At 41.8% G+C, this 144,179-nt stretch overlaps 1 protein-coding gene across 4 annotated transcripts; it reads right to left on the bottom strand.

Moving 5' to 3' along the window:
• Positions 1 to 30,470: 30,470 nt before the first annotated feature.
• On the bottom strand, positions 30,471 to 102,306 carry pcdh10b (protocadherin 10b). 4 transcript variants are annotated; one of them, XM_037077957.1, is made up of 6 exons: positions 99,216 to 102,306; positions 98,098 to 98,156; positions 97,684 to 97,790; positions 87,753 to 88,115; positions 32,154 to 32,404; positions 30,471 to 31,127 (listed from the first exon to the last, which is right to left on the bottom strand). In XM_037077957.1, exons 1-5 carry the CDS (start codon positions 101,727 to 101,729, stop codon positions 32,304 to 32,306), a joined length of 3,144 nt encoding a protein of 1,047 aa, XP_036933852.1. In that variant the 5' UTR covers positions 101,730 to 102,306; the 3' UTR covers positions 30,471 to 31,127; positions 32,154 to 32,303. The 4 variants fall into 4 exon arrangements, with proteins under 4 accessions (XP_036933852.1, XP_036933854.1, XP_036933855.1 ...); XM_037077959.1 differs by lacking the exons at positions 30,471 to 31,127; positions 32,154 to 32,404 and adding an exon at positions 82,665 to 84,112; XM_037077960.1 differs by lacking the exons at positions 30,471 to 31,127; positions 32,154 to 32,404 and adding an exon at positions 82,665 to 84,112 and having other exon boundaries at positions 87,958 to 88,115.
• Positions 102,307 to 144,179: the final 41,873 nt, after the last annotated feature.

The raw sequence follows: 144,179 nt of genomic DNA, 5'->3' as shown, positions 1-144,179 counted from the left end.
TTAGTGAAATATTTACATTTTCCAAAACCAAAGAAATGTTTCTTACACCTTAAGTGCAAAATAAGTAAATAAATAAATAAACTGTGCAATTGCACCTTTAATGCCACTGTTCTCTCTAGAGACGAACAACATATAGCTGCCATGTATTTGATACATTATATTACAATACCGTTTCTGTTTTTTTGGAAATGAACCACAAATATGCCCATCTAATGGCAAATGTGACCAGTAGATGTCATATTGCGTGCACCGCTGGTGTAAGTGAGTCAGCATACGTACTTGAATCTCTATTAACACAAAAATCTTTCACTAAACATACGTGCCACCTGTCTCATTGCCACCGCCGTAAAAGGGAGGATTTCTTCTTCCTCTGGGTGCTGTGCTTTACTCTTTACCACCCGAGCGAAAACTGCCTCTAGTGGTCTGGATGTGGAATAGCACTCCCCTGCTTTAGGCTGAGTGAAATTATGTGAGCAGATGAGTATAACCCAGACATGCCGTTATCTATATATATTTCATTTATCATTCACGTAACTCAGTACAGTGTGGCTTAGCCGTCCCAGCCATACATAGGCAGGCATACATTCCCCAAGCCGCAACATATGTTACCTTCCACACTTGACGCCCCCGAATCATAGTATGGAGCGTGCTGTCTATTTATACTAATATGTCTTGGCTCGTTATTATACAGTAACAATATTCTAGCAGCCAGGGAAACTGCCGAATTAATAAAGAGTGAAGACAGATGCTGTCCAACTCTGCAGCTCTAATGTGGTCTACAACAGTAACACAAGTCGTTTTGAGACAGAGCACCAAGCCACCAATTTGCCCGTCCTTTTGGCGACTCGGTCCGCGGTTTTAGACAGAGGCCGGCAAATTGGTGGTCTGTTTTGGTCCGCCAATTTTCCGCCTCAGAGGGTACACTTATTTCTGCCTCGCCTGCTATCTAAAAATGATTTGGAAATGTGCCGGCCTCTGCGTGAGGTGGGTGGAGGTGTCGATGACCTGCACTGTTGTGCAAACCAAGAAACAGCTGATCACAGCAGTCAGTCCATCTCTTCATCCGCGGACATTAAGATGAACAACTGGAACAGCTGCAGAGATCCAGGAGATGCAGCGTCTCCTCGGCCTCTGTAGCTGTTTGGTTGTGTTAGCTTGTTGTTGTGTCGGCAAGCAAAGGACGGTCACTACTTTCAAAGTGAAAGCCCCCCGCTCAGAACCCAGATTCCCAATGATTCTGTAACACATATCCATTGGAAAAAATAAATAAATTAATTAATAAATAATCCAAGGTAAAGACATCAATATAGTCAGTCTCATCCTGCTTTCCCCTGAGCTACCGCCAACAGGGAAAATATCACAGCAATTGTCTGCAAATCCACAGATAAACAGAGACTTATCTATCAGACAGTTTCTTGTTGCTCTGGCGTTTACCGGGACATCATCTGCTCCACTTCTCCCCAAAAAAGGCAAGAACTAGATGCCTATTCAGACCCCATCTGCGACCTTAACCTAAAAGACGTTGAACATATTCTACCTGCACGTAAAACATTCTCAAGCAAAGCTGCGCTCCACATTGCTATCATCGTCTGCCTGCCTCACCGATCTGCTGGCTATGACCATTGGAATTTCCTGCAATATCTACGTGAATCAAGTCTATGACTGCACGACTCCTTCCCCAACTGCCCTCAGTCTTCTCTGACAAAAAAGGTGGCAGATGCATCTTTGCATTGATTATATGAAATGATGTTGAAAGAAGTAAACATTTGCTCATACCACTACTGTAATTTCTCCACATCTGCAGCCACTGCAGGATGCCCACCCCCGGTCAGTTCGCCCCCGGGGTACCATTCCACCCTAGATCCTCTGGCAGGTTCAAAAAACATTCTTAACACTCATCCCTCTGTACCGATAACTGTTAACTGCCTTGTAGGAGAAGCATCTTCTCACCTGATTCCATGTTCATCAGGCATCTCCTCATCAGCCTTTCTTACAGATCTCAGGTCGGGGTTCTCCCTTCCCCCACAGCTACATACACATCAGAAAGCCACACTCGCGGTGAAAGCTTCATCACCTCACCAAATATTTCTTCATCACGATGGATTCCAGCCTCCAAATACTATCATTCTCTTTGTGCACATGGTAATAAAGCCTCGTGTTCAAAAATTACGAGTCTCGTAATTGAAAAGAAATTTTGATAAAGAGGAATGATTTTTCCAGAGACCATAGGCATTTTTAAAGAATAGACTTAGAATCTAGATGAATAAAGAATACTTTTGTTCATATTTTTAACATGGCAAAATAGACGCCGGTAAATGGTTATTAAAACTGCATGGGTCACCTTCTTTGAAATCCTCTGTCACAACTCCTGTTGTCAAAGACAAAAAGAAGATATGAGCAAGAGATCGCAATACTGAGTGTATGATCTGTTTGAAAAGGAATGTAGTCATGTTGTTTTGAACTATGATCTACACATATGTTTTGAAGCTCTTTTCCTGTTGTTCAAACAAAGTTCTATGGAAGTGTTTTTGCAGGTCCAACTATTCCAGCACTCAGCGGTGTTGTTCGAAGCTCTGAGTGGAAGGTTTGGTCATCAAGGCAACACTCGGCCCAAAAGCTCAGTAGAGCATGAAACCTCCACAAAACACTATTAATGTCCCTAATTTCACTGAAGAGAGTCAGTTCGACTTTTAGTTCAGTGAAAAGAATAACCAGTAGTACAACCACAAGTGTAGAGCAGCCATTACTATATTAATAAAAAATAACCTAGTAGCTTTGCCACTTCAATACAAAAGCTCTGATCCACATATATTATTGATAGCTTTCCAAACACACTCATACGCACACACACACACCTTCTTGGGGCTTGTCATTCTTTGTGGATGCTTTGTGATATGGCTTGGCTTGGGACATTAATCACTGAAGATTGTATGGCTCCTATTGTATGTGTGTGTGTGTGTGTGTGTGTGTGTGTGTGTGTGTGTGTGTGTGTGTGTGTGTGTGTGTGTGTGTTTTAGGGGCTTCCACATGCCTTAAAGAAAGGTTGTGCTGATATGAACGCTCAGATTTCCCTTGAGACAATACAGGACACAGCCTGTTCTGCTCTGTGAAACACACACACACACACACACACACACACACACACACACACACACACACACAGAGGTTATGTGACAAGGATAGCCATCTGTGCTGTGGATATCAGGTTTATGGGGTAACACTTGTATTTATTATCCTCAACATGCTGTGCTCATAACCAGCTTGTAAAAACACTATTTCAAGTAAAATGTGAGCATTAAAGCAGTTTATATGGAAAAGACCACATTGATCACATCACATCTTCTACTACCTGACCTTTAAAGATATTAATTTCATAACAATCACTTTTTTAATGATTGGGGGCTGCCACAAGGAGACATCCACATGGTTCTCTCCATGTGGCTGTGTTTTACCATCAGCCACATGGTAAAACACAGTGCTGGTTCCTGTCCTGAAGAAGGTATCAAATATCAAGAATCACAAATCACAAGATGCCTCAGGGGGCTCTACAGTTTGTTTGTTTTGGGGTTTTTTTTATTATTACACCCTAGGGTAGCACTTAGTAAATGGTAAATGGACTGTGCTTTTATATACGTTGTGGCGAGCACTCAAAGCTTTATAACACGAGTCAGCATTCACCCATTCACACACCCGCCGTTTATACGGGTGGCACAAGCTGCCATGCGAGGTGCCACCTGCTTATCACGAGTGTTAACCTCTCACATGCACATCCTGTCTCTTGCCCAGTGAGACATGGGCACTGACACTTTGGGATGGCGACCAACCTGACCAACAATCCCAAAGCGTAGACATCTGATGGGCGCTGATGAACAATGAAGATGGAATCATAATTGCAACTGTGTTGTGGAGGAGTAATACATTCTTGATCTGCATCAAATTGTTCACACTCAAAGTGTTACGTTTTGGCAGGACCATGTGTTCATCATTTGGTCTATACAATTCCAGTTACACCAACCCTAGCTAAATGCATGGCACTGGGCACCCACACACTGTTAGCTTGAATATTTACATTAGGGCAGAAAGCAACAACAGTAGCATTAGTTTTAGTTCAGCTCGCATATTTGAAAGCTGAACTCCTGCTGCACTGAGCAGATTCATGTGGAGGCATTGGCTGTGGTAGGATTGATAACAGAGCACCAGCAGACCTGGGAGCAGCTGACCACCTGCATCTCAACAATAAAGTGCATGAATGTATAAGAAAACAACTGCAAGTGTCATTAAGCCATTACCGTCCCATTGTTTCCAAATGTAATTAAAAAGTAGAGATTTTCTGTAAGAATAAGTGACATTAAACTTCTCCAAAAGGTGCAATTTACCCAAGAAGTTACCCAAGTATATGTAATGGCGTATATATAAATCGTTACTACCAACTATTAACCCCAACCCCGAAAATTTGCAAAAAAAAATCAACAGAAATAATGTCAATAAAAAGCACTTTAACATCATGACGTCTATGTATTTTCTTGCAAAGATATCTAATGATGCAGCATGCTAATGAGCTCGACCCATCCTGGTCTAAAGCTCCTGTGCTACAGATGCAAACACTTACACTCCCATGATCCCCAGGCTCCCAGTCCAAACTGCTAGCTGCACTGCTAACTGACAGGGGCAGCTAAAGTAAACAGGAGTTAGCAGAAACTCTGGTGATGCTGCCCTCTAATTGTTTTAAGTACGACGTGTGACCAAACATATTGTACCTTTAATCAGCCCAGTATTTCAAGGAACCTCATCTATATTGAATGACTCCATATGGCATTCATGCAGTGAGGCAGAGTGCGAAGGTGTGGAGGTCAGAATGAATAAGTCAGTGTGGTTCTTAAAAAGATTAGCCCTTTGAATCAGTTCATCCTGTTTTATATCCAGGCGGCAGTGGCCGCTCACAGATCTCTCCGCGGGGGAACGGCACTCTAATAAAGTTGGAAGAATTTTCTCCACTGTAACTTCATTGTTCTTGTGTCGATATTTACAACGGCACATCCAAATTATGATGGCCACCTCGGTGTTTCTGAAAATGTATCAATCATGCCACCAAAAGTAAATGTTATTCCAGAAGTAATACTGCAATGCCTATTCAGTGTGTTCATAAATAACTCCTTTCCTGGTATTCTACCTACCCAGAGCTTGGCATTAGATAGATGAAGGGACACTCTTCATTTATTTTTAGTCTTAATTAAATTTTAATACACATACTGTACATTTACAGTGGTGTACTAAACAGAGTGTAGCTTTGATTTACTGTTTAGTTTTCTCGATTTTTTTAATTCCCTGCCTTTTTGTTAATCACACTTTTGGATTTTGAATTATTGGAGTCTATTTTCATTAAAGCATTTTTGTTGTTCAACCTGTCTGCCTTCGTTTCTGCATTTGGATTTTCATCACTCCATTAATCACAGAGAGTTGAGGGTGAGCAGCCAGAGGACATCACAGGGAAAACCAGAAAACATGTTCCTGAATAAAATGTGATCCAGTTTCACCAAAATCAGTGACAGTTGTATCTGTGTGATTTACTGCTGTTATACAATGTGATGCTACCCTTTTACTAAGGTAACAGTGCAGAACAAGCATTAGATAAGTGGAGTGGCTCTGATAGAGTCACCATTTTCCCCGTTGCAAGTGACTGTAATATCAAAGTGATTTTGAAGTTATTATTCTAAGGAAAAACAGTTACACAGTGTTGCTCAAAGTATGGAGCTGGTGTTGGGACTTGGTCGGCATAGCATAAAGACATAAAGACATAAAGAAAAGCAGGGAGAAACAACTGACCTTTCTCTCTCCAGTCTTTATTCAAATCTATGCTGACCACATCCCGGCTCCAGCTCTGTTCTGATCAACTGATATCAAAGTTCTCATCTCATTCTCAGAAATAAGCAAATTAGTGTCTCTCTCAAAATGCTGAACTTTCCCTTGTAATGCCCAAAGCATTGCACAAACAACGGTGCAAAAAAACTGCCTGCCAAGCTTAACTAAAGTTATGTTGTAATGGATTTCTAGAAGGTGTTTTTCACATCGATTTTACATCTCTGGAGACAGTCAAGTCCCAGAGATCAAGTCAGAGAGATCAAGATCAGTCAAGGGTAATGATGTGTGGAGAATGTGTTTCATGCTTTTGAATGTTACCAAAACAATTGTAGCCGATAATTGAGCTGTAGCACATTTCATATTGTTGCTGTTGCAGCTATATCCCAATCTGTACTGAACTTTCTGAGGTAACCAACTGAAGGAACACTGCACAGTTGTTGCAGCTCTTGCTTTAGCATCAGAGGAGTGCTGGCTGGACTGGATGGTACCGAGGGAGGTCTGTGATGTTGCACAGAGGTGGAAATTCGGAAAGTTTGTGTCCTCCGGGATTTCAATACCTCTGATTTATTCACAATGTACTTCCTGTTTAGTTAATCCAAAAGCCGAGAGTTCTGACATCGGTGTGCGGCTGCCGGAACATAAATAAAGATAATAATGCTGTCTCGTAGTTTCTGTCAGAAGTTACAATATGAACCCCTGACATGAAATTCTGGTAATAATCTTGTATGTGAACATGATATAACGTATTTTGTAGACAAAAAATCTCCTACTACTCTGACTACAGCACATACCTAATTTTGAAGAACCCTTTTAGTCACTGTGGTGCACTGAAGCCAATGCACTGTGCTCCCTCTTTTATTGTCACATTGGTTAACTTTAAAGCTATGCTGAAATGGATACTGCTGTTGCTGGAGCATTTCAAGAGCCCCACCTCCACTCCAGCGTCCACCTGTTGGCTCGGAGTCTTCACTTCCTCGGAGGGAAGCTATCAGCGTCACTTCCTGCTGATCAGACATTGACTGATTGGTCACCTTATAGACTACAAACATTAATGCTGCTCATACTACTCACATCATAATGCATTCCACATGAGTCGGTTGACTGAATCGTCCAATAGCAGTGTTCTGTCTTGTTAAAGCGTTCAATGACACATGCTGCTATAACAATATATACTCTAATTCTTTAGGGTCAATAAATACATTGGCTTTCTGCTGCTATATACCAATATATAATTAATAGTCAAATTATCATTTGTATTTGTGAGGTGCATATCTCTTTTGATAACAATAACTGTGTATTACAATTAGGTTGTTTTCGATGTTATCAATGAGGTGGATATTATGTGTCCCTAAAATGAAGTGGTTAATTTTTCATCACCTGCATGGACTTGCTCATAAGGCCCAGACTCACCAAACCGACATCAGCGACAAAGGCAGACTGTTGCAACATCTCATGGGTCTCAGCCAACAAGTCACACTGGAACGCATGTTAAAGACTAGACAGCAGAATGCTAACTAGCTTGTATGCTCCACGCCTGAGAGAGAGGTAGTACCTCTCCATACCAAGAGGTGGCAGTCGTCTGTATTCATCTTTCCAAAAGGGAAATCAGGAGAACAGCGGATATAGAGTTGTATGCCTTTTCACACCACTTTCACTTATATTGCCACTTCTAATCAAGAATATGTCTGATAGAAAGTTGCAAGTGACCTGTGCATTAGTATGTATGTTGCTTTGCTGAACAGCCAATCACAGTGATTTCTCTGACTGATAGGCTCCACTGCAGATTCAACATGCCCAGTCAACCAAACAGCTGTCACAGCAAAAACCCTCAGAAAAAACAGATGAATAGAAAATCGGTAAATATAATTATTTGGCCTTTAACAATGCAGGACATTATTTGAACACTATTTACCAACCTCTTCTGTAGACTGGCATGTTGACAGAGTGTGGTTTTAGTCCTAAATCACAGCCGTCTAAAGATCCACCGGGGAGCCATTTCGCAGTGGAGATCTCACGGGGTCCATTCTCTGCCTTTTTAAACCAAAGGACTTCATCCAGAGTAATCATTAATTAGGCCTGTGGCATTTTAGAGCACACTCTCACTGCACTCACCTCACCCTCCTGCCAGTACACAGCAACGTTTTAAACAGTATTGATCTATGGCACTACAGGGTGCAGCGGCCTGTGCACATCAACACGCTTAAGTGTGTGCGTGTGTGTGCACCTGCACAGCGCAGACTAAGAAACAATTCAAAAGTGTGCTTACAACCTAGTCAAGCTTGTTAACCCTTCATCTGCACACACAAACATGTCTTGATAAATAGCAGCAAGTACGCTCAGATGAGTGCTTGAAAATGTTTCTTTCTTTTTTCAAATGCACTTATTGTAAGTCGATTTGGACAAAAGCGCCTGCTGAATGCCCTAAATGTAAACATAGAATGTAAATGAGAGGCAGCTCTGAATAATGAGTGCATGAGTAATTTGTGTACTGTGATTGGACGCCGCTGACTGCTAAGCAACAAGCAGCAGCAGAGGGGAAGGTGAGCTGCCACCTCACCCTCAGCCTTTTCGCTAGCAGCACCTTATAGAGATTGGCCATGTTTTATTGGATTGTGTAAGTGTTTTGTATATCTGTCATTTGTACATGTCACTTCAGACGTTCTTACAATACACATGTGATGCACGTCATCACAAACAATCCTTGTTTTTTTTTTTTTTGTGGTCACATTCGATTTGTTTTTCATTAGTGTGCTTGGTGAAGCATAGTTTCCACAGGCAAACCTTCAAATCCCACAAATCCCACCCTGTTTGTATATTGCAAATTCAACGTCTGTAATGATAGAGCAGAGCCAGCAGCCTCACAGTAAGCTACGATGAGTGGGGGAAATCCAAAAGAACATTTGTTTTCTTGCTGTATAATTCTGATGCCTCAGAATACTTGTTCACAGATCATGTCAATAGTTTGGATGGCATTTCTGACATGACTCAGTACAAATGTATACATAAGTTAATAACACTTGATTTTGCTCCCATTTCTCACAAATGAATACAAAGGATTTAACACTTTTTTTATAGATACAAAAAAGGGATTCCTCCCAGATTTTGATCACCATTTTTTTTTTTTTTTTTTTTTTAATTCTTGTTAGTGATCACTTTGGTTTAAACAAAGATAATCCATCAACTCTTTTAGCTTGAATAGTGCACAAGCATGCTTTGGAAAGGTCACAATAAAAGGCCGCTCTCAACACTCTAATATGTATAGTTTTATCCAAAAAAAAAAAAAAATCTGGTTATATTTGGTCACTGACAAGAAAAGGTAGAAGACGATTGCTCAATGCTAACACATGGAGGTGAAACAGAGCTCTGCTTCTTGGTTTACTGAGCATTTTTGTAGGTATTATAGCTTATGATGTTTATGGCATAAGAGCAGCTTCTCACGGTTCTGTCTGTATGAGATGCTAAGAGAACAGTTGGTCCTGAGAATGACTGAATGTAAGTAGGGGTGTAATGATCCACAGACATTACAGTCTGCTTCATAGCCCTAGTTAGGAGTCAAGGGAAGGTTAACACATATGTATAATTGTGGAAAGTCTTGTGACAGGGAAGCCCAGTTGTTCCTAGATGAGTGATGTCAAGGACACAGCTCTGGCATTTCAGCTGTGCTACCATAATGGAACTGAGTCACATTCCAATCAGAATGTTGCGTCAAACTCACCAAAGCGGTGTATGGCTGCACGTTCCCAGACGGCACAATTGTATAGTTGGGTTCTGAATTAAATGCATCTATCTACAGGAATGTCAATTTGCAGGTCAAGAACCAAAATTTTGACTGATTAAAACGTTGACCCTATGACGTTATTGACCTACAACTTGAACATGAATGTCAGGTTCACATTTAATGGCAATCTAGCCAACAGTCAATAAAACATTTCACACAAAACATGTGTTTACTGGTGCCCCTATAGAAAAAAAATCTCAGAAGATCAACCAACATCGTTGGGATTCATCGTCCATACCGTCTAAACTCAGTCAACCACTCAAGATACACAGCAAATGCTTGGATGTTTTGTAGATGTTCCGAGCTGTTAGCAGAATCATGCCAAGCAACTGGTGTCTAATTATCTTCAATATGTAAGCTTAAAAAATGTTTCAAGAAGTCTGAACTTTTAACATCATCTTTTGAAAATTATGCCCTTGGTGTGTTTGATGAACTTGATATCATGGTGATCACAGGCTATGAAATAGTTTAAGAGTGAATACACAAATCCATTTGGACACACACACACACACACACACACACACACACACAACTGCACTAACATCTACACACACACTTATGAATGCCCTAACAGCAGGATGGTCTTATGCTGCTCTAATCCTGTATCCATGGAGACCAATCTGTCCATTGCCCCAGGGACAAGAAAAGATCAGCCAGCATCTGTTTCACATACTTCTGTCTGTCTGTTTCTCCATCTATCCATGAGCCCGTCTGTCTGTCAGTCTGTTTGTGCATGTTGCAGCCTGTCAGGAGTTGTTCTCATCAACTGCCAACTTCATTTCAAAATAACAACCCATGACATTTTTTTTATTAACAACTGTCTGTATTGCTTGTCTTTGGCATTAATTGACACAATACATTCATAGTTCAGTGCTAACCAGACTAACAGCGAGTGATGTGTTGGTCAGCGGTGACTCCCACCAATACTGAAACGGCAAAGATGCCACAGGCTAAAATCATGTGAGCTCTGTTAAATGTAGTGCAAACATATCGCAAGGATGAGCTCTGAATACAGATCATCAGATTCATGGTGAAATTAATAGAGATAATTTTTCAATGGGATCACAGCAGCCGGGGGGCGCCCATCAACATGTTCATGTGTGTCATCTCAGTAATGATAACCACATTACTACGTGAGTAATAATAATAATAATAATAATAATACTAATAACACTAATAATAATAATAATAATAATAATAATAATAATACATTTAATTTACATAGCACCTTTCAGGGTACCCATGGTCATTTAACAAAGAGGAACAAACAATACAAAGAATAAATGGAGTGCCTGTCAGTCAGCACGGAGGGAACAGGGAACAGCATCATCCAAAAAAACAAACTTGCGTCTGGAGGGTCCGTGCACACGGCGGGGGTGATGCAGGAGACTGAAAGATCCATTCCCAGCAATGAAGCCTAGGGCGAAGTGACAGCAGAGGTCCAGAAGCTCCTGCGCTGAACACCTGAAGATGCCACCAACAACAGCAGAGCAGCGACCAGCCTACATTGCCACAAGCTGGGTGAGACCACAGCAGCAGAGGAGAGCATCAAAGGAGCCAGGCGGTGACTAACCCCGAGGCTGTGGTGGAGGGAGGACCAACGGAGCAATAATGGACAGCCCACAGAGCACCGAGCAAATCGCTTTGAAAGTTAGCGTTGCTAGGCTAACAGCTGATCTGCGGGGCTAACAGCTGATCAAAAGAGAAATGTGAGTCCATGGAGCCAATTGTTCAGGTGCGCAGCCTTCAAAGTCAGTAGCACAGCCCTTGGCACAACTTGGCTTTCTTTGTCCAACAAAAAAAAAAAAAAAAGCAGTTTTGCCACGGATTGAAAATCAGCAATATTCACGCCAGCGTGCTCTCGAGTCCGTGTTGCCATCCGAGTAGTCAGCACTCATGGGTGGGACCATACCCTTCTTCAATCTTGTCATTCATTTCGATTGAAGCTACACATAAAGCAAGTTCAATAGCTGCATCTTGCACCGTAGTGGCACCATCACACTGACAAAATCTGTCACACAGACACACAACACATAAACACCTCGCAAAATACTCACAATCCCTGCTGTGGTTGTTCCAGCTACAAAAGTTGTCTCCAGGACAATGTTTTAGACACACACACCAACACTTTACATTTTAATATCATCAGATGAGAGGTTTCTAACAGAAGTGGTAAAAAAAAAAAAACATCATGTGGAACATTGGTATCTTGCGTGATTTCAGACCTAACAGCCTCCACCTCCCAGCAGTCCAAAGCTGCTGTGATAGTGGTGTAAACGCCAACACTGCCTGCTCAGGCGTTGAGCAGAGTCAGCTGGCTGAGCTAACTTGCAGTTAAAGCTAAAGTCTGCAGCAGTTAAAGGTTGCATTCAGGAAACTATAAATCACAGTGAGTAGAGGCAGAGCAGCTGAAGCGGATCAGAGGGAAAACCAGGAAATATTTTTTTTTCCAAAATCAGCAAAAGCCGTCGTATGACACTTTCCAAATTGAGCAGGTCTAAAGCAAACCTCTTGATTGGAGTGACTGGGACAGATGCCATTCACTCAATTGCAAGTTCCTGTCAAAATGATTCTCAAGCTGTTATTTTAAGATTAAACTGTTTCATAATGTGTTTTGTAAATGCATATCAGATACGTTTATTCTAAACAGTAGTAGAAGGTTAACATTCTCTACAGCTTTTTCAGGAAGAGATGATAGGGCCTGTATTTTTCAGATATTAGCTAATTTCATATTTAATGCTGAACATGTTTACTACAAATCTTTTCTTTCCAGTGTTCCAAAAAAAATCACTTGGTTCCTATTTCTCACAGTACAGCACAGTAATCATGTAGCCTCTTGAAACTTCTCTGAGCAGTGAAATCCATCACAGTGAACATGTCTGCATTCATTTTTGTCACACTTACATCAAAGTGTGAAGTGATTCAGTACAGTTTTTAAATTAATCTGCTTTAAGACTGCACCGGACAAACTCAAATTGTATTTTGATTTAACGGTTCAGTGTGATGGACTGCATAAGATAAACAGATTTTTGTATCAAACTTTGATAAATTATGCATGCACCAGCAGTTAAACATATCAAAACAATCTTAAAAGGTCCTTTATCCTAATCCTAATCCAGGCAAAAACTATGCTAGTTTCCTAACATGACACTGTTAATGTTGTCATTCATTTTGTTTGCTAAAAAGGTTCGATATGTTCAGTGTTTCTAAACAAAACACACTTAGAAAGCACATTTCTTTTAACATTTTGAAAGGCTTCAGTGTTTACAAGTGCCTTTTCTTCTGAAATCTTACATGCATACATGTTGAGCTAGTGTGTGTAATAGTCGTCTTTAGGCATATAGGTATATTTCTCAACTTTGCACAGACCCAGGCTAGCTGTTTCCACATACTTACAGTCTGCATACTGAGCTTGGCTGGCCACAACCTGCTCTGTACTCAACCAACAGACATGCAGCTGGTGCCCATCTAACCACCGCAATCTCAGATACAGCAGATATATGCAAAATCCTCTATTATATTAATTAAAGTAATGCATTCAATAAACCCCAACAATCAAACAATTTCTCTGAGCGCATGCCGACATTATGTTAGTATTTAACTTAAGTTTAATATGAAAGTCAGCCAAAGCTGCAAACTTTTGGTGGAAAAACAGCACATCACAGTAACACAGTTACTCCTGACTGCTTGCCCAGCCCATTCTCCTCCTGTCCGGCTGAAAGTCTTGCCAGACATTGTACATTATGTATTCTGGTTAACTTCGACTAATTACCAGGGTCAGGTAGGGCGTCATAATTTAAAGTTAAGGCCACTCTCCTAAACAAGTAGAAAAATGCAAAGCCCTGATTTAATTGTTTCCTACTGGAATTTCCTGACTGGCCATGAGCGATGTTGCATGCCATTTTGACCGCGACACCCTGGTCCTATTTTCATTCCCGTGCTTTGTGTTGAGAGCATCTATATCTATACGTCTACATGTCACTATATAAAACATTTGTTTTCTATTCATAAAGTACAGACATAATAAGAATGGCCATCTTGACAAGCTCACCAATCTTTTGAGTAAGTGGTTAATAGGTAACTCTACACATTAAAGTGTGTCTTCCATGTCTTGGGGAGCACTGCGTAAAGAAGGTGATATCTCTGGTTCTTCTGTATCCATTCAGATCACTTGTTATTACACTTTCCATGAGTCCAGCAGTGTTTTAGTGAGCAGTGTTACACCAATAGACTGCTTTTCAAAACTTGCCACCTGCATTAACCGCAATGCAACATAGCCTCTGTGACGCCACTGGAGGCAAATTATAAGTTCAAAGTACAGCTTCCTCTGGAGCCTTAAAAGGATTGATACTACTTTTTTCACATATGCAGTAGTACCCCCAAAGACCCATTAAAAAAATAAATAATACATTAATGTGTATAATTGGTCACCCTTTAAATCTCTAGTCTGATCTCCAGCACGTAGATGACAGGCACCAGTTTGTTTACTTGAAGTAACAGAATGCATTTGTAATGGATTCAGTGTGGGCAGCAGGCGTCTGATGCAGTCAGGATACAGTGTTATTAAGTTGTTTTCAGCGTTACTTAAATTGTTTTCATCAAGCGTGTTGTTTTAATCTAATGCATTGTCTTTTTTCTTCATCATTTTAATGTAACCAAGATACATCCTTCCCTCTCCTCCCTCACAGGTTGTTTCCCAAAAAATCGGAGGAGGAATGAAGGAAATGACAAATAAAGGGAAGAGTGCTTGAGGCCACTGCAGTCGTTAATGAATGTGTTTGGGCTGTATAAGGGGGGCTTGTGCTCCACACTGGGACCATTTGATGCTCAATTATGTCTGAGTGAGGAAGTAGAGGGAAAAATATGCAGAGGCAACCAGAGGTGGGCCGAAAGAGGGACAAATGACAGAATCTCCCTCTGTCTGTCTCTGTCTTTATCAATCTCTATCTCTCCATCTGTCCTTCTATTTATATCACATCCTTTAGTGAAACTCCATCACACACTCAAACAGTAACACATGCACAGACACACAAACATATAGAAAGTGTGCGCACAACTGCTAATGACAGTGAAAGCAGAAGAAACATCTGCGATGACTTCATCACACTGGGTTCAGGTTTGATACAGGTGCAAAAGTAATGAAAGACCTGATGAAACCAGGTTAAAGGATAATTCCAGTTTGCTAAAATTGTATTTTATCAAACCTACATAAATAATGAATACATGATTTATTCTGACACATTCTGATACTTAATGCAAAATATCTTGTGTGGTGTTACAGCCCCCTACAGGAGGTACTCCAAATGAGGTCTAACATAAGACAATAAAGCAAGTTACAGTTTGGTGAAAGATAAGTTCATTAACTGAACAACAACCAAACAAAAGGGGAAAAACCCATAAACAAACAAACAAACAAACTGATGGGTCAGCCAAAATATACAAAAGCAGGGCAGCCTCCCAGACCAGCCCACCAGGGCTGTCAGAGCTGGGGGCTAACCATCTACGCCAACAGAAAACAAACAAAACCCAACTGAAACAAAGCCATGAAAACTAGACTACCGCACCCCTCAGATAAATATAGGACAAAACATCATACCACAGCCAGCCTCCAGGCTGACTGACTGCATCTCTGGTCAGTTGGAATGGAGAGAGAGAGAGAGAGAGAGAGAGAGAGAGAGAGAGAGAGAGAGAGAGAGCCCAGTGCCCTACCTCCGGAGGCCAAGCGTCAGCCACAGTGGGACGTCCTGGCCAGCAGAGGGGGAGCATATAGCAATGGTCTGTCCTCTTCCAGGTCACCACGGTGGAGAGGAGGTCATGTGGCTCAGGCACTGCTTGCCTTGGCCTGCTGACAGCTGCTTTCAACCAAAGTGGTCCCAGTGCTAGTTCTCTGCTGGTGCTAGTGCTAGTTCAGAGTTGGTGCTACCTGTGAACATTAAACAAACTGCTTTTCCACGGGTATTGGAGCCATCGAAGACTGACGTCACTACATCACGGAACAGTTTAATCAACTACAACTCAACTACATTGAGGCTATGCTGAAGTGCTGCTTCTGGCTTTACATGCCTTCCTTGGCATCAGAAAACCACAGGTTCAATCATCACATATTGATTTAAAATGTTTTCATTCTTGTGAACACTGAACATAAACTGCTCATGTTAGAGAGTTTTTGTTGGCCCTAGCCTGTAACTAGCTATCTAACCTTGGCTTTGACTACGCTGGTATCGACTGACCACACGATTCTGAGCATTATTTGTGGCTTTTTGATGGCGGTTTCTTGTTGGAGATGTATACTGCAATGTATTGTTACCATGTGATTATTTCTAAGGTTGCTAAAACTACATAAACTAGCGGTCCGCATACTTGATCTCTCGGGGGGGTCTTACTTGGTATCACGGTGGGTTAGACCAAGGATTAAATTTACACCGGAATATCTCTTTAAAGAAATCTCATATGCCGAAGTCTCGTAAGGCGACTTATTAATCTTGCACAAGCCCGGTACAAGTTATCCTCTTGTAGGAAATGTTATCATGTGTGCACTCATTGAAATGTGTTTAAAACACACATGGAAAAAAGGTAGAATTGGACTGGCGTTCTCCCACCACATCAGCAAACCAATAAGGTTACATAAATAAGCTAAAGTTAAATGAAGACTGTATTATCACAAAGGATGGCATTCCATTGTCCTACAAGCAGTTGTGGAAAGATTGGGATGTATGTGTTGGCTATCCAGGGAATGGGCACAGTGCAAGAGTTCTGCGACAGCCACATTTGTTGGATGTCCTAAGTGGTCCTAAGCTGATCGGTGACCTGGCGTACCAAATGCTCATGAAGCCCCTTTCAGACACTGGAGGACTGACCCCTGAACTATGCAATTACAGGCTGAGCAGTGCATGTTCTGTGATGGAGATGGCTTCTGGTAGATTAAATAGATGATGGAGGTGCCTCCTAAAATGAATAGATTTGCAAGCTGGAGCTGAGCAAGAAAATTGCACTGACCTGCTGTGTACTACATAACAACTGGTGAATATTTTGCTGAGGAGCATCCGGACGAGCATTTAAACATTCACCCTGCCCATGCACTACCTGAGCATGGTAATCCAGAATAGGCTGACATTAGAACTGCACTGACACAGTACTGTCACAGAATCAGGTTGGCTGCCCGATATGTCTAGCACAAGGATTGGTTTGACTTCCTGTCTGAAAGAATCTGTTGTGATTACAATTTTCACAACAAGTCATTATCCTGACTGTTGGTTGCTTACAGTTGTTGTTTTTGGGGTGCCTGCTTGCTCTTAATGCTTGGATAGGTCTTCCCTCTTACGCTTAACAGATATGAACCTTAGGAGCTCTCTTGCAGGCTAAGATGCTTTGAAAATAAATGTTTATACTCAGCTTTAAGTAGTGTCACTTGCAATTGATGAATCATTCGGTAATGGGACTGCACTTGCACTTGAGTACAGCTTTACAGTACTTTGTCTACCACTGCACTGTTGATTAAGCCATTAGAACCAGACATCTCAAAATAGCTTTTTTAAAAAACAAAGTTGAGGAGTAATAAATGCAATTGTTGCTGCAGGAACCTCTCATCTGCCCTTTCCATGTATTGCAGCAGCTCCAGGTTGTCCTCGTACTTCCTTTTCTCCTATGAACAACAACAATGACGTTAGCAAGTGTATTGTTTACTATAGAGGTATAGGAGTAATTCAGCGCTAATGCAAATGGTCTCTATAAACACCAACAAATGTCCCTAACAAACCCCTGCCTACTGTATATAATGAAGATAAGTAAGAAAACAAACTCAATGGGCACATTCTACTTTATTTGTTTTATTTTACAATATTTTGTCCATGCATGATACTGTACATATATTCACGTTTTCATTTGCTGCAGCTGTGTTGGCAGAGGTTACCATATGCTTCTTCATTCAGCAGTAGTATACCACCAGAGAAAAGAGAAAAAATACATTACAATTTTTACCTTATTTTATCAGCATAACTAAATGCATTATACAAGTAAAGTGAATGTATTTTGTGAGGACTAAATCCTAAAAAAAAATATGACAAAAACTAATGACATGGTCATAATTGCTGCCACATCTCTCTCTGCCTATTAAAACCCCTCTCCTAATGATTCCATACCAAGCCACAGTATGGTGTAATACAAATAGCCCACATTGCAGTTGTCTTAATAATCTGACATGCTCATCAAGCTGATGCAGCTATGTGTTTGGAAATGCAGGTTTATCATGGTTTCTTCATTTTAAAAAGATCGTTTAACTTTTTTTTTAGCTGTTAAGTAAAACTCAAATTTTTAAACAATTGCTGAGACTTCCAGTCAGCAGCCAATAGAATGTGCATTCATGGGCATGCAAATGTCCGGGAGCAGCTCTGGAATAGCTAGGCAAGCTAATTCCACAGGAGAGCCCCTTCAAAGGTTGCCATCCCTTGCAGAGCTGCTCCAAGACCATCAGTTAACTCCACATGTGAGCCGCTGACATGGACAAGAACGATTATTAAAATGTCTTTCTAGGGAACATCTGGAACATCTATAGATGTTCAAAACTAAAAAATTGAATATTTGAATGTTTAACTAGGACTCCTTTTGGGCATCTGTTGATGAATAGTAATGTTAAATACATGTTTAATTCAGATAAATCATTCAATTGTAGGAAATATTACAATTATGAAATAATTGGCTATTTGAGATTATGGTATTTTTTAAATATTAGGCTATTCAGTTATTTACATTTGCATGAGGTTTGCACTGGGGCAATGGCTCACTTGGTAATGCACCTGCCGTGTAAACAACGTCCCTTGCAGCCAGTAGCACAAATCCTGCCTGCAGCACCATATGATCTGACTGACAAAGCACTCCAGCAGTTAAAAAGAAAAAGTTAGAGGGCATGTGAAAGTAAGTAATATAAGAAAAACATTAGTTTTGACACATAAGCAAATTATGGAAATTACTGAAAAGATGTCCTGAAATATGATCATAGAATCTTTTACTTTGAACCCTGTATTGATGTCGCTTGGACGTCAATAGTGAACAGTGCAAAAGACGTCTTATGATGATGTTGTAAAAACTTTCATTTGGAATCCTTTAAGGATGTCGCCAGGGAACATTGGTGACTTATGTTGTGAACTGGGGCTTTACAGATTGATTGATTGATTGATTGATTGATTGATTGATTGATTGATTGATTGATTGATTGATTGATTGATTTGGTGAAAGAAGCCTATGCAATTGATTTTGTTAAAAACCTCCTAAACAATGGACGCTGGCAGAATCCTTACCTAAAAATAAAACTGCAATGTTGGTTCTGAATACTACAATCTGGCACTTCTGCTTGACTTCGGCAAACTCCCTCTTTGCTTATTGTTTTGATTCAGAAATTCTTGTTGTGAAGCAGCAGCAGCAGCAGCAGATTGCTATCAGACCTGGCAATCTTACTGTGAGACAAGACTTCAGGAAGCTCCATACAGTCACTTCACCATACATTTGTTCATCAAGGAAGAGTTGCACATGTTAACTCCCCGTTAATGAACAATCGCCCTCATCGGGTTTCCATTTTTGTGGCCCACAGATCACACAAATTGTAAAAATCATGCTCATCGGTGAGCTGTAGAGGTGTTGTCAGGTGTATTCTCAGAGCCGGTCTGTGTACCCTGCCTCTTGTTTGTGTTTTGAGTCATTTAACTGAAATTATCCCTTCATTAACTGAAACTACCCCTTCAAAAACTTAAAAACAGTGTGCTGGGAAGAAATTCCACCTTAATATATGATGGCTCTGTCGAGCTCTATAATAAAGTCAGGGAGTGTATCTTTAAGCAGTTAAGTCAGTGATCTGTGAAAGACCACATTTATAATCTGCTTTGTAACTCAGCGAGACGCTGCGTGACAATCCGTAGCAGGGCGATAACGGTCGGCGCAGCCCTCCCTCCTCCTTCAGTGTGGGAATATGATTGTATTGTAATGTTCCTGCCGAGTTATCCCCCACACTGCCTCTTTTCATTGCCCCTAAATTATTGTCCTGTGTGTTAAATGCAAGACCCTGATTGTAATGGCTGCCTCCCGCTGTCTGTTGGCGGGCTCCATGGAGGCAGTTCACACACATGCTGCTATCTTTTACACTCATACACAAACACACACAAACAAACTGATAGATTTCTGCAGATGCATACACACACACTGCTGCAGACAGCGGCGGTGATAGTCCATTAGCATACAAATGTGCTCCTGTGTGAGTGTACCGTGTGGTGTATGCGAGTAAACTTGTGCAGAGTTAATATGCAAGTCACTCAGATAAGGAGATGATCGTGTTGTCTGTAAACGCTGTGCCACTTGCAGATCGATCAGACGGCCTCATTGCTTTATCCTCTCGCTCTGTTCTTGACATTAATTAAACGCAAACCACCGGCCATCTGCTGCCACTTAAGGCAACTGACCTCTTGACCTGGGGACTTGTCACACTACTGCAAGCCTGAGATGTCTCGCATTTTGGTGCCTCAGGCAAGATGAGGATTTGGACTTTGACTAACACCTGCATTTAGGTGACAAGGTTTAACTCTTACATTCGGTGAAAATAACACCAAAATTTGAACAAGGACTGCAGTTGTTTCCTTAAACCATTACAGTGAGACGGACTGGAAACATCCGTCCACACACACACAAACACACCCACACAGTTTGATGTAACATGATGGACATCAAGTATGGAGTGCACACAGCAGCTGTCACACACACACACACACACACACACACACACACACACACACACACACACACACACACATATATGCACATGTCACTCTCAGACACAGAAACACACACACACACACACACACACACACACACACACACACACACACACACACACACACACACACACACACACACACACGAATGATCCCTAGCACATGACAGTGGGCTGTGGCAAAAAGATGAAGCAAAGATCGAGTTAGCGAACACACAACAGCCTGCCTGGAGCCCCCGTCTGTCCATCTGGATGTATGTGAGAGTAGACTCTGACATTAATCACAGGAACAGAACTGACCTTATGCAGGGGCCTTTAGCAGGCTGTCATTGTTTTCGAGCGTAATTCTCAATTTTATCATTAGAACGAACAACAAAGACAGAAACATCAAAAGTCTTTGTGATTAAGTGTCCCAATGTAATGAGCGAAATATATCACTATGAAATAAATGTGCGCACTGTTTGTATAATAAAGTGTCTAATTAAAGTAATAATGATGAATAAATAAATAAATAATATTGTCTATTCTGGTAATCAGTGTTTTGTTCAGCAGATCCTGCTCCCCTTCTAAATGTAGAAAACTTTTGGTAAAAGCATCTTGGTCTAATCCCTGTGAATCGATTGGTTGTATCGACCAAAGACACTCACTACCCAAACTGACACCATCCTGCAATATGGTGTACTTGAAAACTTCCATCGTCATCTAATCACTTAATCCTTGTAATCATGCCTGTAAACAAAGGTACAAAAATAGTCCTTTTACCAGATGGTGAAACATGTACAGTACTTCTGTTCTGAGTCTGTTTGTACTGGTCTGGTCTCATTATCCACGTACTGTTGGCCATTCGATATATGTCCATAATAGTCTAGAAGTAGGGTCTGATTGGTGCAACGGGATCAAAGAAAAACTGCGTCAACTCTCATTGAAAGCAAACACATGAAAAAGCATTTGCTGGTTGGTCTCATCAGAGTCAATACAGTTTTAAGCCCTTTAAAATTCTTTGCTAGATCAGAACTATATTTAGACTAGAGATCATCTTGCGTTGGAATCACAACAGCTATGATGCTCATCAACGTGTTCATGTTCAGACCCATCATTACATGAGACTGCACCCATTTTGAACTCTGCCATCATTCTTATCTCAGCTACACACCTGCAAAGTTTCCTGACTGCGTCTTACACTGTTGGGAAGCTATCATGTTAATATAATGGGTCCACAGAGAGAGGCGGACATAAACACCTGGCAAAATATCATTTTCCGGTAGCTCCTGCTACAGAAATGTGTCTCCAGGACCACATTTTACCATAATGACACACACAAGCAAGCACATACACAACCGTTTTCACAAGATTTGTACTTTGATGAGTTCAAGTGGTGAATGTTTCTACATTCTGTGGTGCTGTATGTGTTGTATTTCCTGTCAAATCAATATGATTACTTGTGGGTACTAGCTTGTCTCATCCTCATTGTCTTACCTCATCTCACGTGTCTAGTGTCCTGACCAAAACAGCATTGACAGGGAAGAGGTCAAAGGTCATCAGCCAGGACAGAATGAATGGCTGGAGAAAGATCAATAAGGACATTCACTCATGCCCCCAGGAAGAGTGCCAGGCTTTGAAGCCAGTTTTTATAGTGGCCAAGCAATGTAATTGCATCGTAACATGATGCACTGGGGCCAAAAAAATACGTATTTTACTCCAATTCAAGTTCACAGGCTCAGCAAGTCAAAGTCCCTAGTGTGCATTGAACATCCCAGTATTATCATGTCTAGCTTTTCTGCCTTCAAAACACCATTGAGCAGCCTTCAGTAAGAATGAACAGGACTCCGCCTCCAATGTATTGTATGTAACATATTCAATGTAAGGCATTCATGGCTGACAGCACTGAGACCACCTTCGTTACCCCGACTCCCCACTTCACCTCACCCTAATCACTCAGAGGAACACATTGGTGCTTAGATACATCATCTCCCCTTATATACAATAACGTTCCCACGTGAATGAAGTTCCATACCATACACATATTCAAGCCCATTTTTGTGTGTACATATTTTGATTGTCGAACATTAAAACTGCTTCATTTTTTTTTCACTGAGAGATTATTTATTGCTGTCCTCTGGCTGCTCTGCCTCGAGGCTGGTACGAAAGCTTTATTTGTAGTGAAATTAGATAACTTCTGCTAATCAGCAGCCTTCCAGTGAACACCTCCAGCCCGGCCAGAGGCAGCAGACCGCCAGCTCCGTGGTGGAGGGCATTTGGTTGCCTTGAAAAGCTCCTTCTGTTAGCTGCCTGTTTTTACAGGAAACATGTAACTATGCTGAAGCAGATACCTCTTGACTCCATGTCTGTGTGCTCATCGTGAAATGGAAAAGTTGACAAACTGAACATTTCAAGAACTTGTTGTTTCAACCTTTTGCATTTCTGTTTATCACATAAACATGATAACATAAAATTCAAGACTCCTTATTCCCACGCCTTACTTTCTCAGTTTGCTGTGCTGAACACTCATCGCAGAAGGCAACACTGGCCTGTAATGTATATAATTACCTGTACAATCCAAACATAATGTCAACACAATAACGAACTGCTGTAGCTTTCTTATCCCTCTTCAAGGCATCTCTGGCGCTATCTGCTGTGTGAATTTTCCCTGAAATGATGCTCCCCTGCATGATAATAACACCAAATTCAAAAGATTTTGTCTCCTTGATTAGTTCAAAGCCACATCACATATTTCAGCAGGTGATGGATGCCTCTCTCTTTCCACGGAATGGAGCGATGGGCTCGGGAAGAATGAGACATTGAATCAGACACTGTTTGTCTTTTGCTGAAATGAAAGGCTCAGAGAACAAGGGTTCTCTACTTTATTATTTCCACAATGGAGAGACAGAGAGTGTCTTCATGTAGTGGCGGAACAATGGGAGCCTTTTTATGTGATGTGCGGCGGAGGCGCTGCTTTTCATGCTTCCCCATGTAACGAGGCTGCATTTACCTTGCAAATAGGTTACAGCAGCTTTCTTGTCCTTTAGGTCTTCCGCTTTCAATTCACCAACACATCCGAACGACTCACCCTGTGCCTGTGTATGTGCCCCTGGGTGCATGTATTCTATCTGTGTTGGGGGGGGTGTATATTTTCATGTGTGTGTATTTGTGCGCCGAGCCTCTTTTCAGCCGCCAGAACACTTGGCCTCATTCTCAAAGCGAGCCACCATATGTTGATTGGTCTTGAGAAAGCAGGGAGAGAAAGACATCAGCTTGGAGGGAGAAGAAAATAACAAATAACAGTGAAAAGCGGGTAATTGCTCGGCTGTTTGTGCATTAATTTTCCTTTCAAAGGCAATAAGTTGACCTAGCTGAGACCCACACAAGTCATTTTGCCAGCGTTGGGCACAAATAAACTTTGTGTCTGACAGGGAGATAGATACCCCCAGCTTGGATTCACACAGAGATAAAGGAAACAGGAGGGGGGGCGTTTAGTGGGCTTCATTTTATCATGTTCCCTAATATCAGAGTGTGTGTCTCTGTGTTCTGCACAGTATGGATAAGAAGCAATGACTCACGTTGGCCCCGTAGTGAATGCTATGTTGTGGTCAACACACTGATGATCAGACAGAGCAGACGCTCTTCTGTTTAAACTTGTTGAGTTGTTTTCCAAAATCTACAAGTGGCTTTTATTCTACCGTCCCTTTAAATGTTTGTTTTTGTTGGTCATTACACTGACTTCATTGTACGTTGGAGATCATTTCTAAATGGATAATCCATCACTTGCACATGCTCATCTGTTGTTTGAATCGTTCATATCTAAATATGTAACCTATTACTATTGTGGTTTCTCCTCTACATTTGTCATTACTATTAATAGTATTGTCATTAAACTGTCCTTAAAGTAAAACACTTTGTAAGCTGTGTTTCAAAAGGTGCTACATAAATAAAGGTTATTATTATCAACAGCCAAACCTCCTCAACCTCCTCTTGAATCGGACCCCCTCTGGTCCCCAAGCCAAGTCCAACAAACATTGTGCTTTTAAAAGTTTGATACCATGCCAGCAAAATGCCAAATGTTGGAATGTGGTTTGAACAGTTTTCAGATTTTGACTTCCAATCAAAATTCAACATCTGTCCAGTGTTGGAGGATGATGTCAGCCCTGCATTGGTTTCTGGTGGACAACTACAATTTCAACCAAAATTAATCGTGTGTCCAACACTGGAGATCGATGTCAAGCCAACGGTAAGTTTAATTTCCAAATAAAACTTAATGTCTCTTTATGTGTTACAAGAACATCCAGTGCCAGCTGAAGAAAAGTAGGGAGGGTTTATGGGCCACAAAATCAGTATCGGCCCCTGAGCGCAGGACAATCAACATTTTTTTTTTCATTTTATTTATTTTCCACAAGCTTAGAAACGCTGATAAACCTACACCACGACTTTTTTCACATGGTTGGGCATGGTACTATTGTCAAGCCATGTGTGATAAAAACATTAATTTTAATTTTATGGGACCAGCTGAAACTATTAGCTACATGATGGAAGCACAGTTATCTGAATTTAATTCATACCAACCAGCTGATCGGAATGCAGCATCTCTGTGCCTCAAGTTAATATTTTGCATGAAATTGATTTTTTTTTTTTTCTTTTTTAAACTCAAGAATTTTACAGTGTGATCCAGTTTGATTCTGGAATACACTTGACTGAACTGAAGGGGGCTGTTGGGCCTTGGCTGAGGTATGCGCTCAACGTTTTTTTAAATGTTCTAAAAACTGAAAAATGATGGCTATATGTTTCAAATTGCCTCTTCAAATGAGAAAAAAAATACTCCTGTCATCCTACCAGGCTCAGGAGCAAACTGAACACCTACCAGACAATGCCATTTCCTCTCCAGCATGCTCGAGTTTGAGAATGCTCCCTGTACATATTCAGTCCTCAGTTGTGTAATCCCTCATACTGGGGACACATTTCTTTGTCATCATGCAGGGGTAGGTGTCTGCACTTAAAGACTCTTATTAGACTCATTTACATTACCTGTTTCTCAAAAGGCCTTCTGTTCATGTCCCCTTTCTTTTGAATATAAGATGCATCATCTTGCAGTATCAGAATGAACAGGAGCTTAAAAATAGATACAGCACTGATGCATTTAGCCCCACCAGACAAGCTAGCACAGCACGCTGATGTAAGTTACAGACAGAGTTCTGTCTGTGTCAAGATCCTGGAGCCTCTATACAGCTCAGCAAAAATAATTCACTCACACTGATGGAAGCATTCATAATAACAGGGATGAATGTGCAGGGGGCTGCCCCTCTCACGCTGGGCTGCAGAATATAAATGACTGGCTCCTCTCATTCACTGATGGGAGATTCAAAGTCTGAGAGCTGATGGCAGGCCTGGTCATTTGTCACGCCTGCTCTGCTACAACACTTTGACATGATTGATGCTAAGACCTCCCTCTGCTCTGATCCACCACCCCACCAGCTCTGGATTAAAAATCCAACCGTGCTGACGTTTACATATTAAAATTGGTAGTTAGGGCATTTCTCCATGTGGAAACCAAAGAGGCCAGCTCTGCAGCGGCTGTTATCGATCACCCTGACAATAAGTTTGTTCAGAGTCTAAATGGGGACAAGAACAAAAGTTGTTGCATGCTGATGAGATGTGCAGCCTGGATTTTCCTTCTTTACTTCTCAGATGTATGAAACCTCACATTCCCAGAGTTCAGACTGAATTGGGCCTTCATCTGTCAGTACTGAAGTCGTTCATATATGTGTGCGTGTGTATATATATATATATATATATATATATATATATATATATATATATATATATATATATATATATATATATATATGATGGTTGGTCGGTTGTAGTCTTTAACGTTACTCTGACATGTCCAGCAGAAAGCAGAACACTTCAACGTTCAGTCTGCAAACATTTCTCTATCATCAGAGATTTCTATCTGGGAAAGGCAGCTCCATTGTTGATCCATCTTGTTTTATGCTGTAACGTATTCCGATCTTATTTAGCATCCTGGAGCTTTTTGTTTCTTCAACAAAGCTCCTGTATTTTTTCATTTTTTTTTTTTTTTTTTTGTACAAAATAAATAAGATCTGCCATCCTTTATTAGATTTTGGCTTCAGACACCTCATAAAACATATTGTTTGTCAGGAAACAGCACCTACAGGTTTTTTTCCTCTTTTTGCCAGGTTTGTTCATTCTGGGCTACCGTAGAAACATGCAACATGCTGACCTCCGTGGAGGGAGACCCACTCCCATGTAGATATAAACGGCTTGTTCTAAGGTAATGACACACGACGGCTCTTATTTTCAGGTACTTAATATATTCCATTTCTGCAGTCTGCACTGCTAGATGTCTATACACTATATTCTATTCACTATACCTTTAAATAAGCAAGAGGAATTTTTAGAGGAATGTGTTTCATACGCAGCAGACAAAAATATCATAAATTAGAACCAGAATTGTTCACAAGCCTTCTCTATTAAAAAGGAGGGAGGAAAAGCGAAGAAAAACAAAAACTAGCAGAAAAAAACGATGACGGGGTCATGACATTTTGAATTGATTACAGCTGGAGCAGTTGATGCTCTTTTACACAGTGAAAACAGAGAGGTGTGAACTCTCAGGAATTCACACCAATTGCATCCAAAGAGCGTAAAAGCAACATAGAGTTTATTCATGGTTCTCTAGCAAATAGTGGCTTTCTTTTTGCAACAGCAAGTGATCCTTTTAAAGACAGCTTTGGTAATGTGAAAGCAGTTCCTCTTACTTTGCAGGAAAACTGAAAGAGCTGGGATATTCAGAGGCAACACTGGCTTGCCTTTCTCTTCAGCAGTATGTGGTTCAATAAATTGCATTAGTCAAAAAGGAAAAGAGATTCCACAAGCAATGCAGGATAAAGTCAGGGACACCCTGCTGTGAACATCATATATGATTACATGCTGTATGTTTGCATGAATTTTGTCACAGTAATATTGCTGTTCTGTAGTAATGTGGTGTACACTGCACCATCTATATCAAGCTAGATATGTTTCACTCATCTGAGACATCAGGTGTCCCAGGATCTTCTAGATGTAGTTCTAGGAGGATAGACCCACAGAACAACACTCCCTGAACACTGCCAGTCCCAGTCAATGTGAGATGGGTGGGGGGTGCAGATTGTGATTGTACCATGTGCAAATCAGTGGATTATTATTATCGGTTATCTTTGAGCTGGAATATGTCACTGATGGAATGGCCAACACAAGAGACATTTGGCACAAAGTGTTCAGCATTGGAAGAAGGCAGTTACTGAGCCCAGACAGCAGACGGGCAACATACTGCCAACAATATATCTGACAGTTTTACAATGTACCATTGACAAGACAACATGTGATACAGTACACAAAGTCACAGGGCATAAAGGCATGGGCACGTACGTTTCAACTGTCTCAGACAGGGATCATATTGGGTTGGAGGTCCTCTATGAGGTTGTCTCTTATTAGATGATTTTATTAACATTAAACAAAAAGTTAAATAGCCAAAACTTATTCAATATAGATTAAGAATAGCCAACCAGATTATAGTAGTTTAGGTGCTGTAGATCTAACAACTCCAATTTCAAGAATTTGAAACGCAGTGTAAATGAGAATGGAATTAGAATGGCAGTTGAGTGAAAATGTCCACCAAAACCGAACAGTCCGCTTTTATTTTAATCAAGCCTAATCCAATATCAAAATGGGTAGTCCTGTATCACTCTAAATTTGAAATGTACGTTTCAGTCACATTCCCAGCTTGTGAAATACTGGTGCTTTGGGACTGGGACTTATCCCAATGAATCAGTTTTTCTTACAAACTAATTTAAGTTCACCAGACCTGTAACACCTATGGTCATGAGCTGTGGAAAGTGAGCAAAAGAATGAGATACAAATGGACGAAATATTCTTGGAAGGGTGGTTGGGCTCAGCCTTAGTGATTGGGTGAGGAGTACAGACGTCCGTCGAGCTTGGAGTAGTGCACTGCTACTTTGCATTGAAACAAGCCAGCTGAGGTGGTTCAGGCATTTGGTTAGGATGCCTCCTAGGCTGTCTCTCTTCAAATGTTCGCCAGGCACAACCGATTCGATGGATGGATGGATGGATGATCTGACTATAATGGCAGCCATAGTTAGCAGCAGTATGCTGCCCCTACTTGTTTTGAATATAAATTCAACATATCCTTGTGCAGCTTCCAGTATTTTGCCAAACTCAGTGTCCAAATCCAACACAACCTATTTGTGTTCAAACTGACCCCAGGTTTACCCGCCTCAGACCTTATTGTCTGTCTTATCCGTAACACTACATGCAAATGACTCACTGCCTGCATGCTGTCGTCTAGTCAGTGGTTTTGGCATAATCACAGTGGATAAGACGGTAAGACAAACTCTGAAAGTGATTCGACTGAATTGGCATCTTAGGCTGTGAGGTTGAAAACAAGCTTTTTTTCTGTTCCAAGTTTAGCCAGCAAAAACGAGTTGCATTCACAATAGGTGAACCTGTGACAAGATGTTTTGGAGTGCGGTGAGTGTTGTTAATTACATATTCCAAGTCTTTGAAATAGCTGAGTCTCTGGAGATAGGGCCTTGTGGGAGGGATGTAGAGTCAGATTCCTGCCAAGCAGACACATAACACAGAGCTGCGCCTTTTTCTATTATTCTTCCTCTCCCGGTGTTATTGTTCTGCTTCCTCTGTGGAGTTATCAGCACATTTCTGAATTGTTAGCTGATGCCTTTTTGAAATTATTTTTCATTCATTTGGATATTCGTGTCATAAAGAGCTTAAGTAGTCTGGAATTAGTGAGGGGAGGCTGTTTGTTAAATGATCTCCATGCCCCCAGGGGCATAGACCTAAATCTATTTGGAGATGGGCTTAGAGCTTGTAAGCCTATTATTCCCATCTGATTCAAAAACACCACATTGTGTGCGCGATGGTTAAATTGATTGCTTTCGGTCCTCGTTCTACCTCTTGCTTACACGTCCCTGAAGTCCGCCACACAGATAAAAACACACACCAACTTAATATGCATGGACATGCATAGAGAAGTAAGAGCTTTGCATTGTGTTGCTGAGTGTTGTCACACAAACACACACACAGAGCCAGTACCCGTGTCCTGCGCTGACTTGCATAGTCAGTCAGAGAACAGAGCTGAGTCTAACCTGCAGATGAAAGAGTGTTGTTTGCCACGCCGTGATTGGCTCTCTTGGCAGAACAATGATGGCTGCACACTGTGTTCTTCTTTTTGCCTCATTATTTTTATCTATTTTTTTATTTTTTTTTATTTGATATTTTGAAATGAAATCTGAATTGGAATGAGTTGAAAGCAACGGGGAAAATGCCTCTTGACCATACCAGGAATGTCATGAAGCTGCAAAAGGTTGTGTTGTTGTCTTCTCAGTCCCGCTGATGGACACACTGAGTGAGTGAGGTCCATACAGCTGATGCAGCTGATGAGCAGCCCGCCTTCAGATGCCAAGCTCAAGGAATAAATAGGGGAGACTCTTGGAGACTCAGATGACAAAGGAATGGAAATCAAGGGGAAATTAGTCCCTTGTTGTTAGTGTAGTACAGTATAGGTCTTCCCATACGGGTTGAACACACTCAGTCAAAATCACTTGAATTTCTCATTCACCAAACTATTTGACGTTGTGTTGAATTTCCTTGATACCAGGGTAGGTCAGCTGATTGAAGAACTTATATTACACAAGAAAATATGTACAGTCATTGTTTGATTAGTGACTAGAATATACTTAATTTAGAATAAGTAACAGCCACACTCCTACATCACAGACAGTATGAATGTACGGTAACAATAATGCAATAATTAATAAAATGTTAACCCTAACACTGCTGAGGACTGAAATGGACATCTACAGTATCTGAAACATCATTAATACAATGTTGAATAAATCACAGCAAACAAAGTAACAATCTGCCTGTACATATTAATACTGTTAAGTTTAAGATTAAGAAGATAAGCAGCTGAGCTTGTTGCTGGTCTTATTTCACAATGCAACTCAATGGTATATTTCATTAGACAACTGGCTGCCAGAAGTCAAATTTCTCCTGACAGATGTTGATGAGTGAGAGGCATGAATCCTGTAAGTGGAGGAGAGGATATTATGTTTGGCCATTAATATCTGGTGTGGTAAATTTAGAGCATCCGTGTTCTACTAAGTGAGTTGCCTTCAATCACAAATTCAATTTTCATGTTGTTCCGCATCTTCCTGGACATTTCCATGAAGCCCTAACAACAGTTACTGGCAGCAAGTATGAATTTAAGACAGGGTCAATGCCATCCAAACAAGGACAGTGTACTGCAAGAGATGCATTCTTATCTTACATGAAGTTTTTTTTTGTTTTTGTTTTTTTTTTTTTTTTTCTGAACACATCTCATCATAAACTGACATTAGACAGGATTTCAGATGTACAAAGTTTCTGTAATGAGGCCCCTGATTTCCACAAGATTCAAATGTATATACACATACATACACATGCACCTGACTCTGTTTCATCAGACCTGGTAAGGGGAGGCACTCCAGGGAGGATGTCATCCGGGCTCTCCTGTAGGCAGCGGCTGATCAGCCTTGGCCGGATAAATGGCCCCACTGTGCAACTGTAAGATCCGGCTGTTATGCAACTCATCATGAATATTTAATCGCTGGCTCTCCGCAAACACAGACGAGTCAGGATGTTTGGACTTGGAAGACAAATGTAAGAAACCTGAGGATGACATGGGAAGCCACAGCCATGTCAGCACTGATTTGGAAGATGCTGTTGTGAGCAAGCTTCTGTGGTCACTCTGAGATCAATAACAGGAAAATAATTCATAAAATAAACATGGCAATATAGGAAGTTATAAAAGCCACAATCCTTCATTCTTGAAGAAGGAAGCCTATTGTCAGTCCCGACCTCCTCCCACTCATTTGGCTATATTTCCATTCCAACACCTGACACTCATCTTGATGAGCTGTCATGTATGCCGAGGCTGAGCTAGTAGCATCTGTGCAGCTCAAGCAGCAGACGGTAAACGATCTGCAATTAACGAAATCAAAGCTGACTTTCAGTATGTTTCAAACTTTAATTCCCTTGTTCTTACTTTTCCTTTCTTTACTCTATTCCGTGTCATTTGTGCCATGATTTCCCTGCGCTGTTGATGGCAGCTTTGTTTGCTTATCACAGTGTCCATCACTGTACAAAGTTATTTGCCATTAGATGTGAGAAACTTTCTAAGCGATAACTTCCAAACTGCCCCTTTTAGTGTCTGTATTAAGAAAATAATAATTCAACTCAGTGGTGTTAAAAGCTGTGTGATCGACAAAATCATTTTGATTCATCCCACGGGGGCCATGAAAATGTGCACAAAGCTTCATGACTAACAATCCATCATTTGATGAGTTTGGTAGTCTGGGCCATTTCGGTGGACCAGAAAAACAACAACAGCATAGGCACACAATGCCCACTAGTGGGTGTTATTATCATGGCAGCAAAGGAGGAAGTCAGGGGAAGTAGTCTGAACATTACGGGGAGAGGAACATTCTGCGGTGTGCTCTACTGAGATTAGATGTCAATGTAAGCTTATCAGACACTGCATAACATGAAATGTATGTGTAGTTGTACTTGCTTTTGGTTTGGATAACCAACAGCAAGCAACAATGGTACAAAAACAGGGACTGTGATCTGTAGTTTTGCCGGTAAACGCAACTTAGTCAAGTCTTTTTTTGCCTGCTGCAGTCCCTCATCACTGACCTGCTGCTGCTCTTACTGGGTCGCGCCACCCAACTTCACTGCAGGAGTGTCTCTGAGCGAGAAAGAGCAGACAGGCTTGATCAAAACCAGTCCAACCTCGGTGTGTGGAGGGCCAGTCCACCATGCACACACCCGGCCTGATGGCTCTGCCTAGCGAGCTGGCCTGTCAAGCCGAGGAGGATGATGTGTTTTCTCGGGAAAGTACAGCTGTATCACCATCACCGCTGGCTGCTTGTAGCAGAAACCAGCCACTGGAAAAAAAAAAAAAAAAAACACAGACACAACAAGAGAACATTCAGGCAGCGTGAATATAGTCAGAAACAGTTGAAATCCTACCTGCTGAAATCTCTGTCACAAACTCTTTAACATTTCTGTGATTAGTAGTCTCAGTGTTAAGCAACAACCATATGCAGCAGAGTGCACTCAAAAAAATCAAGCACTGAGCTTGTTCTACATTGGTGTGCCCTGATGAATAAATGAATTGATTAATTTTGAAACTGAATCCCTTATGTTGCCATTGCATTGGTAAGTCAATGAATTTTTTATGACAACAAAAAATTGGAATTGGAATTTTTGAACACCCCGCTTTATGCTGCACCAGGCTTTAGTCTCTTCAAGCAATTACTTTGAGATAATAAGCGGACACCTGTCTTCTGACCTCCCAGCACTCGTACCAGAGGACGCTCACATCTGAGACTTGGCAGGTCCACAGTCCAACTGCCAATGTCCGTGACCCACTGCGATGATGAACATGTTGGCAAAAAACAAGATGCTGATGAGGCGTCCACTCGGTCCAGGTAATGAAAAAGATTCCGCCAGACGACTCAGACTTGTGACACGCTTTGTTAAATGAGTTTCTCCCCCAAAGATTTATTAATTAGTGTAATTAAGTCTTTGTGACAACTTACTATGAAGTTGGATCTGAGGTATTTCATCTCGTTTTTTCAGCCACCGCTCAGTGCTTATGCCACACAACATTAATAATGCTAATGAATCACTCTGACAGTTAATTTAACATAATTAATACAAATACTAATATTAGATGGCACACAATTGATGCTGGGCAGAGTGAAGCCAAATGCCAAAAGACTTTCAGGGGGGGCAGAGTGGAGACGGGAAAATAGTCTGCTTCAGAATACCTGCGCCGATCCATATTTCACAACTGGGCTGTCAGAATTTTAAATGACTCCTAAAATCACTGCAATATTTCTGCGCAGGAAGACACCGCCGTCAGGACCTCTGCCTCACCGCTCATCCTACAGCTGCCCGGCCCTGGCTTTAGAGAATCTTTGTCTTTTCGGATTCCAAAAGTTCATTAAATTTTTGCCAGTTTGGTCTGTTTATAACTCTGCACTTTTCCATCTCCTCCAACCTTAATGAGCAAATTGCCTTTTTCTCCATATAGACGTACAACAGACCCTTTAAAAAATGACGGTCAAGTCACATTGCTCGGGAGCTATAACAGGCCGTCCAGATGGTCCATTTGCAGAGTGGGAAGACGCCTTGGCTCGCTGAAGACAGAGGGGGAATAAGTCACTGTCGCCGCCTTAACTACCAAACACATTACCTCTGAAGTATATGCCATTTGGAATGCCAGGCTCATTTTTAACATCTCCAAGGCCGCTTAGCTTGATCCCCTCCGCTGAAAAAGTCCAAAAGATTAACACGGTACGCTCTGTGAATAGTCTCCCGCAGTCGATATAGCTTAGCTTATCTCAGGAGTGGTGTTAGCTAGGAGTCCCTGGAGCTATTGGAAAGCACTGAGCTCCTTTTTCACAGCCAGGGCAGCCACACAAGGTACAATAGATGGTGATTGCTGTGTAAATAAAGACCACAGATACAAGTAGAAGAGGGCAGACAAAGTAAATCAGAGCGGCTGGCCGTGTGGGAAAGAGGAGGTCAGTAGCTATAAGTTGCCAGAGGCTCAACTGAGAACACCGGCGCACATGGCACACACCGAAACATGAGACACATAAATTAACAGCGCCGGCAGTGGCCAGTGGGATCTGAGCATGATCAGGTACTTGTAAAACCTCTGCTTCACAACAAACTACTTCCCCCGATGGGTATTGAACCCAGGATTGGAAATCATCTTATTTATCTCCTCCTGACTTCCTCCCCAGACACTCCGAACCTCCACGTCTTAATTGAATGTGCAGGAAAAGCGGAGTGTGTGTTCGCCGGTCTCAGGCGCTGTCCCGCTGCGGTTAGTGTTTCCTTAATGAGGCTGGAGATCAACATAGGCCGAAGCTCGTTAGCCAGGCCCGAGGGTTAATGTGTGATTGAGTGGCCGGCTAGCCTACTGGTAAACAACAGAAACCTTAACCGGGATGGGTCATGCATGGTCATGCATTTAGTCTCTTGATGTGATAGAGACACTGCTCGGTTGCAGAGAGCTCAGACTGCAGCGGTGGATTCCCTTTAATGAGTGCTGGTTTGAATTAAAAAAAAAGGAAACAGTGGCACATCCCAGAAATAAGTAAAATTGGTCCATTAAGAGCCACATTGGAGATAATCAAAAAGCTCGCCAGCCAACAAAAGATGTCCACTGTTTAACAGCCATTCACATCTTCATGCTTGTTTGTCTCCAGATGAAAGTGATTCTCTGAAAAAAAAGGTTCATCATATCCTTTTGCAGCAATCTTCCATCTTTCATCCCCCCTACCCCCAGTGATTGAAATCAAACGCCATAAGGCCTGGACACAGGATCTTAAAATCTTACTATAATCAGTGTCTTTTCACAGGAGACAGATGGAAGCATCAGCGTCAGAAAGACATTAAGAAACTAAAGTGTTCAGCTGTTGGGTGAAATGTTTGTTTTTTACACAGCAGTCGAGGGCGTCGTTGTCACTCAAATGAGAACGGTCCACCTTAAAGGTCGTTCCACCTTAAGTCAGCCTGGGTCGAACTTGTTGCTGACTCCTGTCGTTGAATCAATAAACTGTAAGCAACACACATCTTAAAATGTATTCAGTGCAAAGCAGGCTGAACTGTGCATACACTGCACTGCTACATTCACCGCCATAATGCTACTGTGAAGCTCACACTTACGTCACACACACTCGCTTTTTTTTTTTCTTCTTCTCTCGCTCTCATCTGCACACTTGCTACAAACTGAATTAATCCCGACTGGAGTTTGCTATTTTACATCATAAAAATAATTTTACTACAATTCAATTCAAATACTATTGATGACTTGTTGTCACATCAGGTAGTTCTTCTACATGACAACTGCTCATCTTCATATTCTCGAGACAGGTGCATATTATTCTGTGTGTCTACAAATTGGACTGGTTTCCCTTCAGTCTCTGTGGCCCTTCACGTACCACTTGACTTTTAAGACTGCTGTGACTTTGCTCTGGAGTCCTTCTCTTTGACTTTGCCTCCCGGTGTATAAGTTAAGGGGAGGCGAAAGTGGCGGGCTGCACTGCTGTGCATTCGTGCAGGAAAGTGTTACATTTTCCACCCCCACACGCTCTTACTCTGCCTCCCCTCCCCTCTCTCTCCACTTCTGTCACTCTGTCTCTCGGTCGTCCTCCCGATCTAAGCCCTGAGGAGTGTGTGGAGGCGGTGTCTGCGGGCCTGGGGTGCCCGCGTCCTCGGCTCAAGGTCAGTGTTAGGGCTAGTTTCACTCAGACTTCAGGGAAATCCTTCCAGTGCTGCAGCTGCCTGGGGCTGATTCAAGTGGACGGAGACTCTCTTCGCCTCCCCTTCACACCGCCTGCCTTATGGCACCCATCTTGGGGCTTGTCTGCTCCTTCTGACCTCCTCTGACCGCCACTGCCCAAACACCACAATGATCCTTCGCCCGCAGAGGTTCACTACAGGCGCATATATGAAGCCAAACCTCCCCCTTAAGCATCATAAACATCCATTAATGTCATTCATCTCAATAATGGAATGGCTTGTCAGCTTTGGTAATGATTTGTAAACAGTAAAGTCACATGCTGCCTTTTAGCAACTGGGCTAATATTGCTCCTGTCAATTAGTGTGGTATTACAGCGTGTTTGAAGTGGTTTTAAGGTTTATTATTGCGATACATGAGATCAATAAGAGTGTTGCTGTGGCAGGCAGAGCTTCAGCCTGCGTTGGTGAGAAGGCAGTGAGTAAGTTTTTCTCTGGAACAGGGACATCACAGCACAGATTGGGTGTGATGTGTCGTGTCCTGGGCAAACTGTACCCACACCTTGTACTGGTGCCTGACATACACGCAAGCATGCGCACGTGCACACACACACACACACACACACACACACACACACACACACACACCTTGTGATAAAATTCCTTGCAAATCTACAAACTTAAGTTTTGCCCAGTTTATGGGTCCTCCTTGTCACGATTCACAATTATGTCTTTTAATTATGAAGTGTGTAACAGTTTTACACGATTGGACAGTCAGCCATAAAATCCTGCAGAGCAAAACTTTGCTTTCCTACCTGGGAGAAAAAGTATTAATGATCACCATTGATAACCAATGATAACCCATTCTTACTTCCAGCATGTCAAATACAACCGGGTCCACGTTCCTACTCTAACTTTTAAGTTTTACATCGTATATCTAAGCCCTCTAGCGTTACCTTTCCAAGTAACTTCTTCATCAGGCTCAGCACCAAAAGTTAACGTGGTCTGTTCTGGGCTGAGACCCATCCTCCATCCAAGTTTTGCGGATATCCATCCCGTAGTTTTCGCGTAAACCTGCCGACAACCCAACCAACCATCAAACAGAACAGAACGTCACCTCCTTGGCAGAGGTAAAAACCACGCTGTGAGGAGGAGTCATGGTTGCGGCAGTATTGCATGGTATTTGTGTGAACAGGTCTACAGAGAGATCAGGGGCGATCGCTGACACCTCAGCTGGTCCCACGGAAGTGTTAATGGTTAAGTGGCTTTTCATTTAGACTAAGTGTCCCCACTGGAAAAAGGTGTCAAATCAAAAACAGGTTCTCAGAAAGCTAGAAGCGCGGGAACAGAGTGTCTCTCCGCCTCTCTCTCTCTCTCTCTCTCGCATGACGCACTCAGTGATGTAAGCGAGTGCAACAGATGTCCTACTAGCTGTCAGGTGTGCTGTATGTTGAGCACATCTCCCATCGAGAAGCACATAATCAATCGGGATCAGTGGCGTATCCTACACACACATACACATCACCTTCCGAGCGTTTACACACACACCTGCTTTGCGTGTGTGTGTGGGTAGTGCATGTGTCTCACCAGCTTGAGTTTACATGCGTGCAGCTAAACGACCCGGCTGCAGTGGCTTTAGTTAATGCTCTGCTTTAATGCGTGCCGTGTTGCTGACTTATCGTTTGCCAGCAGCGCTCTCGCAGTCCTGGCTGTCTTCTCCATCGCTGAGGTAATTGTTTTGACTCAGGCTGTCAGAGGAGCGCTGGCTGCAGCTCCGTGTACTGTACGTCTCCATGCATCCATAATGTATGTGGAGTAGTTTCTTGGGCTTGTGCTCCCATATAGATGCAATTATCTGCTGCTGATTGCTGATTTGTGGTCAACGAGGACGTGTAATCTGCTCCCGCGACGTCGCACGTCTCACCGCACAGATCACGGCAGACACCAGCCGAGGATGCGCTCAATATGTTGTCAAAGTACACAAAGCCTGGGTCATTTAGGACCTTTCCATAATGACATCCATTATGATGTGCCCACCACAACCAGCTGATCAGTAGGCGCCCACTCTTTGAGCAAAGACTCTGAAGCCAACTGAGAGGATCATCGTAACAACAACGAGAAGGACATCATATATATTGTTCAGCAGTGTTGCCACAGTTATCTTGAAAAGGTAATGATTACTGATTACTCCTTTAAAAGTAACCTAGTTACTTTACGGATTACTTGTTTTTAAAAGTAACTAAGTTAGATTACATGTTACTTTATTAGTTACATTCAGCAGCTGCCGACAACACCCCCGCCCCCTCAACATGAAAATGACAACCAGTTTTGCCAAAACTCACTTTATTGAAAGTCCATTTTTAACAGTAACACCGAGCACGGCATTGATAGTAGTAAGGATCTTGTTTATCATGGCACCAAACGAGGGCAAGTCAACCGTGTGTTTGTGCCGCTGCGTGGTGTAACATGTGAGTTGTCGTCATGCTGAAAAAACGGGACTTGTCGCTTACTTGACTTCACTTCCCCAGACGCAAGAAGAAAGCAAAAATATATGTTCTTACTGAGGAAAATGACAAAAACAATAGTAACGCACAGTAACTTCAATAGGTAACTTTAATCTGATTACTGTTTTGTTAGATTACTTGTTACTGAAAAAAGTGGTCAGATCAGAGTAACGCGTTACCAAGTTGTTCTGTTATCAAATCATGAGTAGAGACAAACCAAAGATACAACAAGCCAGTATTCTGCATGTGTCCTCAGCCTGATATATCTTATTCCTCTGCTGCATTGTTGCACTTTGCACCGTTGCACAACTCAGATGTTCCTTTAATACCATGAACACAGACATTTTGATTCAATCCTACACACCTGTTTCTCCTGCCAGAAGCAGGGGCGGTTCTATTAAGGATGAGGACTGTCTAGAGATGCACAGAATTCTAAATATGCATAAATATTCTTTTTTTACATACAACAGGCAAAAAATTAAATGTATGTATGCATAGACATAACAATTGGTTCTTCCCCACAATGAGTGAAATATGGCAACTCGCTCAGTGGCCTTAATCTTCAAACAGTGATGCTCAACCTACCCCTCAAGTGTCAATTTTGAATGTGAAAGTGAAAGTGATGATCGTTCGTAATATATCCAATTACACTTTCAAAGATGTATTTGAGGCTTTGAGAGTGAGAAGGGACCATTGACAGTCAGTCTCCTATTATGCAGAACCTTTATAGTCAAGTAGCCTAATGTTAACAATAACAGATAAATAGGACTGGGTTCATTTAGAAAAGTTAAGGTCATTACATGGGCAAACCTAAGCATCTTCCTCTAATTTAACTCAAACATGATCATTGGAGAAGTGTCTTGTCAGAAGTACACATATAAGGAGATGGTACAACAGAGGAGAGCAGTGATCCAGCAGAGCCCAGGGTGTGACGATCCATATACATCAATATGTGATACGGTAGGAGCCAGCAGAGAGAGATGTTCCCAGGGGCCCTTGGTCCATCAGGAGGGAGCTTGAATAAAAGAGAGGTGGGGGAGGAGGAGGAGGAGGAGGGAGCTGTACAGAGTGGACAGTGAGAAAGCGACACAGCTTGTGGCTCGTGGGAACAAAAAACTTTTTTAAAAAGTTAGAAAAATGCAATGTCCATCAGAATAAACAGGTTGTTTCTCACCGGCAGGAGAATGTGAATTCTAATACTATAGGTTAGAGGCTGATTGAGACTGAGACTGACCCACTGCAAAAAGCTAGCAATCTAAGTGAGTGACTAATCAAAGGTTAAGTCAAAGATGTAAGTTTTCAGTTCAAAAGAAGGAATTTAAAGAGGGGGTATTGTAATATTTGGACATAATTTAACTTTAAAACATCAAAAAAAATTAACTAACAATATCAACAGACTGGCATTATGTCCAAGATGCCCATGTACTGTACTGCAGAGGTATCCACTGCCAAGCAGCCAGGTACCGGCCCTCTCTTCTTGTAATACATTCTCCAGTAAGTCCTCCTGGCCAGGGGGGGATAGTGAGTCACTGTAGCATCTAGTGTGCCACAGGAGTGGATGAAAAAGTCGAGCTGGCTCCAGGAGTAACAACTGCAGAGAAGTTAACAGCCTCATTTCGTTATTTGGTAAACACAAAAATGCAGAAGCTCCAGAAAAAAAAACAACTTTTATATTCTTCTCAAACAGTTCCTGAAACTGCTCTTGCTCTGCTGTTGGCTATTAGTTCTCTTTGTTTCTAATAGGCAACTGTTACTTGCAGTGGACTGTATGGACCCAGTAGTAGACAGACTATTATCCTTAAATTCTTGTGACTGTAAGGACTTGGCATTGTGGTTATGAGTTGAGGTTATGTATCTTTGCTATACATTATTTTGGTTATGGTTTTTTTTAAAACATGGGTCAACGGGTTAAAAATCACATATTGACCTCATTCCCACTTCCCACAGGCAAGGCAGCCCATCTGTGATTTCTGTCTGAATCATGACATCGTACAGCAATGGCTTAATGTCTCACGTCACAAATTTGCAGGAAACAGTTGTGACAGCAGCGATAACAGCAATAGACCCATTGCGAAAGAAGCATCTGTAAAACGGTGGTTAAATTATTTTGAGCGTCACAACCCCTGTGAAATGGCTCGTTTCACTGTCATAATTTGAGTCATTCGGTCCAGTAACGTTTGGAAAGTCTAGAAGAGCCACACAACTAAATCATTTGATCTCCCCTCAAGTTAACCGGGCACTTAACCAGAGGTTAAATAGCTTGGTCCACTTTGTCTCATGGCTGTGAAGTTGAGCTTTCTGGGCTTCAAAACACCACTGAGCATCTTTCATAGGGATGAATGGGGCTCTGCCTCCAACACTGTGTCCAGTAATGAAACATCCTTAATAGACCACTCCCCAGATTCCTTCCGTATTTACATGCCACTAACAGATCCAGATAATGCGCCATCACTTCGCGTGACGGAAAGCATGTTCATCGGGGTCTTATATTTAGATCAAAGTTGAGCAGAGGAGATAAAAACCAATGTCTAATGCAGAATCAAGGGACCCGGAGGTAAATGCTTCAGTTTACACATCACCATTGCACACAAAAACCCGATCATAGCGGGTTTAGGGTTAAGATCAGAAGTACTGACGTCATCTCAGTGAAATAATAAACAAATCTTGTCTGTGAAATTAAAATCAAACATCTTGCTCATCAAATCTTCCATGTACAGAGGGATTTACAGAAAACATTCAAAACACCACAGTGTTCACACTGTATATATCTGGCTCTGATCACTTCACTGTTCACACTGTATATTAAACACATTCCTGACATGTGCTCACATAAACAATGTGTCTGAACTAAACTAATTAGCATGCCACACACCTTTATATTAGGAGCAGAACTGTACAGCTTTGTGATTCTAAAACATATGCACTTGCTTTCGTATTCGTTTCAGTATTTCTATATATTTTCATTGCAGTTTTTGTGTTCTATTGTGCCTACGTTGTTGACTATAGCAGTAATTAGCCTTTATTCGTTATGCACCAGACACCGAGGCAAATACCTTGTGAGCAGTAATGCACAAGGTGGGATATATGATTTAATAAGATCGGATAGGTACGACGGGGCAAGTCCGTCTACAGCTCACAAGCCGCTACATCAGCTTCAACCACGGCAAGCAAACACAAAGTCAACCCATTAACACCAGACAACCACTGATCATACAGTTAGGAAATAATAATATGCCTGTTCCTCAGTTGTCCACCCCCCTGGATGTGCTGGTAGTCCGGCTGTACAACCAGAGGGCGGAGGGGCTGCTACTGGCTGCTCTGTTGTCTTGCAACTGTACATAGTCCAGTCATTCATTGCCAAAGACATTACATAGTTATGATTTTGAGTTTTGAGTGGACCATGGTCATTTTGGCTAGGCCCTTATAGTTACATAGCTATGTTATTAATGTTTGCCCTCTTTTGAATGTTTCCAGTCTCAGATGCTAGCCAAGTAGCTAACGTTATGTTGGCAAGAGTCCAAGTAAATAACACTGCATACAGTCGACAATAATTACGCTGCGTGTCAAACAATGGAACAAGCTAGCTAACTGGCCCTGTCTTTAAATCAATACAAATGTTCATGAACACACGAGTGTCCAGCTGCAGCCTGGAGCCCAATATGGAACAGGATTGGAGGATCTCTTGACACAATATGTTCAGGGGGACTGTGTAGCTGCTGTAGTGGGGAGTAAATGCACAAAAATTCAGTATACTGTTTGTTAGGATTCCAGTTTTTCATCGTTCTGTGTTGTTTCTGCATGTGGGTCCTCGTCTTGCTTAACCATAACTTATAACACCATTACATGGTATGGACAGTTCAGCCAGCGGACACTGAGGTCACGCACTTTTTTAAATTTACTACGGTACTGAGTGTAGGCTTCTTGTTGCAGCTTGTGTGTGACAAGTGCCACCCAGATGATGATGCTCCTAGGAACTACACTTTGCGTTGTATGTAAGATGTTCCGATTTTAGATACAGGCTACAAAGCAGTCATTTAGAAAAGTGAACTAAACGGTCAGTTTTACCAGGACTACTTGAACAGTCCCAGATGTGTCCATATATCAAAAGTTAATTCACACCTTAAAGCCAATTAGAATTGAGTAATCAATCAGGCAAGGGGATGAGCAAGAGTAATAAGAGGTGAAAGTAAAGGGGAAAGTTTCTCACCCAGCTGTGTGGAATTTGGAAGCTAATTTCTTCTTGGCACATGTTTCATCCATTTTCAGGGGCAAACAGAGTGCAGGGGAGGGCGTGAAGGAGCGCAGGAACACGCAACACGCTTCATGCACAGGCAGGGTTGCTCGCGCACGTTCATCTCTGCCTCTGGATTTGATTGCCAGATACCACAACACATATCCTCTACAGAAAGACACTCACACATGATTTGCATCACTGTGAAATCAGGGCATTAGCAAGAATCATGAAAACCATGAATTTTAGTTTGGTTCAGTGAAATAGTTTCAGAGATTTGTGGTGAAACTTTGCCTTTGAAGAAATGAGTAGGACATTGTTATGAAAAAATAAATTAAAAAGAGGGAAATAAAGTCTCTTCTTTAAAAAAAACTATTATTTGGGCCTGAGCACCCTCTTGAAATGCAGTGAATCATCCTCTCATCTCTCATTGAGACCACTGCGGTAGAGATTCTCCGGACAGCTTCAATCACATGTTTTCGTATGAAATATAACTCTGTCAGTGTGGTCAGGGTTTTACTCACCAAATGGAAAATCTACCTGCATTTGGCAGGTGTTGTTTTTGGATCCTGATACACATTCACAGGAAAAGGAAAATTGACTTTTTAAACCCAGCCCTAGGTACATCATTACACCAGCCACCTACATGTAAAACTGATCATCTCTTCCTTTCAGTTTGAAAGAGTTCTGTCACATTCTGAAAGTTTGGAAGCCTGCTGCTGCAGTGCATAGTATCTGGTATTGATCCACAAAGCCACTTTTCAATGAAAAATAAAGCTGAAGAAGAAAGAAAGTTGCTGTAAGCCTCAGCAATAACTTCAGTTCATGGAGGTCGCTGCTCAGTGGTAGTATGTTGGAGTGAAGTATTCCCACTAACAGTGTGAAGTCCACATCAGTGGAGATGCACAAGCACACTGGCATATATGCTCCTTCTAGATTTGACTGCATGAGAAAAGAGGAACTCAGCAGTGATTCATGGATGATGTGAGAAAAATGGGAATCACAAGAGTATTTCCCTTACTTCCTTCTTAAATGTATAAGAACTAGGGATGTAACGATAGCAAAAACGCATGGTACAATATCATTATGATATATTGTGCACCCATCCAGGACAATATGTGTCATGGAAGAACAGCTGAGAACATGCACAAGGGTCCCACCGATCTCCCTCTTGTTGTTCCCGGTGGCAGCCCATCCTGCAGACAGCTGACCTGTTTGCTGACTCTAATGGGAGATGCAGAAGACCCAGATAGAGGCCGAAGAGAAGAGGTCGGTGTGAAGACAATGAAGTGTCACTGCTGCTCAAACACTGTCGAAAACAGACATTACCAGAGCTACTGTGTGGGTGAACAGTTTGAGTCAATTATAGGGGGCACAACCGATGAAGACAACCAGTAAGAGGCGGAGAAGGTTGAGTTTCATAAGAGCTGAAGTGGGACCAATAATAATGCGAGTCTGTCTCATTGAGCAGTATGTTTGCAGCCTTTCCAGCAGAATAACCATGTAATATGTTGTTAGATATATTGTTTTGTTTTTTTTATATATAGTGATATTGCAAAATATGGTATATCCTTACCCCCCTCATTATTGTGCTTGCCCTCACAGTTTTGTAAAATCTAAAATGCAAGTGCAATGTTATTGTACAAAAATGAAATGAAGATAAAACGTAATCAGCCCTAGTTTTTTAAGCATCTCAGCATAGTAGCTGTCATGTCCCCTTTGACCCCCTTCCACAAAACCCTCAAAGGCTCAAACCCTGCAGCAAAGTTAGTGTACAATATCAGCCAATGAGAGAGTGCCAGCACCAGTGCCAGGTGTGACATTCATCCACAGGTAACCTCGCCCTGAGGGACGACGGGATCCCTGAGCCATGTGACCGTGTTTGTGAAAAACAGCACTGCCCAGACGACGCCCCACCCCCTCCTCTTTCCCAGCATTTTTTGTGTTTGTGTGCGCGCTGATGCAACACGCTGCAAACACTGATGCCAACTTGTGCTCGGACGACGCCTTGGCCTTTTGAAGCACATCTTCTGGGATTTTTTGGTAAGGTGGTTGTGTAAGGCAAGCGAGGTGTTTTGTGTGTGTGTTGTCGGGGGGGGAAGGGTGAGAGAGTGAATGAAGGGAAGCTCAGGGATCAGAAGTGATTATGTCTGATGTTATCAGGCCTGCGAGACGCCTTGCCAAAGCTTACATCATGGTCTTAATGATGGTGGGGAGGAGTACAGGAGAGAGTTTGTGTGTATGCGCGTGTCTCCTTTTGTGTAGCAAAGCTGTGAAGGGAGACAGTTGAAAGGTGCGAGAGATATGCTCACGACAGCATCTGATGGAAACTGCAGGACAGATGTAATGTTGAGTGTGTGAGCCTGAGAGTAAAATGAACACTTAACACGCGAGGACAACCTGCAGCTATGAAGAAATGTTGTAATTGCACCCGCCGCCTGGCTGCTACTGTAATGACAGCAATCAGGCAGCGAGAAGACAAATATACACTCAACGGAAGATATGGAAATGATCAGAAATGATGTGCAGTAGTTATACTGCTGGGCTGCAGTCGTAAATATGTGTGTGTAATTACATGTACGTGTGCATTTGCATAATGCACTTTAACATTTCTGTCATATCCAAACTGCGTATATTAAATGAGTTTTCCTATAGGGATTTCAAGGTAATTGTATAATAACGAAAGACTTAAGGGCTCATTGAATGTTTACTTCACATTATACTTTTATTACATAATTGCTTTTTTATGATTTTTCTTTTTTTACGATCTATCTTTTTTTAAGTGCTACATATTGCTACACACCTGTGTGTGTGTGTGTGTGTGTGTGTGTGTGTGTGTGTGTGTGTGTGTGTGTATTACAGTTTAAGTTAAATTTCTTCTGTTTATGTAATGTTTGTTGTTGTTTTATTTTATTTCCAAAATGGGTTTGATGTATGTTTCCCATGCCAAATAAAGCTAAATTGAATTGAATTGAATTGAATTGAATTGAATTGAATTGAATTGCGGAGATTAGCCAGAAAGGCTCCTTTAGCCTTTAAGTGTCTAAATGGACAGTCTGGTTTTTGACTGTGACTGACAGATAAGCTAGTAGGGGCCTCAGCAGTGTTAGACACAAGACACAAACTTAAACTAAGAACTGTAACTTACAAGCCAAAGACAGACTGTGCTTTGTGAAAAACACATATGTTTACACTGAAATATGCTGATGCTGATATTTGCTTAATGCATTTAAAGTTAACTTTTAAACGTGTTCAGTGTGCTGAAGCTGACAAGGTAATTGTGACTTAAAGTGGAAACATTATGTTTATTTTCAGGTTCGAGGTTCTTTTAAGGGTTTGCCAGCCATGACAGACTTGTTGCCAGACTTGTTCCATCTCATATCAAGACTAACAGTCCCACTGATCCGGACAACCACCTGATTATTGAGGAAGCAGATTTACTGAGGATGTGGTCTCAATTGCACGCATAGAGTTGAGGTGGAAATTTACATCCAGTTATAAAGAACATGTATATCAGAGACTTGAGTTCTAATGAGTTCTCATATTTCTGTGATGGAATGAATGGAACACATACTTCTTGGTCACAAAAAAATGTTCGATTATTCATTTTTTTATAGGCCTTCTGAAAATTTGCCCAAATCCGCTGGATCAAAAATGCACGTGTAACAACTTGAACAATTTATTTGGGTGATTATAAAAAGTTGTGTGATCTAAATTTTATTCATAGCATCACCTCTTAACTTCTTCTGAGTGACTCTGATTTCTGGGGCCATTTTAATAGGACTTGATACAACCGTTAGACTCAGCCACAAACACTACAATGGGAAAGTCAAAAGAGGCTAAGCTTTGTTCTGAAAGAGCACATTATTGATTTGAGCAAGTCAGGAAAGTCACCTTAAAGCCTGACTGGTGTTTGCTGCTGATCACAAGGACAAAGAAAAAGCCTTCTGGAGGAAAAGTCTGTGGTCAGATGAAAGAAAGATTGGCTTGTTTGGCCACAATGACCAGCAATATGTTTGGAAGCGTGAAAGTGTGGCAGGAAACCAACAAATTATGCGAAACTTCCCAGAGCCTGTCAAGAGTGGTTACAAATTCAGCTAGAGGAATACCAGAATCTTGTGGATGGCTATCAAAAGCAACTAATTGAGGTGAAAATGGCCAAGAGACAGTTTTTAGAATTACTGTATTTAATATTTGAGCACATTGGCGACAAGGTGTTTGATAAATTCCGATTTGAAGCCAACTTCATGAATGTTTTTTCTGCGACAAAGTAGTATGTGTTCCACTCATTCCATCACAGAAAAATGAGAGCTGAAGAAATTACTGGAACTGTCGAATGCCATGACATAAGTGTTATTTACAAGTGTACCCAAACGTTCTACCATGTCTGTACATCATGTGTCGCTGTGTCGCAAAAGCCTATCAGCGTTGACATTCCCACTGACATCAAATATTCCCATTGCTGATTGCCAGACAGTGAACATGAAGCACATTGCATGAGAGGATAATAATGACCTATTGTGGCCGTCTGCAGACAAAGAGAATAACACATCCACTCATACCTGGGCAGGACAAAAAACAGGCTACCGTTGAGGGACGTGGGTGAGAAAGTAGGACTACCTGGTAAGTTTTGGAAATATGTCTCAGCACAGCCCAGCTCAATCAGTCAATCCAAACTCCATTCAGGGTACGAGCATTTTACACGGAGTTATTATAACTAAGGTTCAGAAACGTGACCACGCCATCCCGCCACACTGATCTGCCACCCAGGCTCAGCCTGGCCATCTCATCAACGTCAACACCCACATCTCATCAAACGCTGTGTCCGACACGGGTGCCGATCGGGTGGGACACCTGGGGAGCGTGGGTCAGGTTTTGCGATTGCCATTTTCAAGGAGTCACATGCAAAAAAAATCATTATTAGTGACACATCGACAAAAATATGCCTGCATTTCAAAATGATAAGCATGTATATTGCATATGAGTTCATTCATGTATGCTTGCGCCCTCCCAGAACTCCCATTCCCCACGCTGGCTAACTTTCATTTTTAAAAATTGTGTCCATCTAATTTTCCTTCCGGTGCGGGTGGGGCAACAGTAACAATTTATAGCAGGTCGGCTCTGGTGCGGAATGTAATTTGTGCTACTGTCGGAAAACGGGTCGGATCCTCTGGCTAATTATCAAGCTAAATATCCAACATGCATCCTCTCACAGAATCACCAGTAGTCCAGCCTTTGACACTGACATCCAACGGCAAGAAGATCCTCTAGCACAGGAACCACGGGAGGATGATAAATCCACGCTGACCGAGATGTGCGTCTATCAACCCTCATTCTGAGTCGCAACATCACAGTTCCTAGACAGTCCAGCCACTGCACCCCACCCAAACCACCTCTCCATCCACCAACCTCAACCCCCCTTTTCCCATCCTCTCTAAAATCTTCTACAAATTTAAGTAAACTATCTCAACGTTAAATTGCAGCGTGGTCTTGTTAGTGAAAAGCTGTTTGCGGGTCACCTGGCCGACTGACCTGATGAAACATGAATTCAGGCTTTTTACAAGATGGCCTGATGATGTTGTTATTTAGGCTCTGATCCCTTCATTGCAGTCGGATCACAGAGTTGTTTGAAATTTCCTTTGCATGACTCGCACAAGGAGACGCGATTAAAAGTTAAGAACCCCACAAAGAAATTAGCGCAATACGAATATTTTCTTCGCACTTGGTCTGAGCACAAGATAACACTGTGGTGACGTTTTCTTATAAGACCACACTAGCGGGACTGTTATCTGAAAATGAGTAGACACTCTACAGAGAGGAGTTTGACACTGCAAAAGAAAAACAAAACATGGAGATTGCGGTTTTTAGGAGAACCAGGAAGGTAACACATTAAGGAAATATCCAGGACATTATATTACTTGGACTCTAAATCACAAAGTATGTTGTGTTCTCTTAACACCTCCTCTTGTGAAGACAACTCAGCCGAGGCTTTTCTTCCTGAGAAAGCTCAAACAAGCCAAACTCCTCTCTCAGCTGCATCAGGGTTGTACACCGCACAGCAAAGTGGAGATGATGACTCCATCTGCAGTGTTTTATTGTCCTGTGGTTGGCTGATACAGATCTGATGAGCTTTCATTATGGTGAAGCCGTTATGGGGGGGATTCCAATTTCAGATACAGGGATGTAGAATTGAACGCTGTATCAAAGGGGAGTGTTGGGCCCTGGCAGAGGTATATATTCTACTGAGTGCCATCCTCTTTGTTTTTTGCTGTTTTGTCGTCCCTTTCAGCTCTTAATTATTTCTTCCATAGCACCACTAGAGATGAAAGGAAACCTCAGAATCTTGCACATTGCAAGTGGAGATTCATGCTTTTCACCTGACACTGACAATTTTATCATCCGACTTTTGATAAATTATCTTCCCAAATGAACTATTTATACTCATATATGTATAATACATTATCGTTATTTTTATTGCTGCCGGCAATGTAAAAGCATTGTTCAAATATGTCATCATGCTGATTGGATGCAATAACAGGTAATGAACAGACAAAACTGTCTATGTGTGTGCTTGCGTGTGTGTGCACGTGTGTGTGTTTGTGTGTGTCAGCAGTGACTCACAGCTGCTCAGGCTACAGGCTGTGTGTATTGCAAAGCGAATCTGTTGTTTAATTACCTTCAGCGGAAGCATTGGAACATAATTACGTTGTGTTTCAGTGTTTTCCTGCATGATTGAGTTCGCTGGCATTTCGGCAGCAGCGCAGCACTTCCGTCATGATGAATGTGACAGGTGAGGTGGAGGCCACTTCTGCTGCCGCTGCTGATGCTCTCATATCTGCTCGGGTGGATGGCTGGATGGATGGCTGGATGCAGACAGTGAGGCAGGCCTGATGCTCGGCATTGGAAATAGAAGAACAATAGACTATGAATTCAGCTGGGGAATCTGAGAGATTTGGGATTCCGTTTTTCTTGGGCTTTGTAATGTTTGCACAGAGCAACCGAGAGACCACTGAAAGAAAGCACTGAAAGACACCCTGGGAATTTAGGAGGCTTTAGCTGCAATATGTTGATTCTGCTTCGACCAATATTGTTCAACATCCCATTTGAACTCTCGGCTGTTTTTGTTCAGATATTATTCATTTTAGTTGGGGAAGAAATAAATACCATCATTTAGTATTTGTATGTTCTAGGTCAAGGATGTTTTCCATCACAGCTTCGGGTCTGGCTCTACACAGTTTGACTCCGTGTAGAGCAAGTGTCATAAACCAATGAGGCGCTTGTCTCGATCCCCACAGAGCTATCGAGTGGCTCCACTAATTCAGTTACAAAAGAGACTCATTTCCTAAACTTTTTCCACAATAAAAGCACCCTGTTTTTTGGTCATTTTTATATAAAGCTTTTATTATGAAACAGCCTTACTGGAAACATTGTGTTTTCAGCAGAAGGAGCTAAACATGACTCCTGAAACAGCTGAAAATGAAGACGATGAAAAGGTAAAACACAGAAAATGTTTGAAGATAAAACAAGCAACAAAACCAGGTAATTTATGCCAAAAACATTATGTTCTACCAAGTGGTTATTGTGCCTAAACCTAACCAGTGTATAAGAACAGCATTGGGGACAAGAGAAAAATGTAAAATTAAACCAAAACAAGCCTAAAGTTGCTACATAAATAAAGGTAAAGCCTTTAAACTTATCTTTGTTTTTGCATAAATGTACTTTTCTAACATTGTTATTATGGTAATTAGGTGTCTCCTTGTAGCTGTGTAAAGAATAAGAGAAGTTTAAACCCTGCCTGCTTTCAGACCTCCACACACCGGGGGCCTGTACAATAAAGGAACTTCAACATACCCATGTTTCTGTTATCTGGGTTCACTACCCCAAACAATTACAGTCAAAACAAAGGTGGGCATACACTGTGCAATTTTAGAAATGTTGTTTTTAATTCCAACCCATACTGTACAAGTTAATCGTCTCTGATGTAAAGCCAAAACTCACGATTAATGTGCCCACACTGTACGGTCCAGTCATCATGTCACTACCTGAGAGCTCACACTGTATGTGTAAAAATGGCCCATCGGCCCCTGGGGACCACTCTATTGGGCTATTGGGGCTATTGATAATTGTAAATAAAGATTAGTTTGAAAGCTCCAGGGCAGGTATTAACAACAATCCTAATGAGACAGAAGCATGCTGCCTTGATAATCTGAGCAATCCTGTATGCCAAAACCCCCAAGGAAAAGAGACGCCGGCACATATGGACTGGAGGATGGCTTGGGGAGACGATATAGCTTGGCCATTTTGCAGAGAGAACTGGAGGTAAGCTAAGTATGTAAGTGTTGCTATGAAAAAAGAACAGCAAAATGATTTTGCCTTTGTCAGAAGCTGGTGCTTTTATATGCCTTCAGTGTGTTTTCTCAAAGGTAACCTGCTTCATCAAGTCAATGTTTATCAGGTTAATAGCTTAGCGACTTAAACACTTACTTAAACTTAAAACACATCTGTTTTGGCCATGATCACGAGACATCACAGCAGCCCACTTGATGGTGCGGCTCTGCACAACTCAGCACGCTTACACTGGAAAAGGAACCACAAATCAGACTCAATCAGTGCGGCCAAGAGTGCCAGTGGAACATTTTGGGGTGGACTCTGTGGTCTCTCAGTAAGCTTATAACAAGAAGTTAACATACTGCGCACCAAAACTTAGCAGAGAAGAACTTTCAGTCACCAGTGAGGGGGTCGAAAGAGATTCGATGTGGTCGGATCAGCTTGGGGATTCCATGTTTTAGATCATTCATTTTGCATGTATGAACTGAACCTGTAATGCAATGCATCGTTGAAAGAGCATTCAGACCATCATGGGACACTACACCTCTCCCTTTAAATCAAGGCTAATGAAACAATTTGAGCTTTAGCAGCCCTTAAAGCCATCCCATCTATTGAACAGTGCAGGCAAGTCTCCTTGACTCTCCAGTCAATATTTCCTGACCTGCAAGGTAATTCAAGATGAACAAATCAATCCGGCTCTGCACTCACTGTTTGTGCTCTGAATTCTGTTTAGACAGAACTATAGAATATTTTTGTATTTAAAAGCATAAAAGCAGTCTGTAACAGTTCTAATGACAGGAGCAGTCTCGCCCAGCGTCTTCATTTAATATGCAGGCGTTGCTCATTTCAGTGGCACGCTGTGATGGTCTATGCCCTTTGAATTGAAAAGAGCGATATATGGCATTTGTAGCTCTCAGATCTCAACTGGCATGCAGCACTTTGCTTTCAAGATAAAGAAGAGAAGGCCATCCTGTTCTTGACTTCAGTGCCTCACTTCAGAGACTGATAGGTCTCATAAATTGGCACCCTAAGGCTTTTACCACTGAACCAGTGCCGTCACAGATGTAGCAGTGCCATGGGGATCTTGCTGGTGCTCCAGCCTGTGGTGACTGAGCTACTTTGGGCAACAGGAAGGCCATCAGAACTGGCTTTTGCAGCAGGAGGAACATAAATAATGAAATCCAAACTACCAAATCCAAAAGAAGCTCCCCTTCAGCCATCAACATGGAGAAAGTCTTTTAATGTTTCATAATAAATTACAATAGTATTGCAATAATGTTATAAAGTAAAAAAAAAAAACATATATAAATACTAGACATGTTTTTTCATGACATTTTACAAAATAAATACCAAAAGTGGAAATAAAAAAGATTTATGTACGTTGAAATATGAACAAAACATTTCTTAATAGAAATATTTACTTCATGCCCACATTAGTATTTTTCCTTATCTTCATATGCTCAATATGCTCACACCTACAAAACACACTAGAATCAAAGCTACTGAAGTACACCGTGATCAAAACTACTTTCTCTCAATCTCTGTCTGACAACTACCAACCTGCTTCCTCCCGCACCACTCACTGGCATCACCACGCATTGTTTTGCAATGCTTGCACATGTTGTGGCGGAAGACAGAAGCCTTTGTCTTTCTGCTGCAAATAGAATGAATGTTCCAAACGGGTGTAGAAAAGCAAAACGGTATGAATCAGAAATAGTTTTTTCCAAGTTAAAGATACGACTTCACTGATACGGGACCTCTGGCTCGGTCTATATACGTACAGTGAGCCAATGGTCTGACTATAAAGTTATGAACCGGTTGAGTGAAGCTGCTATGCTGCTACTGCCTGACAGAATCTTCAAACTGTCATAAAAGTTGAAATGTCAGCGCAAGACTCTCGTGAGATGCGGCACAGAAACAAAAGCAACGTGTCAGACAACGGCAACATGGTTTAAGATGCACTGTAAAAGGTACGTGACAAAATCAAGATTGGATTGTATAAGGACAGAAAGTTGGACAAAAAGCAGGCTGATTCTAAGCTCTGTAGAACAGCGTTTAAGTACAGTGGTAGCACGTATCTTAGCATTCACCTGGTGAGACGGCATGGTGAAACACGTGCAGAAAATGAGGGTGCTAGTAAAGCTAGCACTAGCAAGAACACACAAGACAAAGACAAGGAGATTACACACTTTTTTTTCCTGCCACAACACCACGAGTTCTAAGGTAATAACAGAATCTTTAGGCTCTTTTTATTGCTAAGGACTTAGGACCTCTCTGCTTTTGAACATGTTTATTGTCTACTGCCAGTAGACAGTGCATACTGTTAAGTTAATCCACTACCTGAGATTGTTATCAGTAGTGAACCTTCATCTGATTGTTAATCACAGATGTGGTTTGATTATTACTTGGAAGCAGAGGATAGAGACAGTGGACAGGGACATCCAGTTCAGAGAGGACCAGTGCAGACAGATCCAGCTCAGAGAGACCCTGATGATGAAGATCCAGACAACAGGATAGTTGTTCCTTAGATCCAGGATGAGACAACAGGTGTGTTTTTTATACACAAGATCTACATATCAGTAAGAAAATTACAAAGGATTCCGTAGTCTTCCCCGGTCAGTCATGAAATATACATTTGAAGGTAACCAGTGCCACTGTTACAGAATTGGCTTATTGTAATTTACAATAGACAATGAATTTCAACATGAAACAAAGAATTGTATTGGGTTGTATCGTACCGAAACTGGGTCAAATCGAATCATACCAAATCTGAATTGAATCATTCCATAATATAAAGTATCATCACTGAATCGTATTGTGGCCTATGTATCGCGATACATATCGGATCATCTTATAAGGTGGAGATGCACACCCCTAATGCTATGGCTATAGTTTAAGAGTTCTAGTGTCATTTTACATCTTAACAATACAAAACAAAACAACAGTTGCTTGCTTTGCAGTTTTATTTTTGGCCCCCCAAGAAAAAAGGGATATTCCGGTGTAAGTTTAATCCATGGTGTAACACACCGTGACACAGAATAAGACCCCTCCTCAAAAGATCAAGTTTATAGACCGCTAGTTTATGAAGTTTTAGCAATCTCAGAAATGAAGAAACTGCCATCAAAATTCCACAAATAATGCTCAGAACAGCACCAAACCTCAGCAACATTACAAATCCAGCACATAGCTCAAGGCATCAACCCCTGCTAGCTTAGCCGGATTGTTATTGTAAAGTGAACACATTACAAATCCAGCACATAGCTCAATAGCCACTCTTAACCAATGCCGGGGCAGCTTTTTCATGCGGAGGAAAAACAAACCAGAAGAAAATGTCGGCGGTGTGGAAATACTTCAGCATAGATACGGCGTCGAGTACAATAGCTATATGCAAGACTTGCGGCACGAAAGTTTCGAGAGGTGGAGTTAAACAGACCAGTTTCAATACAACGAACCTAATAAAACATTTGAAGACGAAACATGTGAACGAATACAAAGAGTTTGAGGCTGCAGCAACTGCTAGCAAGCGAAAGCGGGGTGTACAGCAGCAACAAACTCTGGTCAGTTCATTTCGTAGAAAGAAGTACATCCAAGTAGTATGCAGCTCTTCATATAAATGGTATCGGTATCGGTATGGTATCGGCATCGGCCGATACTGCACGGTCAGGTATCGATATCGGATCGGGGCCCAAAAAATGGTATCGGTGCAACACTAATTGTTACCCCATGGAAATGCAATCAAAGTTCATATGCATCTTACCTACCAGTTTATAACAGTTATTATTGAGAGCGGACAGGGAAAAGAATGGAATTGTCCATTTCTAACTGCACTCGGTAATCGACTCGCAGCTAATTGACTATTACACCCTTTACACAGGAATTACAGGAATTTAAGCCTAAATTAATATCAGTTGATCAGATGTAGCTTTATTTATCATTTGTTTAAAAAACTTCTTTTTTTCAGAACAGCTTCAAAATTGACAGATTGTTTTAGGTTTTTTAATCATGTTGAAAGATTATACTTCAGTCAGCCATAATGATAATTTTCTTTTATCATCAGTACCTTATCCTGACACATTTTACTTGGATGGTACTTGTGAAAAGTACGCTTTGGATACATGTTTCAGCGATTTGTCGCTCAACCCTAAAAAAACAGCATTTCCTATTGCATCCACCAACCTTACAATCCCCAGATGAGTAGAGCCCTCAGGCTGGAGTTGATAGGATACAAAAAGAGCAGACCTTTAAGATTGGCCTGTTAGTACCCTGTCGATACACCTCCCCCTCCTCAAGCGATGACCCCACGACCTCTGAGAAAGCCAGCGGGAGGTGGAGGATGCGGGGGAAAGTACAGGCAGAAAGCGTCTAATTCATCTGAAGAGGCAGAGCAGATAGATGGTGGAGAGTCTGGCTGGTTGCAAATGCTTTTTCAGCAAGGTAATGACGCGTGGTGTTTTCAGTCTCTAAGTGTGTGTGAATGCATGCGTGTTTCTGGATTTTGCGATAACAACGGCAGCGGATTCCATGCGGGCATCCACAGAAAGAGGAGGGAGGGTGAGGGATGAGAGGAAATAGAAAATGTTGAGGAAAACAAAATAGGAAGACAGATGTGAAAGGATACAGTGAGAAAACAGTACAGTGAGACTTTACCAAGTGATGGAGATGGCAGCAGAGGTGAGATCAGAGGGAAGTGGAATGTATGGGTATAGATCAAGAGGCTCCTTTACTTATCGTTCGTCATCAGACGTCCAGCCGGGGCCCCAAGTCCTCCCACACTGTGCCCCAGGAGAGGTACTTGGCCATGGGCCACTTACACACTGACAGACCTCCTGCCTGGATACTTTATCATCCATACTAGACAGCACCAGGGGGGAGCAGACAGGGAGGAATGCTCTTCACGGGGTGCACCGATGAGATGCTCCCTCCATCTTTCTCTCTCCCTCTGCAGATAGATGTTCACATCCTTTAAAAAATTGACTTCTTCCATCAAAATGCAATATAATGTTCCTGGCGAACCGATGCATCACTTCAGAGTTACATCAGACAATGATAATAAATTGATACCATTTATTTATTTTTTACTAGAAGCAATATTATACCTTCATATCAAACTAAAAATGAAGACGTTCTAAAATCAGTAAACCTAACAAACTGGATCTCTGCTGACTGTCACGGTAACAAGTTGTGGGGCCAGTGCTGCTGGAAAACATGGCACTAGTGTAGCCCTTGAGATGTAAATAGTCAGCGTGACACTCAATTACCATACATGAACATAATAAAAATAAAACAAATGAGAAACTGAATAATGGAAAATTGAATTCCAAAGTTGAAAAAAAGAATGGAGCGAGTTTGTGTTTTTACATATGTATTGTATCTTTATAGTCTATGGGCCTGACTCACCTTGTGTCTGACTGGCTGGCTGCAGCAGCTTGTCTCAGCTATTGTCAGCCATCTAAGTATTACATCCTGTCATGGCCACAAACAGATCCTGCTGTTCTCCATGTAAATGCACATTTAGCAGAGCTGCCACCTTCTGAGGAAGACTCTGGGCTCTATCTTACGCTTGGCACAGGACGCAGATGGTCATCACTAGTTTTAGACCAGCGCAGTTGTACATTTTCATGCCCAGCACCCACGTTGTCTAAATTGCTTTCTTGAGGCAACAGAAAGTGACAGCACCATAGCCCACCAAAAAGCCAGTCTAAAGTCAAAAGCACGGTTGCTTTTGTCTGTTTCCTGCTATTTAAAGGACTCATTATAATTCCTTTTAAATTATTAAATTAAATAATCAATGAAGTTAATCAGCTGTTCCTCGTGCATAAATGTGCATGTTAATGTAGAGATACACACGTGGTTTCTGCTGTTGGAGGATCGCTGCGGGTAATGTCATTCATATTTACCTCTTTAAGGACGTATTTCCCCCTCTCATCCCACCATTATTGATCAGGATGATGCTTTTTATGACCCGTCTGCAACACTGAGGGAATCTTAGCAGCGCTCCTCCTCCTCCCCCTCAGTTTAATATCATCTTATTTTTCGGAGTTGTTGATGGAACAGAATGTGTCGTAGTACCAAACACCAAGTCTAAATAGGGCCCTCTGTGTTCATGTTAACAAAGGGCACATAGCTTAAGAGCCATATATAGTGATTTCCCCCGATGGGCCTGGAGACAAAAGTTTCACATGCTTCCTTTCAGTCTTATTTATATAACAAAATTCTGTGTAACAGAAATGACCTTGCAATTCTTTCCAAGTTAAGCAGATCTAGACCATACTCTTTGAATATGGATATTTATTAATGCATGGGACATGAATGTGTACAGACAGAAAGGAGGAGAGAGGAGCTGAGTGCATCATGGGCTGTCCCCCATGTGGACAGGTTTCTAAAAAAGCAGGGCCTTAATAACACTGATTAAAACAGGGGAGTCTAATGAAAGGGCAGACAACGCCACCTGGGATCAATTCAGAGCCCAGGACTCTACAATCACACAGGTTCTAAAATTCAGGGGAGCAGCAAACAAGACACCAGAAATCACATTGAAATGGGACTGAACACCATGTAATTGATAATAAAAAAAAAAAAAAAGAAAAGAAAAAAAGCTGGTGCCGTCTAAATTGACAGTGATAGATGCCTAAAACACAGTTATGATGATGGCAGTGTTCTGACGTGCGTCTGAACTACTCAGTCATCCGCAGGTTGATGACATCACCATGGTGCTGGGGACCTTGATGTCTGTTTTTTTTTTTGCTTTCAACATGACTATCATGCTTTCCTCAGAAGTCCTCTACATCTCCTCTCTAAACCCCACTCTCTCTCACACACACACACAAACTTGCACGTCATTGTCTTTAGTCTGGGCATCACATGAATGAAACAGTCTGTCATTTAATCCTCAACATGACAACAAAGGCCTGTGTAAGAATAAAACTGGCAGAGTGGACATAATTATTATTCTCTGCTCTCCTCCTGGATTAAGCCACAACAACTTTTCACGTCATTGCAGATCAACCTGCGCATGAGCTGATGGAGACAAACCCAGCTATTAGCCTGGGCCCATAGTCACTGCACACTCCACCTGCTGAAGTAAGCAAGATCACAGTGCAAGCAGGTGAGACGACAGCCGAGCATGCAGCTCATGTGAAGACGGCTGATGCTCTATCCTGTTGCCACTTTTTAAAACTACACGTTGCTGGAGATGTTTGTCAGAAGTATAGAACTGTATAACCACCAAACAGATGGTCTGATGCGATGTGTCACTAATCCACCTCTGGCAAGTAATAAGGGTCTAATAAGTAGGAAATAAGATGCTGTGTGCTTCATTTTACATTAGTTTTCTTGTAACGTGTCGCTGATTAACCTCTTAGAATGTCTAATAAGGGTCCAACAAGGTTGTAATTAGCCACTGATTACCCTATAATGAATTGAATCCATGTTGAATAAAGTTCATGCATCATTCTCTGAGCTCTTTGTCTGACCATTTTTAATATGGCACTACATTTGTCAAATTACAGTCTGTGTGGTCTAATTAAGCCATCATAGATCCATGTTGGCAGCAGTCAGTGTGGTGTCTACAGTATTATTTTGGTACTAATTGAAATAGCCTCTAATTAATATATTCTGGATCTGATATGGTCTTGCATTTGATTTCTTAGTGCATAATCTTGGGAAATTGAATGAGGATCTCCCCTTTGGTTTCTAATCAGAGTATAATTGGTTACGGTAGTGTCTAAGTATAGGACATTTTAGCTGTGATAATGCATTATACACAGTTTCTAATCACATAGTCTTTATTAGATCACTTATTATATAACTGTGTATGTTTACACATGGTAGAAAAGCAGTCTTGATATATATATCTGCTTTGACAGCTGGGTCGAGCGGTGACGATTTTTGCCTCGAAAAAGTACAATTTTATAATCAAAGAAGACCATAAAGTCATTACTGCTGAGTGTTATAGGAATACAAGCATCAGCAGAGGTATGACTCTGTCAGCGTAGCTACAGTGCTGAAAAGTAACCTGGGGTTCTTTATATTTTCCTCTTCTCTGAATAATAAGCTGCTCTGGCATTACAGAGGACGTTCTTATGAGTTGTAAAGCTTTCTAGCCAGACCAAACAAGCTTCTTCCAGTTTGGTAGAATGCCATTTCCTTTTTGCGACATCAGCATGAATTTTTTTTGTGTGTGAGTTTTGGGTTTGTACCATGTACCATGCTAATCTCTTATTTTTATTCTCTTTATTGTATTCATATTTACAGGGGCAATACAGTCAAGTGGCGTTTCTTCTGTTATATTCTGAGACATGACAATGAATTAAAAGGTGGACTCATTTCCCTAAATGTAGCTACAGCGTCATTAGAAAGGCTTTTAGAGTAGAAATGCTTGCCTTGTGGCGTGTAGCCCAATAACAGGAATTAAAAAAAAGTTAGTTGATAATGTTCTCATAAAAAAAGGTCTCTGTGGGAAAATGTTCACTTCCAATCAAATCCAATAAAAGGGTAAATGCAAAGGTATCATTATCAATGTCAATGTGAATATTAAAATCAACCCCTGGTAACTACTTCATCTGTTTTAAGGACTGAACTTGGTAAAAACTATGAGAATTCCAATAAGAAGTCAGAATAAGGACCAGTCCTACCATGAACTACAACAAACAGGATTGGTTTTCTAATTCCATTACTGTTTTCCAGGTCAGGTGAGAGGAACTAATGGTAAGGCTTTCGAACAAGTTATAATTGGGTTTAGGCTACCGATTCATAGGTTTGAGTCAAACGTGGCTGCAACTCCAGCTGCTTGGCTGGTGTCTCGAGGAATGTGAGTATTATAATGAATGGGAGGAGTGGATTCTGTAAGGCTGACACTCTTCATTACAGAGCCAGTTTTCAGTGAGAAAGGTGAATCAATATTATGATCTGATATCAAATAAATTACTAAAACAGGTGTGGATGACAGAGATATAATGTTAAACAGTCCACATTTAATGTTCCTGTTTTTTAACAGTTGCACTCTTGATTTTTGTTAGGTGTTTATGTCACACTCCTCTTTTATGAATTGATTTAAGTGGGACAGACATAGCCTAGGTGGGAGCTTGGTGGGTAACTACTCTAAAACAAGCCACTGCTCAGTGGCATTTTGAAGCTAAAGTAGCTCATCTTCCCGGGTATGAAAAGACCTGGATCGTCCGTGTTGTGTATTCCATAGAGCGTGCGCACTGCACACACATTTTAATGGACTGAATGGTCCGAGTTACGGCGGTGAAACGAGTCCTAACGAGGGGGTTGTGACGCTCAAAAGAATTCATCCACCGTATTACAGATGCGTCTTTCACGATGTTAGCTCATGGTAAAAGTATTTGTTGGGCCCTGGGCATCATGTGTTTTGGCCACTATGACAACTGGGTTCAAAGCCGGATGCTCCTCTTGGGGGCTTGGTCTGCACCAGCTACTGGGGCCTGGCTAACACCAGCAGCTGACGATTTGGTTCCCGTGGTGCAGAGCCGCACCTCAAATTCACGAACCCTTCAACACAGTGAATAAAATAGATTACATGTGCCAGTCTCACTAAAGGAGGCAGAGGAATAACTGAACTAGGCTAACTGTGCTTACCGTAGCACGTCAGCACCACCACACAAACCTTTTCATGCTTCATTAACAGCACATATGGCTCTCTACCTCCCTCTCTAGCTTCAGTTTTAAACACACAGCTCTGCGATCAAGTTGGCAATAACACATACTATGCAACGTCCCGCTGGACTTTCAGAATTAAGCTTACTGACGAACACTTCACTTATTATGACCTATTATGGCTTTTGGATGGTTATTAATGCTGCCCAACAGTTTAGTATTAAAAGAACACACTTTGGCTTAAAATAAGTACATTAAGTTACGGAAGGGTCGTAACTCACTAAAGTGATGTCAGTTAGGTCATTAAAGTACCTTCACTTCCACATATACCATGAATTCAAAACAAAACACTCATGATTATGGTCAGAAATCACTGCTGCTGCTCACTCGCGTGTTTGTGTTCACATAGGCTGCGTCAAATGGAGTTTAAGAGACTCATAATTATCGGTACATATGATGACGTGATTTACTTTTACGCCGCTGAAAGCCAGAGGGGAAACGAGAGGGACTCATATATAATGGTGACTATCAGAGGTGAGCTCCATGTAAACAGATGAGGCAGGCGGGAGCCGCAAACAGCTGCAACGCTGCCCGTGTAGACACACACATGCAGGTGAGCAGCAGCGGCTCAGCCACCACACACTACACCAGCCAGCCTGTTAGGACGCCAGAGGCAAAGCTCGGCGGATGGCACAAAAGTCCCAGATTCTACAGTAATCCATTCCAATCTAGTGACACAATGAAGATGTCAAAAATCATAAAACGTTGTCAGGAAAAGTCCTAAAATTGTATGCAGCAGAGAATTTCCATTGGAGTACTACCAGCCTGAAATATCACCTCCTTTCAAAGTTTAGAATGTCCATTTATTCATAGATTTGGATCAGTAGTAGCCTGTAGCTGAGCTCTACATTTAAAAAAGTAGAAAAGTGAGTTAGTGATCGCCTAAGGTTATGGTTGATTCTTGGCTTCAGGAATGAAAGTGAAGATAGAAGGTCCTCACAGAGAAAAACAATACAAGTTTTTTGTTTGTTTGTTTGTTTGTTTTGTGTGCATGTGTGTGTGTGTGTGTGTGCTGATAGTGGGTGGGGTGCAGTGTGTGTGCCGATCTTCACCGTTTCCCTCAGACAATAGAATCCTGTTCCAGCTATTGAAATACATTCACCCCAGTGCCACCAAACTGCACAAAACCAAACATTTCAGACCCCAAATCAGGGATTTTTTTTCTTGTACAGACAATAATTGCTCTATGCCAAAAAAGAACTGCTGTCTAGACAAACCGACAAGCACACAGTGGAGAAACTTATGTTCATTAAGTTGTTGACATTTACAGACACATGGACAGAAACCCACTGTATTACTGCTCACGCAGTGAAAGAAAATACTTGTTATTCATTCTATCTGCCAGACATCTTGGTGTCAAACACTGTAAAAGACATCTGTCACGTGTATCTGAAAATAACAGAGGAACACTGCATCTCGCATTGCTGAAAGATTTATTAAACCACGCATCCTCCACAGGGAGCACGTTTTCAGAGAGCCTGCGGATCCGTTCTGTTGAGGGCACTGAGTTGCTTCTGAGTAGGTACCACTTCCCCGAACATATCGCTACATTTGTGCCATGATTCAGTCAAGCCCTGATACAAAGCTGTTAAAACCCTGAGGATCTGGCCACCAGCACACTCCCACGTGAGACTGGAGATCAGGAAGGAGATGTTTTGTTGGCATGTTTGGTTAACTGGGAGCGATTCTGAATCCAAAATGTGCCCAAACGTGCACGAACATAGCTCATAACATACTTGTTTGATAAATACTCATTGTTTTCTATTTGGGCACATATTTCGGAGAGCATTTTGAATTTCAACCTTTTCTATGCAATTTTGATAAATGAGGGTGTACATGTCGGCAGGGGATTGCTGACCTCGGTATAAACACTCAAAAAACAATTTCAAAAAAGCAGTTTAAAGTATTCTGTTCAAAAATCTAAATGCAATGCAATCAGCCTCCTGATATGCCACACCCGGCCGGTGGACGGATTATCTTGGCAAACGGGAAGTGCCCACTGACATGGACTTTAACACATTTGTGATCAGAATTTGACAGAATTTCTTGCTCGCGCACAAAAAAAAGTATTGTACATTCAACTCGTGAAAAATGGGAGCAAAAAAAAAAAAAGTGCTGATATTTCCCGTTGAGTGGAAATGTCACGAGGGAAGCGTGACACTGAGTTACAGCCTCCCCCGCTGTACCAAAAAGTACACTGTACCCTTTTTGTCTACCAGTCGCTAAGACAAAAGGAGCAGCTTCATTCCCCGGGCTGCGAGACGCCTGAACTCAACCCTTCATTGTCTAAAAAATAGATGTAGCACATAGGACTGAAGGACTCGATCATTATTTTTGTTTTTTTAAATGACAGCAAAACGACCTTGTATCTCGTACCTTAGTCTGTCTCTGTCTCGAACACAGACATACACTCACTCCACTGTTGATGTCTATTTCACAAACCCAGGAAGAGAAAAAGGGAGCGAACATGGAGGGGCTCTCAGAGCAGAGGAGTGTTAGCCTTGAGGTTGAATTAATAATCAGCACAATTAATCTTTTATAAGGAGTAATAGTTAGCCTTGCTGGGGTATTTGCAACAACATGGAACAAGATGTCTTCTGATTTTAGTAGCAATGGTGAGACACACACACACACACACACACACACACACACACACTCACATGCACGCACACTCACATGCACACACACGCACACTCAACAGATTTTCCATTGAAAGCACTGAAAGGGAAAGAGATGAATGTGTATTTCTGCTCAGGAAATATTCACATCTCAATTAAGGCGGATGTGAAGGAGGTAAACAAACACAGCCATGTGGGTTATGTTCACACTACAAAGGTAAGTAAAGTAAGTAAACCAGTGTTAAATCAAGAGGACTGGTAATAATTGACTTTGATTTTCATCCTTTCAATCGTCTTTCTTTAGCTGACATTGAGTGTGACCGAGACGGTAAGTGTTCACTTTGAGCATCCACCTCGCACAGGGCCGCAAAGAGCACTCGAACACTGCGCAAGCAGGATGGCCGCTGCTTTTCAGAGGCTTTACAGAAATGGTAACAAAACGAATGTAAAAATCCAGTAAAAGCAAAAACCATCTCAGGCTTACAGAGACTCGGACGGCTCAAGAGAATATAGGCTATTATGATCATTCATGTGCAAAGTTAAAAACACAGGGGTCACGGTTGTGTAAGGTGACGTGCTTTTGTTCATGGAACCTTTGAAACCTTTAATGCCCTGCGCATCAGATATTTTTGCCGGAACAGCGAATAGAAAAGCTTCTGTGAGAAGGAGAACGGAAAAGTGGACTTCCATTTACATGAAAATATCAGATTGCAATATAAAATGCACGCTAACTAAAGCAGCAGGAAATCAAAGGCATATTGTCCCCTCCGTGTAAGAGCCACTGGCTTCACAGCTGGCTAATTCCTGATGCAATGTTCACTGTGACAATGAAATGTTTATCAACTGTAACAACTTCATCTTTTGCAAACCACAAATTACTTGCGCATCGCTGTTTTATTGAGCCTTAAAGGTTGTAAAATGGGCTTAAGGGATAAGTCTGGAAACATTCCATGCTTTTCTTCTTGTCAAAACACGGCCTCGTGTGCAGAGCCAAATCAACAGCAAATGCTGGTTTCGCTCTTTATTGTGTGCGTCTCAAAAGCCTGATATCTTATTCCTCCAGCTCCGCTGTGGTGCAAAAAAACTATTAAAAACACATCAGTGAGCCACACCGCTATACTGGGCGACATGTTCCTTCGTTAGCGTGAACACACGCACTGTAGTTTATTTTGACTCAGTCCCACATACACCATGCTGCTGCCCCGAATACTCACTGGGGCACCAAATATGGATTAATCAGCCACCGAAAACGGTTGCCAACAAATGCTCTATTTACTGTTCGAGTAACATTTGACAAGAAATACAATGACCAGACGTCTGAGGAAATTACTGACCTTTTTGGAAAAAACAGGAAATATTTGCAAGATGTTTTAGACAATTTTTGTAAGAGTAAGAGTAAGAGCCCATGGGCTTCGGGCTGAGAGCCATGGAGTGACACACTAAAAGCCCTTTCAGAGCTGGATGGGTATGACACAAGATATTTATCACACAAGCTGTAACATCATTTGCGACACGTTAGGCCAGGCAGGGCACAACACACTGTTGTGTAGGGTCAGTATGCAATACTGCGATTATACACTTGTTACCAAATTGAAAATGGGACTATATATATTATTGGCCTTGCACCAAGGAGCACTCATAATTGTAATCATAATGAAGCACTATATAATAATAACTGGAAACCAGTTACATCAGTAGCCTCCCACATGTAATGAATCTCAGTTTACTTCTCCAGCAAGTAGACCGGCCCTTAGTAACAACCTAGCAACAGAGAAGATTTCTAGACCCTGTTGAGTCGATCTTGAGCTGATGTTCATGCGATTTCTCAAACTGAAGAAATACCTTACATATAAACACAAAACTACTGAGCTCAGCCTTGTGAGCTACTTAGAAGAATGTTTGCAATGGACAGATTTAGCTACTATTTCCGCTAACTTCACATCTATTACGCTAGCTAGTAGCACTGTGCAACCCACTCATTGGCACAGCTGAGGAGCATCCTGCAACATCAAGGCTGAACAGTTTCTGCGTGATCCAAACGTTTCCAAGGGGTTGCTGGGTGTTGGAAGTGTTGCTGCTCAACTGCTTGGAACCGGCTACATAGTTTGGATTCGAGCCAGACCTTCTGCGTCTGTTTACAGGAGGAAGGCTCCGGGATTACTTGTAAACTATCACAATTAAGTTGATGTTCACTTTTGTAATCAACCTGACTCCAACAGTGACCCGCGTAGCTGAACTCCATTTTGATGGAGCTCGACGGGAAATACACTTCATTGACAACGTTGCAGAGAGGAGAGGGGGGAAAGGTTTACTGATTTAAATTCTCACACACACACATACACACACACACACCCTCAGTGTGTGCTGTTGCTTGCTGACATTAGGTTACAGCTAGTGTGCAGTAAAGTGTACTGACTCAACACAAACGTTGCTGTCAAACTCACTTCACTGATGGCTCTTATGAAAATGTATATGATGGGACTCAGGCACAAATGTTCAATAACCAAGGAGGAGGTAGCTGCGGTGACCTGATGACCGCACAGTTACCTCGAGTAATCCTGGTTTGAACATCGTTGAAAACATCTGGAATGATGTGCACGTTTTTAGAAACGTTCATGCAGAATTCCCTCATATTATAGTTTTCATCTGATGAATCACTTTCATATAAGTTTGATCTGAGCTTCTGCAAAGTTCATTGCTATTCTATAAATGTTCCGTTGTTATGAATAGCCAAACAGGAGGTCATAGTTAAAACAGACCCACTGTGATCTGTGATTTCTTTTTCATGTGTAGAACCTGTGTATAACAGCTCTGGCAGGTTCAATGTTGCCATGAATATGGCAGAATAATATTTCAAGTGATGAACAAGGTGTGCTGTAATGCTCATTTGAGCACGCTCTAAATGTGTAGTTGACCAATCAGGTTATTAAGTTGAAACTAATTTCATATTGCTGAAATTTTTCAGAGGTTTTTCAATGAAGTTACGCCATCATCGTTATGATGCTATGAAACTCCATTTACCCCTCTTGCATCTTTTTTGCATGTGAAGGGCAGTCAAATTAGCAATAATAAATCATTTTCAACAGCTTGTTAGAATTTCAAAATAAAGGTCCAGCGGTTGAGTGATAGTAAGTAATATTTTGTATGTAATACAGTTCATATGAATGAATATGACTTTTGGACTGTTATTCACATGTCACAGTTATGGTTTGGCTCTAAAACTTAGGTTAGGTTTAAGAAAAGACCACACTGAATTGGAATAACTACATTCAATCTTTTAACACAAGTTACATTATGCGACATTTCTCACGTCTCGTGATGACAAACATGACGTGAACCCTGATCTCCCGAGGTAAAGTCCCATCCAGCCAGACCCAGATTCTGAAGCATAGGGCCACCAAGCAGGAATGATGTAATTGATAGATCTGGAGTGAGAACAGGCTGGTTCACCATCACACAACGGAATTGTTAGCAAGGGAAAGTGTGAATGCAGCCCTGCTGCATGGAATCACTATTCAGTGGGTTAAGGTTACCAAAAACTGTACCGTAGGATATCATCACTATATATGGTCCATGGTACGATATTTGTCATGGATAACTACAGCTCAGACATTAAAGGAGCTTGGTGTAGTTAACAGTTTGAGAACAGAGAACACAACCAACAAATCCAACCAATCAGAGGCAGAGTCTCAAGTCTCAAGTTCTCTCGACTTGACGGTTTCCTCTCTGCTATTTAATATTGCTTACAAGATGGCAGTTGAAATTTTTATCTGTGTTTTGAGACCCCCAAATGTGATTTTATAACGGCATTCACTCATTCATTGCTTATTAGGAGCTGACATCTTGTCCAAAGACTGAGCAGCAGTAGGTGGGTGGTTGAGGAGCACGCCGTTGATGCTGCTGGTGCCAGTTTGGCGTAGTGAGTACACTTTAACAGGAACAGGTTGTTTGCTGCCTTTTTACAGAGAGGGACTGAGCCTTAATAGCTGTCTGTCAGCCCCTCTTCATCTGTATGACAGTGAAATACTGACTGTGTGTGTCTGTGTGTGTGTGTGTGTGTGTGTGTGTGTGTGTGTGTGTGTGTGTGTGTGTGTGTGTGTGTGTGTGTGTGTGTGTGTGTGTGTGCGCGTGTGTGTGTGAGACAGCAGTGATGAGGAGAGCTGCCTCTGAGCTCAGGTGTTTTGTGTTTGTTTCCACTCCATAATGAAGAAGTAATGAGCAGTCAGACAAGCTGTTGATTACCTTTTTCCACCAGTTCGCAGAGCGCTTGCAGATGGCTCGCAATTGTCTCTACTCAGGTATGTGTGTGTGAGCATCTGTTTGCATGTGTGTGTGTGTGTGTGTGAAGGAGCGCTTCCTGTGTTTGTGTCCTGCATGAGTGACTGAGCGAATGAGGAAAGTATTGATAGCAGTTTCAGTATGAAACAAAGCAGTTAGTGGCAGCCTCTTTACCCCAGGGGTGAATTAGGATTTCCTTTGCAGTGAAGTACTAATAAGGCCATCGAACAGTGATGGATGAAGCGCTCCTCGGGGACTGACACGTCAATTGTTCTTTCTATAATAGTTTCCTCTGAAGTGAATCAATCTAGGTTTTGTGAGGGGACCTTTGTGTGAAAATGTGCACGCATAAACCTAAGTATAAAGAATCAGTGGCCCAATCTCGAGCTGATACTCGACTTAAAGCGTGATGAGGACAGAAAGCATCATCGATCTCTGTCAGTCACCTGGCGCTGAATATTTCCGAACCATTACACCTCAGTAAATTGTTTTACTGCATTATATGTAAAACGTCACAAACTGGGCAATAGATTATATTCAGTCCAGCAACTTAACAAAGCACCGCAGTGATTTTGTATCGCATTTGCATCAAGTTGGGTAATCATACTGTATTCACTGCCACCGGATATCACAGGTGCACCAGTATCTCAGACCAAAACAGATGTGAAAACTGAAGAAAGAAAGAAAGAAAGAAAGAAAGAAAGAAAGAAAGAAAGAAAGAAAGAAAGAAAGAAAGAAAGTGGTATCTGAACATGACTCAGGATGCTGTTGCTACTGTTATTCCTCACTTAGAACCATATCTTAGGGTTCTGTTCAGGTTTGAGAGTTTTCTTACCACACTGCTGTGTTGACGACAGCTGGGGGAGGGCAAACAAGCGCACAGCTGGGCCAGCTACAGAGAATTGAGACGCTCAGATGAGAAACACACAGCGGGAGTGTGATGTCATTCTCTGCTCTGGACGCTATCAGAAAGGATCGCTAGAGAGGAAAAAAGAAAAGATCTTCACTTGGCCCTCAGGACTTCCATATAGGAGTCCATGAATGAAAAATACCATTATTATTACCAATATTACCGATTCTAAATGCCATTTTTGTTCACCCTAACCCAGGTCAGGGGAAATAATCAGTAGCATAGTATTAAATACAGTAGTAGTATTTCTTTATAAACCCAAGTGGTTCCCCCTAGCAGAACGTGACCATTTCCACCTCTGGTCTCTCACTGTTGTTGCTAAAACTGTAATTATCTTTTTAATTTAATTTTAATTAAAAGTGCTAATGTTCTGATTCATACTGGTCAATTTAATGTGGTATTTCATAGCGTAGTCAAACATGGATTTAATAAAAGTAACACCTGCACAAATCAAATGAATGAAATTTTTACTTCTTATATTTCAACGATTATTGAAAAGTTAACCAGTTCAAATGCCTCACTTTGCCAATGCAGTTTTTATTTCATATACAGTCTGTCATTTTACTTTACTGAAATCCTCAGGGAGAGGGAGAAGGGCAGCTCTGCCACAATCTTGTGTAGGAGGAGAAAAGTAACTCTTACAGGAATGACCAATCCCCCCCCCACACTGTAACTCCCTCATACACACCAGTAACAGTTTTAACTACAGACAGACTCTCTGGCAGTGATGGCTGATCTGCTTTTATGGGGCTTAAAAAAGAAAAAAGATGATTTGCGATAAGATATGAATCAGTAATGAAGATTAAGGCTTTGATTTGTGCAAGTGAAGAGGAGCTCAGAGCTCATCAACTAAATGAACATCAAAATGTTCCTCGGCTGCTCTCTCAGAGATCGACATGCTCTCAGCCAGCACCGCTGTTTGATCTGGTCCTTGTTAAACACTCTACCTCTGTGTGTGTGTGTGTGTGTGTGTGTGTGTGTGTGTGTGTGTGTGTGTGTGTGTGTGTGTGTGTGTGTGTGTGTGTGTAAAAAGCTAGAAATGTCATGTTTTACACTACTATATGATTAGATGATTGCACTGACTCCTTTTCTCAGAGAGTGAGATTCAACCTGTTCCCACCGGAACACCTTTCAAACCCCACCAGCGGGCACTTCTATTTTACATGATACACTTTTGAAAGAAGCTGCGTGTTGTGCAGTCCCTTCGAGGCCTGGTCGTATCCCTTTCAACAGCTTTGTGATGCAGCCATGGAGTGCAGTGTTTTTTTGTTTGTTTGTTTGTTTGTTTTTTGACGACTTTGTTAAATAAATCCAGAATAATAAATCTGACACTGGATGTGTTCCAATTCCCAAAAACAATTGCTGTCTGTCCACTGGCAATATACTATGACTGAAAGATACAATCGGAAACAAATATGTTATTTTAATGATACTTAGTAGTAAAGTTCAATGGAAAGTTAAAGATGAGGTACCGGTCCATAGTTGAGCTGCTACCATGCGTGCTAGCTGAGGAAGTTGCTGCGGCAGTTCTAATGTTAGCCGGGCCTTCTTGCTGTGTCGTACAGACAGAGTCGATTGGTCTTCTGGGACTTGGAGTGAAGGACCCTATAGGTTCTGGCTGTGCCGACAGGGCACATTAAAAGTTGCTTCACTAGGAGTGGAACTTGCTTCACTGACTGTGTGACTGCCCGACAGTCACACAGTCAGGCAGCAGTGCCGTCAAATCTTAGGTAAGCTCACACTGTCCCTTGTGATTTCATTACATTTATTTTTTACTTCTGAATTTGTTTGTTTGTTATTATTTTTGGGGGGCCTTGGCTTTGCTAACCCTTTGCCGGGGGGTGACATGTTTTGTACATGGGACGCCTGCTCTTCTCACTGAGCTAATGGGCATCCCTGCAAATAAGTTGTTTTGATTATTGGTCAGTACATGATCACCACATCTGTAGTTTTACATATCATATTTTTAGAACTTTTTGGCATGCACAAGTGTAGATTTCACTCAGAACTATCACTCAGGAGACCATTGTTCATGTCCAGTGTGAAACAAGAAGTCAACAGTGAGTTCATTTCATCCGCTAACATAGTGAAGTTACGTCACTTACTTAGGTAATGTAGGTGTAGGTCTGGTACGTGTGTTAGTCATATTAGTTACGGTTGGTTCAGCGAGCTCGATTAACAGCTCAAACAGAATATTGTGCGTATAAATATTAAATATACATATTCAAACACTCTACCCATTTTGTTTGGACAGAGGGGACAGAAATCCTTGAAACAGGATGCAGTAAGTGCTGGGGGCCAGTAACCCCTCAGGCCACGTACTTCTGGCACCTTTGTGACATCCACAATTAATCCTGTCTGCACAGCTCTGATCAATCAACTGTTTCTGCAGCTGGTGCAAATAGCTACCCATAAGCACAACAGTGGAGCTATTCAAACTGCTGAACAAGTCGGCCATGTGGGAGTTCAGAGGTCTGTAAACAGGCCGCCTAGGACTTCATGGTTAAAAGGGCCACTGCAGAACTGTGTTGTTTCTCTTGTTTAAAGACTGTGGGTGGATATTACGCTTGAAAAGCTCCTAAAAACACATTAAAAGAGGGTCAAACATCCTCAGTGCTTGTTAATTTTGGCTCAACATTTGCTTATTGCAGATGCCTCGATGTCTGCCAGCGGGAAAATAGCAGGTTTGGCAGGGAACCAGGAGCAGCTCAGATCGAGTCGAAAATTTGCCACTTGTTGACTTGTTTTTTTGTGTTTTGTCTTAACAACTGAACACGTTCTGCGGTGTCTCTGTGACCTAACATCATTAGACATTTGAGCTAAGCCAGAAACACTGCCAGGTGTGAGCAGGGACAGCTGTGATCCACATCCAACCTTCACAACATTTGGCTTTTGCTTTCTGATGAAGTAATTGACGCAGCAATGGATACAACTGCCTTACAAATGGAGAGTATTTACTGAGCCTAATGCTTTGAGTTAATTCAGTCACAACAAAAACAGTAAAGCTTCATCAATGTACTGCATCAGTGCAGGATGTACAGTGATTCTGCAAAGGGAAAAATTAATAGATGAGTAAGAGAACCACAGGCATATTTTATTTTACACATTTAAAGTTTGAGCCGGCCTGTGTTACAAAGGTCCTCTCACAGGATCAGTGCTGAGGATCAACACGGTCAGGCCTTGTTGTTCATCCAGGGCAAAATGAGATTAACTGATTCTGCTCTGCAAAAGAAAAGTTTTTGCATTCAGTTTTGTTTGTTTTTTACTTTTATATCTAGCACTGTTATGTTGTTTGGAACACTTTCCCTCCTACTCACAGCATTTCGAATCATGTTTTATTGTCCACCACATCCAGCACCACAGCTGTGATAAATAGGATCAGATTCAGTATGCAGGATTTTTCAGTTAAGTATTAAACAAGCCCTAACTCAAATATGACTTCCAATACGACACAGATTACTTGGCTTTCTCAGTTATCCAGGTCATGGTAAATTCTAGGTGCTATAACATAGGCAAGTGAAACGAGCCAAGTTGCCTACGATATAGCACCTAGAATCATCCATTTACTATTTAGGGACACCCAAACAATGATGTTGTGGAGGAATAAAAGGTTTATAAAAAGACAAAGAAACAATGTAACAATATATGCCACAAAATAAAAAGAATAAATCAAATATTTGTGTTTTTATATGAAAATCAGACAATGTCAATGACTGACTACAATGCGGGAATTTAAATGTACCAACCTGTTGCCTGGATCCAAATCTTACCGCCATACACATCAGTCAGCCTTACTTGCGCAGCATAAATTGCATGCGACGTAACTCACATAACATCAGTGACATAAATACGTCCCTCAGGTAATGTACGATATGTCATTTACGTACGTTGATTTAGGATGCAACCACAGTCTTTAGAAGATAGGGCCAGAGAATGAGCCATCCAACCCCCTGACTCGGACTTTTCCCACTCTTTATTACTGCTGCATTAGAGGGGCGCTTCAAGAAGTGATGCTGGAGGAGTAACTACAGTGAAGCACAGGGCCGCTGACCAGGCCGCTGTTAATGACATAATGGGAGCGAGAAGAGGCTGAGTGAATCCTCCTGCCCTCCAAGTTAACAAGCACTTAACTCTCACTAAGGATCCAGACTTATAAACAACTATAAACAAGACAAAAATGTGTTTTTTAAAGACCTACAAATTGCAGCTTTTATATTTTTTGCATGTAAGGGTCTTTATATGAGAATGAACACATCCTTACTCCAGCATTGCATTTAATCCACTGAAACGACATTGTCAACCTCTATCATCAAATATCTATCATATTGTTAAAAATGAATGATGAATGATGATGAATTAGTAGAATGCACAATGCAGAATAGCAGTGCTTCGGACAGCTTTCAATTGAACAGTAGCTTTACTGACAAGCTTTTAATAAAGCGGGTTAAGCCCATCCCCTGTAGAACAATTTCTACAGAGGCTCGGTTTTGTTGTAATCTTCATTTGCTGCCGGGTCGTGACAGCTGGACAGTGAGAAGACACGGTTAAGAGAAAGTGATTTAAACTTTTCAAAGTGCAAATTGTAAAACAAGTTTCAAAAAGTGAGGGAAATTACCCCCCTTGCCTCACCAAAGAAAAGAATATACCCCCCCCCACCCCACCATTAGCAAATGAAAGTGACCGGTGCTATTTCCCCAGGGTCAGCGACTTCATATTCAGATTCCATTAAGACTGAGCTTATCACTCTGGAATCAGTTGTGTATGTAAAATATTCAGCTTTGCCTCTGTCTTGTAATGAAAGTGCTGAAATGTGGGTACAAAAAGTGAACGATCTCAACCCGGTCGGTCAGCTGTGGAAAATGATTTGATTCCCCTGTCCTCCCTCTCTCTTCATTTTCCCTGACCACTGTCAGTGGATGGAGAACACTTCTTCCATGGATGTGTTCAGTTTAAATAACGAAGAACAGGCTGCTGGCCTGGCTCAGTGTGAACCGTCTCAGAAATAAAAGATCTCGGCTGGGTTTCCGTCTGAAGTTCAATCTGAGCTCGTCTCTGTTGTCTCCTCTGCCTATCTGCCGCTGCTCCGACTGTCTGATGACAGTTATTCCTGTCTGCTTACAGCGCCCATGCTTTGTGGTCTTACATTTCCCATATCTGTGTACTGTTCAAATCCACTATCCTAGTCATGTGGATCATGTTCCATAAGTAATCTCATGTCAGTATCAGCACTACTCTGCCTTGTTTGCCAGTATGAATATATTAAGTAGGTAAGCGGTTATTTAAAATACCACTTGGTTCAATTTATTCAAACAACTCTCTTACAGACAAACTGATAACCTCCTTAGTCCCTTTGCCTTCTTTAATTCCACCTTCAGCAAGTTAGGCCATAATTTAGTGTTAACCCCATATATATTAAATATTTCAAATATGTCACTGATGAGTGATGTCTAAAGTGTAAAAAAGAAGTAAAGTAAAAGTAAAATCATCAAACCATTTAACATCTAACAGCAGCACCAGCTCTTCATCCAGCGGCTAGGTTCTGCTTACCAGAATCAACTCCCCGTGTCGACAGAACTCCAGGATCTTTTTCCTCCATCGCCACCGCCAGTGTCTAGACTTCATCGGGGGGGGGTCTCCTATTCTACGCTCACCTTCATCACCTCTAACCGCCAAACACTTTTCTCATTCCCTTTGTGCACATGGCAATAAATCTACAAGTTCTCTCACAAAATTATGAGTCTCTCCTGATTCAAATACAAGTCTAAGGACCATGAAGTTGAATCAGCACCTGTCTGAACCAGCAGTGACAGTGAGGCTCCACGTCATCTGTACATCCACAGGCCCATTTGTGCAGAATTAACACTTGTGTTTATGTCCCCTGTGCGCTTTTTCGACTGTAAATCCAGTGTTTTTCTTCTTTTGTTGACACGGATGTCTGTGTCCTCCTGAGTGTACACAGTCGCAACAACTAAACCACTATCAACTTTTGGAGGTGAAAAGATAAAAGCTCACAGAAAACAGAGAAGGTACTGACAGGCATGATGGATGATATACATCATAACTTGTGTTACATGTTAAATACATATTCAGCCTGTTTGTTTAAGATTATATTTTTATTTTTTAACACTGCTGTAATGTCATTTCCATGCAAGTTTCAGATTTAAGTAACTAAAAAAGGGATACATCTGTCGGTTGCTGAATCAACATGTATACAAAATAAGACCATAATCTAAATGCAAATAGAAAGAAAACAAAATAAGTTGAATGTAATGATAAAATGCTTATTTATTATTTCTGTTTATATTTACACTTTTTATCAACATATTTATTCTTCTTCTGCACACCCTACCTATTTCACCACAATTTCTCACTTGATGCTTGAAAAAAAAATCTTTTAAAAATCTAAACAATATTTATAGTGAAGTCATTACAGGTCCATTTTGCAAGATATCTGATTTTGAATCTCAGTCCCAAGTCATTAAATACTGACACGTTGTGTTGTTAGGTCGGGCCGGCCCAGAAAGTGTAATTACTGGACAAGTCTGGAATTGGACTCAACTATTTTACAGATTGGACTATTAACGTTCAAATGCAAAAATAATGTTACATCAAAAAAGGAAGGAACGCTTCTCACTGTAGTTGATCTGTGAGCATACATCCTCTCTTATCTAAGAGTCTTATCTAAATGAAACTAAATATAAAAATGAACCCTTCTGAATCCCAGAGGAAACTAACTCAATTGAAACTGAACTCAACTCCAGCATCAAAGAAGAACAGCAAACAAACTGCTGCCTGTGAAGTGAACGCAATCTGTGTGCTGTCGCTGCCACTCGCCTCGGGCCACATGAGCGTCTACAGCAGGGCCCGCCTGGACAACACCATTTAGACATGTCGGCTCTTATCACTGATGTGTGTTTATAGATGTGTGTGTGTGATCACTGTGACACTAAGCAGCCTCCATCCTGGGTGACTCCGCAACCCCCCTCCACCCCACCCCCACCCGCTGCCCTCCTACATTCTTCCCCCGGAGGGCACGTCGACTGGAGCCTGTCCAGACCAGGGCAAGTCGGGGCAGCAGGGAACATGCAGGGTCAGCAGGGAGAGTGTGCAGAGGTGTGTGTTTGTTTTCGGGGGGAGGGGGAGGAGAGGTGGGAATGATCCACAGATAGTATCAGTGCCACAGGCTACAACTGCTGTGGTCACCTCAGAGTAAATTCTCTGATTGAGTGATTGTGTGTGTGTGTGTGTGTGTGTGTGTGTGTGTGTGTGTGTGTGTGTGTGTGTGGTGTTAAAAAGGTTTCAGACATGAAGAAAATGATTAACAATGACATAGCTGGAAATATATAGATCAGTAAATTAAGGGTTTTTTTTGTTTTTTTCTATGCTACACAGTCACAGGAAATTAGAGTTTCAGTACTTTGACTAACTCCTCTTTGCCGGTTGACAAGACCCTCATCAAACTTGGTCAGAAAATCCTCAAGGCCTCGATGATGGTATACGGTGAACACTTGGAGATTTCACTGGCTTGGAAGGAGAGGCTTGTCATACACACATGATGGAGGTTATCGTGGTTGGAAATCGTATGAATGGCAGGAAAAGTCACACAGAGAACAAAGGGGGTCCCTGATCCTTCGTGAAAGGAATCCCTCTGGACAGTCCCCATCCTCCAGCATGTCATCGCTGGACGGTGAATTATCAGACAGCAGCCGAAACTCCTGGGCAAGCGCACCTCCTCTTAGCCTGAAGGGCGTGAATGTGAGGCCTTAATTTTGTTCCTACCACTCACTAGGACCCTTTTGGAAGATCAAGAGAGTTTTTGGTAGTCTGAGATAAAGACGTTGCTTTTATGCAACAGTTCTGGCAATAGGAGCCCAATAAATGCGTTAGTAATAAAGATGTGTTATTGACATGAATATCACTAGCTCCCACTCAGAGCATGATATTGTTACTTACAAGGTTTCCACCCACATATATTAACCACTGTAAGGGAATACATTCTTTATATACCCACAAATGTAATTTTATAGCAGGAGCGTATTTTGTTAAACACATATGTTGATACAGAAAAGACTAAAATCTGATTTTTTTTTTCTGGGGAGAGCACAGGAGGAGGTGGAGGAGGAGGTGGAGGAGGAGGAGGAGGGAGACAGTCCAAATCAGTGGCAGCACGGCGGTCGATCCAGTGTGGGAGGCGAGCCGACCCTGAGCAGCGCTTCAAGCAAATGGCGGCGGGTTTAAAGCAAGGTCAGCAGCTGACATTTATTGTTAAAGCATCAGCATCATTAATGCTACACTATATGACTTGGATGTGAATATGAATGTATATGTGGTGTGAATAGAATGACAGCTCTACTGTCTCTGGTGTGTTATTACAGTATTAAAGAACTAATTGTGTGAGAAGAAAGACCTAGTAATTCAGTAATTAGTATTTAATGAGTCTACTGGGTAACTACTCAGAGTGACGTTCCCCTTCGCTCAAAGTGAGACGAAAAGAGTAACTAATGATTAAGTAACAAGTATTTAAGGAGTCTATTGGATAACAACTCAGTAATATGCCTCACTTCACTTGAAGGTACACAAAAAACAGCAAATAATGATTCAGCAATGAGTCATCACCGCTTTATGTCATGTCAGAAATGAATGATTCATTAATGTAGTACCTCCCAGTCTGTTCTCCAGTATCTCATCATTATCTACTACTCATTAATAATTCATTTTTACTACAAAGTGTTTCCTGATTCACTCCTTGCACTCACTCTTTAGCAACTACTCACATTTTTGTGTACCTTGTTGTAAAATGTTTCCTGGACTGCCTATAATAATGGAATTCAACTAATGAATTTATTCATCAGTTAAACACACAAAAAAAAACAGCTTTACTTTTTTTTTTTTTTTTCTCATCAGTCAATACATATCAATGGCGACTCAAACAGAGGCAAGAACAGGCCTCCATACATATGAAAGACAGCAACGCACATTAAAGCCATTGTTTTTAACCACATCAATACACTGATTGTTATTAATTATTTATTCTTGTGGAACAATAAAGATGACAAAAAGGCTTCAAAGCCATGAGTGGACATCATTAGCACTCAGTCATAAAGGTTTGATTTCCACCGCTGCTGAATGATCTCTGAAACTGTCTTTGTTGTGTCTCAGTTCATTTGAATTAGAAACAGTTCGGATGGAAATGGTTTTCATCTCATATTCAATATGCTTCAGCTGGCAGATGTTTCCTTTGGCCTTCTTGGAGCGGTGACCACCTGAAGGCAGCGGATGTCCGACCACACTAGCTAAAGACAGCAACACCAAGCTTTTTCTTGATTCCTCTAACTTATCCCCTGTTTCATTCTTATCCTTTCTCCACTTATCTGTGTCTCCAGCAAGATGCTCTTAGACTCAGCTCCCACCGTCTCCATCACACACACATGCTTAACCTTCTACTTCTCCTTAACAGAGGCCATTCTGGTGTTATACCACGTAGATGGTTGAAAGTTCCCTTCTCTTCCATGATAAGCTGATTGCCTTTCTTGGCCTTCAAACAGAATTGCAGAAGAACACAACAGAAGAGTTCGGCCACAAATCTGGAAACTCCCGCGCATGAATATAAGTTTGATTTCAAATCATAAGCAGTGAATTGGTAAGTGGCTGTCGCGTGTAGAAGTAGGACTAGAAGAACTAGGGTTTAACATTTGGAGATTAAAGTTTGTCAGTAGAGGCAGATTGTTTAATATACATAATATCTACTCAATTAGAATGGCACTCAGTAGAGCGCATACCTCCGCCAAGGCCCAACAAACCTCTTTGGTACTCACTCATAGAAACCAGCCACCTGCTTATCAGAAGCAGTAAACATAATTAGAAACAATACCCATTCTCACACACACACACACACCGGGAGCTATTTCTCGTTCGGTGTCTGCCCAAGGACATGTTGACATGTAGAATGCAGGGTCCTGGGGTTAAATCACTGACCCTGTGATTAGTGAACAACCACCCTACCTCCCGAGGCACAGTCCACCCTAAAATGTGTCGTATAACAACCAAAACTGCTCCCGTGATCATGTAGGACCCCAACACTTGAAATGAGGCAAAGGCGGAGAAAAATGTTTTCAGTGCCTTTAAAAAAAATACCCAGATTAACAGCATAGCACAGTTCGCCTTAGTTTCCTGCTGAGATTTGTTCATGGCCCGTCACTCATTCACCCACATCTGAAGAGAACCTTATTCAACCTTCACGCAGGCCGTCCATACTTGCCGGCGGTTCCAGCGCCCATTTAGCGTCATGACTTTCTTTTCTGTCCGACGGACGGCATCCGCAAAAGGCGAGAGCTCTGACACGAAAAAAAGTTCAGCCTCCTATAATCCGCTTTGCCTTTGTGAAGTGAGTGACTTTGAAACTCACTATTGCAATTACCACCACCCCCTAACTCACCGGAAATAGACAGAGAGAATACGCTCTCTCTATTTCACCATCCCCCTCTCCTCAAATCTCTCCCGTTTGTTTGGGGAATTGTCTCTCTTTTTTTTTGTTCTTAATTTATCTTTCATTATACTCTATTGGTTTTTCTCATTTGGAGCCTGGCGTGCACAAACGCACGAGGAAATTAAAACTTTTTGGTTTGTGACAGAGATTAGCGTCAAGTGGAGGTCAAACATAATAGCTTTCATTTAACAAGAAAATAGATATGATTATACCGCACTTATTCTCTGTTCAACTTTTGTCCTCAATCTAAGCGCCGCTGCTCCGACAGCTTTGCCCTCATTACACGGCAACAAAGGGGCCCAGGCTGCCGGTTCACACTGCCGCTCCTCGCTATTTGTCATCCTATATTTAACATCAGAATGGGCTTCTGAAGCCAGAAAAAGACAGACTGGAATATTTCATTGGTGCTATTTACCCCTCCTCCCTGTTTGCCTGTAATATTTATAGTGTGCATCAACAAAGGCTTCAGTTGGCGTTGATGAATATTCAACATGTACTAGAAGATTAGGCAGGACTACAGATAATTTAGTATTTGCATCTTAACTCTGCTGCATTATTGGTCCGTCACCATCTGTAGATACCATAATCTACCTCGGATTACAGGCGAAACATCTACTTCAGACAGATAAAATAAATAAATAAATAAATAAATAAAAATCTACATGGCTGTAGTAAAAATGAATGAGTGGATTACCTAGTGTGTGTTGACATGACAGAGGAGACAGTGAAGGACGATGCAGATGATCTTTTTGTTTGTAATTCAAAATACTGAGTGTATTAAGGTCATGTTCGCCCATTACAACATGTTTTGGGAAAGTCATAACAAGTGTTCATTTTGTGATCAGATTAAGCCGTTAAAATGCTTTAATCACTCAGCTCTGGTGGCGCTGACGGAGACAATGATGCTGCCTACATGGTAAGCCCACTGGCTCATAAACTTGCTGGCCGACCGGAAAGCTCCAAATAAGATATCAGTTTGTAAAAAAGGTCTACAGCAACGAAAATCTGAGCCTGTCAAACTAGTCGTGTGTCGTCTGGTTAAAAACATCTAATGAAATCATCAAAGAACCAGAGCTTCTCCCAGTGGAGACGCACCAAAACTGATTATGCGCATAATCGACCTCGTATCTACCAAACAGTACACATTCCATCGTCATCAGCCGTTAATGGAAGTGTACAGCTCTTCAGTTATGGGCAAGTTCAGCAGGGTCTAAAAGTCTGAGACCACTAGACAAGGCAGTATTTTGCATCTGTTTTCAATGTAATACCACAGTATTATATATTAATATAACCGATGATGATATCAATTTAACAGTTTGGTTGAAAATGTTCATGAATTATAGAACATCTTAGTGTTTGGTTTGTCCCCCTTTTGCTTTAATGACAGCATGCACTTGAGCAGTTTGTGTAACACCTGCGTGTTAGCCCAGCATGATCTGACAATGTTCCTCTCAGCGTCTTGCGATGTCACAGAATCTCTGTCTTTCTCGGTCTTCAAGTGAACCCATAAATGTTGAGTAGAATGCTGCAGGGATGAGTCCCAAAACACAGAAATAAGCTAGCAGTTTTTACACTTCTGGTTCCCTCGTCTCAAAGTCAATGTGTTCTTAGGCTTCCTGTCTGAAATACATTCTGTGGCTAACACAAGCTTAGGAGATTTTAACGTTTTGACCTGTGACATAAATTCTGCGGTTAATACCCCACATGTGAATTTTAAAACATTTATTTGTCTTGTGGTTACTAAGAGTTGAATAAATACAGACGGACTTCAGTTGCAAACAAATCTTGCCAACTTGATAATTTGCAGATCAATTTATAATAAAGTGTGTAGAGTAGAGTTTAGTGGCGGTGGCGTTGAAGTTGTGCAACTATAGATGTAGTTGGTTTGAAGCCAAAAGTTAGCCTTTTACCTCTGGTAATTGCATTTTAAAAAGTCATGACAGTGGTTTTCATGTGTATCATCCTTATGAAAACGTATAAATATCATGGACTTGTGTTTGCCACAGAGCTTATATCCTGCAGTAATCAAAAATCTATTTAAAAAACCCAAAGGAACCAGTGCTGTGCTAACTTTTGGGTAAGCCTACAAAAGTATGTTCCCTGCAGCACTCTAAGGGGTTGAGGTCAGTGGACCGTGGATGAAAGGTCGTGACAGTCAGGACTCCTTAGTCTTCTTTGGTCTTCAGTAGTTGTGTCAAAGTTCTGAGGTGTGTTTGGGCTCATTATCCTGCTGCCCTTTTAATCCTTCTCCGCAAAGATCAAATCAGAGGGTGGAGCATGTCTCTGAAGAGTGGAGTGGTGCTTCTCCTCGGTCAGAGTGGAGTCAATTCTGTGCAGGTGTCAAAGTCCAGAGGAAGCAAATCAGCCCCTGACTTTAATCTTCCAGCACCATGTTTCACTGTGGCTTTGAAACGCTGTTCGTCTCCTTATATACACTGTCATCCTGAGGCTTCCGCAGGCTTTTTTATTCCTCAGAGATGAGAATATACGGACTCACAAGCTGACATCCCTCCCCCGCAGATCATCACAAAGGTCCTTTTAACTCGCGGAAGAGGCAACATCAGGCTTATCCAGGACCACATAAAAGGCTAAGTGTTGTAAATTTGTTACATTAGAGAGATATGTGATTACAGCAGAACTGACCTGAGGAGTGCGCCTCCTCCAGGCTACCTTGTGCTGATTGGACTCTTTGTGTTCTTCACTGATCAAATTCTGTATGTTATATGAATTTACTCTTCTATCTCTTGGGGGGAAATAAGGTTGATGTATTGATCTTCTGATGGTGTGGTCACTTTGGCTCTGCCTGATTGTGCTTTAAATACAACTGATCCAGGTTCTGTAAAGCATTTTAGAGTTCCATACACTGACACCCCCCCCCAATCCACCAGGCCCATCACAGCCCCAATACAGCCACGCTATGGTCGCCTGAGCTGATCGCAGCCGTGCCGAACAATTCTCGTGTTTTTTGTTTTTTTTCACTCTACACTTGATAGCAGCTGCGTCAATCTGCACAGAGCAGATCGAGCCAGACAGGAAGTCAGACAGCAGAGCAGCATAGTGTAGCATCCAGTGCCGACTCAGATTGACAGCCCAAGACAGTTGGATATGTTAACAATAAACACACTTAAACCATACAAATAACCATTTAACCATGTGGCCTACTCAACCACAGCAGGGGCCCAAACATCAAGGAGAAACAAGGACATAAACACAATCTGCACAGGGCAACAACATCAGCCAGGCACGATGCTGATACTGCTTACATGTTGATATTTCAATATAAGTCATACTTTCAGATTTTGCACTCCTCTTTGCAGAATATAGAATGCACAACCTACACATGAATATGACTGCACACATCCCAAACCACTAGAACTGCCATAAACAATCACAATGCATGGAAATGTATGAGCCTGTGCACTTTTATGTATATATATATATATATATATATATATATATATATATATATATATATATATATATATATATATATATATATATATATATATATATATATATATACACAAATTGGAACCTGCAAATGAATGTAGGAAGGACCAAAGTAAATGCACAAGTATGTCAAAAGTGTACTGACAGTAAACGCACTGACTTTCTCCCACTGCAAGCAACTTGTGTGATGATGTTTCACCCGTTTCTAAGAACGATTTTTTGGAAACTGGAAAAAAAAAAAAGAATAATAATTGAATGCGACCTGAGGGACACTGTCATAAAAAACTAAATCAAACACAGCTTCTCATCAACTGATAACGCCTCAGCTGTGGAGAATACCTTTAATCATCTCACCTTCAGTCCGACCCTTTAAGATATCCATCAGAACAAACGCACACAAGACCTCCGTTTTCACCATTTTTCAGTTTATTGTTGGCATATTGGTGTGTTTGTGTGAGAAAGTAATGCATGTATACTGGATCCCACTGCACTGTGTACAACACCTTTAGCATTTGGCCACGTTTTTTTTTTTTTTGCTCTGTTTCTTCATGAATGGATCCTTAAAGTTTTGGTTACAATGACACAGAATTACCATGGATTTCAATCTAAATTGTTACCTCCTTTTTATTTATAGACATGATCTCTATCAATATCCAAAAGTGGAAAAAAAAAAATAAAAAATGAGATAATGTCAAATAATGAGAACTTGAGTTTTACATCCGCTAAGGCTGTTCTGTCTCTCTGTACGTCTCCCCGCTGGGAAAAACAAAAAGTCTTTTTCAGGGGCACTTAAACGAGAGTCAAACCTCTGAATCAGAATGTGGAACCCAGCAAACAAAAAGCACTCCTTCAGAACAAGTAGATAGATAGATTTATATATAGAGTTTTATATTCAGCTTGAAACTTTTTAAAAGAGTACAGTAAACACTTCTCACACATGATAGAAACTACTTGATGTCTCAGAATCAGGAAAATGTGGGCCAAACCGAGCCCACGATAAGGTGAACAAACCAAACTCAAAGCGAAAAAAGAGCCGAAAGTGAAAAGAATAACAAAAGAAAAAAACAATAATAAAAAAATATTCTGCCCACAATCTTTTCTTACAAAGTTTGAAGTAGATCGCAAGATCGTAATAGACACCTGACCACACGAACAGAATAGAAAAATCTAAAACAGTGGTATTGCATTTTGAAATGCACAAAGATTCTCCTGTACAATTTTGGCGCCTCTCAGCGAGTACAAACGCCTAAAGGGCTCAGTGGCGGTTTCTCTCGGTGGCTCTAGTTTTTCCGATTTCGTCTTTCAATACACATAATAGTCCTCGTCTGGTTTTATTTTCCTTAAAGACGTATACATCAGTGCTGTAAACAGGCACACACAGATTGGAAAAGGACAGAGAGATCTGTGTCCAGTTTTATCTCTCTCCGTCATCAGTGTCCTTCCTCCTCCTCTGTTAGTTTCTCAGTCCTGCTGAGACAATGGAGTCCTTTTTGTAAGGCTATCCCTCTACCTGCCTGCACCCATCCGTCCTAACCCCCTCCCCCGTGTCCACTCCTACTCCCGAGTGTGGGGTGCCTCCAAAGCCCGGCAGTGCTCCAAGATTTCCAGAAAGGATGGAACTCCTAGTTCCCAAAAGTGGGGGGGGGGGTCATCCTTATTCTGTGTGTAGTCAAGTGTGTTTTCATTTTTTATTCTTTTGTTGGGTGAGGAGGGACGAGGGCAGGGAGGGAAATAAAAGTTGAAAACTTGATGCTTTTTTTTTTTATAGCCTTGGTCATCGAGGAGGGATTGTGCAAAGTCACGCGGTCTCCGGAATGTCCACGCGAAAGGAGCTAGCAAAGCCCTTTCCTCGCTGCAAGAAGCAGAGTGAGAAAAAAAAAACAAAAAGAAAAAAGTCTGGTTAGTTGTGTGTGTCTGTTTAAGCATGGCGGAGCGGGGTGAGGGGGTGTCAAGTTTGGGTGAGAGAGATGACGAGGAAAGAGAAGAAAAAAAAAACAGTGTGTAAATGGCCTCATTCACACAGAACTGCAGGGTTCACATGCACAACGAGGGGTAGGAAGTCTCACAACTCAGCTGGGCCATTTCAATTCACTGTTGTGAAATGGCTCATGGATAATATGATGGTGTGTGTGTGTGTGTATGTGTGTGTGTGTGTGTGTGTGTGTGTGTGTGTGTGTGTGTGTGTGTGTGAGAGAGCGTTGGAGGGGTGGGCTGGTGAATGTTACACGGCCAATTTATTTAGGGCAACAAACAAAAGAGGAAGGCTAGAGTCTAACCTCTCATCCAGCCCCCTCCCCGTCTCTGTCTCCTGCCTCCACGTCTGAGTGTGATGACTATAATCAGGGGGCTCTAGCCATCAGCCCCCCCCCCCTCCCTCTGCACCACACCCTGACCTGACCTCGGGCCCAGGCCTGCACCCCCTGGGACAAAAGAGCCTCTGTGTATCACTGGCTCATTTGATCAGATTAGCGAGCTCCAGCCTCTCGGTGCCATCTCCCTATCCCTTCCTCCACTCCACTCCTCTTTGCCTCTCGTCTTTCCTCTTCCCCACCCAGCCCTCTCTCTCTCTCTCTCTCTGACTGTTGTTCCCTCTTTGCCAATTTCCACCTCCTCGCTGCCGCCCCCATGCTCATTAGCATAAGGGCCACAGTGATCTACTTTGCGAGAGGAATGAGTGGCGGTGTTCGTGGGAACCGCAGTGATATCAGGAGCCCTCCGCTTTCGAGTGCTGCATCACGAGCACATAATAAGCACATCCATGGTAACTAATAGAAGCAGCGCAGCAAACACAGGGTGCTTCACGCCAAAGGCTGACAGGCGTAAAGTGGAAAACACAGAAATGATAATAATTTAAAACCTTTGTCGTGGTTGCTGCTTGATGTTTGGTTGCATGCCAAGTTTACGAGGTCGACATGATTCACATTTTCAAAAACAGATTTGTTATTCAAATTTGAAATGGCAACGTGAAAGAATAAATAAATGATCTAATAATAATAATAATGATAACTGCAGCTGCACGGAACTCCAATGTTTTCATATTTTTTATAAATATATATTTGAAATTATTTTTAGCTTTAAGTTATTCAACTGTTACCAAACAACAAAATGCTTTTTAAACCTTGCAGCAAGCCCCTTTAATCCTCACTGCCTTGGAACCTTATTCAGCAATTGTTTTTTTGTAATGTTCATAAACCTTTACAGTTTAAAAATGAAGCTTTTTATTGTTAACAGTCAAATGACTTCACTAAAATGTAATTAACTACAGATGTACCATTTAATAGTGATGCCATTATAAAGTGTTACCTATCATTTCACAGCCTGTTATTGAATTATTCCATGTTTATTTTTTCTATTTGATGATTCCTCACCGTACACTGCAGCCTTACACTTCGTATGTTGTCAAGTGAATGTTCTGTTTTTATAAAACTGTTCACAGCCGCCTTGTGACGGCACTTTTCATGATTGCATTAGTTTACACGTTCTCCTCTCTTAAACTGACTGAGATGATTTCGAGATACGGTTCTAATTAAGTAACATCACCTCATATCCGAACTGTAAAACTTGACTAAATTTCATTGTTTTCACTGTTTTAAACGCTTGTTCTTTGCTCTGCATAAATAGCATTATTGCTGTAATCCCAGCTAACCCTGGACGATGGACAGATATTTGGAAGACATTTTTTTTAACGTTTAAAGCGGAGTGCTGTGTTCCGACCACCAAGTGACGAACCCACAGAGCCTTTCAAGTTGATTATAATCCTGTATGTCTTTGTCATAGACGGCATTATAGATGCAAAATGGCAGAGGGAAAACACTACCACTGGATTAACTGTTAAATCCTCTTATTCTCAGAAATAACAGACATGAAAGCAATAACTAGGTAAGATGTTTGAAATACTTAATAAATTCTTTCTTGAGGTTTTTTTTTTTTTTTTTTTTTTGCGACTGAAAATACACCTGTCCACTCCAGCGGCTGCCATGCACCAAAGTACTCTTCCACTTGAGATTTTGCCTTACTTTGTGTCTGTCTAATTCAAAATATTTATTTAATACTTCAATTAGGCAGCAACATAAAATAGTCTTTAGATTCTATCTAAATATAGACTTAAGAGGCTGAGCATATTTGTTGCATAACACCCACTGAAGTAAACAGATCTACTGCATATTGAGTCACAGCTAAAATAAAAATATATACATATATAATCTCAATAAAAGTATTTCTAGCATCTTATTTAGTTGGAAATTTTCGTTTTTGGCTCTCTGGTTTACTGAGAATATTAGTATTTATCAATGACTGCACTGTACCTTCACAGAACTCCTTCAGAAAAACAGGTAAATACCTATTTGCATGATTTTTCACTTGTTTAAGAGTAAAAATGAACATTAAAAACTGATGACTTTTTGACCGAATTATTCTTGCATGAAAGCGTTAATAAAATCTCGGAGCGAACCTGATGATTATTCTCTGTGAGAACGCCACAGTGTGCTAGAGGACAGTCTTTTATGAAGAAATTATAATGTGAGCAATTGGTTGCTTCGATATAGCTTTTTGATCCAGAATGTTAAAAAAAAAAACAGCAAATGAATAAAACATTAATTAAATGGAAGAAAAAAAAATCCTGCTGTTCCTAACAGCATGCTGTGGTTTTAAATGACGGCACTAAGGAAGCAGCGGTGCTCTGACAGTTTGATAATTCCAGCTAGCTGTGTCGGATGATGAGAGAGGGGGCCTCTTCAGGCACTGCTTGACAAAATTATAATTAAGCATTATCACCAAATTGCAGTGATTGAGGATGTATCTCTTTGTGGCCCTTGAATGAGAGTTTAGAAACAGTAATTCCTTGGGAAATGTGCCTTTTTCCCATTTTTTTCTCTCCTCAATTATCAAAAAAGTATTTTATTTTTTTTTTATATATATCCGCGCTCCAACGCAGTGACATCCACCGAATGAGAATGAGCTGTCAAGCACACGGCCTGCTATTTTCCTTCTCCACGGGTTGAAAACAGCCATTTTCAGTGTCTCTTATATTACATCAGCAATTTTTTCCATAATGTGACAGAACCTTAATACTAACATCTCCACCCACACCAGAGCAACATTATAGATCACAATTGCTTTTGGCGTGTGTAATTTGGAAAGGCCCATAGGCCAATTACTGCTGGAGGTTTGTGTGTGTGTGTGTGTGTGTGTGTGTGTGTGTGTGTGTGTGTGTGTGTGTACATGAGTGGGTGGGTGTTTGTGTATGCGTGTGCGTGTATGAGCACACACTCTTCACAGTCGGAGATAATGGAGATGCTTGAGAAAGAGGGAAGAGTTAGTTAAACACTCTGACAAGAGCGCCGGCAGAACAGAGGTCAGACCTGAATTTCACACTTCCTTCCGCCAGCCAGTCCAGGGAGAAAATTTAATTTCAGATGTCTTTTCTTTTCTTTTTTTTTTTCTTCATCTAATTCGATCAGCAGATCAGAGAGCAGGACGGCCACAATACTCACTTAAATAGGCTGGTTTATAAGGTGCTCTGGAGCTAGGCAGAAATGCTTCCAACTCTTTCCTCTCTAGGGAGCCCTGGTGATGGCTGAGGTGATGATGTTTGAGAAGGTGGTGGTGGTGGTGGTGGAGGTGTTGGGGACTGAGAGGCGTCTCTTTGCCAAAGGTGGAGAATGACTGATTAGCCGTTTGCTCGGGGCTTTCAAATACCTCTGTGTCCGGTACTGAGTCCATGCCGGGCACGTGGAGGTTGCTGCGGTAGTCTGGGCCCTGGCGCCCGTCGGAGGGCACGAAGCTGGGCATCCAGCAGCGATCAGAATGGCCCAGGGCCTTGCACTCCTCCGTGCAGTTAGAGAACAGATCGGCCCCTGTGCATGACAGAAGCATAGGGAGGGAGGAGAAGTACATGAGAAAGGCGTTTAAGTCTTTAGCGCTGGAAACACGATACCTGAGCATATTCAAACACAAATAACTCCGTCCGACGCATTTACCCAAGACTTTTACAATATGTATTTATGCAACCTATGCTTTGATTCTCCATGTCGGGGCTTTCTGTTTCGCCATCATTAAGATCAAAGCCAACTGCACAATGGATAGAGAAACCCGGCTGCTAACACACACACACACACACACACACACACACACACACAAAAAGAACTGAGGAAAAAAAGACTCATGGGAGTCTTGGTTCTGCTTTGTAAAGTCTGTGGAAAAATAGGATTTAATAATGTGCAGTATCTACCCAGTGTTGAGGCATTCACCTGACTACTTTCATACACTGCTTCTTCATAGTTTTTACTCCACTACATTTATTTAACAACCACAGCTGCTGATTACTTCTACATTGCACATTTTCCCTTACAATCCATATCCCAGCCCTCCACTGTTTCGCTGTTGACCAACAATCAAATGCTGTATGGCCCACGCATTGAACCCTTTGAACTGCGCAACAGAAAGCTGAAATCTGTACAACCTAAGCTAAAAAATTATATTATGTAAGTCAATAAACATGAATACATCTAAAAGGTTCCTAACACTCGTCAGAGCATTTGATGTAGGTACACATTTTAGCTTTTGAGATTTGTTCACTTTCATGAGTAAAAAAAACGTGTTTTGGTGGTCTCATCAACAATAGAAACATTTCCCAAGTGCCTACACTGGTATTTCTGCTTACTGTGGTGTTATTTCTAGGAGAGTCTTCAAATGCTCAACATGCTCACAAAACTACAGAATGCGCTCAAATCAAAACGACCCACTCCGACTGTTCCTCTCAGCCGCTGAGACTGACAACTACCAGCCCGTTTCTCTGCTCCCCCTGCTTCCATCACCCACCGGCACCGCTGCGTGTCATGTAACACACTGTTGTCGTCACGCGTGTACAACATGATGCACTGGAAGACAAAAGCTAAACTTACTGCTGCAAAAAAAAACAATATGTAAGGATGCTCAGCTATAAAGGTTATTGTTTTAGATTGATTTGAATTCCTCTGCGAGTTAATCACTATTTTGTACATCATACTGGATTAAGCCGGATCTTGTAAACAACAATCTCCTGCAGCCTGTCGAGGGCCGCCTCAGGTTTTATAGGGTTAAGGAAGTATAAAGCTTTATAAACATCTGTTTACAGAATAACTACACAATCTTTATCAACCATTTACAAAGTATTATATACTTTAAAGTCAAATAACTATTACTTAAAGTTAACTAACTATAAACTTATCATGTATTCATGATGGTTTAAAGTATGAGTGAGATTGGTTATTAGGAAGGCACACAGTGAATGTACAGTACCTACACATTATATTCAGAGTTCAAGATATCCAGGCTCTTATGCAAGACCAAAAAAAAAAAGAGTGTCAATCAAAAACAGACTTGTGGGACCAGTTCCCTGCAAGGCACCTCAGACCACTGGCACTACATACATTATGCTTGTAATGCACTCCATTTCACAGGGGAAATGTTCAAGGCCATCACTTTATGTCTAGGTGGCAGACATAGCCACACCGACAAGACACACAGAGGCTCTGACACTAGCACAGAGAATGGTGAAGGCAGACAAAAGCAAAAACTCTGAAGAGCTTTTTTCGGGAAAGACGTTTTGTAGATAGAAGAAAAATAAAGTATTTTCTCAAGTGCTTTGCTAAAATACAGATGGGACATACTTGTACTTTGTTTGTATTTCCATTTGATTCCATTTTCAACTGGAACAAAGGGCATTATACAGTCCTTTCACTCTTACTATTCAAGGTACTGCACATATTTTTGAGAGTACATGAAATTTTGAGCTCAGGAATTTTACTTGTAAAGGAGCATTTTTATGTTGTGGCACTGATATTCTACTCTATTGATACTCTATTTTAAAACCGTTTCCAAAGTGAAAATAACAGTTTGGCAAAGCATTACATGTTTGTAAATGCAACTTATATTAAAACTACATCTGAAAGACTCATTCAGCATTTAAGACCTTTAAAGAAGAATAACTTCAGCCAATGGGTGAGATGCTGTGCAGCAGTTTCTTTTGTTCCTTGGGTGTTTTTTGAAGTGGCAGAATCTTCAAACCGAACGCTAGCAGATTGCTGCAATCAAACAAATTACAACTGACATAAGTTAATTTGCATTTAAAGCGGGCAGGTTTCTTGCACTTAGATTTAAGAAGCTGAAATTTTTGTTGAATAATGGAGTGACTGGCTGACTGAAGGATCCAGTTTTACAAAAGTTACAGCAGTCTATCTATCTAGAGTGAGTCCAAAGGTTAATCTGGCTCACAGTTGTCAGCACCTCTGAAGTCTTCACACTAAATTAACGTAACAATGCAAGATAATTAATGCCGTTTCAGGGGCGAAGCCACGTCAAAATGTTTGTGCCTGTCCCTGTTCTCAACGCTGATAAAGATGAGGGCATTAGAAAACAAACAAGAAATAGAATATAGATAGAATATAGATCTTATGAAGAGAAAATATTCCCTACAGACACAGGAGCAAAGCCAGGATTTTAAATATACTGAAGCCATCAAGCTGTAAAACTTTTTAATGAATGCGTTCAGACATATTTGTTTATTCACCCGTCAGTTTCTGTTCGTTTAATTTCCCAACATGTACATCTTAACTGATTGCTAAAATGTTCAGTTGTCAAGAAAATACACAGTGTTTGGCTTGCCAGACAAACTGCCTGTTGTCCAACACTATGACCTCAAATATATAAATCAGATGCAAAGCGTCAAAGGTCATTGGATGATGTCATTTACATGTAAGCTACATGCACGTATTAAAAAAAAGAGTTGACTGGTGAAATGTGTGTGTGTGTGTGTGTGTGTGTGTGTGTGTATGTGTGCGTGTGTTATAGGGAGGTGGGTGCAGTCTTTAAAGCCATTGCCAGCAAATTGCTGTGCTCTCTTTAGCTTGGGCATTAGATTAAGTGAACCACAAACTCAATGGTATTGGATTACCCAGCCTGCCTCTGTCCTGGGCCCTCACTCTCACCCCGTTTACTAAACCTTTTGTCCTCTGTGAAAGGCTGGTCACAGGTACAGCTGAAAACCAGTTTGAGCATGTTTGCTTTCATGTGGAGTAATCATTTGTGAGGCTTTGTAATGACAGCGTAATGACCTGGTGCAAAAATCACCTTTTGTCAGGGAGCAAAGCAGAACAGTTAGCAGGGCCGTTAGCTGTTCAGTGCAGCTATTTAGGCCGAGTGCAAGCCTTAAGCCAAATTGTGTTTTCATTGCCCCATATGTTTTTCGCAGTCGGGCCTAGATCCTGTGTATGCATGCATTTTGAAACCTAAATCCGCTTGTTTTGTATGTGTGTCTGAGTCGCTGTTTGGGGCTACAATCTGAACTGTCCAGCGAGGGCTATCTGCTGCTAATCCCTCTGAATACAGACTGATTAGGCTAAGACTGCTGCTGTCCCAGTAAGTAGAGTGTGAGCGTGCGTGTGTGTGTGTGTGCGTGCGTGCGTGTGTGTGTGCGTGCATTTTGTTGTGTGTCTGTAGCGGTCAGCAAAGGGGGAATTTGCTTTGTTACAAAGCGGATTAATTTGGCTTGCCATCACTAGCAGCTTGGAAAAGTGCCCAGTCTCCTAACGAGAGGGTTTCTTATTAAATATTAACCAACAAGCCATAAATACACCATCACATTATGTTTTAATACGGCCTCTTACACAGGAGGAAACAACTCACTGTACCACTTGACAGGGGGAGCAGCCACAATGCATGCTGGTTGCTGACATACTGTATCACTGCACCTTGGACATGCAGGGAGCGCTGCACTGTGCCGAGCAAAAAAAAATAAATAAATAAAAATAAAGTGGAAGGAGGGCACAGATTACAAAATGGATGCTGTGTTAATTCTCAAAATGGGAACAGGAAATGGGGCATTTAGAGTCTGTCAGCGAGATAAGACTCAAGCACACACTCGTATATATACATCCTCAGAGGGAGACAGAGGGACAGGGTGAGTAATTTCAGCCACAAAGCCAGATCAAGACATATTGATATTCCCTGTTATTTTGGCAACATTAGATGGCACATTAGGCAGTCTCCATGAATCAGAGGGAAACAAAAATGCTGCTATAAAACTGAACCCTTTGCACGAACACACACACAAACGCGGACTGAGCCGCGCTTAAAGTGTGAATAAAGGTTGTGGGTAATGCCCTTATCTCTCCACCGCGTTGCTCACCAACACATTTCCTCAGAGCAAACAGTGGGCCTGGCCCAGCTGCAGAGTACAGTATCTGTCCTCCTCTTCAACGCAGGATGAAAAAGAACTGTGTCAACATGTCTTGCACTAAGCCAAAAACAAGCAGAGAGGCCAGCGTGCAGACAGCGGGAGGGGAGGGTAATGCGATCTTGAAGAGCGCTGACCCTCGTTACTTCTGATGCCTCATCTTATCATTCTGCACGCCGCTCGCACAGGGCAAACGTAAAAGTCTCGATAATAACCTTCATTTGGTAATTGGTATGCAGAGGTCTGAAAAATGAATTACTGATCAGCGAGCTGTTACCACGGTGATAACGTGAACTGCAGGCGTAAGAAGGAATTCATCATGGCAGCGGGGAAAGATGGGAGTGGAGTTGAGTTGGGGGGGGGGGCGGAGGGATGGATAAAAAACTGGATAAGCGCCTCGACTTAATCTCCTCCAAGTGCGTGACATTGGCTATATTGATAATATGTACTTTACACATGTATCAGGACTGGAAGCTGGGTCCCTGAGGGGACCATCAAGGAAGAGAAGAGAAGTGGTCCTAAAAAGGTCCAGCAGCAGAAGAGGAGCAATGTGATTTAATTGGCAAGGAAATGTGGCCATCACAGAATGTACAGAATGACCTTTAACTCAGAGAGCAACAAAAAAAACCCAGCCGCTGAAAGTGGCACAAACATTTATGATGAAGTCCTCGTGGGGGCTAGCTAGGATCAAAAAATGGTTGAAAACAGCGCTCAGAAAATAAACCTATGACAGTTTGCATAACTGGTTAGTTATTTGAATCATCAGTTTCTGCTTTGTGAAGATTCTGTGATGTCTGCTTCTCATTTAATGAAACATTTTGTTAGTAGAGACTGTCTATCTCAGTGGGCTGATATCAGAGACTGATCATGGCCCCTGATAGATACATCATATCGGCACATATGTTGCCGTGCTGAATGAAAACTTCTTTTAATCGATGCTTGATTCCCAGTGAGGTTTATTGTTTCAGTGCACTGATCTCATTTTTGGACAGTAAAGTTTATTGATAAAATGTCAAATATCCTGCCTCCATTATATACCTATGATTGCCACATTTCATCAGAAATCTGTGTGTTTGTGTTTATAGTGCGTGTATATAAACTATAAAAGAATATTGAATGTCGTTACTCCCTAATAGCAATTTTGGCATCGGTACCAAAATCAGTCAGACTCTGACAGAAAGTGCAATTTTGAGCTATGTTGCTTAAACAGTTCAATAATAAGCTACTTGTACTTAGCACTTGTACTGAATGCCAATATTTTATACACTGTATGAAACACAGGAAAGCTGAATGTCATGTGAAGCACTGCCATGCGCAGAGTTAAAAATGTGCTCCACTTGGACCAGCTGCAACATTAAATTGACTAACATGCACCCATGTGATGCCTGCAGTGTTGTGTAATTTGTCACTAATAATTCAATTATAAATGCAGGATGGTCTCTGGACAAGAAACTCTTCCAGCTTCATAGCCAATCACATTGCAGCTCAATAACTGACGTGACGTGTGTTTCCACTATCCTCTCATATGTTATTCATCCTTCTCCTCCATACATAGGTAGGAACGTAAACAGTGAGACTACAGGGCTACATATTAAACTTCTATATATGAAATATGACACAAAAAGTGAAAATGCGTGTAAATGAAACACTACACGAAAACTGCTGAAGTGAATGATGGTACTTTAGGGAAAAATATATGAATACAAGAGCGAAAGTAGATTTGTATAAAATTACAATAAACGTACGTGAGAGGCACAGAATAAATTATGGCTCACACAGCCACTCATAGCTCTGCTTAATGAGTCACACTTGAAATGCGGAAATTTGACTTGTTTTCGTATTGTGTTATTTTAATTCCTACTTCATTAACGATCTGCGTTTTGTTCCGCCACTCACCTTTTTATTTACGAGCACCATCACATGAAGTGCATCCAGTCATAGATTTCAACTTAGTTTCTTCATAGTTCATGTTAATGACTGTAAACATGAATAAAGGATCAGATTAATGTTTTCCATGTTTAACTATGGTTAAGGATGCGATGTCTCAGGCATGCACGCACACACAAAGACATGCACTGTAGAATGCATGTGTGCACCAAGATTTATAAAATCCCACTGTCGGCTTAATATCTATTCAGAGGCACCTCTCTACACGACTAGTTGTTTTTATTAAAAAAAGGTTTTAACATTCTTTTTAAATCTGACCTGCACTGGTGTGACCAATGAAACTATTGCATTGCACTTCACACATTTTGGGCTGTGCAACCTAAATAATTGCATCCTGGAGCCCTGGAAATACTTTATACAATACTCATTAAGGGCAGTTGTAAAGGCTTGTGAATATCGTTACACAGATAATGTTTATGGATGAACTACTCAGTATTCATAAAGCATTTACAAAGTGTTATAAAGATCAGCTGCAACTTCACAATAAACTATTGCTTAAAATGTGGTTTATTAAGCACGTCATTGTTTGTTAACAGTCAAATAAGCACTTTTTTACTAAAATTTGGCTTACTTTAAGTTTGACATTTATTAATAATGGTCATTAAAAGGTGTTATTGAATACAGTACTATTCAGTAGCACTGTAGTGGCGGTCACAGTAGTAGTAACAGTTTTAGTACTATAATGTTGAATCTAATATTTACATACATCTACAACAATCTAGTCCGAATTTATAAAAATAAATAAATAAAATAAGCTGTGGCTTGGTAAGATGTATATATTCTGTTGTTTCACCATTACATGTGATTTCTGGTCTCTTTCTGGAGCGCATCCTTGAGGAAACACTGGGCGGTTTGGATCGGGGGGGAACAACAAAAAACGCACAGCCTGGAGCAGAAATAGTTGGCACGGCGACGCAGCCAGCAGCAGAAACGAAGCTCCCTGTCAAACGCAACAGAAGAGGCTAACGCGCCATTGTGATGGATGACATGGACACGTGTTTATTTAACATTAGCATTTATTAAACACGGGCGTGTTTCGAGTGTGGCCGCCGCTGACAAACTCAATTAGCACACACAGAGCAAAGCCTGTGTGTTCCTCCCTCGGCATTGTGGGAGCAGAATCGCGGGACACTAAGCCACGCTATCAATTATCCTAATCAAACAAAGACTTAATGCACAGCAAATAATCTGTTTAAAGGCACTAAGCTGATTGATAACTCTGCAACAAAGTAACTGTATCCAATTTGCCGCGCCAAGGGTACTCAAAGTCAGGAGTGAAGTTTTTGCAGGGGCCACCACTGCATCACAGCTCCACACACGGCGCGGCGTGAGAAACTGACACGACCGAGATGCGTCTGCAGCTCAGATTGTCGGACACTGTCCACGTGGGAAGCCGGAATCAATCGCCTGCTCAGATTCATAATCCGATTTCAGGGTTCGATTCATCAGCCGGGCATGAATCACACTGTGTCGCAATCACGATGCGCTTGACTGATCCACCGGCAAACAGAACTTGAAATGGAAAATCGTTTAAAGGCAACTGATATTTACCACCTGCTCCTGTACAGCGGCCTTCTGTTTAAGTCGAGCTTTTAAAGGCGTTTCACGTGGGCTGCGTGTTACAGAACAGGTTCACGTCACGCTGTGGAACACACACACGGTGAAGGCCGGCCCGCGGGTGACCTTTCGCTGCGCAGCCATTTTACGTTTTCTTCCATCACATTAGTTTTGTTTAGCGAAGCCTCTCGTGGAGCCGCTCGTTGGATGGCATCCCACATCCGTATGCTGTCACGCATTTTGTTAAGTGGCGAGCGAGAGAAAGAGCGTTTAGACTCCGAGAAGTATGGCATTGAAATCCTACCGACTTGTGTGAAACAGTGTGGCTGCTTTCAACAGAATCTGAACTCTGGCGAGCAGCATTCAAATGGCACACTAATGCACTTGAAATAGGACAGGTCCATCCACATGAAGTGGCTGGCTGGCTGGCTCAGTCCCGATTTGAATGTGAAAATGCTCTGCTGTGGTGAAAAAAAATAATAATTTTTTTTTTAAAAAAGCCATGGGTAGCAGCCCCAGAGCTCTAAATCTGAGCTTATTAGAGCCAAAACAGGGGCTGTGGGGGTTCAGCTTGAAGGGCTTCTGTTTACGGAAGGTCTTTGTAACCCATCTAAGCATAGCTGGAGAGACAGTGGAAGTGGCAGGCAAGCTCCATTTGGCACGGCAAGGGGGGGCCCGCTGCGAGCAACCAGACACGATGACAGGCTCTGTCCAAAGAGAGCTCGCCACTGAATGAAGACATAAAACCAGCATTCATAACTCAGTGGGGCCCCATTGTGTGAGCTCAGATGGGTTCCTTTAGGAAAGTAAGATAAGAAAAGGGAAAGGAAAAAAGAGAGCGAGAGAGAGAGAGAGAATGGGTGTGGAAGAATGTGGTCAGGGAGGAAAGGGAGAAGTACGGGAGGGAGCGCCGAGCGAGAGTTAATTAATTTAATGAACGGATGAATCGGCCGTGTTGTCTGCCGCGGCCGCAACCTATTTGGTCCGCTTCCCAGCACTCCAGTGTGAGTGAGGCCTCATTAAAAAGCCCATCGCGTCTCACTGAATGGTCTCCAGCACCAAGTGACTGAGCTCACAGGGAGCGGGCTCGTCATTAACACCGCCACATATTTACAGACAACAGTGGCGATGGGGGGGGGTTCGCTTCTTCCGAATCACCATGTGTCCGAAAAGACAACAACACAAATCTCACGAGTCGCGTTCCAATAAGAAGTAGGGGAGTGCTCGGAGGCAGCTCTCGGAGAGAGCGTTTTCACTGTGTTACCAGCAACCCCAAGCATTTTCATAATTTTATTTCAGGGCCGGCAGGAAGTCACAAGACACATGTCACCAGAGAGAGATCAGAACGTCTCCCAAGTACAGCCGCATCAGCATAAAAGCTGATTGTCTGACACGCTGGAATGTCTCTGGCGATGCTGACTCCAGCTGTGTGTGATGGTAGCCCTTATTAAAATGAGCTCTCATTTTTTTTTTTCTTTTTTTCTTCCTCCCCAACCTACACAATGAGCTGGAGGAGTCGGCCGGGCGATCTGCTCCGGCACACGCACGGCATAGTAACCACATGCTAATCAGCAGCGCCCTGCTCCAGTCCTACGGAAGCCGCGGGGCCATTGATTTGCCCTCTGAGCACGCCGCTTAAAAGAAATCAAATACAAAGTCGCAGAGAATAAAGCAGCTCGTACAGTGAAAGTGAAGCCAGCTCTTACCAGAGGAGTGGCCTCGGTTGGTGGCGTCGTGGTCGCTGTCTCCCTGCTCGCTGTCTCCGTGGCCGCTGTCTTTAGAGCTGACCAGATCCGCCTCCTGGAACGCCGAGCTGCAACCACAGAGGGAACGAAATCAAGGCCTCAGCTTTTTTTTATGCATTTGGCATTTTTTTCATATAAGAGCAGTTGTGATTTTTACCATTATTATTATTATTATTGTTATTATTATTATTATTATTATTATTATTATTATTATTATTATTATTATTATTATTACAGCCTCTTTCTAATCTTCCCTGATCCCATCTCATCATGGAGAGCATCATCACAGTAATGTGGAGGCCGTGGACAGATAAGAGGTTTATGACAGAGTAGGCAGCAAGAGAGGCTGCAGCCACGAGCTCCTTCCATATTTACCTGTTGACACGTCTCGGCCTGTCAACCAGGTAGCTGAGTTCAGCTCGCTGGTGTTTGGTCTGAAAGAGAAGGGGTAGTTTATTTTAGTTTTGGTGTGTGTGTGTGTGTGTGTGTGTGTGTGTGTGTGTGTGTGTGTGTTGCTTGAGCAGCTAGATGAGCACAGGAAAAACATCGGCACTACTGGGCAAGAAAAGGATGCAACCCACACAGTTCCAATGTGGATGTTCACCAACCTGAGCTGTGTGTGTCCAGCCATCACACGTGTGGTGAGGAGTGTGTGTGTGTGTGTGTGTGTGTGTGTGTGTGTGTGTGTGTGTGTGTTTGAGGAGGTGAGCTTTCCCACGAGGAGGGTGTGTGTGTTTGTGTGTGTGTGTGTGTGTGTTGGGAGGGGTATTTTGTTTATGTTGCCAAGGCGCAAGATGAAGTAGAGCACCTATTCAGTCTGGCACAGCCAAGACATGCATTTGTGTTCTAGTGCGACTCAGCAACTTTGTGACCAGTTTGCTTAATGCGAATGCACCTCTCCCCAGGGACAGGGTCTCTCTCTCTCTCTCTCTCTCTCTCTCTCTCTCTCTCTCTCTCTCTCTCTCACACACACACACACACACACACACACACACACACACACACACACACACACACACACACACGGACATTCACAGCAACCAGCAGCCTCTGTTGCCCACCGTACATGTTGTGCCTACACTTCTCGAATTAAGATTATTTTTTCCTTTTCTTTCATTTTGAGGACTGCAACATAAACATGCAGTCTCTGTTCTGTCCGGGCTGCCACAGATAACGTGTCAGCCGCAGCAGTGTGATCATTGTTTTACTTGGACGCCTTCCCTGAAATCATTCAGATGATGCTGCGGCAGATTGGCCTGACACTAAGGTGAGGTTTAATATAAAACCAAAAAAAAAAAAAGAAAGAAAGAAAAGAAGATGGAAATGGCCCCTGAATGAAAGGTGTTTTGATTTGAATGTGTCACGTGTTAATGGATTTAAACTGGACGGGGAGGCAGGCTTCATGTGTCCTGTTTGCAGGGGGGGGGGTAGTAGACATGCTGGGGGTCTCTGAACAGGGGGGGTTAAGCCGTAGGTATGAGAGGGACTCTTACCTCGTTTGATAAAATGCTGCCATTTGATATGATGTCAGGCTGCTGGTCTGTGTACCCTGTCACTATGGCCCCGCACGGGTTGTGATCGGTGTCTGTGCTCCTAGATGGACTACACGGCTTTAGGAACATGAGGTCGGTTTTGGCAGACTCTGGAGTCAGACATACCTGGTAGCAATAGTTCTGGTTTTGGTGGTGGGAGCCGAAGCTCCCTGACTCCTCCACGGGGACCTGAGCCGTGCCGGCCCCGCTGACGTTGCCAGCGCTTTGCACCAGCATGATATCCGACTTGCTGAGCTTTTTCTTGCGGGCCCGGGCCTGCCGAGAGCAGCAGGAGCTGCAGCCCAGGCAGCACTCGCTGGTCAGACACGTGTAAATGTTGAGCTTTTTGTCCTTCTGGCAGCGCACGGCCAGCACAATCATGACCAGGAGGAAGATGAAGGAGACGGAGCCCAGGGCGATGATGAGGATGAGGGTCAGGTCCAGGGTGCCCTCCTTCCCCTTAGCGGCGCCTCCCCGGTCCCCACCTCCACGGCCCTCAGCCACGCTGTCCACCAGCACCACCAGGACGCTGGCGCTGGAGGACAGGGGCGGCTGGCCGTGGTCTCTCACCTCGATCAGCAGGTCGTACAGCTGGTGGGGGTCGCGCTTGACCGACACCCGCCTCGCCGTCCGCAGCTCGCCCGTCCTCCAGTCCATCCTGAACATGCCGTTCTCGTTGCCCCTCTGGATGCTGTAGGACAGCCGTGCGTTCTCGCCGTCGTCAGCATCCATGGCCACGATGCGCGTCACCAGGTAGCCCGGCTCGGCTGAGCGGGGCAGGGGCTCCTTGGCTGTGCCGTTCTTCCCTATGGGCGCCAGGACCGTGGGGGGATTGTCATTCTGATCCACGATGATGACTTTGACCGTGGCGTTGGAGGAGAGCTCCGGGGTGCCCGCGTCTTTGGCCTGCACCATGAACGTGAAATCTTTCAGCTGCTCATAATCAAAGGACCTGAGTGCGTACAGGTAGCCCGTCTCCTCGTTGATGGACACGTAGGTTTTGACCGACATGCCCTGTATGTCACACTCTAATATTGAGTAGCAGATGAGCGCGTTCTGACCGATGTCCGGGTCCAGAGCCGTCACGGCGTGTATGTACGCCCCCGGCACGTTGTTCTCCGTCACATACACATCGTATATGGGCTGCGTAAATGTGGGCGCGTTGTCGTTCTCATCCGACACCTGGACTCGGATGGACTTGCTGGTGGCGAGCGAGGGCGTCCCTTTGTCGCGCGCAACCACAGTCACGGAGTAGGAGTCCAGCTGCTCCCGGTTCAGCGGCCCGTCGGTCACTATGGTGAAATAATTCCTGAAGGAGGATTTTAGTTTGAACGGGACGTCACCGAGGATCTCCACGTGAATCTGTCCGTTTTCCTCCGCGTCCCTGTCCGTCACGCTCAGCAGCGCGATGACGGTCCCGGGAGCCGCCTTCTCGCTCACCGACTCGGTGACAGTGCTGAAGGTGATCTCCGGCGCGTTGTCGTTCAGGTCGTTGACTTTAACCAGCACTTTGCAGTGCGCGGGGACGGCGTTTGGCCCCAGATCCTTGGCCTGTACGAAGATCTGATACAGGCTGCTCTCCTCGAAGTCCACCTCTCCGCGCACCTCGACGCGTCCGGTGCGCGGGTCTATGCTGAACAGGTCCTTTACGCGGCTGGAGATGTGGTTGCTGAAGGAGTAAACTATCTCCCCGTTTAATCCCTCGTCCATGTCGGTGGCGTTCAGCTGTATGACCAGCGTCCCCACCGGTGCGTTCTCCGAGAGGCTCACCGTGTACACGGGCTGGTCAAACACCGGTACGTTGTCGTTGGAGTCCAGCACTTTGACCACCAGCAGCGCGGTGCCTGTCCGGGGAGGCTGCCCGCCGTCCACCGCGGTCAGCACGTACCTGTGCGCCGCCTGCTGCTCCCGATCAAGCGGCTTCTCCAGGACCAGCTCCGCGAACTTGTTTCCGTCCGTTTGGGTCTGCACGTCCAGATAAAAGTAGTTGTTCGTGGTGATATCATACGTGCGTAAAGCGTTAGAGCCCACGTCCGGGTCGAATGCGCTCTCCAGAGGGAAACGGGTGCCCGGAGTGGCGCTCTCCGAGATCTCCACCGTGATGTCTGTCTCCGGGAAGCTGGGGGGATTGTCGTTAATGTCCACCACCTCGATTTCGACCCGAAACAGCTCCAGCGGGTTCTCCAAGAACACCTCCATGTTGAGCTGGCAGCTGGCGCTCTGCTTGCAAATCTGCTCCCGATCGATTTTTTCGTTCACGAACAGGACGCCGTTCTCCAGGTTCACCTCCAGGTACGGTGTCCGAGAACTGGGCACCACCTGGAAGCGGCGGGAGGCCAGTTTGGTAAGGTCCAGTCCCAGGTCCTCGGCGATATTCCCCACCAAGGTGCCATGGTCCGCCTCCTCCGGCACAGAGTAGCGTATCTGACAGAGCACTCCATCCGTGATGCACAGGAGGATCAAAAGCACAATCATCGCCGGAAAAAGTGCACTTGGGTAAAAAAAAACTGAAACATAAAAAAAGCAAAACAAAAACAAAGATGATAAATTATATTATCCTCTGTTACTGGACAAAAAAAATGTCAATTTAAAACACCCATTTAGTCGGGAGGCAAAAGTCTCCAAAATGCGTAAAAGTCTCCAAAAATGTTTGAGGCGTCCGGAGAAATGTGTCCAGTTAAAAGAGAGGCATTTTGATCTCTGAGAGGAGTTTTAATGACTGCTCGAGCTGTCTCCTCTTGTGGCTCCGCCGTGCTGCTCTTCAGGAGGAGAACACAGCGCACATTCCAACGAAGCGCTGCGCTGCCGGAGTGATGAGACCAATCTGGAGAGGAGTTGGGAAAAAACAATTTATAATCCATACAAGAAAAAAAAAAAGAAGATGTGTTTTTTTTTTCTTTGCTTCTTCTTCTTTCACTGTGATGGTCCCTGATCAGGAGAAGAAGTGCGGGACTTTTCCCTGTCTCCTGCTCTGTCTCTGTGCGTCTCCCTGGCACTCTGCTCCCTCACTGCGGTCACCTCCACTCCACTCTCTACTGACGCCGTTCACTCAGCTATTTGCTTTTTCCCCGCATCGCGCCTCCCCCTCTCAGCCCCCGCGGCTGTAAATCATGCGGGGGGCTCTCTCCTGATTGGCTCGCCGGGTTGCCCCTCAACGCGCGCCCCGCCCATGTCTCCCTCACCGCTCCTCTGTGTCTCTCTGCCTCCCCATCAGCTCGGACCGGCCTCCTCTTTAATGTATCTGACGTAAAAAAAGAAAAAAAAAAAAAAGAAGAAGAAGAAGAGAGGGACAAGGAGCGTCGAGGCTGGACTGTTATGACTTTAACCCCTCAGTTGCCAGATTGTGATCACCCCCACCCCCACTCCCACCACCTACCTGTGATATAAAGCGCATCATGTAATGAACCAGTGTGTAATTAGACGGAGTGGGGGGACTTGTTGACGTGGTGGCAGGGCCCGTGTAAGGCCCCAGGACAGGGGTGGGCGAACCGGGTTAATGCATGCAAATGTTGTGATATGTATGCAGTGAATCATTCGCCATTCGTGCGCTGCTCTTAAGGCTGTGCGTTATAATTGCGCCCGGTAGAGGTAACGGTAATAACTGTCCCCCCAGCCAGACGGCAGCGTGACAGCAGAGACAAGCAGGAGCGTCACATCCGCGGACCTCATACGACCCCTAGTGGTGGAGCTGCAAACCAGAAACCTGATTCCCACTAAAAAGAAAAAAAAACAAAAACAAAAAAAACACTTAAGCCTCTTCACACCTTTTCTCCTCTCCTCCATCCGCAAATAAGAATGAATCACTTTCTTCTCTCTCTGCCTTAAACCCTCTAACACCTCCAACATGTTTGTTGTTTTTTCCCCAGTTGTAGCTTGTAGTCATGACTGAGTGCCTTCATTTGATTCTGACGTTTTATATTTGCTTCATCCGAGAATGGATGAATAAACTAGAATTTATTTATTCATTTTTTTTTAAAGGGGGGGTGAAATGTGTTTTTGTGGTCAAAATGTGGTTTATTTTATTGTGAGCTCCCGCAGAACATCAGGGACAGTTATTTATTTTTTTTTTTTTTAAAAATGTACTTGTTTTACACTTATACAAGGATGCTTGTCCACATATGACCAATCTGAGCCAGTTACATTTAAATTTCGGGCATCAGTAGACCCTTTTTTTCCAAAGCAACTTACATTAAGAACATTTGTCGCAAGAAAGAAACCACAACATATCACTGTCAGTAAAGTTAAAAATAAAAATAAAAAAATTCTAGCCCTCATCTGAGTATTGTAGCTGCTTATCAAGCATACCCTGATAAAAAGCATACTATACTACCTTTACCTCTATATAATACTATACTTGGTGTAATTCATGAAAGACAGGTGTAATCATATATTTTGTGTACTGACCATGCAGATGCGCCCAGTGGCGTTCAGACAATAAAAGGAAAGGTTCAATCATAACAGAGGACACTGAAGCAACGGTGGCTTTTTTCAGAGAAATATATGATCCATTGAACATGAACAATAAAAGTACTTTGGTTACAACCATTGCCTGTTTGCTCAGAGGAAGAACCTACAGGCATCCACGACCAATCAGCAGCAGAACATGTTGATGTAATCAGGTTCATTACGGAGCTCTGGGAAGTCCGAACCATATGCATGGGGTTAGCAGGTCAAAGTGTTTTAAACATTCTAGAAGAATATCTTTTTTTAGCTGTTGGCGGCTGCCTGGGTGTTTGAGCATTAAAGATAGACGTAGGCATGTCTACTGAAGAATGGTGATTTCTGATCAAAATGATTCTGATGTTATCATATCTTGACTTGCTAATATTAAGAAGAACAACAGTGCAACATTAAGCTTAACAAATATGGCAATAAGCTAAAAAAACACATTTGTGGCATTAATTTGTATTGATCAAAGAATAATACACAACTGAGCCGTTGAACAACAACAAAAAAAAAAAAACACACACACATTTTAGTATTGTGTACATACCACCACACTGCAAGTATGAATATATATTTACATAAGTTCTCTATGAGCATGTGCACAACATATAAAAGCATGGTACCAGTGGCACCAACTTGTGGCCATTAATAAAATGCCACCATATCACTTCAAGTGATAACAATTTCGGGTGGTGCCATCAAGCATCAGTTACAACGCTGCTGTGAGATGTGATGTCATTCACCTCTAGGTGGCGCTACAATAGGAATCAAACTAGGCCGATTATGCAAGTAAAGCTCTGTAAGGTCTGAATTTTGTATTTTCTATGCATGGTTGGGTTAGGGTTAAGGTTTTATGAACTTGAGTTATTGTACATATCACACACCCTGTGCTGCAGCAGCAGATACAGCAAGTGTGTTCCTCAGTAAATGTAAATATTCCAGTGTATTTATGTAAATTACCTAAATCATGTTAGGGTTAGGGTTAGAGTGTGAGAGTCTTTACTGCATTTTGGATGTAATTTATGGTTATGCTATATTTCTAACTTTGACTGATTTGTTAAGTTTTACCTACCTTCACTGTGTAGAGAGCTCTACAGGTCAGAGAGAGAACATGGCACAGAATGTTGGGATCACTGGCTGTTATCGAGCCTCCTCTCAGGAAGCGCGGCTCTCCATTTTGAACCAAACATATTTTATGTTATTCATCTCTCCGTGACTGAGACTCGTTACATTCTTCAAGATTGAAGTAACTTTGAAAAAGATATAAAGTAACTATGTAACATACACTTAATACATATTTGAAAAGTGAACAATTCACCCTCCATCTTCTGTTGCATTTATGGTGAAATACTAACATTGCCATTTGTGATGAATGTTGATGATTGGTAATTTTACCCCATTTTGTATGTTAAGCTGCCTTTAAATATTTGTTTTTCCAACAGTGGATTTCTCCAGCATCACTGCCGAACTGTTGTGGATCTTGTTCATATACCTGATAAAGGTTGGTAGACTGTATCATCATGCCAACAGTTAGCCAATCTGTGTATCAAGGTTTTTTTAAAAAATACTTTTATTCAGTGTTAATGATTTCTGCTCTTCATAAATTGCCTCCTTCACTTGTCTCATTTCTGTGAGACACTTGACCTTGGAACTTAAAAAAATCAGCGCCAGAGAAATCAGTGTGTCTGAGTTCAGCTGAGTGAAGGAGGCGAGCAGCTCATGTCAGATCGAGTGCTCCCCCTAGTGAACGACTATAGCACTACTCTGTAGCACCATGTACAGAGTGGTGTTCACCCTCCACCCTGCCTCTGTCTGCTGCTGGATTCCAGAATGACCACAGATATCACACTCACACACGTGATTTATGCTGTCTGCAGACTGTCAGAGCGACACAGAGCAAGCCAGTGGGGGAGAAACATGGACTGGGTCCAGAAAGAGATTTTTGAAATCAAGTCCCATCAAGTCAGTGGTGCAGTCAGACATGCATCACTGTCCGCTCAGATAGAGTCCGGAGAGGGGGGAGGGTTATTAGTGCTTTCTGCATGTGCAAGTTCATGTCATGAACAATAACTCATTTAACTACACAAATAGGATTATAGCTCTCTCATCAGTCCCTATGTACATCATGTTACCACTCGCACACATATACACACAGACGCACTGAAACAGCAGCAAACAGCCCTCTTATCCTGATCTACATGGTCATAACATTTTATCCTTTAGTTGTTTTAATGCTAAAAATAAACTGGACACTAATGACTTTCTTTTAGTGAGCAAGAATAATAGCTGCCTTGCACATAAAGAATGTCCCACACGTTGCCATGGGAAAATGTATTATTATTAGATTAGATTCAATTCGATTAGATTAGCTTTATTGTCCAACTCAGTGTAAATTTTCCTTTGGCCTCTCCCACAGTACAACAATAGCACATAAAGCTAAATATACCACACATAGCACAACATAGCAGTACAAAAAACATACAAGTATACAACATACAAGAGCACAGATGAGCAGATTAGTGGCATTATTAACATTTATCAGTATTTTCTATAACAGGGGTGCTTAATATTTTTCCCTTGAAGGGCCAAAACTAAACATTGATGAACCCTAACTCCCAAAAAAAGCAAGCAACTATTGTACTGCCAAACATGGTACAACACAGACATCCTGAGAGGAACGTGAGGAAATAGAAAAATTCTAGTCATCCATTTTCTAAGTCTGAACTAAATTATTTTCTCTCATGTGTTCATAATTTAAGAAGAAAAATGGTTTTGCCTGGATAATCTGTTTAAATTCCCTTTTCCCCCCAATCGTCCCTCAGTACTAGAATCCCAAATTCTCTTCATTGACTGATGGCCTGTATGAAGTGTCACCCTTCCCACCATGTTTAGATTATGACAAATAATAAGAGATCATAGCATTTTTACCTCAAAAACACCAATTTCATTTCAGCCTGTCAGCATGTCAGGCCAACATTGGCTCATGAGCCCAACTTTGGGCAGTCTTGTTCTCAAAGACACATTTTACACTCATACTTAAGAGATATTTTTCTCTCCTGGTGACCTGTAGCTCCTTCTAATTTAACTGCATTATATTTTTTTCCCGGGAAGGAAGAGAGTTGGAAAAATTGCCATGCCAATTTTCTTTATTTTCACTGAACACAAATTAGCAGACATATCTTTCGAACATCGGTGCCTACAATTCCGACAACTTTATCGGTGGAGTCCCAGCAATTGCCAAAACAGTGAGTTGCCAGCTCCACTCTGCTGACCGGAAATAACCACTGACGGCGTCAAGAATGTAAACAAAGGCGTGGGAAGTGAGGAGGCTAAAAGCTAGGCTAAAGCTAATTCCTCATTGGCTCTCTCTACCAACATTTTCCTCGTCAATGACCATTCTCTGGCGAACAAAATGCATGATCTGTGGCTGCGGATTACCAACCACAAATAAGATTTTGGACTGCATCATGATTTTCACAGAAACTTGACCCAACATTGACGTACCTGACAGCGCTATCAAGCTACTGGGGCGCCACGTCCTCCGAGCAGACAGAACAGCTGTTGACTCCAGTAAGACCAGAGATGGAGGTCTGTGCATTCATGTTAACAAAACTTGGTGCAGGGACACTGCCATCACCATGAGTCATTGCTCAGCTAACCTAGAGTACCTCATGGTTAAGTGTTGACCTTTCTATCTGCCCAGAGAATTTACATCTACTGTTGTGACTGCAGCTTATATACCACGGGAAGATAATGCTAAGATTGCAATGAAAGAACTGCATACTGCTATCAGCAAACAACAGACTAACCAACCTTGAGGCAGCCATTATTGTTGTGGCTGACTTCAATCACTCAAACTTGAAGACTGTACTACCCAAATTTCACCAACATATCTCCTGCCCCACTAGAAGAGACAAGACTCTGGACCATGTCTACACAAATCACCTTGGACACCTCTCAGGCCCAGTCCACACAGGCAAAAAAAATCTTTTTTTTCTCCGTCTTCCTCGTCATCGTTTTAAGAATATTTGTGTCCACACAAATCCACTGAAAATGACCAAAAACCCTGTAGTTCATATTCCAGGCCTATAGGTGACGCTTGACGCTCACCAAAAATGAAGAAGAAGACACAGAGCCTCCGCATTAAGCTTGCGCGCTGTAAACAAACAGACAGTAGAAGGAGAAACTGAACACAACAAGAAGATGAAAATGGCTAGTGCAAGGAAACCAGAATCTTTTGTGTGACTCACACTCAACTACAAGACATGTAAGTTGCAAGACAGGCTCAATATCTTCTGCGGCACGAACACGAGCATGTAGTCCGCCATTGTTGTTGTTGTTGTTGTTGTTGTTATGAGATGTCGCACGGTTCAGAGGACAGAAGCAAGAGGTCGAGGGGTGGGGCGATGGCGTCATTATTTTGGAAAGTATGCGGATTCGCCGTCAACATGAACGGGAGGGCTGCATTTTCGGAATTCTCCACCCTGAGACCCGTTTTCAAAAAAGTGTGTTTTCAGGCGCTGCGTTTTCAGGATCCGTGTGGACAGTCGGCCAAAATGGTGCAATACATGTGCGTGTGGACAGCCCCTCAGTTGTCGCATTCACAATTCTGTTTGAATGTGGGGATCCTGCGCCGATTCTCCGCCTCCCCCCTCTGTGTGAAAGCCTTAGAGGCAGCAATGAAATTTCACAGAGCAACGTTATATGACCAAACAAAAGTAACGTATTAACGTGACTGTCTTTGGCAACTTATATGAGGAAAAAAATATGTAGAGAAGTATCTGTCCTCCCACCTGTCCTACCAACTCTTTGTCACATTTCTGCCTGAAAAACAACATCTGTCACAGCTAAAAACTTTGACTCACCAAGTGCTTCTTGAAATTAAAATATCACATCGACGGTCAGCCCTCCCGACCAAGACTTCAGCGAACTTTTCCCCAGAAAACAGCCTCCATCCCCGCAAGTGAGAGAGTCAGACAGCATCCAGTTTTTGATGCCGATTATTTCACTATACAATTTAGAGTGAAAAACACAACTTTGTCACTTTCAAGGATGTTTGGTGGGTCAGGATCTCAATCACAACACATTATAACAGCATCCATATGATTATAAATAGCAGGTACATGTTTAGGTTTACAGGAGGACACCAGGAAACACCTTGAAAAAAACACACAGACATCATCATCATGACGTGTACCGCCATGCCACACCATGCAAATGCAACTTCTCTGTGTGAAAAGGGGTACTATTCCTACTGCCTAAGTACTCACTGCTCATCAGACATGTGAAACCCACAGTGAGGACAGATGGGTCAAATGGGTCACCACATTCCTTAATCAGAAGCCATGGATGAACAGAATGGTCCAACTCCTGCTGAAAGCACATGACACTGCTTCAGATCAAACGATGCTCAGGCCTCTTGCTCATCCGGGGAAAACCTGCAGAAGGGCATCAAAAAGGCCAAGCACAGCCACAAGCTAGAGATCAGGGAGCACTTCAAGAACAACTCTGACCCCCAACGCATGTGGCAAGGCATCCAGGCCATTACAGGCTACAAACCGAACAACACGTCCACTCCCTCCAGCGATGCCTCCTTACCTGATGAGCTTAACCAGTTCTATGGCTGATTTGTCAGGGACAACAAGATGGAGGCCATCAAGACTGTGATACCTGCAGACCACCAGCCCCTCACACACTCTCCCACCGACATGCATGCTGCACTGAGCAGGCTTAATGCACGGAAGTCTGCTGGTCCTGATGGTATCCCCATCTCAATGGCGCTTCTCTCCGCCCTCTCCCACCTCAACAACACTAACACCTACATGAGAATGCTGTTTGTTGACTCCATCCCCTCCAAACTGATCACCAAAGTCAGTGACCTCGACATCAATACCTCCCTCTGCAACTGAATTCTGGACTTCCTAACCAACAGAATACAGACCTCCACATACCACACCTCCTCAACCCTTACCCCATACACTGGCGTTCCACAAGGATGTGTGCTGAGCCCCCTCCATTACTCCCTCTTCACCTATGACTACACATGCACATGGTTCAAACACCATCGTCAAGTTCACAGAGGACACAACAGTGATTGGTCTTGTCAGCAACAACGGTGAGTCGGCCTACAGGGAGGAGGTGCAGCATGGTGCTCCAACAACAACTTGGGTCTCAACACCAAGAAGACCAAAGAGTTCATTGTGGACTACATGTAGTCAGATGATGGCACACACACCCCTATCTGTATCAACAGGACGGAGGTTAAGCGTGTCACCATTTTCAAGTTTCTGGGTGTCCAAAGGCTCACCGGGGTCTCTTCTTCCTCAGTATACTTAAAAAGGTCCATCTGTCTTCTCACATTCTGGTGAACTTCTACCATTGTACCATCAAGAGCATCCTTATCAACAGTGTCACAGTGTGGCATGGGAACTACTCTGTCTCTGACTGTGAAACAGAGAGTGGTGAAAACTGCCCAACGCATCACCGGTTCCTCACTACCCTCCATCAAAGCTCTCCAGAGCAAGTGATGTCTGTGAAAGGCTTGCAGCATCGTAAAGCACTGTTCATAACCCAGCTACAGACTGTTCACCCTCCTCTCCTCCAGGAGGCGCTACAGGTCTCTCCGCATCCGGACGAGTAGGTTCAGGGGAAGCTTTTTCCCTGCATCTGTCACCCTACTGAACTCCTTACCCCGTTTACAGCCCCCTTTTTTTGCACTGCGGGTTGGACACTAACTGTATTTCATTGTGTCTGTGCATAAGATGATTGTTGGCTCAATCACAGGACATTTATTATTTTGACAATGAATTTATTGCCAGTAATTCCTCAATCCAGTATGTGGCAATATGTCACTTAAAGTGAGACTCTCGCCAAAAAGCAACCGAGGCTTCATTTGTTATTGAATATGAGTCGAACCTTTGTGTAAAAGCATAATTACGATGAAAGAGGCACTTCTAAGATTCACCATAGTTTTGGATTCGGGCAAGGTAATTTTCAATGGAGTGCTAGGAGCACTGCCACACTAGCATCAAAATCACTATTTTTTAAACACTAAGAAGGCTCGACACAACATGAAACTTTGGCCATAATCTCTACACATGAACACGAGCATTGAGAACATTGTTTGTGTACACAGAGTTTACTAAAAAGAAGGTTTTTGGACTACTCACTGTAGTGGCTGGATCTCTGGCACATCGCCGTCACGGCAGACAAAAGGTTCTGTATGCTCTGCTGCATTTGAATGCCCTCTAAATATTAAAGTAAATGATTTATTGTGTCCAAACTACTATAGATTAATACCAGAAACACTAACAGCGCTTCTGACAGCTTAGGGGGAAAAAAATCAGCTAATAACCTTTCGAAAGTGCTAAGAAAGGTTTTAAATTTACTTTGAGTGGCCATAGGTGTTTCAATATAGTATTCCATATATTTTCAGGGATAAGAACAGAATAGTTATACTCTTCTAAATCTAATTTTGGCCCTCATTTTCTATTCCATTTGTATCAGACATGAACGGGGTTACTGTCTGGAAAAAAAAAATCAACAAAGTTATGAAATCATTCTTTAGCTGGCTCACTCATTGGTGAGGACTTCATTATCAGGGCAGAAGGCCATAACAAAATGTGTTTGTTTAGGGCTCATGCCTGCCTGTGTCAGGCAGAAAAGCACTGATGTTAAACTTTTAATCTGGCTAAAAGGAGTGCTGTCTGTGCACTGAGAGAAAAAACAACTGCCACTGTACAATTGACACTGTCTTTTGAAGTTTAAGATCCATTGGATTTCTTATTTGATATTGGGACATCAGAGCAAGGAGGATGTGGGTTCATAAAATGATCCATAGGAGACAAACGTGGTGAAAATTATAAGAGCAGCATTTCCAGTCCCTTTCTGAAAAGTTGAGAGATTTTCAAATGGAAGCAAAACAAAAGCTCTGAAAAAAGAGGCTGGGTGCTGCGCCTTTTCTCTGGGTGGCTGCCTGCTTACGCAGACGCTCGCTCATCATTGGGAGCAACTGAAAAAGATGCTGTCGCTATGCAGGGGACTCTAGAAACTCTAGAAACATACAATACAAACTCCATACCAGACATCTGCTGTAGTCACAAGTTGTCCAGCAGCCTGCTGCCCATCCCTAGAAAAATCATTTGTCCTTTTATTGCTTTTTGGTGTGTCTTCTATGTTTTGTCAAAGCGAAAAGGCCCACAGCATCTTTAGACCATCTAATCTCATTGGCACCCCAGGGAGCAAGAATCAGCATAAGAGCCACCATCTCCTGACTAATGTCCGAATACAGCGGGATTCTGGCTGGCAAAACAATGTCAGATCATCTACAGTGTTTCCCAGATGTTGAACTTTTGATAAAAAGATGCCAACCATATTATTTTGTACCTCGGAGCTCTTGCATTGCTGTAGTGTGTTTTCGTCATGTCAGAAGTCATTACATATGATCATTATCAAAGTTCTAACCTGTGTCCGTAAGACTTGGTTTTACGGTTTTATACATAAGAAAAGTAGGTTATTGGACTTACATACTGTAAGTAAAGTAAGTGATGCGACTTAACTCACACAAGTAACATAGCTATTTATACCCAGAGCATGATCTTTTCTTCAACCTAACCAAACTATCATCGTAGTTAAAATCCAACCCTTAGATTCCACTGGATGCATGTCCGCTGTATTCTGGCCACTGCGTTTTGAGTTCAGCACAGCACAGCACAGCCAAACAGCTGGATATGTGAGACCGAGGAGTTCCCACTTTAATTACGTAATCAAGCACGCCCGCAGTTATAGGTATGTGTTATAAACACAACTACAGGAAGTAGTCCCAACTGGATTAAAAGAAGTGCTTGTTTTTGTCTCTTTGATATTTTTGTGCTTACATGCGTGACGTCCTATCTGCACTGTGCTGAATCTACGAAGGCAAAACAGTCGCTATAGGGAGAGAAGAGCGTCACTGATCAAGCTGCAAGATTTGACAAGATGGGAGTGACAACATGTTGTAACACAGTGGACCATACTGACAAGACCCCAGTCACCAGAATTAATGTTAGCCAGGTCTGTTTCTGCAAAACCACACGTAAATTAAAACTCAAACTGATCCAGTAAAGGGCCACTGTGCCTGCAGGTTTTCATCCCATCCAAGCAAGAACACACCTGATCCAACAAATCAACTGCGTAAAGACAACTCAGTTGACTGAATAATCGATTCAGGTGTGTTCTTGCTTAGTTGGAAGGAAAACCTGCAGCCACAGTGGCCCTGTACTGGATCAGTTTGAGACCATTGGTTTAGGTGCAAAAAACACTTGGTTCATGGTAAGTAAAAGATTATAGCTTGGCTCAAAATGCCTCTTCTGGTTGCCACAAATATGGCAAAAATATCTATTTTAGTGCTCAAACAAGATGGAGAAGGTCCCTCAGTCTCTTAAAAATATCCAGTGTCACACTTACAGATGCCACAACACAAACAAGAGCTAAAGTCACCTGTTTGACGGTCTCATCACCTGGAACTTCACCACAGTTAATAGAAATGTAATGTGAACATGATATGGCACATTCTGTACAGATGTCTATACCACGTACAAACTGCGACTTATCTGTGATTTGCATAAACATCAATGGATAACTTTTTTTTGTTCCCGCCGTCTGGGCTGCTGACAGCGTTGTGGAAGCTATTAACGCTTGTCTATGTTTCCAGATTTTTCTTGTCAACTCAGCTCATTAACTCAGCTCCCAATCCCATTTCACAGACTGCCTGTGATACCTCATCCAGGTGCTTTAATTCTTAACAAAACCAACAAAGAGGGTGCTTTTCAAAGAAAGTAATAGCCACTGTCAAAGTCTCATCAACTGCTTCAGCCACATATTTGCTAACCTAGCAAAGAACCGCCATGCTTGTCTGGATACTCACACGCACACACACACAGTGTCCAGAATAGTGCTGTCATGGTAGCATCACTCAAGCAGTAGGAGCTTGAGTCAGCCCGTCAGCTGGCAAGAGGCAGACGGTGTGAAGCCAACATGAGTCCCCCTACAGCTACAGAGAGAGAATGAGTGAGGGATGAGGAGATGGACAGAAACAAGTGAGGAAAGACAGACACAGGAGTGGACAGATGGAGAGAGAAGCATTGAAGGATAGAGAGGAAGCAACACGGACACAGATGGACATCAGAATCAGAGCAGTGGAGCCAGCCTGCCTTACATCAAACACTTTAAACTTCAGAAAGAGTTAAAAGGCGGACAAGACTGGCTCAGACATAATGTGTGATGGGAGCGGTTCATTTCTTTGTTCTCCTGCTTCTTCTGTTCTGTATTGAGACTCTCTCGATTGCCGTAGCAGTCACCTTTACATAGATGCCACTCCCTAGTGATCCATTCTTTTTTTTCTTGCAGGTCACTAGAATCGAAAAATGTAAACAGAGAGCGTGGGATGTTTTTACATTTTGTAAAAGAGAGAGGCTAGACAAAACACAATACATAATTCAAATAAATAAAGAAATAACCATAAAATTAAGAAAAATAATATTAAAATATTAATAATATTGAAGAGAACATTTTAACAAAAGAGAGGCCTTTAGAGAAATATACACATTCCATACACTTCCAAATTACCACAAATTTAGATTTTATTTTTTTTTTAATCCTGGGCCATCTGGCTTAAGCCATTTCCTTGTAGCTGCTTCTCTGGCCCCTATTTATCTGTATCTATAATTTATCTGAGTCTTTAAATTTTTATTTCACTTGGTAGAGTGGTTTAGCTGCTATATCGCAACTAAACTATGCTATCGCCATCACTCCACGACAACAGGCAATTCACTGCAAAACAACAATACTTACTTTTTGGCCGAGATGACCGACACCCTCACCATTAAAACAACTTTTAAAAGGCTACAAAGTGTCACAGAACCACTCTCGAACTTTCTTTTAAAAGAAATACAAATTTAAAAGATTTGCTGGTTCATGCCTCCCTACAATCTAACACACCGCAGTGTAAAAACAAACACTTTAGGGCAATCACATTTGCCTCAAATAAATACACAGCATCGGATGCCCCGGTTTGGCAAAGAATCCAACTGGAGTCCAAGAATGTGGTTTATTGATTGACTGTAAAATGTGTAAGAAACTGTATGTCGGACAAACACAATATAAGTTGCTGGACCGGCTTTAACAACATCTTTATCACGTTAATAAAACAACTAAGGTGTCAGTGTTATACGGTCACTTCCGGACACGTGGGCCAGATAACTTGCGTATCGCGGGTTTGGAGAGCCAGCCCCACTGGTCTGCAGCCCAGAGAATACAGGCCGAAAGGCTCTGGATTGCCAAACTGAATGCAGGGGTACCTATGGGCCTCAATGAGATCCTTTGAACTGGGGGATGCAGACCGGAGACATGATGTTGCAGATGATCAAAACAAATGAGCCCAGTCTACCAATGATGGAATTCTGGGCCATATACGGAAACACGACAGGCTGTTTTTCCACTGATGGTGGATGGAGTGTGACCAGTCTACCAACAATGGTATTCTGGCCCCCAATAAACCATTTTGGACACTTGTTGTTTGCTGTGAGTTCTTGTTATTTTGAAAGTAAAACCCCATATGCCCGTGCAATGGTGAGAGTCAGTGGACTCCCCCTCTTTATAACACATCTTTCTCTTTCCCAACTCAACCCTCGCCGCTATTGTGATTCAACTTAAAGTTTGTATTTTTCTGTTCCTAACAGCTAAATTACATTTACTTCTTCTTGCAGATGAATGAAGGAGTCAAGAGTATAAATGCTGTAATCTGGGAGCTGCCAAGAAGCATCTCCACAGCATGATACTGCCACCACCATGCTTCGCAGTGGGGATGGTGTGTTTGTGAAGATGTGCAGTGTTTGGTGTCCACCAAACATTGTGTATAGTGTGATGGTCAAAAAGCTCTATTTTGTTCTCATCAAACCTACTACTTCCAGTTGACCTTGGAGTCTTTCACATGCCTTTGGGTGAATCTCAGTTAAGATTTAACAAGCTTTCTTCAACAGTGGCTTTCTCTTCACCACTCTCCCATAAGGCTTTGCCTGGTGAAGAACCCAACAACAGTTGCTGTATGCAGACTCTACAATCTCAGCTGCTGTAGCAGTCCCAAGCTCCCTGGATCCTAGACTCTCAACTCGACTCTCCTTCCCTACCCTCATCCCCTCATCAAGCCTTGTATCAGTTGAAAAAAATTACCTTTGCACTAAATGATGGTGTGGTCTTTGTTAGTGAATCGATGAGTGCAACATAGAGTCACTGACTTTTCTTAGTCATTCCAAGCAGGGCACAGGCTGTGTTGCCAGGCGTGCATGGAGAGCAGTTAGCTTCTTTAGCCAGTGGGTATGGATCATGTCAGGTCCCGGTGCCGTCCAGTTCTTCATGCTTGACATACATCCACTATGTTTTTTCAGTATTGTTCCGTCTCAGGCCCGGGTGGTTCTGTTTTTATGTTGTTACCCTGCCACTGGGAGTACACCTTGGATGGTTTGTTGGCGTACATCCTGCTTTGGATAGACAGACTGACAGACAGTTGTACATGTACAGTACACAAACATTTATTATTTCTTTCTCTGTTCAGGTATGTAATTACAGATTTGTTCACATGGTGTGGGCATGCATTGAGATCATAACTTCAGCCATGAACAGTATAAACGCACAAACAGAGCAGACAGGCAATCTGCAATAATCCGGAACTTAAATGATGGTGTGAGTGAGTCATGGCTGGGTTAGATTGGAACATAAATTAATGGCCTGAAAGGCGCCATCTGCGAGGCAGGCTTGAGAAATCACTCTTACTCACTGGTGGAGATAGAAGTTTGCTGCATCATTATTTAGAGGCGAAAATGAGTCAGAGGAGAAAGGTGACGTCATGGATGAGATGACCTTTGTCTGTCATTGTGTGTGGGTGAGAATAAGTAAATAAAGGGAGCGACTGATTAAGCCATGCAATCAAAATTTAAGTTTTGTTACATTTATTTTTTAACCAGAGCATTAGTTTAAAATTCAGTTACCTGTAGATCAGTAAATTCTTTCAGATGAATTAAATCAACAGTGGTTATGTTACTTTGGTCATTATGTTATCTTCAAAAAAACATCTATTAATTTCTATCTGCTATGAGTGCACAGACAAAACAGTTTATTCTCTAGAATTGTTGCCGCTTGAGTTTGACTAGGATTAGGAAACTCAGATTACTTGGAAATAGACTGTGGTGGTATGGAGGACCATTCCCAAACCGGTACAGTAGCTTTTGCTACAGTCAGCACTGCTTTCGGTATTTGAATGCCATTTCTTTGTTCATTTATTCTTCGACCTTTTCTGTCGCAGTTAATACACCTACACCCTAACTGTTCTCCGATTCTGTGGACTTCAGTCAGAGTGGAAAGATTGTAATGCTCTTAAGACAAAATGGAAACTTTAACAAAGAAACTGAGAACAATGTAGGGGAAACCGGTGATGGTTGTACCAACAGGAGTCACGTGATTAATTCCATACATGACCATTTCCTTCCTAACTGTGCTTGTGAAATTTCATAGTAAAAGTATGCATTAATTCGTACGCAGATATTTGCAGATTTGGACCATTTCTGTATTTCCATTAGAACTGATACTGTTGAAGTAAGAATTATGTAAATTGATGCAGGGGTGCCCAAACTTTTGTTCCCATGGAAGACAGAAACTACACTTGATGTCGGACCACGGGGCAAAAGCAAACAACTATTGCGCTTTACAATTAAGATGCAGAACAGAAGTTACTATTTATAGAGGCCGTGAGAGGATAGTAAGAAAAACAGTCTTGGAGGGTATTTTCTAGGTTGGAACTATTTTATTTTATTTTATTTTATTTTCTGATGTGCTCGTAATTTTAAGACAAGAGTTTTGCTAGGATAATCTCTTCTTGTTTTTTTTCTCAACTTGCCTCTCAGGGCTCCCATTGTATGAGGATCCCAAGTTCTCTTAATTGGCTTGCATGAATGCATGCATGAAGCATCACTGTGCCCACCAACTCAAATTGTGAAATGTAATTAACCTAACAAAATTTAAATAGCAAAACAGGATTTAAAATATTTATGTGTACATTTTATTTTTCGTGAGAAACACTTGGCACACCAAATCAAACTCTATGGCAGGCCAGTAGTGAGCTAAGACTTGTCTGTATATTGTAGGTATGTGCTGTCCTGGTTTGACTTGGCGCGTCACCCTAGCATGGCAAGGATTTGCATTTCCATTACAACCATGCTACGTGCTTAAAAGAGTGTACTGATGATGAGCTTCTCTATTGAGGCACAACAGGCGTGCTTTGACCCCATTCTGGAGAAGGGCCATCACGGGGTGGCGTGGCCCAAGAAGAACTGATTTCTCTTTTACTACATGAGCAGAAGGCAAATTAACTTAACTTAATGATCTTACAGAGGAGAGAAATCTGCAAAAGAGAAATCTGCAGGAAAAACACAAACAAACCAAATATCTGGTCAGTGTTACCATTGGTCTGAGACAACACTGAACGAAAACACAGACCAATACACCCTCTGTGCTGGTTGTTGTTTGCAGGACTCCCCAAACCAGGCAGACATGACTTTTGTGTGGGCAACCAGAGTTCACGTCCCGCTTACTTGAGAGATTTGTTTTGTGGCTTTTTACTATTAAACTTAGTGAATTTATTGTTGTCAGATATTTGAAAGGAATTTCCATTTTCCAGTACCAGTTTGGTTAGGTTTAGGTTTAGGTGAAAAAACTACATGTTAAAGAAAAGATCATGGTCTGGATTAGATAAATAAGTCAGTGTTCACTTTTTTTCTTTACACAGGACAGGAGCAGCATTGATTACCAAAATCAAAATTATCATCTCTGTTAGGACTTACAAGTGATGAGATACCAGATGCGAGTCAACAAGAATGTGCATCAGGCACACTACACTCTGTTGTGACGCAGGACATAGGGTGTCGTCACTGTCCATTTTACGTAGAGTGTTTTATGTAGAGTGTTGCATTCATTCTGTTTGGGGTGAATAAGTAAAACACAAATGATTACATCATCAAGAATAATATGAGGTGAAATATGCTAATATTTATTTGTGAACACAGACAACTTTGCTTGCTTGGTACTTTAGCTCTCTGCTTGTTGAGCTTGTTTGACCAAGTCATGTAAGCTCCACCCATGTTCCTCCTCTGCCCATTTTTGAATAGCAGGGAGTTCATTTTCATCACTATGGACCAGACCAACATGGCAATATCAGATCATATGTGGCCACAATGCCAAAGCAACAACCTAATACTACCATTTTTACGGTGATCTCTTTTGGTGTATCCTTAACTTGTGCTTTTAGTAGCTGCTTCTGGCCTTTGTCTTCAACAAGACTTGATTCTGTTGCAATCTCTGACATTTCACATGACGGCTCCTTGTAGTTTTTCTGTGTCCTCTCTTTAAATCTGCGAGTCTTTTTCTGCCTCTGTGTTCCATTTGTCCTCTGACACCATTGTAAGTGGCTTCACTTGCTCTAGTTCTTTCAGGGCAAGAGGGGAGTGTGGAAATTGCCTCTCTTAATTGAGTTGCCTTGCATATCTATTCCCTATTCCCACCCGATCTGATCACCCTCTCTCTCTCCCACTCGCTCTGCCTCTCTCGCTCCATTACATTATCATTTGGCTTGTCAACAGATTTGGAGGTGAAGCTGCCTTCTGTTCTACTCCTTTTCACTTGGAGTTCCCATAAACCTGAACATACAAGGGCAAAAATGAAAACTCTCTCCCAGTCACTACAGCAGCCACGTGCACCCTGGCACAATCAGGAAACTCTAGACAACTTTCAGTGCCTGAAAATAGTGCAAAAGCTCACCCTAAAAGTCATGTTAATGTTACAAGTCATTTTAAACCAGACTCATTGCTGTGATCAAAGGAGGTGACCACAGCTGAAAGAAAGGTTGAACCAGTGCTGCCCAATAGGGAGCCGACCGGCAAAAGTTGGCCTGCCTTAAAGTTACATTTAAAAAATAATCATAACAATATTAATGTGTTTTTTTTCTTTTTTATGCTCTTTAAATGTGTAGCATGCTGACTTATTCATTACTTTTTCAATTCTGAGAATTGCAGACCGAGTAACACTGTGCAGGAAGTCAGTGAGGTAGGGGCACTTGGGACACAACTATTTTTCATCTTAACCAAACAATAGTTGTCTTAATTTCAATTGGCTGATCAAAAGTCCTGCCCCCTTTACTGACTGTTTCTAGGTCAGACAAGCTTGACAGCAAGACACATAGTGACACCAGTCCTGTTTGAGTGGGTTCAGCAGTGCTTATTGGTGCAGTGCAGTATAGCTTCAAGAAGCCAACAGCAAGGACTGCACGATGGAAGGATATATTCATGATTTTAAGTTTTATGAAAGGCTTGAGCTTTTCTGGCAAAGGTTGATTCATCATGAAAACTGACCATTCACCAATATAAATCAGAAATCAGTTTTAAAGTTTAAGATGCAACTGCACCATAACACAGACCTCTGGATCAATCTAAATATACAGTGAGCCAGTGGCCCACTTTTAAAGTTACGATCGGTTGAGTGAAGCTGTTGTTCTGCTACTTCCTCGCAGCATCTTCAAACTCTCGCAAACGTTCAAAGGTCACTATTGCTAAGGACTTAGGACCTGTCTGCTTTTGATCATGTTGCTGTCATTAGCTGTATTCTGTGACTGCTGGGAGTACTGCACACTTTTAACTTCCATCGTCTACTGAAATTATATACTGAGTTGAACCATACTGCCACTGTTTACTGTCTACTGCCAGTTGAAGCACAGTGCACACTGTTAAGTTAATCCAACTTTTGAGTTTGTTACCAGTAGTGAACCTTCATCTGATTGCAGGTGTGGTTTGATTGTTACGTGCAATCAGAGGATAGAGACTGTCAGGGACATCCAGTTCAGAGAGGATCAATGCAGACAGATCCAGCTCAGAGAGACCCTGATTGTGAAAATAGGATAGATTTTTATACACTGAGGTAAATGCAGATTATGATAAAGATATACTTACAGTAAGAAAAATACATAGGGTTCCCTGGTCAGTTCATTGTCTACATGAAAAAAGAATTGGATTGTATTAGATCATATATAAAATAATCAAATAACTTTAGTATATGACAGCTATCTAGTTTCATATTGTTTTGCTAACATTAGCTAACCCTTAAATATGACTTACACAATGTAGTGTCCAAATTTACATTTGTAAAAGTTCACTAAGAATGTTAATCATCCTGCAAGCTGTAGGCACCCTTTTTTATCTGTCGCTGTTGAAAGTTTGTCACATTTAGAGTTGTCCAGGTGTCTCTGTTGCACATTATCCAGCATGGTCTTCCTTTGGCAGGGGGAAATGGTTTTCTGCATCAGCTGTGTACTTGGCCAGCAACTGGTATTTGAGACTTGCTGTACTCAGGTGGTAGCTCAGTTCACATCACAGCAAATGCAATAACGTTGTTCTGGAGAACCATCTGGCAGGGCTTTGAAACTGAATTTGCCATTCAAAGGACTCCTTTCTTTATCCATTCCAGCTCAAGGAGGTTTGTTTCTGCCTGCCATCCATGACTGCTGCATTAACTCCTTATTTCTTAAACTAAACTAAACATGCATGTGTTAAAAAAATTGACGCATGCATATTATTAATAATATAATATAATATGATATATATATATATATATATATATATATATATATATATATATATATATATATATATATATATATATACTTCTCCCAGTTATTCTGTCAAACTCAACTCTGCTTTTAAAGGTGCTCTATGGATAAAGTATCAGTATAAAATGAAGTGTTATTATTATTCATCTGAGTACGATGACTTGCTCAGTTGTTCTCAGAGCACAAAGCAAAAAAGGGAAATGGGCTGGACTTACAATTCTGTCAATTTCAGTTCTACAAGTTAAAAAAAAATGGTCGGAACACTATGGAAACGTCACATACGGTCCACAGGTGATCAGCAATAGGTCTATAAATAATGCTTCTGGAACTGTGTGAGACCCAACCCCCTCCCTTTTCTTCTCCTGTCTATCATCCGCCATGTCTTTCTCCTTGCAGCCTGGTGATGAACTTAATAGGCAGCAGTGTGCTGCTCCTCTCCCCTGGCCTCCTGTATTTACATCATCATCATCTTATCGCTCCAATCCTAACCTAATTACCAGCACATTTAACATTTATCTTAATTACCCCCACACACCCCTTACCCCCTCTGACTTAATTAATGTAATCAATAATTAATTTAAATATCACTTTGCAAATTAATTATTGTTGCACTGCTGCTAATTAGCCATGCTAATGAACAGAATGTGTCTGTATCCCCTCTGTGTGTGTCACAGATCAAATTCATAAAGTGTTTGAGTCATTGTTTACAGGCAAGTCTTCATTATCTGCTCCCAAAAACTCTCCTTGAGACGTTCCTCGTCTGCTTCTTGTTGTTTGTTTATTTAGACAGAGACATCCAACTGTCCTGTTGCTAAGCTGCACATCAGTTTGTAATTTAATTGTCTTGTCTTTTTTTCTCTCCGGTCCAACTTTATTATATACAGGTTGTCACAGCTTGCACAAGAGAATAATGAGAGGAATGATGAAGAACGCCCCTTCACCGTTCCTCTCATTTGTCTATTTCATTCCATCATTCTTTCCCATTTTCATCATCTTAGAGTCTCCTCTCTCTCTACCTGAGTATGTTTGTGTTGACATTTGGCTGTTCTTATGGGACAACTTTTATCGTATTGTGTTCCAGGCTACAGCACAGTAAAGAAGGAGATGGCTTGATGACAGGAGAGGAAGAAGATAGCTGTCTAATAAGAGCATTTGATTTATTTCTAAATAGTCTAATCCATTTTGTGGATTTTAGAGAGAATGAAACAGCGATCTGCTGGGAATAGTCTCTGAAACAGCATGTCGCCTCTCAAGGCACAGCAAGGCTGTGATCACACCTAACCTGTTAACTGACACGCTCTGGAGTATTCACATGCTTACTTGAATTTGTTTATAGAAGACCATTTGTCTACTGTGAAGAGTCTAACAGTGTCATTCCTACTCAAACAACAGCAAAGATGACCTAAAAAAAACTTGGTGCTATTCATTGGTGGTAAGAAATCAAATGACATGGTAATAATGACAACCATTTCCTTTATCATGTGTTAAACGATGCACAATACCCTTTAGTGTTTAAATGGTCTTCTTTGAAAGACTGAAAATGTTTTATCGCTGCCATGGTCCAGGTCCCCTGTATCATTCAGCATCCCTAGTACAAATGTGTCAAAACAATGTGAGGCAGGCTTTTGGCAAAAAAGAGCACTGAGATCAGTCGACTTTTGCCAGATTTGGATGGGATCGCTTTGGATGCCTTTCAGATCTCAAGGGAGCCAACTGTTAAACAGGTCTGATCCCAGCAGCCTCCTCCCCTGAGCAAGTGCTGCTGGATGCTTCCATTTAAAAATCCATTACTCCTCATCATGTCAGACACAGAAAGAGACCCAATATAGTAAATAGGACATTAGCATATTGAAGCAATCCATTAAAGCCAAACTCTCCGGTGAGAGCGAGCACACACATCAGACAATGCCACTCTTCCTAGTTCTCAGCTTTTACTCATTTTCCTTGTTATGTAATCATGGATTACCTCTAATTTTATGTTAGCAAAAGTTTTGCCATTTCAGAATTTTGTTGTTCCATGAGTTAGTCCGGACTCGTAATAGTTACAATGGCTGTGTGTGTGGAGTGAAACCTCAGTGGATATTCACCACCTGAGGTCAGAACCTCAAGATAAGGATCAGCTGATTGAAAGATATATGTGAAAATTTCCTATCTGTATCTATTCCCTACAACCGAATTTTGTGTCCCTTCCTCTGGACAAGAGCTAGATGCAGGGACACTGGGGTTTGCCACTACCACCGCACTGGACTCAGACGTGACTGCACTGATGCAACGTAATGATCCAGAGATTGTAACAGGAATCAGGCCCGTGGCCCCAGTCCATACCTCCACTCCAAAGCTATCTAGCCATCCTGGATAGAGGCCGACTAAAGAAAGATCCAACTAGGGGAGGATTTTCTCCACAGCTTCACCTCTAACTCTTTCTGAACATTTTACATGATGGATGGTCATCTCCATCTGTTTCCTTAGCAGCTCCTCCACCTGGGGTGGGCAATGGTCCAGCGACTCAGAATTACACCTCATGGGAGAACTGCCCACAAGTTGCTGCAGGAGGCCGTCATTAGATGCTCAGGAGAGCCTTATCAGTCTGATTTAATTTCTGGGTACCTTCCAACTCTCTGTCACGGAGGCGAGCATTTTGGCATCCTCAAAAAAAATAATGTTACTGAATCTCATGGGGAATGACAGGGCCCTGATGTGTTCACTGTAGTCTGGACTGCTCACATGTGTGGTGGTTGCTGGTGCATACTGCAGCTAAAGAAAAATCAGTGGATGTGATAAAAGCACCCCTCCTTTTCTGCCACATCGCAGCACCTTTAACACTGTGGCATTGTAGGCCTCTGAAAGGAGAACATGTGTACAATTCAGTTGGGCAGTAGGCCTCAAAATGACTCTTGCTCACTCATCTTAAGCAGCATGTTTCAATAGCAGTTATCAAGATGGAGACATGATTGTACTTCAACAAGTCATGTTACAGAACATGATAAACACCATCTGCGCATATATGAAGTATCAGACCACATTTGTCAATGAAAAGTCAATAGTAGCCTGATCTTCTCTTCATTCGTTGCTGAAGGTCTGTTCTGCATCTGGTACTGAGAATAGGTTTGACCATATTCAGCACTATGTGATGTTGCCCGCCCCCGCTATATAGGCACGTAATGCTTGTGTGCTTGTATTATTGTATTTGTTTGCTTTAAAAAAAGGGGGGGGGACAAAGGAATTGTTTCAAACTTGTGCACCCCTAGAAGTCTTGTTTGTGTCAGATTGTGCAACAGATTGCTTTTAAGTGATAGTTACCATATAGTTGAAAACATTCATTCCTTAAGAAAATCTTCATAAATGCATTGTAGTGCTGAAAAGGTATTACTTAACTAAAAATTACTGTTTGATAATATATTGATAAAAGTAAATGTAATTATATTATTTAACACTTACTATTCAACAAAAAAGTGATTCACCAATTCCTCATACTTAAGTTATGATTAAGGGTTATAAGTTCTCACGAAGGTTTACAAAGACAATTACTAAATGGTTAATTACAGTTAGGTATAGCACTGCATTTATCATGTGTTACTTAAAGAAAAATGTTTTTAACTTTACAATAAAGGTTACAAAGAGCATTAACAAATGGTTAATAATGGCTAAGGACTCTTAATTAGTTAAATTAACTATTAGTCACATATCGGTAGTTAATTATACTTAAGGGATGCTTATTCAGCACTCTCACCCCTTAAGTACGCTTTCTTAAATGGGTAAGTGTTTTCAATTTTACAATAATGGTCAGAAAGAACATTAATTAATTGTTAATTACGGTTAAGTAATGTTGGGATGGTAGCTGTGGATCTTATGACATACATGTTAATGAACGTCTTTATCACCATTTACTGATGTTAGTAGGTACCTTAATTAATATGTAAACCTTGAATAAATGTTAACAAGAGACAGTTGTTGAAGGTAACTTAATTGTTATTAATGGATTAATGAGGCATTGGTTGATGCTTATTATTGCAGTAAGGAATCTTAATATAATCTTTATAAACTCAATGTACTGTTAACATGAACACCATTAATGAATGATTAACAGACACACGAGTTAACTATTACTTGTAACAGCTACTAAATGATAATAACTGCATTTCGAAATGCAATTAGTTACCTAACATTTCTATTTTATTAGCTGCTAATAGGTGCATTATAAATTATTATGCAATGTTCTAATTAACACCGTTATCAAGATGGACACATTAGTAAATGATTACTTAACATATTACTGAACTATTAATCGATGGTTAGTTAATGTTATTGCTCCTAGCTAGTTCTAAGTAAAGTATCATTACTGTTGCTAAAGGAACTCAAAGTCAGTATTGTTTTGCAGGACTGGTATTGTAAAATGATTTTTTTTTAATTACCTTAACTTTATCTCCTGAGCCACACCCATATGAAGATATACATTACATACATTTACATTTACACAGACATATAGATATAGCAGGTAACTTTATGAGTACAGAGCTATCACAATAATACCCAAGCTGTAATATACCTCAACTTTGATGCGGCCCATTATACACACACACGAGGTCGGTGCATGCAGATATCAGTGGCTGTGGACACTTGTTGTCTTAGAGGAACCCTGTGAAGCGCAGCCAAAAGCAGGCTAATTTTAATGACATGGAGAACAATTATTGAGCATCCCATGGAGACAGACACTAATTTAATAAGTTACTTTTGTTTGGTGTGCCTACCCTCCAGCCTCATCAGCGAGAGCCTTTCAGAGGGACTACTACCAGACTCCACCACACTCATTTTTTCCCTCTCCATCCCTCCATTTTGATAAGCTGTGGCTTAATTAATTTAATAGGGTCAGGAGTTATTACCACCTCCACTGCACTCACTTCATTACCAGGAAACATCACCTCCATATAAATGATCTTTTTCACTGAACATATTTTTGTTCAGTGACTTTGCTCTCAGGCCTCAGGTGTATAGCAAGGTGAGCAGCAGAGTGGAGGAACAGAGGAATTGATTTTGACTACTGTTTGAATACTAGCTTCTATGTCTAGCCAAAATAGATGTGAATTTATTAGACCAGGTACGTTGTGATTTCAGAATTTTGATGTGAATTGTAATAAGTGACACTCAAATACACTCATGATCTTTGGTGGGGACTATTTGGAGTGGTGCCTTTTACATCTTTAGTGCGTTACAGAATGTGTGGTACCTGGATTTGATTTTAAATAAACTACACTGCCATGTTCACTGTTGTGGGCCAGAACAGTAATAACAGTGTTTGCTCACAATGATGTAGGTATCCTCACATTATGTTTGTAAGTGGTACTGAGCAGATACCTTGGAACAGTGGTGTTTTTTTTTTTTTTTAATTTCCCATCTCTTTCCACAAGAGCGTCCACAAATGATGCTATTACATTATGAGCAGTGGGCTGACACACACACTGGAGCTCCATAAAGCTGACTGGAGATCAGTTTATAATTCGCTGTAGGGTCATCACTAGCAAGGTCACTTATTTGTCATTAAACAGCAGGGCTGTATAACCAAATGAAAGTCGTTATGCAGCATACCGCACATACTGTACTCATGCATTTTGGAGGCACTTGGGCTTAACTGTTGGATATCCATGTTTTACTTTGACTCAACCACATTTGGGGGGGAAATAATGTATACAGTATACATATTGTACATGTAAAAATATGCATAATTTACATAGTAAGTATGTTCATTGGCAGAAAATAACTTTTGATACATAAAAAATTATGATGCATCGAAACAACATAGGATTTAAACTTCACATCTAAAAGGTGAGGTTGATTTATTGTCTTAAGCTTGTTTTTGTTTGTTTTTTTTAACTTTTTCATTTACTTGTTTCTGTTACATTATGTCATCATCATGTCATGTTGTATTTAAGGGCAGTGATATTTGAGGCTTGAGCACCGAAGATGCAATGGTCTCTGGCACCAGAGGTGAAAAGAACATCTTGTGTTTGTAGAGATTATTGTTCTGCTTTTTGAATGCATGTTTGAATGCAAAAACTTTATACAGACAAGTAGTAGTGAAAAAGTGTTTTGCATATGGTTGTCAAAAACTACTCATAGAACAAACACAAAAACGGCATGTGTTTTTTTCTCTTTACAAGTGCTGTCATCTAACAAACTCCTCCAAGGGGATTAACTGGATTCACTTCACATCGGGTCAGTGGAGTGTAAATGCTTTAACAATGGAATGTAATCATACTTTTGTGTTTAGGGTGTGCAGCTAATGGTGGCTTTGCATATTTCGTGGTCTGCCATCAAACGGGAAGTTGATGTAACTCAAACAAACACTGTCCAATCCAACCCAAACTTTACAAGTTTTATGTGAGTCCCAGCCTGAAGACATCTATATGCCAGTATTCAGTTATAGTCAGAGCGCCACCTACTGGCCACAAGAAATGTTTCTATACTTTGATGTACTTATTTTGATCAAAGATCAATGGATGAAGGCTCATGGGTTTGTCTGATTGACACAGTGTTGCAGCTGTGGATGTGATGCATATGGATGACTGTTTCTTGTCTAGTCATTGTCAGAGTTTTTTAATCGTTGACTATGTAGTAGCCTAGGATAACTTTTTTGTGGCTTTAATTAACCACATATCTTGAAGACCACTTTAAAAATGTTTTTCATTCATGTTATGTTTACAACCCAATGTCACAATTTCTTTGGGAAAAAAAAAAAAGAAATGTAGAAAAATAGGTATTATCGGCACAGTCTATTAGGTTTCGCATCCAGTTAAGATTCATTAACCCTCGTTGTTTAACCCTTAATGTAGGAGGAAATTATACCTCAAAATATGAATATGACATTTTAAAAGTTATTATACAGAAGAATGTTAATCACTAAACCAGAGGTATGACCTACTAGCAAAATAACACTATGAAACCTCATGTAGATCAGGCAACAGTGAATCTATTGACATTCAGGCCAAACAATTAATTGTAATTCAGGTAAAGCAAAAGCAAAATAGGAATGCATTTTAGGGACTGAATTGTAACAATACAGAAACAGGATGGCAACAACTTTATAGTCAAATATGTATTCACTAGTCTCCTGACAAAGACGAGACAACAACAACAGCACAATAAAACACTAAACTGAACAATTTAAGAGTTGCGGGGGTTTTGGACCAAGTACATGTAAAGGGAGCTGTGCTGAGCTAAATCTCTAAATGGAGGGAGCTTTAACATTAAACTGTGCCATCATTCAACAAACTGAGTGTGTTAAGCAGAATTAAAAAGTTTGGGGAGGGAGTCTTAAGTTGTATCTAGCACTTTCTATCAAAATCTACGCTTAATAATCTGTGAACATCACATATTTAAAACCATAAAATGTTGTTACACCTGGCATCAGCATGTCTGATGAGGTTTTAGGGAGAAAGATGAAGAGGAGTCGCTCCGTCGATCCTCTGGTCAGCCTTTGGTGGCATGTTGCTCTCGATGTGGCATTCCAGCCAGGGCCGACATGTAACTCTCTCTCATTTCATGCTTCATTTGGAAAGGTGTGCAGCCTTCCCTCACTATGTTTTATTCCCGACATTGTTATGTCAAGGCAAAACATTGACCATTGTGGCAGATTCAAAAACTTCAGACAAAGGTTCACTGAGTCAGGCAGACTAGACTGACACATTTAACTAAACAAGACCTCTGCTCCTGCACCCTCTCTTTTACTGGAGGCAAGGGATGCGGTAGGCTAACAAGGTGGATGGATGACATCCTCTCTCATATTGTCTACTTCTCCATAGTACTCATGCTGATATGGTTAGAGGGGTGGTATTGTTCTCATCTGTCATCAGTAGCAGTATGCAGCATTTACTCAAGTACTCTACCTGAGTACAGATTTGAGTTACTTAAGATGAGCATTTTATTATATGCAATTTTTACACTACTACTCAGGGCTTAATTTATCGAGGATCTGGAGCCCCAGCATTAGGGCCGACAGCTGTTAAATGGGATAGTGAAATGAAAAGACTAAATAGAACATATCATTTAGTTTGGTTTCTAGCCTGCTTGCTTTTCGTGGTAAATAATAATACTAATGCTAATGATATTCCCCACATTGTAGCAATCTACAGAGAGAGCACTGCAAACCATTAACAGCTCTTTTCTATGAATCACTCCCTGCTGATTTTGTGTGAGTATTGTGATATGTTACGACCCTAGAGGTCATAAATGTTTCTATTGTTTGTCTCTGTTTCAATAACACTCTGTGTGATTGAGAGCGTGATTGGTTGCAGGTGTGTTGGAGTGATTTCAGGTTGTCCAGGGAGCTGATTGGTTCCTGCCTTGAAGCCAAGAGTTTAAGGGCCAGCTCCTCACAGTTCCTGGGGGCTCTCCTCTGTCAGCCAGACTGCCAGCATGCTTGATTGTGTGCAAAAATGTGTTTTTGAAAAAAAAACAAACATTTAAAGATGCTTTGCTGCTGGTGGTGTTTGGGGGACAGGAAAAGGGGAGCCTCATTTTCATGTTGCACCAGGGTTTCCCCTAGGCCCTGGTCGTAACACAAAAAAAAAAGGATTTCTTTCAGTAATTCAAGCACATTTTCCTACTGCTTAAGGTCTTGGCATGGCAATGCATCATCACAAAGCTGAAAACTGTTTTTCTGACAGCACGAACAGATGACTTTTGACAGATAAGCAGTTCTCACGGGACAGGATAGTAATGTTGATGCACCATTTGTTTGGTCAGTAATGTACGCATGGCTCTGGTGCAGATGCTTGCTTCCTGGCTCTTTGTATCAGCTGCTGTGATTTAGAAATGTTCAAGTTGTCAAAAAAAACCCTATGGTCAGATATGTCAATCCATTTATTTCACATTATACCAAAAAAAAGAACATCTCTCTAAATAAACACCACCGTCACCTTCTCACGGTCAAAAACCATAGACCCCCATTGTCTGCCACACCTGTTACAGTTAGTCCTTCACTTAAGTAGACTACCATGATTCCACACAGCGCCACCCTGGTTATCTTTAAAATGGCTCCAACAATTAACATTACCTCTACCACTGTCTATCAGAGCATTGTTGTAGTGGAGAAACACTGTTGCACCTGGGCACTGCAGCTAGGTAGATAGGCAAACTTTCTGTGTTATGAATGGGATTTTAACATTAATGTTCATGCAGGTGTGTGTATCACAGATATAAGAGAGACTAGCTAATGTTAGGGGTTAGCCAACTAGCTTTACAAAGCACAAGTAATGTGAGGACTGTGGCGAACTTTGCAAGGTATGTTGTAGTATGATGCATACAGTAAACAAAATCAATACCTTGGAACAACATTAAGATGGGCTCTCTGAAAGGCGTTAACATTAGTGTAAGACCAACTTGTTCTGACAGTAAGAACCCATTAAAGACATGTTGTCTCAGGCAGCTGTCTGTCTCCACTGTCACTGCTCAGACCCAACAGCAAATCAAATCAGAAATTCATGGCCAGAATTCAGAGTGACCAATCAAACGAGAAAAAGAAATCAGCCACTATCCCACCTCCAACTATCAAAAGTAAACTTCTGTGAGCAGAGACTCTGCAGGCCAGCTAGAGTGGAAGAAATGCATGCATAGGGAGGGCCAAGTGTCATTGTGTGCTCGTGCATCAAACATGCTCCCTTGTTGGGATGGCTTCCTGCTTCGGGAAATTGTTCTGTGTGCTTGTGGAAGATGACTTCTTGTGAAGATGACTTTCTGTGCATGCACCTCCATTTTGGCACAATAGTCGGCATGTTATTCTTACTCCTATGTAGGGGCGAGCGATACCACAAAATCTGGTTTCGATCTGATATCAAGTAATTCAAGGACCGTATTGCTGAAGCCAATACTTTTTTTCTTATCAAGACACAGGACGGTTTCTATTTATTGTAGAAAAAGTAAAAAGTAAAAGTGCATGTATCCAAACAAGGTATTTTATATATATATATATATATATATATATATATATATATATATATACCTGGATATTCTCTGCCTCTCTGAAAAAGACTCCATTGAACTCTGCCTCAGTGTAGGGGGTCTGGGTGCTGATGAGGCATTTCCCTCGTCCTTCTTCTTTCTTCTCTGCTGCAGCTCCTTGCTCACCCTCTAGCGTTTTCTCATGTGTTTAAACACATTTTTTGGCTTCCCACACACATCACAGTTCGCAACGTTTTCATTTACAGCTCTGAAGCACTTGAATTAATCTACAAAATGAGTATGTAGTATTGATAGTATCAATATTTCTGGATTTATCTGCTGACCCCTACTTATATTGTTTGTTACTGAGTTCAAACTTTCTTGTGAATCATGGCTACATCTAGAGATGTGGTTGGTGAAAGTCTCTCAGGTTCTGGAGGGCCCTCACAATTAAGCCATACTGACATTTGGTCTTCCTGAGTCTGCTGATGTCCTCGAGTCCTGGAGCCGACAGAGCACAAGCCTAATCTTAACCACGCCTTGTCCTGGCAATGCCTGTTCATTTAAATTCCACGCAACTTTAGGTGTTGCCAAACAGCAGTCTGTGTTACAAGGATACATTTGTTCTAAGAGTGGCATAGCTCATTTAAGGAATGGGGCAGTATGCAGTGCGTAGCATGTGGTGGAGTGAGGAAAAAAAGGACACAGATATTCAGTCCTGCGTATTAACAGACTTCATTAAAAATCAGTTCAGTTTTGTGAGACAAGGGGAACTTGACAAACTAAACTGCTGTCTATGACAAAGTCTATTTGTCCACTCTTGTTAACCCAGCAAATGTAATACATAGGGTAATTATTTTTTGCTGTATGAAAAAGAATAAAGAATCCTCTCATTTTATTTCATTTGTTTTCATTTACTTGTTATCCTTCATTATCCTTTATCAAACATTTGATTCATTTATAAATTCATGTTTTATGTTTAGTCTTATGTTTGCAGAGTGAGTGTGGGTCATCCCATTTAATGGTGACATATTTTTCTTTAAAATCACCTGGGTGGTGAGGGTGGAGGGGGTGTGGGTGGGGGGATTGTTCATGTTTATGTACATTTAGATGTTTTCACTCCTGATTTATGATTTTTGATTGGGAAAAAAGAAAAAGAAATAACACGTTCTGTACCAATGTACTTTATAACTGTCGGATTATTGATAAATAAAAGTTACAAAAAAAAGAGAAAGAATAAAGAGAAAAAAAAAAAACACTGTGTCAGTTTGTCCCAGCGTGTTGCAGCACCTGCCTGTGCTCTATGACTAAAAGTGTATGCCTTTCTTAACAGCTAATTAGCTGCACAGTGCACTGCATGGCATCCGTTTTTGACTTTGCCCCTGCTGCTGACTAGATGTAAGATTTAAGCCTGGTCTTAGCAGGGGAAGAGGGTTTAACCCCAAACCTTGCAGTATTGCAAATGGTATTAATGTCAGCTCAGACTGAGAACACCAAGTTGCTACCAATTTAGTGTAAAAGCAGGCATAAACCCCGTTGCTGCAACCAGCCTGAGATCTGTTTGGAGTCAGTTGCACGACTTCCAAAGTGTCCTGAAGACAGTCAGGCTGGCTGACAATTTTATAAATCCAGATACCAAATTAAAGACACGGTTTGATGTAACACCAGATGAGAGTGGGCCAATTAACTGCAGAGCAGATAAGAAGTGGAAACAGATTTGTGGATGTAGTGATGTAGTCTTGTGATAAGTAAAGGAGGGAAAGTCCGAGGGCATCTGGTGGATGAGGGGACAATTAAAGTGAAGGGCCTTGGAGAAAGATACATGTGGCTGGAGAACAGCTACAGGGAGACAGACTGTGACAGACAGAAAGAGTAAAGCAGGCTGTGTAAAACACCAGCCAGAGAACTGGGCTCATCACAAGGAAAATGTTTTAATTGAACAGTCAACAGCCTTCATCCATAAGCTTTCAATAAAAACAAGTTTCTAATCAATATGGGAGATACACACTCCTAAAAAGGACAATCAAAGTATATGTACAATGTTCAAAATCGCCTAATCATCACAGTATAACACCAAGTCAGTTAAACTTCAGGGATATCGATCAGCTTTGATGCAAATAAATGCAATGGAGAGGGCAAAGGAGGGAAAAGGAAATAGTTTTTGCGTGCGGTTGCCACAAAGAATTGCTCTCTCCTGATCCTCCCTGACTGATTCTTCTCTAGTTTTGTGTTCGGCTAGTGTCCTTGTCACTACTGGTAGCATGAGGCGGTACCTGCAGCCCAAAATCAGTTTGCACAGGTAGTCCAGCTCCTTCAGGATGGCATATCTATACATGCAGTGCACAAGAAGGCTTGAGATGTCTCCCAGAAAATTCCTTATGAGAAAAGTTGTCAGGCGTGCCTGTCATGGTGCCTCAAAGGAGGTTAGTTTGATTTCTCAATGGCATGTCACGTCAAGTTATCTTTTGGAATCAGGTAGATCTCAATATTAATGAATGGCCACAGAAAGATTCACCTTTGAGTCTTGGCACTGTCTCTAAGTTGAAGTAGCCAATATTTCCCTTGAGGAAAATGTATTTTTGGTTGTGTGTTTGGTTTGGTAGAAAGGTGACAAATTGTATAAGAAGCTGGTAACTTAATTAATTAAATTCCGCCACTGCCGAATATGGCAAAAAAATTCTACTTTTTGCATAGGTTACCTTCATCATCAAGAAGCAGAACTGTCAATGCTGCATTACAGTTGGTGCTATACGTTATACGTTATATATTATACGGTCCTCGATTTTGTTTTACAGGAATCTGGCCAAGAAGACAAAAGAAAAAAAGTCTACTTCTATTGTATTTTGTATTTTGAGTTGGCCCAAGTGTTTAATGCTTGTGATTGTTACTAAGGTTTAGAAGGATTTATTCAGTTGTCTGGTCACAGGTCACTGTGTATGCACAGCTATTCAGAAGATTGCAAAACATGAGATCCCCCAAAAGACTACATACACCAGAAGGGAGAAGGTCAAAGAGGCGCTGTCTTGTTCAGCCTAGTGACACAGATGAATTAAAATCAAGTGACCCAACAATCCTTCTAGATCACTCCTCAGAAGGGAGTTAGCACCCCAAACTCGGGCAGTGAGCACAGAACTTGAATCTGAACTAGATTTGGTGACATCAAAGGCTGCAGGGTTTTATTTAGTTTATGTATGTATGAATGTGTAAAATGACTTCTTAAGCTGTTACTTTCTCAATACTGTAACTTGAAGATAGTCCTCTGTGTCTGTGTCTGTGTCTCTTGTGTTATAGGAAAGGACAGTTGCAGGGAGTGTTAAGTGGCGCTCCAGTTAAACTGCTGTGAATTCTCCTTTCAACACACTGGTTTGTCACAACTGAATGTTTACTCCTGCATTCTCCTGACCTAAAGTTTGCGGCATTGCAAATGTTTGAGAATTTGCAGAGAATATAAAGCATGTTGTTGGTATAATGCCAGACTTGCTGAGTTTTTCAGATTTGTGTGAAGTAGGTGATGTCTTCAATCTAGAATTGCATCAGTATTGTAGAGCACACCCTACAACGTTGTTACATGAAAAACTCTCTTTAACATTTCTCTGTTTATACTGTTACTGAAGATTAAACTGCTCAGCATGATTGGTAACTCCTGTTACCTTCCTGATGTACTGTAATACAACATTAAGAAATAAACTCACAAATAATAAGCCCCATGTCTGTGCTTATGCTGTGTTATAGATTCTTGCCTTGGAACATCATGGCTGGGAGCTACTATTCTCAATAGTTTGATTCTCTTCCCAGGGACTGTAAAGGCCCACATGAAATAAACTCATAACTCAGTCTGAAACCACAATGTCCCTGGGCACTGGCCATTGGTCAGGCTGCAAATTTTCCACCCAAATAGCAGCCCCACAAAGGCCACTGATCTGGCACCATCACAGCTTATTTGAATGGTATTTGACTAGGACCTTTATCATGTGTGGTTAGGCCATCATGACTGGAAATAGCACCGAAGATCAGACACTAGACTGACCTATTACTATTGGATAGAGGGGAGGAAACCAACAGCTCTAATAGAACTCTCCAGCCTTAGCACCTTCCAGGTGAGAGGAGAGACTGAGTTTCACTTTTTAGATTTATCAGTTTACATCTTCAGTTCAGTGCAACTAGCAGTCAACTTTCATGAATATAAAGAAATTTAAATCCTCTTCAACGTGGTTTAACAGGGGTTAGTTCAAATATCATATTGTATTATATGAAAGAACAAAGCTATTAGTTTGTCCCAGTGACAAGACAGTGGCTTACAGTGAAGCTACAGACCTTACGTTTCTCCTACAAGTTTAGTAGCCACGCTGTAGGTGTCTGCAGAGGGCAGCAGCTGTTAACACTTTTTGTTAAGTATAACTGCAGCATTAGCCTATTGTTGCATGTGGGGCAGTAATTATGTGCCAGCAATAGTTGTGGCCACAGGCATGATGTGTTCAGGTTGTCTGTACATCCATCTGTTCCATTCTTATGAACGCAATATCTCAGGAAGAACTGATTGAAATTTGGTGGGTTAGGGTTAGGGTTAGATGAGACCGACTCCCCACCTATTAGTTACCATCAATTTCAGCTGTTCATAACCGAAAAAGAAAAAGACAAAAACATTGCACAGAGAAAGTATTGTAAAATAGAAACAGAATTTTTATGGCTTGGTGAGCTTTCACACTGTATATATGTGACCCTGGTGTTAATAGTTAAAAGTCCCTGCTGAACCTTAGAAGAAGCTTTATCTCATTCAGACATTGTTTATTCAGCCACACCTGGGTCCCGGCTGAATTTTCTTGAGTTTGTCTGACTGTTGACCCTTGTTGTTTTAGGACCTGTGTTTGTCCTCGTCTGCCGCTGACTGTCTGTAACAGTCTCTAGATCTGCTCAAGTAATGTCTCAGGTGGATATTCAAGGTAACCGGCAGCCTCTTTTCTGCCATCTCCTTTGTTGCTTCTGTGGGTCCTGTCTGGGTACAAGACTCTGGTGGGGAAGGGTGTCTGAAAACAAACCCCATTTTTCTCTTGTCTTTTCTTCAGTACACTTGACTTGATGCATAGTCATAGTATTTGTTTACCCTTCCAAATAAAGCCCTTCTCCTGCCATGCTGTTCGTAGGATTTCCTCTTTCGTTCTGAGTTTTATTAGCTCCTCCATTACTTTTTCCACCGTTTGCATCCTCTTCTTTGTGTTTAAAATGTGCTCCCCTGCTTTGTCGAGTCTCAGATTAGTTTTGCCGATCTCTTCTTCAATTTTGCTGAGTTTTTTTTGTTTTTTGTTTTTTTTTTGTCTAATCGGAAACTCTTTATCTCGGCAAGTTTGTTTTTCAGACTGATCTCCATGTCAACTCCATCGCCTACTCAATTAGCATTAGCTGGTAAGCTACAGCTGGGTGAGGGGGGCTCTCAGCTCTGGTTTTCATGTAAACATGTTGCCCTTATCCAACTCAGTTTAATACATTTTATAATTATAAGGGAAATTTAGTCCTGGTTGTTGGTGGAGAATTTCTCTCATGCCACCGAGGTCCAGGCTGATTATTTTTCATTGCTACAGTTGAAATTCAAATGCTTATATTTTCATGTGATACTCGACATGTAGCTAACTTTGCATAATTGTAGTTTCATCATTAAGCCTGATGACACAGAAGTACCTATATACAGTGGCTTGCTTTTGCTGCATTGTCTTTTGAGGGCTGAGACAATTTAAATTTAACAGAGATGTTTCCTCTCAAGTTTCTCCCCTGCTGTACTTCATCTTCATTGGTTAGAGCAGCTCAAAGCAATGTGTGAAAAGTGTGTTAGTCTTTGTTTTCCAGCTGGGACAGGTGGAGGTGGCTAGGGACAGGACCTGTCACTGGATCCATTTGCAGGCTGACATTAAGCAGAGTTTTGGCCTGGGAGGCCATCATGGCCTCTTCCCCTGTCAGCTCTGTTTTTCCTCCAACTCTCTGACAGCCCACACAAAGACACACACACAAAGACACACACACACACACACACACAGACACACACACACACACACACACACACACACACACACACACACACACACACACACACACACACACACACACACACACACACACACACACCAGTCCACAGTTTTCATCCATCCTACTGATGGGCTATGGATTGGTTCTTAGTTGGACACATATTGGGACAGATGGATGACCTTGGCCCCTTTCACAACAATAACTCTCCTGTCTCCTGGACAATGTGTGTGTTTGTCAGCAGTAATTGCACTACACTGTAATGAAGCTTCAGCTGTGTGGGATGCCATACACACACAAATACACACTCTTTCAGTTTGACTGGTAATAACTTCATCTGTAAAGATTTACTGAACTATCTGGGAAGCACAGAAGTGACTGAAGGTTCCACAGGAAACATACATTTACAGTATATGGCCCATGCCGTATCCAGATACATTGCAATTATAGAAAACAAAAATGTTTTTTCCATAAAAAAATGTATTCTTATAGAACACACTTTAAACTTAATTTCAGTATGTGCTGATCTTACACCTTAAAATTAATAAAAATAAAAAAAAAAAGAATATTAATTCCCAAAATGAATCTGCTGAGAGAAAGATTGATCAATTCTGTTACAGACACCCACGATGGCATCCAAAAACAAAATATCAGTGAACCTGGAATCGCTGATCAAGGACTTTATGACAACTCACCTGAAATAACCACCCTACACGTTCAAAAACATCACATTCACAGATCCTCCACCTTGGCACAACATTAGACAGGACTCAGACCCATCACTGCAAAATCTCAATACTTTGAGCAAGAAGCGCAGGTGAAAAACCACTCTTCTTAACATTTTTTGGTTTTGGGGTGGGGGGGTCAGCCACATTTGTGTATTTCATTGTTATTGGTATTGTACACGTAAGGACAGTCTCAGTCGAAAAATGTTCTAACCAAGCACATTCATTCAGAACAAGACATACTTACACACATCCAAGCATACGGTCAACTTAGTAACATAGTATATACATAGCATCCACATTCATCATCATTCATCATCAGTCATCTTAGAACTACAATATCTTAAATCTAAACAATTTGGTCAAATATTTTCATCAACATACCATAGTGAACAAAGCTGCATCTCAGTTTTAGTAAATAAAAAAAACATCCCATTTGTTCATAATGCATCGATGATTGATCCAGATGGAAGGCTTATTATAATGAACACATATATTGACCAAACAATATTAAGCTTGGCCAATATTTACTGTCTCAACAATCATGATCCATCCTTTATTTCTTGCCTGATTTAACATATCATAATAGTCAGAGACGACAATACGTTATCAACCCCACAAATGACCGCTGCTGTACCACTGACAGCTCAGCTCAAGAAACTGGCACCCCACTGAAATAGTAAAACAAGACATACATGGTTTTAGACTTGGTGACAGATTGAGCCTGAGAAAACCATTATCCAGAAAATATTCATATTTTTCTCCCTCCATCGAGCTTCTTCCAGGATTGACTTCTTTCTTGTAAGTAAATCACTCACCCAACACATCCAAGAAAAAACAATTCATTCAATCATGGTCAGCAATCACGCTTCCGTTTCCTTATCCATTTCTGTAACTTCTGCCAGATGGCAGCAGGGTGAACAGACTGTGTCTGGGTGGGTGTTGTCTTTTAGTGTCCTTTGGGCTCTGTGCAGCCATCTCACTTGACTGATGTCACTGATGCTCTGTAGATGGTACCAGTGATGTTCTGGTGGTTTTAATCACCCGCAGTAAAGCCTTCCCGTCCTGGGCCATGATGAACCATGCCAGTTTGTGAAGTAACCAGTCAGAATGCTTTCTATTGCTGCTCTGCAAAAGTTGACTAGAATCTAGATTCCAGAATTGTGCCTTCCTAAGTTTCCATTGGAAGTAGAGCCTTTTGTGCTTTTTAAACCAGGGTGGTCATGTGCATATGTGTAAGGCATTGTGGACAGGGAGGTCCATTATATGCCATACTCTTTTGAATTTTGTACATGAAAAGTATAGTTTTAAAGTACTAATTAGCATCTCTTCTATAAACAGTACTTCCGATGACAGCTTTGGTCTCTCCCTCAGGGACTGCTCTTGAGAAAATTTCCCTCTAAATCAGCACGGTGTGTAAGAGGGGCGGAATATTGTGTGCGCTTTGTTTTTCTATGCACTCAGTTCCGTCATTTCTTGTTTTCACATTTTCATGTTTTGCAGTACTGGCACGAGAGTAGTTGTTGTGTCCGTTCAGGACAAATTAATTTGTGTTCGCTGCATGTTTAGTATGCAGCTGTTTTTATCTGAAATAGTTAAATTTCGTTTTGATCGAAAGTAAAGAGAGTTGCGTGCATAAGCCTCTCGTTTACAACTCACAACACGAGCACCGACCACTTATGGCATCTCGCGCAAGCGCAAAATGTACATGCTACTGTGCAGTAGGCAGCATCGATATGTTTCAATGCAACTTTTCTGCCAAACAGGTCAGACAAGAGGCAATAGAGTGGTCGGAGAGTGGTCGAATAAGGCAGCTGGACGTCTGGGCGGTGTGTGGGGGCCTTAAGATCGACAGTCAGGTTTTTGGTTTGTTGATGCTGAGCAGTAGATTGTTCTCTGTGCACCACTCTGCGACATTGCTGACAAACTAGCAAGGTATGCTGTCTTTGATATGCTCGAGGACCGGTTTCTCGAAGCACTTAAACAGGATGGGGGTGGGAGCAACAAGGCGGTAGTCATTAAGATTAGACACAGCAGACTTTATAGGTGTAGGAAAGATGGTGTGATGGCTGTTTTGAAGCAGGAGGGAACCGTCTGTGAGAATGTGGTGTTAAAAATGTTGTAAGAACATCGCTAGCACATGTTTTGAGTACTTGGCCAGGTATATTATCTGGATCAGAAGACTTATTTGTATTCACTCTCAGCAGGATGTTTCTCACATCTGCTGTGGTTACTGACAGTGGCCGGTCCTCTGGAGGCAGAATAGAATTCAAAATAGACTCATTAGTTACTAATTATCAATTAGTGACTAACTAGCTAATTATCATTATCAACAATTTCTTGTGGGTTTTTTTTTCATGGTCAAAAGCACAAAAGAAAGGCGAGACAGCTTCTTCTGTAACTGAGTGTGTTTAATGGGCAGATGATTTTGTCTCATATTGATGGCAGGCCCATGAATCCAGCTGAATCAAAATTCTGTTGAAGTAGACTTTGTGATATCGGCAAATGCCACATTATCGTCCAAAGAAATAATATCATACCCTTATGAAACAGTTCACTGCTGGACACAAACCTTGAGTGTTTAATGTTTGAGAGAAACTGAAAGTCTGATTGTTCTCAGATATAAAAGCAGCAGGGAGATGCTCAATAAATAATCTTAGTTTGAACAAACTGTGGCAGGGCAATATCAATCTTAGTTTGCCCAACAACACCACCCTGGGAATTACACCCAAGGAATTATTTTACAATGATCAAAAACACAGGTTTGCTCCACTCAACAGGCCAGATCTATCTCTCTATACACACACACACACACACACACACACACACACACACACACACACACACACACACATATTACACACACTCACGAATTTGCATTCATACACAATAATAATAAAAAAAGCCTAATCAAGGGCTGAGGCCTGCAGGTGGGGAAAGAGCTAGTGAAGGGGGAAGGGGACTCAAAGAAAAATAACTTATAGGAAAAAGGGTTCACCCAGACATGTGTGGCAGTCACACAATGTAATATCACCAAAATCCAAAAGGAGCCCAACAAACAAGGAGGGACACCACCACCCACGTCACCAGCACCACCACCAGCCTGCAGCCACTGAGAAGGAGAAAAAAAAAGAAGTTACAATGGAAATAATTAACCCAAAATGAACAAAAATACACAAAATAAAGAAAGGAATAATTCGGAAAATAAGCTAAACACAATTGTCTAAAGAAAGCAATTTACTAAATCCAAACAATACCAAAGAAAACACAACAAATAATCCAAAAATAAGGGATTATCTCCGCACAGTTATTTGGTTAAAATGAAAAAAATATGAACAGGTTAAAAATGCGGTGTCAGCAGAGAACCATGCAAGCAGGCTGTAGCCAAAAGCCGCGAAACAGCCGTGCTGCCAAGCAGCACAAAGCCACAGAAAGAGGTAGCAATGAATCAGTCACTGCCTGAGACAAATCAGGAGACGACTTCGTATATAACAGCCGCAGTGACAAAGCGGCAGCAGAGACAAAGCAGCAGCAGAAGAGACAAAGCAGCAGCAGAGACAAAGCAGCAGCAGAAGAGACAAAGCAGCAGCAGCAGAGACAAAACAGCAGCAGAGACAAAGCAGCAGCAGGGACAAAACAGCAGCAGCAGAGACAAAGCAGCAGCAGAAGAGACAAAGCAGCAGCAGCAGAGACAAATCAGCAGCAGAGACAAAACAGCAGCAGAGACAAATCAGCAGCAGAGACAAAGCAGCAGCAGAAGAGACAAAGCAGCAGCAGCAGAGACAAATCAGCAGCAGAGACAAAACAGCAGCAGAGACAAATCAGCGGCAGAGACAAAGCAGCAGCAGGGACAAAACAGCAGCCGCAGAGACAAAGCAGCAGCAGAAGAGACAAAGCAGCAGCAGAGACAAATCAGCAGCAGAGACAAAGCAGCAGCAGAAGAGACAAAGCAGCAGCAGCAGAGACAAAACAGCAGCAGCAGAGACAAATCAGCAGCAGAGACAAAACAGCAGCAGAGACAAAGCAGCAGCAGTCCCAACCAACTGGAGGTGGTCTCGAGTGACTAGCCACCTGTGGATTTTGACCAGCTGATGAGTGTTCCCTGACAATAAACATAAAATTAGTATGGCTAAGCTACATTTATCAAGGCTTTTGAGCTTTTCAGCTGTGCACAATTAACTGCAGCAAGACAGCCCCATTTCTATGCTGCTACAAAGACCAATGCTGAGGACAGCGGCTCAGCCTGTTTACTTTAGATTCCTATTCCTTTGGCCTGTGAGCTCACAATATCATTGTTTGCCATCTGGCAGAGGAGGCAGCAGAGACAAAAGAAGCAGCTCTGTGATTAGCTTAAACCTTGAAGGACATGCACGGAATCAACCCCTCTGAAATCCCACTGCTGGTGAGAAATATAATTTCCTGCTTCACAAAGTTTTTGTGAGATGTGCAGAATGATAAAATTACGCAGTGTCTGTGTGTGTTTGTGTGTGTGAGAGCTACACTAATGCTTGACAACATACGTAAAAGTTTGCTTTCCTTTCTGTCAACAGGCTAAGAATGAACAGGAGACATAATTCAAAACCTTAGTGAACTTGGCCAACTGGTTGCAGTGAATGTAACATCTAAATCATATCCATAGAAAAATATTCAACTCAGGGGTCCCAAACTCAAATGGGCTTGGGTCCACGGCCACTGTTTTATCATCTCATAGGAGGGCCACTTCAGCGTTCAAGTACTACAAGAAAGCACAATATTTCTGAACATTTTGTTTTCTTTACTCTTAAATGACTTATTGAAACCTTGCACTGATCTAACAAATCCAATACATTTATACTTATTTTCTTGCCAGACGCCTGGCAGTGCTGCTCACATTTTTCTCATTTAACAAAAAAATGGAAACAGAAGTACACATCTGTATGCACATTAGTTTTTAACAGCGCAAATCTTTTTTTTTTTAATTTTTTATTTATAACTTATTTTGACCTCGCGCAGGGCATGCTGCGGTAGTCGGTGATCCCAGTGATCGGACTCTGATTACATTACCTGCCCACTGCCCCCTCCGTATAGTCAGACTCTACCATACTAAACTGCCGGAAGCGAATACTCCGTGCAGAAGCGGGGCCAACAGTAGAGCCCAACACAACAGCAGTCACATTTTATTTAAAGCATTAAGAGCGTTAGGAGAGCTGACTGACGGGACGATGGCAGGGGATTTGTTGTCAAAGCGAAAGGCAAAAGCTCATGTTTGGCAATATGTTGGATTTAGAATCAGTTATAGCTGGGGGCTGGCAGTTTGAGACCCCTGGTTTAAATGGTAATGTCTGGAAAATGAAAAGAATGATCAGCACTCATCTCTTTCTCATGCGAGTGTGAAACAGGGTTAAAGATAAAAGGAATAGAGGGACAACATTCTTACATGTTCAGCTAAACTTCAAAACATTTATGTGCTTAACACAGCTGTGGTAGTGGTGCAATCCAAATTGTTTAGCCTTGGGCTTGTTAAACAGTATGTGTGTGAAAAGGGACTAACATAGCCCAGGGCTATTGTTAGCCTAGAGCTTAGGATAAAACCTCAATTCAAGCCTGATTTAGCCATGTCTTCAACACTTTTGATGTCTTGTTTGGGATCACTGTCCTGTTGGAACACCAAACTGCACCGTAGCCAGTCTCGTATAAAGTACCTGAAAGGGATACTTGAGTAAAAGTACAAGTAAGTTTAAGGACCAAACACGGCATATGTTGAGAGAGTAGACATCAACAAAGAGAGAAAGTGATTTTTTTAAAACACAACTGAGAGGTTGGCAGAGGTTGAACTTGTGAACACTTCTTAGCTGTCCTCGGTTAGTGTTAAGCAACAAATCATCCAAAACTTCCGTCATCATCTACTCACCCATATGTCCAGCTGGTAGGGAAAACAATTTGGTTGCGCAGGATGAATGATTATAGGGAATACCAACAGGCCTTCTTCTCATTTCCAAATACTGAAACAATGTTAAGGGCTGGAGGCAGGCCTTGCTCTTCATGGGCTAAAGACCTGTGCTGCTGAATAAGAATTAAAAATTAAAAAGGTCTTAAAAAGTCTTAAATTCGACTTGTTAAAACGTGCAGAAACCCTGTGTTTGAAAG

Source organism: Acanthopagrus latus, chromosome 18 (assembly GCF_904848185.1).
Source record: "Acanthopagrus latus isolate v.2019 chromosome 18, fAcaLat1.1, whole genome shotgun sequence".
Lineage (NCBI taxonomy): Eukaryota > Metazoa > Chordata > Actinopteri > Spariformes > Sparidae > Acanthopagrus > Acanthopagrus latus.
Note: the sequence above shows the minus strand (reverse complement) of the source record. Positions and strands in the feature narration are given on the sequence as shown.

Excerpts from the sequence above, each read along its gene's own strand:
- pcdh10b (XM_037077957.1), bottom strand. The coding sequence starts at position 101,729 with ATGATTGTGCTTTTGATCCTCCTGTGCATCACGGATGGAGTGCTCTGT. Across the intron at positions 97,791-98,097 it reads AGGCCGAGACGTGTCAACAG|CTCGGCGTTCCAGGAGGCGG; the intron begins GTAAATATGGAA and ends CTGTGGTTGCAG. Across the intron at positions 88,116-97,683 it reads CAACCGAGGCCACTCCTCTG|GGGCCGATCTGTTCTCTAAC; the intron begins GTAAGAGCTGGC and ends TGTCATGCACAG.